Source organism: Eleutherodactylus coqui, chromosome 2, assembly GCF_035609145.1.
Source record: "Eleutherodactylus coqui strain aEleCoq1 chromosome 2, aEleCoq1.hap1, whole genome shotgun sequence".
Taxonomy (NCBI): Eukaryota; Metazoa; Chordata; class Amphibia; order Anura; family Eleutherodactylidae; genus Eleutherodactylus; species Eleutherodactylus coqui.
In genome coordinates, this window is record NC_089838.1 from 300328910 (window position 1) to 300473088 (window position 144179).

Genomic DNA, 144179 nt, shown 5'->3' on the forward strand with positions numbered 1-144179 from the left:
ATACTATCCTCAGGATAGGTCATCAATAGATAATAGGCGGGAATCCACCATTTAAGATCCCCGCCAATCAGCTAATTTCCTGACACCGCTTTCAGTGCAGACAGGGCAGGAAGCAGATGGCACTGTCCGTACTGCAGTGGCCAGGGTTGGTATTGCAGGCACAGTTCCCATTGAATTCAATGCAATGCAAACCCGTTGTAGTATGGACAGCGCAATTTGCTTCCTGTACTGTCCATAATGACAGCGGTGCCTAAAATGAGCTAAGATCCTGAGTGATGGACCCCCTACGATCATCTATTGATGACCCATCAATAGATAAAAGGCCCAAAGTCCCGGATAACCCCTTTAGCGATGTCCAGTATTGACTTCATTTATCACCTGTTTCCTCTCGTTGCGGCGAACCGCCCCGACACCATGCGCCAACAATATTGTTTTGAGAAAACCGCAGCTATCAGATTATCTTTCCGCTGATGCTCAGATTCTCAGTCCAAGATTAGAACAAAAGCAACTTTTCTGTTTCCCGCAGCGGCTGTGTGATGGTGATGATGATGATGGCCTCCACATGTTTTACGTAATTCACAACAGATGCATCGCAGAGATAAACTGATGGTAGAAAAGTGAAAAGTTCATGTTTATAATTTATAGAGCGCTGTGGACGAGGCGTGAGATGTCATCTTCAGGCTGCTCTATTGTAAGACTAAGACCTTATTCACATGACCGTATACACGCAGTTATTGTAGCCGTGTCAAAAAATTGCGACCATCTGAAGTATTGGATTCCAATGTATTCATTCAGATAAATAATTTTTGGGGACGTAAAAAAAAAATTGCGCCGGGGAAAAAAAAGACATCGGCGACCAATTTTATACGGTGCGTGAAAAAATAGGTCTTGCCCTATCTTTTGCCAAATTCGCTGGAGGCTCCCATAGACTTCTATGGGAGCTTAAGAAAAAAGGGAGGGAGTTTAGCTGCGTCCAACGCTGGGAAAAGACAGCTGGCTCTATTTAAGCATTAGCAGTGATTCCGAGGATTTCTGCTGACCGAGGGATTTCCTTGCAGCGGCGTATCTTTTTGCAGATACGCAGCAGCCGCCCGTGTGAATGACCAATAATACGCTAATTAAGTTCAGGACTTGATCGCGGCTATTCTTCATTCATGTGATTTTTCACCACATACGGCCGAGCGTAAAAATGCATATGGTTGTGTGAAAGAGGCCTTACGATGCAATCACATGGGCGGGTATCGCACGCAATATCTGACTGATTGTGATATGGTCAGATATTCCGCGCAGGTTTAAAAAAAGTTGGAAGATATGTCCTTCTCCATCTTTTCTCGCACGTAGTATTAACACCCGAGAATCCCGATAACGGAAACAAAACCATTGAAATCAATGCTTTACGGCTACCTGTTTAGTGTGAATGGAGGCGGAGGGGGGGGGGGGGAGGGGGGGAAACGATCCCAGCCCGCTCCACCTTCATTCACTAGCGATGATCGTTCCTTTGTAAAGGCACAGGAATAACTATCGCTGGGACAATCTGCTGGGCAGATGCGATGATTCTGGGTAAAAGGGCCCAGCCCTCCGGTTTCAGGACAAAATTCTGTGCCGGGACAGGAGGGGAGGGGGGGGGGGGTTATATTGCCTGCAGTTTTACTTCACTGCTGCTACCTGAATCACCTGTTTTTGGCTATTCAAGGTGGCTGCTGCAATTTTCTAACTACCTAATGCACACTGAGTACTACTCTCTGATTGCTGATCACATGAGCAGAGCTGGCCAATTAGAGAGCAGATATAATACCAATGGGTAGGCTAACACTATAAATGCATTATGGGGACCAGGTAGTCTGCAGATTCTGTTGACCATATTAGATGGACAAAAACAGGACCCAGAACTGGTGGATTGAATGGTCTGTAGGGAACAATTGAAGTAATAACTTCTTGCTCCCTCTGGTCCCGGGAAAGAATTTTGTCCCAAAACCTTATTTGTCATGAAAAAAGGAGCAAAAATTATATTGGTAGTCCAATAAATAAAGTTAGGCCCAATGTGCACAAAATTGCTAAAAAATATCTGGTCATGTAGGATACTAGTCGTTAAAGAGGACCTGTCATGTCCTCTGATCAGTGGGGCCGGCTGCATAGCTTTGCAATTGGATTCTATCATACCTCTACTTGTCTTTGGACTTCCCCCATTCTCCCGTATTGAATCTGTTAAGTGGGCGGTCTTCTTCACTCAATGTAAGTGGGTGAGGTCAGGTTTCTTTCGCCCACTGATGTTATCCATTGACAGTGATCGGAAGAGACCGCCCACTTGACTGATTCCCAGCTGGATGGGGTGATAGAGTCGGTAGCACCAAGGATGTAAAGCGACATAGCCAGCCCTCCTAATCAACGGACATGACAGGTCTTTTTTAGGGAGTTAAAATAAGGACTGCAGCTAACATGAGATGGGCCCCTTTTTTCCTGGGGCCCCATAGTAGCCGCATTGATTGCCTCTAGGGTATGTATCCTTTCTGCTGGCATCACCGATTAGCTACATGCTATAGGTGGGCATTCAAGTGATTGCACTGCAACTTAAACTTTGACTGCTTTTTTTTCCAGAAACAGCGCCATACCTGTACATGGGTTGCTTCTGGTATTGCAGCTCAGCTCCACTGAAGTAAGTTTGAGCTGCAGTTCCACATACAACCTGTGGACAGGTGTGGCGCTGTTTTTAAAAAAACAGCCATGTTTTTCTCATCCCTTTTATTATAGGGTTCAATGGAACGTGAAAGAAGCTAAGAGCGAGCAACTCAGACAACTTTAAATCCAAAACCACATGTGTTCACAATTACTCCCATTGTTGTTGTTGCCTTTGTTGCTTCATTGCTACCTTGGCACCAGGATTTCAGATCTGTATCTATGTTCCGATGGCTGCAGCGGTATAATAAGCCCTTAGAGAGGTATTATGGGAGAGCCACTTGCATGGTAATCATCTGCATGTCCTTACCCACAATCCCTTGCCCTTCATCCTGTTTTATCTGTTTCCGTGTAGATGGACTGATCCTGGCGCTGCCTGGGAACATATTAAATGTGTTCTTTGCTCGGGAAGATCCTGTAAACAGAACTGTAATTATTTATAAAACACAGAATTTGGCAAAAAAATGGACTTCGAGTAAAATGTAATGAAGTCTGTCAGTGGGATGATATAAATGGGGGAGATTGTACTTTTAGGAACAAAGCATGGAAAATTCATTGCAAATGAAAAGCAAATATAGACTAACAATATCAGAGAGCCTGGTGGATGAAATGACAGCGGTAAAATGTGCCTGATGATGGCGTGGACGTATTCTAGTGAGTTCACCATCACCTCATCCTCAGGCAGAGAGTTCCATAGTCTCACTGCTGTTACAGTAAAGAACCCCCTTCTGTGTTTGTGAAGAAACCTTCTTTCCTCTAGACGTAGAGGGCTCCCTCTTGTTACAGTCACAGTCCTGGGTATAGATAGATGATTGGAGATCTCTGTATTGTCCCCTGATATATTTATACATAGTTATTAGGTCACCCCTCAGCCGTCTTTTTTTTAAAACCAAATAACCCCAATGATAAACTCTCTGGGTATTGTAGTCCGCCCATTCTACTTATTACTTTAGTTGCCCCCTTTGTACCCGCTCAAGCTCTGATATGTCCTTCTTGAGTACCGGTGCCCCAAACTGTCCACAATATTCCATGTGCGGTCTGACCAGTGACTTGTAAAAGAGGAAGAACAATGTTCTCATCATGTGCCCCTAGATCTCTTTTGATGCACCCATGATCCCATTTGCCTTGGCAGCAGCTGCCTGACACTGGTTGCTCCAGTTAAGTTTACAGTTAACTAAAATCCCCAAGTCCTTCTCCATGTCAGTGTTTCCAGTGGTTTCCCATTTAGCATGTAATGGTAACATGTATTTCCTGTCCATGTGCAGAACATTACATTCATCAGTGTTAAACCTCATTTGCCACTTTTCTGGCCAAACTCCCAACTTATCTGGATCCTCTTACAGCCACATTCTGTCCTTTTTTGTGTTAATTACTTCACATAGTTTTGTGTTATCTGTCAATATCAATATTTTACTGCACAATCCTTTTACTGGGTCATTAACAAATATATTAAAAAGAATAGGGCCCAGTACTGCCCCCTGTGGTACCCCACTAGTAATAGTGACCCAATCAGAGTATGTACCATCAGTTACTTGCCCACTTACACACATTCTCGCCCAGACCAAGCATAATCATTTTATATACCAACCTTTTATATGGCACGGTATCAAACGCTTTGGAAAAGACCAAATACACAAGATCCAATGACTCTCTGGTCCAGTCTAGAACTTACATCCTCGTAGAAGCTGATTAGGTTGGTGTGACAGGAGCGATCTCTCATAAACCCATGCTGATACGGAGTTTTACAGCTATTTTCCTTGAGGTTCTCCAGGATAGCATCTCTTAGAAACCCTTCAAACATTTTACCGGCCTGTAGTTTCACTTTTCAAACCCCTTTTTGAATATTAGAACCACATTGGCTATGCACCAATCCAATGGAGCAGACCCCATCACATATAGAAGGTAGAATAACTGCAGGTTCAGACTACAATGGGTTTGTTTGTAGTCTGTAACCATGGAGATACATTTCACTGCATAAGAACTGTAGACACAAAACAGTTGGAGATTTTTTTTAAAATAAAGACTATTTGCAAAGCTACTTCATTTCATATTTTAGATAGAAATACATAAAGATTAACACAAATAAATAAATTAAAAAAATATTTATAAATAAATCTGACTAATAAAACCATCATACAACTCCATGGATGGAAAGATAAAAAAGTTATGGTGTTCAGAAGATGGCGACAAAAAATATATGCATGTTTATTCACAGATATGTTTTTGTTTTTTGTTTTTTAACTTTTTATTACAATTTTCTCATAAAAAAACAACAAAAAACATTTGTTCATTTATGTATTTGATTTAAGTAGTACAGCAAAGAAAGAAAAAACAAAAATGGCTAAATTGCATTTTTTTCCATTTTACTCCATTCTAAAATTTGTAAAAGTTTTTCAGTGAACTATATGGTTGATTAGTACCAATGAAAAATACAACTTGGCCCGCAAAAAAACAAGCCCTCAGACAGTTGCATTGATGGAAAAATAAAAGAGTTATGATTTTTTTTGAAAGCTGAGTGGGAAAACTGAAAATGGGGGGAAAAAAGGGCAGTGTCCTTAAGGGGTTAAAATAATATCCATAATGAAGACATGTTATATGCTGTCATCTAGAAGGAAGCAAGATTAGATTATGTAATTTCTTTTAAACCCATTAAGGACAAGCATACTGAAAATACGGCAGGGGTTTAAAGCCCTTGCTTCTGCAATCAAGGAGAAGCAGGAGTGTACTAAGAAGTGAAAGTGGAAGTGTAACTATGTGTCCGCCGGTCCCCCTGTTACAGCAGAGCTACAGAGTCCTAGCAGACCCTGATCAGCTCTGCCAGTGACTATTGTCACTACAGGGGATGTAACTGAGGCTCCTCTGGATGTGGCTCCTATGGATGCCCCAGCTACAGTGGGAAAATGTCAAATTACAAAAAACATGTTAATGTCCCCCATAGGTCTTATATGACGTCATGGGGGACATAGATAGTAAAAAATAATTACACAAATAAGTAAAACAAAATTATTACAGAATAAAATAAAAATATATACATAAAAAAGAAAATAACCCAAAGCTGATGCCAACCAAAACCATCGCTATAAGCGCCCTGTAATCCAAAACCATACATATTATATATCAAAACGTCTGAAACAAAATGAGGAACCCGTTCCGATATCTTATTTTAGCGTAAGTATACTAATTAAAAAAAAATCTCTAAATATTAAAAAAATCTTTTTTTTAGATTTTACCCCCAATAAAACCAAAAAAATGGGGAAAAAAAGTCAGTGAAAAAGATTTTTAAAAATAGCCCTATATGCCACGGAAAAAAAAACACAGCAAAAATAATTTTGATAGCTAAAGGAAAAAAATATGGCAGTTAAAGCACCACATAGGTAAAATCTAGAGATGAGCGAGTATACTCGGTAAAGGCAATTGCTCGAACTAGCATTGCCTTTACCGAGTACCTGCCCGCTTGAGATGAAACGTTCAGGTGCCGGCGGCGGGCAGGGAGCTGCGGGGAGAGCGGGACGGAACGGAGGGGAGATCTCTCTCTCCCTCTCTCCCTCCCGCTCCCTCCTGCTGACAGCCGCTACTCACAGCTCCCTCGAGCCGGCACCTGAACGTTTCATCTCGAGCGGGCAGGTACTCGGTAAAGGCGATGCTCGCTCAAGCAATTGAATTGCCTTTACCGAGTATACTCGCTCATCTCTAGTAAAATCCCTAAAAAGTGTCTGGTCCTTAAGGTACAAAACAGCCTGGTCCTAAAGGGGTTAAATCAGATTATTTTTATTGAAATTATATTTTTGAATACAGTTACCTCTCAATACTACATAGTTATATATGCATAAGTATTAGAAGCCAATGATCTGCCAAAAAAACGGCTCAGGATAGCAAACACATGGTTTATGCAACCCAAATGCTGACTGCGCACGTGGACATCTCCCAATGGCCTCCATCGAAATCAGATTGATTACATCCTGTGTAATCATCGTTGGCCAAGTTCAGTCTTGCAATGAAAAGCTTTCCTGAGGAACTGATCATGAACTCATTGCAGCTAAGATCAAGATCAAATTCCGTAGCATTAAGATAGGTGCTCCACTGAGAAAATTCGACACCTCTACAATCCCCCAACCATACACTATTGAGGCAGCAAACCGATTCGAACTGCTTGACAAATCAGAAAAGCATCCGAAGGAACTATGGCATGATATACAGTCCACAGTTATGGAAACAGCCAGTAAGCATCTCACCTATAAAAAGCAGGACAAATGACGTTATTGGTTGTCCGAGCAAACCCTCAGAATAGGTGATAAAAGGAGAGCAGTAGAGATGAGCGAACGTACTCGTCCGAGCTTCATGCTCGGGCGAATATTAGGGTGTTCGGGATGCTCGTTACTCTTAACGAGCACCACGCGATGTTCGGGTTACTTTCACTTTCATCTCTGAGACGTTAGCGCGCTTTTCTGGCCAATTGAAAGACAGGGAAGGCATTACAACTTCCCCCTGTGACGTTCAAGCCCTATACCACCCCCCTGCTGTGAGTGGCTGGGGAGATCAGATGTCACCCGAGTATAAAAATCGGCCCCTCCCGCGGCTCGCCTCAGATGCGTTGTGAGTTAGCTGAGGGAAAGTGCTGTTGTGTTGGAGCTGCTGTAGGGAGAGTGTTAGTAGTGAGTGTAGGCTTCAAGAACCCCAACGGTCCTTCCTATGGCCACATCTATCAGTGTGCAGTAGTTTTCGAGGCTGCTGTTAGGAGTGTTGCACCTTTTTTTTTTTTTTTTCAAAATCGGCTGTGCAGAGCATTGCGCCCTGCAGTAATACTACAGGGACAGAAGTGGTGGTTAGGCAGGGAGAGTGTTAGGAGTGAGTGTAGGCTTCAAGAACCCCAACGGTCCTTCTTAGGGCCACATTTAACCGTGTGCAGTACTGTGCAGGCTGCTGTTAGCAGTGTTGCATATTTTATTTTTTTTCAAAATCGGCTGTGCAGAGCATTGCGCCCTGCAGTAATACTACAGGGACAGAATTGTGTAGGCAGGGCCAGAAGACATATATTATTGATTGAATATAGTCAGTGGGCCTTTTCTTTAAAAAAAAAGGGAAACATTCTATTTGGCCTGCCTCTGACAGTCCTCAGCGTTCTGGGTACGTGTGTGGTGGGTGGAGAACGTAAAGAAATCATACGCAGCCAGCTACGTTTAACAGCAGGCTTGCGCAAATTTATTTCCTGCCTGGGAAAAATCACCGCTCTGCTGCACTTCATATAACACTGCAGTTCTGTGGAACACATTTCTTATCTGATTGAATATAGTCAGTGGGCCTTCCCTTTAAAAAAAAAAAGGGAAACATTCTATTTGGCCTGCCTCTGACAGTCCTCAGCGTTCTGGGTACGTGTGTGGTGGGTGGAGAACGTAAATAAATCATACGCAGCCAGCTACGTTTAACAGCAGGCTTGCGCCAATTTATTTCCTGCCTGGGAAAAATCACCGCTCTGCTGCACTTCATATAACACTGCAGTTCTGTGGAACACATTTCTAATCTTATCTGATTGAATATAGTCAGTGGGCCTTCCCTTTAAAAAAAAAAAAAGGGAAGCATTCTATTTGGCCTGCCTCTGACAGTCCTCAGCGTTCTGGGTACGTGTGTGGTGGGTGGAGAACGTAAAGAAATCATACGCAGCCAGCTACGTTTAACAGCAGGCTTGCGCCAATTTATTTCCTGCCTGGGAAAAATCACCGCTCTGCTGCACTTCATATAACACTGCAGTTCTGTGGAACACATTTCTTATCTGATTGAATATAGTCAGTGGGCCTTTTCTTTAAAAAAAAAGGGAAACATTCTATTTGGCCTGCCTCAGACAGTCCTCAGCGTTCTGGGTACGTGTGTGGTGGGTGGAGAACGTAAAGAAATCATACGCAGCCAGCTACGTTTAACAGCAGGCTTGCGCCAATTTATTTCCTGCCTGGGAAATCAAATCACTGGTAATACAGCATGCTGAGGGGTAGGGGTAGGCCTAGAGGACGTGGACGCGGCCGAGGATGCGGAGGGCCAAGTGAGGGTGTGGGCACAGGCCGAACTCCTGATCCAGGTGTATCGCAGCCGACTGCTGCGCGATTACGAGAGAGGCACGTTTCTGGCGTCCCCACATTCATCGCACAATTAATGGGTCCACGCGGGAGACCTTTATTAGAAAATGAGCAGTGTGAGCAGGTCCTGTCGTGGATGGCAGAAAGTGCTTCGAGCAACCTATCGTCCACCCACAGTTCTGCGCCGTCCACTGCTGCAAATCCGAATCCTCTGTCTGCTGCTCCTCCTTCCTCCCAGCCTCCTCACTCCACGAAAATGACACATGCTCAGGAGCGGGAAGACTCCCAGGAACTGTTCTCGGGCCCCTGCTCAGATTGGGCAGCAGTGGTTCCTCTCCCACCAGAGGAGTTTATCGTCACTGATGCCCAACCATTGGAAAGTTCCCGGGGTCCGGGGGATGAGGCTGGGGACTTCTGGCAACTGTCTCAAGACCTTTCAGTGGGTGAGGAGGACGATGACGATGAGACACAGTTGTCTATCGGTGAGGTAGTAGTAAGGGCAGTAAGTCCGAGGGAGGAGCGCACAGAGGATTCGGAGGAAGAGCAGCAGGAGGACGATGAGGTGACTGACCCCACCTGATTTGCAACGCCTACTCAGGACAGGTCTTCAGAGGGGGAGGCAAGGGCAGCAGCAGGGCAGGTTGCAAGAGGCAGTGCGGTGGCCAGGGGTAGAGGCAGGGCCAGACCGAATAATCCACCAACTGTTTCCCAAAGCGCACCCTCGCGCCATGCCACCCTGCAGAGGCCAAGGTGCTCTAAGGTCTGGCAGTTTTTCACAGAGACGCCTGACGACCGACGAACAGTGGTGTGCAACCTTTGTCGCGCCAAGATCAGCCGGGGAGCCACCACCAACAGCCTCACCACCACCAGCATGCGCAGACATATGATGGCCAAGCACCCCACAAGGTGGGACGAAGGCCGTTCACCGCCTCCGGTTTGCACCGCTGCCTCTCCCCCTGTGCCCCAACCTGCCACTGAGATCCAACCCCGCTCTGAGGACACAGGCACTACCGTCTCCTGGCCTGCACCCACACCCTCACCTCCGCTGTCCTCGGCCCAATCCAGCAATGTCTCGCACCGCACCGTCCAGCCGTCGCTAGCGCAAGTGTTTGAGCGCAAGCGCAAGTACGCCGCCACGCACCCGCACGCTCAAGCGTTAACCGTCCACATAGCCAAATTTATCAGCCTTGAGATGCTGCCGTATAGGGTTGTGGAAACGGAGTCCTTCAAAAGTATGATGGCGGCGGCGGCCCCGCGCTACTCAGTTCCCAGTCGCCACTACTTTTCCCGATGTGCCGTCCCAGCCCTGCACGACCACGTCTCCCGCAACATTGTACGCGCCCTCACCAACGCGGTTACAGCCAAGGTCCACTTAACAACGGACACGTGGACAAGCACAGGCGGGCAGGGCCACTACATCTCCCTGACGGCACATTGGGTGAATTTAGTGGAGGCTGGGACAGAGTCAGAGCCTGGGACCGCTCACGTCCTACCCACCCCCAGAATTGCGGGCCCCAGCTCGGTGGTGGTATCTGCGGCGGTGTATGCTTCCTCCACTAAAGCACCCTCCTCCTCCTCCTCCTCCAACGCAACCTCTGTCTCGCAATCAAGATGTGTCAGCAGCAGCAGTGCGTCGCCAGCAGTCGGTGTCGCGCGTCGTGGCAGCACAGCGGTGGGCAAGCGTCAGCAGGCCGTGCTGAAACTACTCAGCTTAGGAGATAAGAGGCACACGGCCCACGAACTGCTGCAGGGTCTGACAGAGCAGACCGACCGCTGGCTTGCGCCGCTGAGCCTCCAACCGGGCATGGTCGTGTGTGACAACGGCCGTAACCTGGTGGCGGCTCTGCAGCTCGGCAGCCTCACGCACGTGCCATGCCTGGCCCATGTCTTTAATTTGGTGGTTCAGCGCTTTCTGAAAAGCTACCCACGCTTGTCAGACCTGCTCGTAAAGGTGCGCCGGCTCTGCGCACATTTCCGCAAGTCCCACACGGACGCTGCCACCCTGCGGACCCTGCAACATCGGTTTACTCTGCCAGTGCACCGACTGCTGTGCGACGTGCCCACACGGTGGAACTCTACGCTCCACATGTTGGCCAGGCTCTATGAGCAGCGTAGAGCTATTGTGGAATACCAACTCCAACATGGGCGGCGCAGTGGGAGTCAGCCTCCTCAATTATTTTCAGAAGAGTGGGTCTGGTTGGCAGACATCTGCCAGGTCCTTCGAAACTTTGAGCAGTCTACCCAGGTGGTGAGCGGCGATGCTGCAATCATTAGCGTCACCATTCCTCTGCTATGCATCTTGAGAAGTTCCCTGCAAAGCATAAAGGCAGACGCTTTGCGCTCGGAAACAGAGCCGGGGGAAGACAGTATGTCGCTGGATAGTCAGAGCACCCTCCTGTCTATATCTCAGCGCGTTCAGGAGGAGGAGGAGGAGCATGAGGAGGATGAGGAGGAGGGGGAAGAGACAGCTTGGCCCACTGCTGACGGTACCCTAGCTGCTTGCCTGTCATCCTTTCAGCCTGAGGAGGAGGAGGAGGAGGAGAAGGAGGAGGATCCTGAAAGTGATCTTTCTAGTGAAGACAGCCATGTGTTGCGTACAGGTACCCTGGCACACATGGCTGACTTCATGTTAGGATGCCTTTCTCGTGACCCTCGCGTTACACGCATTCTGGCCACTACGGATTACTGGGTGTACACACTGCTCGACCCACGGTATAAGGAGAACCTTTCCACTCTCATTCCCGAAGAGGAAAGGGGTTCGAGAGTGTTGCTATACCACAGGACCCTGGCGGACAAGCTGATGGTAAAATTCCCATCCGACAGCGCTAGTGGCAGAAGGCGCAGTTCCGAGGGCCAGGTAGCAGGGGAGGTGCGGAGATCGAGCAGCATGTACAGCACAGGCAGTGCAACAGTCTTTAAGGCCCTGGACAGCTTTATGGCTCCCCAGCAAGACTGTGTCACCGCTCCCCAGTCAAGGCTGAGTCGGCGGGAGCACTGTAAAAGGATGGTGAGGGAGTACGTAGCCGATCGCACGAACGTCCCCCCTGACGCCTCTGCCACCTACAACTACTGGGTGTCGAAGCTGGACACGTGGCCTGAACTAGCGCTGTATGCCCTGGAGGTGCTTGCTTGTCCTGCGGCTAGCGTCCTGTCAGAGAGGGTGTTTAGTGCGGCTGGGGGAATCATCACAGATAAGCGTACCCGCCTGTCAACCGACAGTGCCGACAGGCTTACACTCATCAAGATGAACAAAGCCTGGATTTCCCCAGACTTCTCTTCTCCACCAGCGGACAGCAGCGATACCTAAGCAATACGTAGGCTGCACCCGCGAATGGAAGCATCGTTCTCTCTCACCATCCAAAACGGGGACATTTCTGCTTCATCAATCTGTGTATAATATTCCTCCTCCTCCTCCTGCTCCTCCTCCTGAAACCTGACGTAATCACGCCGAACGGGCAATTTTTCTTAGGGCCACAAGGCTCACTCATATAATTTTTCTAAACAATTTTTATACGTTTCAATGCTCTTAAAAGCGTTGAAACTTTAACTTGAACCAATTTTTCGTTCAACTGGGCTGCCTCCAGGCCTAGTTACCACTTAAGCCACATTAACCAAAGCGATTAATGGGTTTCACCTGCCATCTTGGTTGGGCATGGCCAATTTTTTCTGAGGTACATTACTACTGTTGGTACACCAATTTTTTTGGGCCCTCACCTACAGTGTAATCATAGTAATTTCTATGTTCTTCGCCTGCACTCATGGTACAGAAAGGTGTGTGGGGTTGGCCTACACTTTAGCTACATAAATGTAACTGGGGCATTGACTATACTGCAGCTACTGAAATGTGAAAGAGACTGTTATCTCCCTAAACTGCTGCAATGGGAATGTTACTGGGGCCTGTCTTGAGTGCTACTATTACTGAAATGGAACTAAGACTGCGCTCCCCCTATACTGCTGCTAGTGATATGTTAGTGGGGCCTGTCCCTAATGCTACCGCTGAAATGTTAATATTTCTGGGCTCTGCCTATACCGCTGCTAATGGTATGTCACTGGGGTGTGGAAACAGAGGCTTCACAAAGACATGATGGCGGCGAGGACATTTCCCACCAACGCTGTTACTGTTAAGGTGCATATAACCACGGACACGTGTAGAGGACACATAGTGCCTCCAAAACATCCCCCTCCTCCTCCAACAATGAAAACATTCTTGGCAAATACCTTTGCATTGGTCAGTCTGGTGGCAGTCCAAGAATTTCACCTTTAACGACACAACAAGAGAGCACCACCACCATCCCCCCGCCACGGCCCACTTAATCCTGGCCACATTCCGAAAACCAACTACATAAAACCGCACTACCAGGTCCGCAGTCACCACCACATTACCACCAACGAGGTTACTGTTAAGGTACATATTACCAGTCAGACTGGGGCATGCAGTGTGGGCCGAAGCCCACCTGTATTAAGCACGACATTACTACCTCAGCTGTGTTGGGCAATGCAATGGGATATTTTTATGTACCGCCGGTGGGTTCCTGGCACCCACCCATGCTGTGGGTCCACAGGGAATTATAAATGCATCTGTTTTCTACTTCTAAAGAACCCCAGCCAGACTGGGGCATGCAGTGTGGGCCGAAGCCCACCTGTATTAAGCACGACATTACTACCTCAGCTGTGTTGGGCAATGCAATGGGATATTTTTATGTACCGCCGGTGGGTTCCAGGGAGCCACCCATGCTGTGGGTCCACAGGGACTTCACAATAGGGAGTTGTACCTGCCTGTGACTATTTATAAAAAAACGCGGTCTGACTGGGGCATGCAGACACCTTGACAGAATGAATAGTGTGTGGCACATAGGTTCCCCATTGCTATGCCCACGTGTGCAGCTCCTGATGGCGGTGGCACAGGATTATATTTCTCATTGCTTCTGTACAGCATTGTGGGCTATCGCCCCGCCCCTTTTAAAGAGGGTCGCTGCCTAGCCGTGCCAACCCTCTGCAGTGTGTGCCTGCGGTTCCTCCTCATGGCAGACGCACTTATAAATAGACATGAGGGTGGTGTGGCATGAGGGCAGCTGAAGGCTGCGCAGGGACACTTTGGTGTGCGCTGTGGACACTGGGTCGTGCGGGGGGGTTGGGCAGCATGTAACCCAGGAGAAGTGGCAGCGGAGTGTCATGCAGGTAGTGATTGTGCTTTGTTGGAGGTAGTGTGGTGCTTAGCTAAGGTATGCATTGCTAATGAGGGCTTTTCAGAAGTAAAAGTTGTTGGGAGGGGGGGGGGGCACTCTTGCCGCTATTGTGGCTTAATAGTGGGACCTGTGAACTTGAGATGCAGCCCAACATATAGCCCCTCGCCTGCCCTATCCGTTGCTGTGTCGTTCCCATCACTTTCTTGAATTGCCCAGATTTTCACACATGAATCGGCGAAATACAAAAATGCTCGGGTCGCCCATTGACTTCAATGGGGTTCGTTATTCGAAACGAACCCCCAAGCATCGCGATAATTTCGTCCCGAGTAACGAGCACCCAAGCATTTTGGTGCTCGCTCATCTCTATAGAGCAGCATAGGTGGCCGGCAACAAAGACGAAGTTCGGCAACTAAATGCCGATTTTCAGCAAGTGGCATGGAAAGACAAAGAAATGGACAGGAATGAGCATTGCAAACAACTCAAAGCAAGAGCCATGAAAGGCCATGTGCGAGGCATATTCTAACAGGTCAGGATGGTCCAAAAACCTTTCTTGGCATGCAATGGCAAAATCAAAGGCAAAATGGCAAGGAACTGAATGACCAACGGAGTATCAAGGATGGGTGGTGGGAATACTCAGAGGAACCACATGCTTGCATCCACATACCTGGACTATTGCATGAGGTGGAGCCTGTGGACTTGGAGCCTCTATTATGGAATCAGAAGTCATTATGGCAATGAAACAACTAGCCGTAGATAGCACACCAGCAGAGCTATTACTGCCAGTACCAGTGAAAACCATCACAGCGCTGTGCCAGGCAGTATGGGCATCCACAGAATGGTCACAGGACTGGAAAAGATCTCTCTTCTACCAAAGAAAGGCGACTCCCAGAATTGCTCCAACTACTGAACAATTGCCCTCATTCCACAAGCCAGCAAGATCCTTCTCAAAATTGTACAGGAAAGCCTGAGATCAGTAGTTGAAGCGGTGCTCCCTGATGCGCAGGCAGGATTCTGGCGAGGCACCTGCCACCATATTGCAAACCTGTAATGGATTATGGAAAAAGCTCAAGAATACCAAAAGAATATCTACATGTGTTTCATCGACTACATCAAGGACTTTGACTGCGTTGACTATGACAAGCTATGGCAGGTCCTACAAGAGCTGGGCGTATCGGCACATCTAGTCAGGCTGATAAAATCACTTTATACCAGTCAAGAAGCCACTATGAGAACACAGTATGGGGACACAGATCGGTTTGGGATCGGCAAAAGGCGCCCGACAGGGCTGCATCCTCTCACCCTTCTTGTTTAACCTATATACGGAAGTGATCATGTGGAAAATGGACCTAGATGAATTGGAAATCGGGGTGAGAATAGGTGGAAGAAACATCAACAATCTCCGTTATGCAAATGACACAACTCTGCTTCCAGAAGCAGAAGCCGGTCTGAAGCTGCTGATATGGAAGATTAAAACTGAAAGTGAAAAAATTTGCTCTATCTGAATTTAAAGAAGACAAAAATTATGCAAACTGCAAAAAATTGTCAAATTCAAATCAAAATTGACAATGAGGTCATAGAACACGTGCGAGACTTCATCTTCCTTGGCTCAAAAACTGACCAGACTGGAGAATCTAGGCAGGAGATAAAACGTAGGATAACATTGGGGCGAAGCGCGATGCTAAATATGGACAAAATCTGGTGAAGAAGGGATATCCGTATAGCAACTAAACGCAGGATAGTGCAAACCACCGTATCCCCAATAGCCGTGTATGAATGTGAGAGCTGGACTGCGAAAACAGCTGATAGGAGGAGGATTGACCCGTTGGAGCTGTGGTGCTGGTGAAAGCTGCTGCGTATACCCTGGATGAAGAGAGTAATAAACAGAGAAGTCCTGAACTGTATAAGACTCGGATTTGGCCATGTAATATGAGCAGAGATGCTAGAAAAATCTATAATGCTTGGACAGATCAGCGGCAAAAGACGACCCGACTGCCAAAGGACACGATGGAGCAGTGGCCAGGGTCAGACCTTTGGCCAGGGGAGACAGCGGGGATGCAGGATGGTGCAATGTCAACCATCCATCATATATAAACATACAGGGGGTGGACAAAAATATGGAAACACCGTGCAAAATGCATGCCTTAAAATTGGTCTCTACATGTTTTATTGAACTATGATTTATAATCCCATGTAACTTAAGTGGAGGTAATATGACACAGATGCTACCACGCAGAAGTGGACATCCGCCCGAGCAACAAGGTTCCATTGATTAGGGGTTTGAGTCACTCAGCTGCTGCTACCAGCTTCCCCACACGGCCGAGCGCAATATTGGGCCGTGAAACTCGGCCTGATATCGTGCTTGCCAGCATGAGAATTAACCGTGGATGCAAGGCGTTTTTCTTTAAAAACGCCTCCCATCACTTCAGGTAAAGTAGCGATCCTCCGGTGCAGCTTTCAGAGGATCGGCAAATGTTTTGCATTGTTTTCAATGGGAAACCTCGCATCGCACTCGTGTGCACATTACATGCCGTGTGATGTGTTTTCATGTCCCATTGAAGAACAATTGGCAATGCGTTCCGAGGAACACGAAAATATAGGTCACATTACAATGCAGTGGGGGAATCGCTTATGTATATGACTCCATTCAAAAGAATGGGGTTTATATTCGTGCGAGATTTGTGTGTCTCGCAATACACAAATCTTGCGCGATTTTCTCGCCGTGTGAAAGCAGCCTTAGTCAAACAGCATCTCTTTTGATATATCCCCGTTTCCAAAGATATAACCTCCCTCATCTTTGCTGCGAAGTCTCCTACTGAGCCGGGAAGAAAAGAAGGATACAAAGAATCCGGCGGTCTGGTCTGCGTTGTAAGAGGCAGGGGGAAAGTAACAGATGAAAACTTGTTTGTCTCTTTGTTACTTTCCCCCTGCCTCTTCCAACACACACCCAGTGCGCCAAATTCTTTTTAACTTTTCTTTCTTCCTGGCTCTGTGGCCAAGATACTCTCATACTTCGGACATATCCCAGACGCTCCCCAGTCATTGCAGACACTGACTGAGGTAAGTGGAAGGAGACTAATGTTTTACAGGCGAACTGGGACCAGCGGTGTAGTAGCCTGTCAGTCGATGAGCTGCTTACACCGGGTGACTACTATTTTTTGCAACATTCTTTGCGCTGACCGTATTTCTAATTGCATTAAAATCACCTACTGTTGGGGGGGCTGCATCCAAGGAGTAGTACTCAGCACCCGTGCCTGATGCAGCTCTCTGAATTCCCAGAAACACCTATCAACAATACCCAATATACAATTTCTGGGCTCTTTCACACAGCCGTAGGTATTTTTACGTGTGCCCGCTCGCGCTGTAAAAACGCATGAATGGGCGCACACATCAGACAGCACAGCCCGGGCGCATATACACCGAGGCTGCAATATCGTTGGGCGTGGGGAGACACCCGTTTCCCCCTTCCCGTCCCCTCGCCGGCTCACCTCCTCTCTCCTACCCTTCGGCTGTTTGCAATGGGAGGGGGCATGACAGGGGTGGAGCTGAGCTTCTGCCCCTTGTCTGCAGCCAGCAATGGGAAGGGATAGGTCGGAGCTTACCTCTGCCCCATCCGGCCCCCTTCCATTGCAAACAGCCGGAGGGGAGGAGAAAGGAGGAGAGAAGAGGGCGGGAGTTTAGCAGTATTTATATAGACAGAAATCATCTGTCTATATAAATAAGATATCACACCCCTCATAGCTCCAGAACACCCAAGAAAACTCACCAAAGGGTGTTGGACTATAAGAGCAGATAATGACCGGCTGGAGCAGCAAATGTATGTCGTAACTGAAGAAACTGGGAAAATAACTATACGAAAGACCCCCAGAATACACCTGTTCCAAAAAGATTACCCCTTTCTTCTCACATGGTCAAAATCCCTACATCCTGAAAACTTCCTGTAGAGGGGGGTGTATAGTAAATCCGTCCAGTTCAGTGATTTAATCAATAAAGTAATTGCTGGATATAGTTCCTTCTTTCCTCCAGTCCTCCCCGTTATAGGGGGGGGGGGCACAACCTGTCATATTGGAAACCAATCTAACTCTACGATTACGTAATCCCCATCTAACCCTCCAAGACTAGAGTCATGTCTACGGCAGACAAGACAGTGGTGATATTTCCATGTTCTGCTAGAAAACAGTCCTACAGTAACTGTAAGTACTAGCGCCGGGGTCTCTGTAGGTAGATACACATGCATTATATATCCGTATAGAGGGAACAGGAGAGCGCAGAGTATGCAGAAAGCCGGATGTTACATGTAGACAATAAAAGATTTATTACTCAGAAACAAACAGTTCAATAGACAGATGAATATTGTACATTATCCTCCCGAGAGGCAGATGGGGGAGAGATGAAGGCAATGCCTGGCAGCGATGTGGCGGGGGTAAGGGATAACAGGTTGCCACACTGGAGAAATTATTCAGCATTAACCTCTCCCATAATCCCTCACCTGTCAGATAGTACTGAGCGGTGACTTCATCTCTGCAGCACATCACTCCAGTAGACCTTCCTGCAGAAGAAACGACATATACTGGAAGTTGGATGACCTATAGAAAATCTAAGGGTCACTTATAGAAGGGGGGGGGGGCAGTACTATACGGGGTGCAGTCACACCTAATAATTTCTTGAAGGGGTTATCCAGCCCCTAAATATCTTTTCAAACCTGCCCAGGTTGGTAGGAAAACAGTCATACTCGCCTTACCCAACTCTCCGTTGTTCCCGCTGCACCGGTGACCAATCTTCCACAGCTCTGCAGAAAATCATGGCTCACTTGGATCAGGGATTAGCTGCAGTGGCCACATGTTCCATTGTCTGAATGTTGTTGCTGCTGCAGCAGAAAGCGGAGAGTAGAGGATCCAGGCATCGGTGGAAAGGGAGCAGCAGGGGATCAGGTGAGGTGAGCAGGACTATGTTTTACACCATGGTTCAAATTGTGAGTGCCTCCGCCAGGAGTCCCTCAAGTAGGACCGTTGATCGATTCACCATACCCAAGGAGTTCGCCGGAGTTCCAGCAGTCACAGTCTGGGAAGATACACATGCTACAGGGAATCGTGGCTTCTCCACTCTTTGTCCTTGCAGTTTGGGAGCAAGCGGAGGTGGCAACATTGTTGCAGCAAATGGTAACTGGTTTTATTGGATTGGTCATGGCAGATCTTCTCCTGGGCTTGGCTTACGGATGGTGCTGAGTGTTCTCAAGAACCGGATGCTTCCCCATCTCTATTTAGCGTTAGGCTGGTTTCACATCTGCATTGGAATCTCTGGTCAGAGGTTTTGTTGCAGATCCGGCACAAAATATCAGAAGAAAATGGGTTCCATGCAGTGCTTTTTCTTTTGACTAAAAGCCAGGCAGCTGAGCATAAAGTGAACTGACCCCATTATAGTCTATGGGTCCGTTTAGTGCTGTTCAGTTCTGTTCTAAGATGGAGCCGCACGACCGCTGGGATTCCCCTTTTGTGCTCCCCGAATGAAGCAGGAAAGTGGAACCCCCCAACACAGGTGTAAAACGACCCTTACCCATAGTTCTGAGTTAGTCCCAGCTCTACACCCAACAAAGACAGTGGACACTTGCTTTCTTCTCCGGCACACACCCTCAGGTCTGCAGTGTCACCTCCTTTCATGTCCGTTTTTCATATCCCTTGCATCGCGAAGCAACACCTGACCCTCCCATTCTCCGAGCTAGCACCATCAGTTCATCAAAGCAGCAACACCTGGGGACACATAAACTTAATATAACAGTACAAAACCATGTTAGGGGCACTTCTTTACATCTGGATAAGGCTGCCTGTCCACGGCCGGGACGGAATATCGCTAGTGATATTCTGCCGTGGGGGAGCACTGTAAGGTCTCTGCGATGAATCTATCTAATTAATAGGCTCATTGCTGAGAATCGCGGCATGCTATGATTCTCCGCTCGTGGACGTCGGGCTGCGCTTTCCATAGTTATCCTATGGAAAGCGTGTCATGCGGGTGATTTATCACAGCGGATCTCGCTATGACATCTCGTCCGTAGACAGCCAGCCTAACTCCTTTACTATATAGTTCTAGTAGTTAGAGTTCAGTTTTTCCATTTGGAACCTATTTAGACACACAAACTATTTCTGAGTGGCTAATCCCTTTAAGAAAGACCTCATCTTGTTTTGTATCTAACTGTTTATTGAGCTTGTGTGTGGAGAGTAGGATAGAATTATTGCTTCCTGACCCAGGGGCATAACTATAGAGGATGCAGGGGATGCGGTTGCACCCGGGCCCAGGAGCCCTAGGCGGCCCATAAGGCCTCTCTTCTCCATATAGGGAGCCCAGTACTATGAATAAAGCATTATAGTTGGGGGCCATGTAACAGGTTTTGCATTGGAGCCCAGAAACTTCAAGTTATGCCTCTCTGCAGCATGGTTTAGGTATGGGTACGGGTACAGATACAGATAGAGGGGGGCCCCAGCTCACGTTTTGCATCAGGGCCCCTGAGCCTTTAGTTACGCCCCTGTCTTGACCTTTTGGTTAAGATCAAGTGTATTTTCTGCTTTTGGCCTACTTGGGGTACTTGGCGCTTTGGACTTGTGAGACCATCCGTCCTATTTGGAGAGACATTGTCCTCACTTTTTTTCTACAGCTGAGCTGACAAAGACCCAGAAGTGATCATCCGGCTTTCAGTGGATGGGGGATTCTTTCCAGTATTCGAAATCTACACACAAGTGTGAATGATTGCAGTCTATAATTTGGTGGGTCATATGAAACCCTATCTTGCACCATGTTGGAGTTCATATAGTTTCATTTGCATATACTGAATAATTCCCTGTAGTCAAAGAGCTTCAATGGAGGAATGTAATGGGGGTGCGATGGCTCCCTTATCAGAACGTATGGCCCTGCAGCTTTGGATGTAGACATGCCCCATTTTATGACACAGCTGACTTCATCAAAGAGTAGAATGGGCCTGAATAAGTTTGGGCATTATTTCCTGCAGTTAGAGTGGCATATGCTACGTGGCAGGCACTCACCCCCCCTTACTGGAGGTGAGCACAAGAGCAGATGCCCAGTGACCACTATAATCGCCAAGAAGCATCAGCAGTTCATTTGTGTGATGTGCCAAAGGTGTAAACATCTCCATAGAATAACATTAGCTTTGTATAATGCTCCTACTCCATATGCACAGGGTAAGGAGGCAAAATGCACAAGAGAGAATGACGCCTTATGGGGTACAATTGGTTCAGACTGCAAAGTTTGAATGGATCCTATTATGCATTTTTTGTCATTTTTTTTTTCTTTTTGATGGGAAACATGTTCTTGGGTTACAGATATTTTAAAGTCTACTTAGTTTTTTTGTACTTGGATTCTTATACACTACCCTATTAAAGGTATTTGGACACCGCTATCAGTAGAATGGATTGTGTCTTATTAGCATGTCTTCTATGCAGTGATGAATTACATTACTCCATCTTCACATCAGATGGAGGTACCGGGGTGTGGAGGATCCTGGGCAACACCTTCTGCCCAAGTGTGTTGTGCCAACAGGTAAGTACGGCAGGGGCTCCACTATGGTTTGGGATGTGTTACGTGGCATGATCTCAGTACATTGGTTGTAGTGACAAGACCCATGAACACGGAGGTGTACCCTGACATTCTAGACAATAATGTGCTGTTAAGAATGTGACAATACTCTGGGAATGGTCGGCCATACTTCCAACAAGACAACGCGCCTTGTCACACATCCAATTCTGTTTTATGTATGTTTGAGGATATAGATGTCCCACGATTGGACCGGCCTGTAGAGTCCCAACCTGAACCCTACTGAACATCTATGGGACAAACTGGAACGTGAGGTCAGGGAATATGAACAGCGTCGATCTCCTTTGAGACAACTTACCAGATATTTGCAGGATGAATGGAGGGAAATACCAGCTGAAGTGTATCAAACATTAGTAAAACGTATGCCAAAGAGATTATCTAATGTCATTAGGGTCAAAGGAGCCCCACTAAGTAGTAACATATGAAAATAGATACAACTTCTGATTCTTGCTCGGGTGTCCAATTGCTTTTGGTAGGATAGTGTAGTCTCTAATGAATGTGAATTACCCCAATGGAAGGTTTATGATGTGACCTTTGTGGAAGAAATGGTCTATTTGTTTTCTGAATTCATTGCTACTGAAGAAAAATTATAGTGACATCACATCACATTTCTTGTATAAGGACGAATTAATTGCCGCCAACATGTATTTGCCGATTGGACCGAAATTTGATGTTGTGATCCTTTCAAATTATTGTGAGGTCGTTGTGCCGACAGATAGAGTAAAGAGTGAATTTGATTTCTGGATGAGACTGTAGGCGACGATGTCTCTGCTGAACAGACACTGCATGCTGTTATTGTATGGGTCACAGGAGTCCATGGCTCTGGCCAGTGGTATACATAGAAGAGAAGGGGCCCCATAGTAAAAATTTAATTGAGTCCCCATTAGGTTTTCTTGTCATCTCCCCCCAACCCTTCCCCCAGGACAGGCGAGTCTGATGTTTGTTTCCCATTTCATGCCTATTAAAATGACCATGGGGCAAATTTTCTACCCTTGCCAACAATGTGGTAACTCTGTGGAAGGGAATGCTGCATACAAGTAGCAAAAGGGATGGTGTAATCAGAGCTGGGACTCCCTCTCTCTAAGGGCCCCATGGCGGACATATTATCTGCTTCTGTAGTTTGTAAGCCCTTGCCTCTAGCAGTGGATTATCTCCTGTGAGAGCAAAGTATTGGGGAGAGTTGGCGCACCCCCTTACACAATACATAGTTGGCCAGTCCCAACTAAATTGGCAGTTTTGGCCAACTTTGCTCTTGCTTGCATGAGCACCTTAACAACTGTTCTGTATGTTCCTTTGTAGACTGTATGTCCGTACACCATATGGGAGGAGGAGAGCCAAAGATAAGTCAGGGTGGGTTTACATGGGACACGTTTTGTCCAAATAGTCACTCGGTAGAGCAACAGCTGCTCCATATGAACAAGGCCACTAACTGGGTGATGAGCAAGAATTCATTTACTAGTCGCTTCATTTCCGTTCACCTAAAGGTAGTCGCTGGTTGATTCATTATCACCTGGTGCAAACAGGTAATGGTTGATATCAATGGTTCATTTTCATTCCCCTTTTTTCTTTTGCGCACAAAATAATAGAACATGTTCTACTTTATGTGTGCCAAAGAGCCCCATAGAAGTCTATGGGGTGAAGGGGGTTTGCAAATGTGCAAACAGTGGGCAACGGGATGCGTGAAATACAGCAAAAAAACGCAGGGAGAAGAACACATCTGGACCTCATAGCCCTTTATATCAGAACAGGGGTATTTTGTATGCATTATGGAAATAAGTTGCACTGAAGTGTGCACAATTGTGCATGGGTCATATGAAGCCGCCCTAACTTGGCCCTGAGCAGAGGAACCGGAGAAGATAAGTGGAAGAACTCCTTAAAGAGGTCCCAAAGAAAGAAAGAGAAGAACTAGAACTGTCGCACATGGAAGAAGAGGACATAAGTGTTTAAGTCAATTCAGTCTAGCGTGCCTGCAGGTAAGAGGGTTTTGGGGGTCCTTCTATTTCTTGAGGGGTCTTATGGTACATTTTATCCCACAATCACTTTTTGTGAAATTCATGCAACATTTTTATGCATAAAATGTAATAGCCGACATGATTTCAGGCTTTCAAACAAGTTGGTGTGATGGTTGAACGTTTCACAGATCAAAGCATAATATTGATGTAGCAGTGGTGACTCTGAACTATCCAGAACAAAGCCAGAGACCTACAAACTTCCAGAAGAATTACACATCCTACCGTTTTATATCTACAGCTCTTCTTAAGACCTATCTATCTCCATGGCAACAGACAAACAAAGACAAACACATTGTGCTCCTGGGACCTGTTATTCTATGGGTGTAGGATGATTGAGCTGGTTGGGTGTGCAGTTTTCCAGCCAGCCAATGACCACCAGTCTGCTGCATATAAATACCAGCTCCTCTCTTTAGAGGACGCTGGTCATTTATTCCTTTTGCTATTTTCCGCATTCCCTCTCAGTTCCCTGTTTTTTGCGATGCAACACAAAGGAAGGCTCCATAGGGAAACGTGGGCTACAAAACATAGAAAATCGCAGCTGTATAGAGCATGCCGCGATTTTGTATTATCACAATGAAGCAGTCAACAAAACATCGCTCATGTGAAAGAACCCATTGGAAAGCATGGGCTTCACATACATGCGATTTATAGCCCTGTTGCATCGCGAGAAAATCGCTCAATTTCCTCGCCCATATGGAAGCGGCCTTAAGTTAACAAGCCTGATGGAAGCGGTGCCCCTTTGCAGGATTTGGATTTTTTAACTCTCTCTTTTCCAGAAAGCAGCATATATCAGTGTGAACAGTCCGTGTTAACCCCTAATACCATCTTTCCAGTCCAGCGATCAGGAGCTCACTACCTGCCCTCGCTGGCACCATATACATCATGCATACATGTTTTCCCGGGGTCCCGGAGGTGAATGTCTGGTTCCTATATTCATCTCATATCCCGACACTGTGCAGTAGGGTGAGATTTAGTGCTCTGCGGTGTTTGTGGTCTTGTGTTTTAAGTTAATATGGGTTCCTGGATGACTGCCAAGAGAAACGCTTGGATAAAAGCAAAAGAACCCTCTTAGAAGTGTCTATAATTTATTTATTTTAAGCCTGTGTTAAGTGATGTATATAGCACTATATGGCTCTGTTCACACCATAAATGCTGGAGAAAAATACTGCATTTTACTCGTAAAATGATGGCACCATGACATAAACCCTGCAGAACCTATTAAAGTCAATAAGGTCTCTTGGGCCCATTGCTGTCCGTCAATGTGTTATTTTCGGTTTCTGTTCCTATGACAGAACAGCATAATAGGGATTTTAAAGAGTGATATTTTTATTCCGTCATCATGTAGTTATCTCCTTAGTATATATAAGTTAGCTAGTGTTACCATGGTTATTTCTTTCTTTCAGTCTTAAACTCCTTGCATCTGTCTTCTCAGTTGCTCATGTGACCTTAGTTCTGAGCAGCTCAGGTCTACTTGGGGTTATGTATTCAGGTGCTAGTCAATTTCTCAGTCTGCGTGATGCTGTTACATGGATCTAGCATAGAAACTGTGTTGAGAGGCAGATAGACACTCCTGTCCCAGTTACTGATGAGGATCATACAGCTCCTGTCACACAGGTATAATAGAGGAGATCACAGCTCATCCTCCTGACTGTATACTTATGGCCTATAGCTTATTTAGGTGAATATAGAAGCTAATTAGAATTAAAGTGCCCCATGGGATTGCAGCATGGGATGGATGTGAAAGTGAAACCAAAAAAATCACAGCCTCAAGATGGTGGCTGACAGGGGGGTGCAGTGCATGGAAGTGACTGGGATACATAGAAGAGACCTTCAGAGTGTGACAGTGGGAGCAGGCTGTCACATCTTCTTTCTATTACACCAGACCAGCAGCAGTTCAGCAGTTGTTGCTGGTGGCAAGACATGGTGCAGACACAGCCCGGAGACATTGTGGTTCACATGCTGAGAAAATGCCAGTCTGTAGACAAGGAGAGAACAGTGTCTGGTGTTCCAGCCAGTAGAAGTGCATCTAAGGGACACAAGTGCCTAAATGTAGCTTAAAGTTGCCACTCAACTGGTAAGCTACCGACTCGGCTGGTAATTTACTTTAGAGCTTGGTACCAGTATTTATTTTTTACCAGCCATATTAATAGTCAGGAAAATATAATTACCTGGTATGTGCACCTCTGGCTGAGCAGCAGCCATATCATCAAGCGCTATAACTGACTTTGAAGATCTGGGCGGAAGGCATCACTCAGAGATCCTCATTCCTTCCTCGCTGTTGGTCCTTATCGGAACTTCAGAGTGAGTTATGATATGATTGCTGACAGTAGTAACAAGGCTGTGTTACTATTGGGCCTCTAAAGGGGGCCCTATTAATACAAGGGCCACTAAAAGGGGGCACTAACACTACTGAGGGTACTAAAGAGGGCCCTATTACTACTTGGGCCACTAAAGGAGATCCTATTACTACTGGGGCCTTTAAAGGGGACACTAATAGTACTGGAGCTACTAAAGGAGGTCCTGTTACTACTTGGACCACTAAAGAGGGGCTTATTATTACTTGGACAACTAAAGGGGGCACTAATACTACTGGGGCCACTAAAAGGGGCCCTGTTAGTATTGGAGCCACTGAGAGAGAGCACTATTACTACTTGGGCCACTGGAATAACAGAGGTAAAAACATATGTTGTGATAAGCCACACCACACCTGCAATTTACAATTTGGTGACTCCGTATTGTTGTGTTGCTTCCTGAGATAACTAGCTTGGTAATGTCATATAATGGGATAGGCCACCATCTTGACATGTGTGTACAATCACAGGTACATGAAACATGTTCAATCTCTTGTGGAAGCCTATGAACTTAGTCTAAGCTTGTCCCACCGGTATTACGGACCTGTGTAGCCCGGTAATGGCCCTACATAACTTAAAGATAAGCTGATATCTCAGTAAAACTAACAATCACAGTTCAAAGAAAATATAAAAGCAAAGCTCCCCGGCTCGTAATATTCTTCATTTGGCAGATTACCAATGCATGCTCATGAATAGAACGTGCTAGAGGTTGTGGTTGATGCTGGGCTAGGGTGAATGCCACAATGAGCTGGCACAGGCTTTACTCCTTCAGTAATTGGATCTTGTTAAGTTTTGGTGACTCGACTGTAAAAAGACCATATGTTATATCCTGAACTTTTGACAGATTAATAACAATCCCCTGAAGGCAAAGTTGAAATTCACCGATAAACCAAGGTGTCGGGGTAAAGGTTAAGACACTGGGTGTAATTTAGGGCATGTGGATATCCTTAAAGGTGAAATCCAGATCTTCTGTGATCCTGGGCTGTTTTTATAGAAAACGAGGCCTTGTGCAACTGTAGTGAGACTGAGGTAGTACGTAAGGGCTCGGAATACAAGGCACGAAGACACAGTTTGCAATATTTCTTCTGCAGTGAAAAATAGATTCAGAACAACAAGATTCTTACAGGGTATAAATAATGCGATTTAACACTGAGTCATCAAACCTGATGGTCATCACCACCAAAATATGTTCTAAACGTGGGCACACTGCCCTCTAGTAATTATAATAACAGTCCACTGCTCGATCAGGACGGTCCATTTATATAATCGATAATAATGTGGACAAATCCGAGACTCCATACTTTTTAGAGTCTAACAATGTAGCCTCTCTTAGTAGCTCAGGTGCCCCACATGGCTTGGGGAGCACTCTCCAATATACGGCAGGACAAATGAAGACAGTAGAGTTCTAAGCTCAAAAATGGCAGTGGTCGACCACATGGAAGTTATAGTTCCATCTTAGTTGTTTTTAAGTGTGCACACTATAGTCCTACCCTGAAGACCGGTCTCTACTTACACTTATTGTTCAAGTTCAGCCTTTGTTTAACTATCATTGTCATTTTCTGTAACGTGTGCAGGTTTATGTTAGTGATATATGGAATCACTGCTTCTTTTCTCTCCAGCAACACTGACCCGTCCTCACCAGACACACTAGTGACGCCATGCTCTAAGCTCTCTTTCTGAGCGTTTCTTCCCCGCTCTCAGCAGCTTCCTCTCAGCTTAGGTAGCTGTGTTTCTCTACCAGCAGGGTAAACTTGGGAGACCCGCACTTACTCCTCCTGAGCTACTCTAAAACTAACTGTGTCACCATATACAACTCGCATCAGACATCCATGTAGTGCCCAAATAATATGTAGTATTCAACTAATACACAAAAGGTCCACATGATACTACCATATACACTGATTGGCTGCCTTATTAGAAACACCAACCCAGATTAGAGTTTCACTGTGTGGAAATTAGAGCCATGACCCTGGAGTGCTGCATAAAATTATGTGACAAGTTTTCCGTGGATCAGTTTCAGTGAATCCACATTAGATGGGAAATTCCAGCGATCCGAGCGATTTCCAAAGAGGCCCAATCATCGGTGTTAACTAGCAGGGCCAGGATTTCACTGCGAACCTTGTTGGGTTTTCTTGTGCAGTGGTGTGGAAAGTATACCGAGAATGGTGTGAACGAGAAAAAGCATCCAGCAGAAGGGCATCTTGTGGATGAAAGGTGTCAGAGGAGGATGTCAAGAATCATTCTGATGAACACGCACTGTACAGTCAAGCATATTGATACTTGATTGGAATACAAGGCTTGAAGGATACAGACCTAAAAAAATGGAGGAGGTGTTGCATTGTATGTTAAGTAAACATTGATCTCCCCGAGATTTAAGCTTCAGAGCTGGGAGTTCTGTAGAAACTGTTTGGGTAAGAATACAAGGAGAGAACAACAGAAAGGACACCATTGTAGGCATTTACTATAGGCCGCCTGGACAAGCAGAAGATATGGATGAACTCTTTCTACATCAGATGGCCAAGCTCTCAAAGAAGCCCAACAAAGAGATCATGGGAGATTTTACCCATCCAGACATTTGTTGGGATTCTCTCGCAGGTAAAATTAATGGATTCAACAAATTCTTATCCGCTCTTGCTGACAACTTTATCTTCCAAAAGGTCAAAGAGAAAACAAGGGGATCTGCTATCTTGGACCTAATTCTTACCAACAGGAAGGAAATGGTTGAGGAAGTAGGGGTGGCTGGGACCTTAGGAGGCAGTAATCATGCTATCCTTGAATTTTGCATAAAAAGGGGAGGAAGACCTGAGAAAACTCAGACCTCAAGGTTGGATTTCAGAAAGGCAGATTTTAATGAACTCATAAAGAGGTTAGGAAGAATCCAATGGCTGGATGTTCTTAAGGACAGAAATGTCCAAAAAGGTTGGGAAATATTGTGAAATGAGATTCTCAAAGCACAATCGTTAACAATCCCTAAAAGAAGGAAGAATGGGAAGCATTTAAAGAGACCAGGATAGATGAACACAGAACTTGCACACAAGGAAAAAAAATATGTTTATCAAATGGAAAGAAGGGGAGAATATCTAAAGAAGAATATAATGCGGTCTGCAGAAACTGTAGGGCAAGTGTCAGAAAGGCTAAAGCTAATAATGAATTGAGGCTTGCAACAGAGGCCAAAAGCAATAAAAAAGGATTTTGGGGGTATGTCAAAAACAAATGAAAAGTCAAAGATGCTATTGGATGCTTACAGGATGAAAATTGTGAATTGGTTAAGAATGATGTTGAGAAGGTCGAACTTTTAAATTCCTATTTTGTATCTGTTTTTTCTCAGAAAGTAGATGGAACATCAACTGATCTTCCCTGTGCTATTGGGGGAATAAAAGAATGCAGGCTATCTGTAAGCAGAGAGATGGTGAGGGAACACTTAGCTAACTTAAATGAATTCAAATGTCAAGGTCCAGATGAATTACATTTTAGGATACTAAAGGAAGCAGCAGAGGTGATTGCTGAACCAGTAACCATAGTCTTTGAAAATTCCTGGAGAACAGGAGACGTCCCAGAAGGGCAAATGTTGTCCCTATCTTCAAAAAAAGGAAGAAGGTAGATCCAGAAAACTACAGGCCTGTTGGCCTGACTTCTATATCGGGGAAGCTTTTTGAGCAAATTATAAAACAGCATGTATGCAAGTACTAGGGGGAGAATAGAGTAATTAACCAGAGCCAGCATGGGTTTGTAATAAACAAGTCATGCCAGACTAATCTAATTTCCTTCTATGACATAATCACCGACTGGGTTGATCAGGAAAATGTGGTGGATGTAGTATATCTTGACTTTAGTATAGCATTTGACAAAGTATCCCATACCATACTTATTGAAAAAATGACCCAATATGGGATTGACAAGGTAAAATTAGGTGGATTCACAACTGGCTGAGTGATCGTACTCAAAGAGTGGTCATAAATGGCTGCACATCCAAGTGGAAGAATGTATCAAGTGGGGTACCACAAGACTCTGTCCTAGGCCCAGTGTTGTTTAACATTTTTATAAATGATCGGGAGAAGGGAATTGCTGGGAAACTGATCAAATTTGCCGATGACACAAAGCTAGGAGGGATAGCTAACACTAGGAAAAAGAGAGTATTCAAAAAGATCCAGAAAAGCTTGAACAGTGGGCAGCAACTAACAGAATGGTATTTAGCAAGGAGAAATGCAAAGTCCTACATCTGGGCAAGAAAAATGAAAAAAGCACATACAGAATGGGAGGATTTGGGCTAAGCAGCAGCACATGTAAAATTGACTTTGGTATACTAATAGATCATAGACTGAACATGAATCAACAATGTGATGCAGTAACCAAAAAGGCAAACACAATTTTGGGATGTATTAAGAGAAGCATAGAGTCTAGATCACGGGAGGCAATTATCCCCCTCTACTCTTCCTTAGTCAGACCTCAGCTGGAATACTGTGTCCAGTTCTGGGCACCCCTCTTTAAAAAGGACATAGACAAACTGGAGCAAGTTCAGAGAAGAGTTACCAAGATGGTGAGCGGTCTGCAAATCATGTCCTATGAGGAACGGTTAAAGGATCTGGGAATGTTTAGCTTGCAAAAAAGAAGGCTGAGAGGAGACTTAATAGCTGTCTACAAATATCTGAAGGGCTGTCACAGTGCAGATGGATCAGCCCTATTCTCATTTGCACAAGGAAAGACTAGAAGCAATGGGATGAAACTAAATGGGAGGAGACACAAATTAGATAATTGAAAAAACTTTCTGACAGTGAGGGTGATCAATGAGTGGAACAGGTTACCACGGGAGGTGATGAGTTCTCCTTCAATGGAAGTGTTTAAACAAAGGCTGGATAAATATCTGTCTGGGATGATTTAGTGATCCTGCCCTAAGCAGGGGGTTGGACCCGATAACCCTGGAGGTCCCTTCCAACTCTACCATTCTAGGATTCTATGAAATTGCAGCTGAATACAACAGTGGTGCTCCAATTAACATTGCCGAATGCATTACCTGTCCTTCCTTAACACGGATGAGCTACAACAGCAGATGACTGGTTTCAGCACAATTGCTGTCTAAGAAAAGTGGAAAAATGAGAGCGCAAAAACTGTAACATTGAGCAGTGCAGAAAACATCGGCTGGTCAAATGAATTTAGATTTATACTGATGAGATGGTCAGAATTTGGTACAAGCAGCATGAATTGATGACCCATTCCTGTCATGTGATCAAAACGTATCACTACTTAAAATTTGCGACAACTGAAAGAAACGTTCCTGTCCATATAGGCCAATATTTCTGTAGTATGATTCTCCATGATGAATTGCTGCAGTTCTAAAGGCCAAAGGAGGCCAACATTCTGCTAGATAGGGGTCTCCAATAAAGTGGCCATTTAGTGTAGTGTCTCACGAAAGTTTAGTGAAGTTTCACAAAAAACTTCTATCAGTTTTCATTAAACATGTAGAGAAAAAAAACCAGGCTGTCCCTTTAAATCTAGGGCAGCAGCCACTTACTGGTACTGATCTAATATAAAGAGTAAACTATGTAATGTTAGTGTATAGGAGGGATCGAACAAGAAAGGAAAGGTGACGGTGCTAAGCGTATTGTAAAAGGGTCATTTATGGAAGTAATTGCTTCCACTCGTTCAGTAGATTTACGGGCAGGCTTGCAGAAATCCGCACAGTAAATAAATCTGCTCGATTTGACAGCTAATATTTGTATTAATTACAGTAAATGACACCATGTGAGTCACAATAAGACACAGAGGTCAATTTCATGTACGGAAGGGAAAATAACCGTGCAATAAACTGTCAGTGGGAGAAAATATTCAGAATATGAGATTAAGGGGGTTTTCCAGGGTTTTTACGATTGATGGAGCTTTGTGTGGTGCAAAGTGTTAAAAGTGCAGAAATGCAGTCCTAAGCTCTCGCTCATGACCTGAAGGTTGCGAATTCAATCCCTGCGTGGTTCAGATAGCCGGTTCAAAGTTGACTCAGCCTTCCATCCTTCCGAGGTCCCAGCTTGCTGGGGGGAGAGAGACTGGGCAAACCACCCCACAAAAATAGTCTGCCAAGAAAATATCACGATTAGAGATGAGCGAGCATACTCGCTAAGGGCAATTGCTCGATCGAGCATTGTCCTTAGCGAGTACCTGCCTGCTCGGCAGAGAAGGTTCGGCTGCCGGTGGCGGGCGGGAAGCGGCAGGGGGAGAGCAGGGAGGAACGGAGGAGAGATCTCTCTCTCCCTCTCTCCCCCGGCGCCCCCCGCTCACTGCCGCAACTCACCTGTCACCCGCGCCGGCAGCCGAACCTTCTCTGCCGAGCGGGGAGATACTCGCTAAGGACAATGCTCGATCGAGTAATTGTCCTTAGCAAGTATGCTCGCTCATCTCTAATCACGATGTGATGTCACCCTAGGAGTCAGCCATGAGTCTCTGCTTGCACCAGAGGACTTTACCTATTATTGATGACCTCACCTTAGAATAGGCCATCAATAGTTGATTGGAGGAGAACTTCCGCTCAGGATCTCTGCCAATCAACTGTTCTCTGAGCCAGCTGTCAGTGTGGACAATGAGGGTCCCTGTCTTATTGTCAATGCGAGTATGCTTCTCCCATCCGCAGTGACTTCTTATTGAATGGCGCACTGGCTGAGCCTGTCGGACTATTAAGTGCTGGACCAATGATGGGGCTTGCTGGCTTAGACTTTGCCATCACAGCTCCCTATTGGCTCTTCTCTCCATAGTCACTTCATTCTGCTACAACTTGGAGAAGAAACAGCAGCGGCTGAACTGTAAGTGCCCACCCCCGAGGATTCTCTGCCATGGTGCCAGTGTCTCCGTACTTAGTAACTTCACAGTCACACACAGTTGGGCAGGCAGGGCACTGCGGTTCTTATAAACAGGGTCGGTCGCATGCAGTCAAGTTGCCACTAACAACAAGCCTGAGTATAATGAAGCGCAGCAGCCGACTCACAGAATGGTCAGCCCACTGGGAATCTTCCTGGTGCAATAAAAAGCCAATCGGCCCTGTTGGCCATATTCATAGCTATTGTGGGCTGCATGTGGCCCTTGGGCCATAGGTTGGACACCCCTGCTTTACATGAACGGCAGAGTGATTTCAATAGAAGGTGGGTAATACTTAATTATCCCTGTGGTGGCGCTGTAGGGGAAATAACCACTTCAGACTGTCAAATATTTCATATCATTACAGCGGATTGCTAAGATTCCTAGCAATATATACTTCAAGATCACCTTATCCTCATGGTAGGACTCGATGGAGAAAAAAAGTTTCGCAACAATTGCAGAAAGTTTGGATATTAAACGATAGATAAAATGCTACAGAAGTGGCGGTCTGCATCTGCCACTGGGGGGAGCACTCTGCATACAGATTTATACAGCTCCCACTGACTCCTATATAAGGAAAAAGAGACTCTGACCCAACATAAAGTTATAGGATGAAATTTTCAGGTGAAAGACTATGGACCCCTGATCTCTGGGCCAGGACAATGTTGTTTAGTGCCCCAGGCAGGTTAGGCAAATTGTGCCTCACACCTACAACCCCCTCACCCCCACAGAAGCAATTAAAAACCACTTTACTGTCTAATTAAAGAGTTTTAATCACATTTTAAAAGAAACAGATCCAGGCAAAATAAATATTTAATATGGTGACTCAATTTACATTTCTTCTCCATTCGGCCCAGATCGTCCATGCAATTTCTCCCAAAGACTATAGAGCTTGCTGTAGCAGTAGCTGGATGGGGCTGAAAGGTTTCTCTGTCACAATAGATACACCAGTAATATAAATGACAAATGGCAGCTAGGGAACCCTGTTGCAGATTTTGCACTAGCCCCCAGATCTGATCCCATAATTAATACAGACCGCCAGGTCAGACCACATTATTAATATATACCTAGATCAGTTTTCTACCCTAGCTTACCCCTCATACCTGTCCTCTATAGTCTGACGTACTTAATGGTTCTTTACATTATCGGTCATTCTTCCTAAAAATACAATTATATGGCAGGCCAGAGCAAAAGAGAACTGGTCCTGCGAAAACCCAGCACAACCCTTATCACACATCAGAGGAGCAGGTGACAATTTTCGCAGTCAGCTGACATATTACACACCAGACTCATTTGGTAGAATAGGTCATTGTCTGACACTTGTAGGGTGACAAAAGGTCGGGCTCAGACACAGAGTGGTGACACAGGTCGCATGCAGACAGAGGAACCTGTGTTTGCGTCCAGATCACTCCTCCTCCTCCTCCATCTTCCAGCTCACAGGAAGATGCAGATCAGTCAAACCACAAAGTACCATGGAGCTCGCTGTGATTCACGATGGGACGTCAATGAGCCTTTTGTGTCACTTGTCCCCAGAGAGGCGGCCATCCTGCTAACTTGGACACAAGTTCCCTTCCTCTGGCATGTGGGAGTCTTTCAAGCACAATGCAGACCCATAACCCGAATGTCTTGAATGATGTGTTGGATCCTGACTTTAATGTAGTTAAACTTGAGATCAACCATCCATCTATCTATCTCATATCTATCTATCTATCTATCTATCTATCTATCTATCTATCTATCTATCTATCTATCTATCTCTCTATCTATCTATCTATCTATCTATCTCATATCTATCTATCTATCTATCTATCTATCTATCTCATATCTATCTATCTATCTATCTCATATCTATCTATCTATCTATCTATCTATCTCATATCTATCTATCTATCTATCTATCTCATATCTATCTATCTATCTATCTCATATCTACCTATCTATCTATCTCATATCTATCTATCCATCTCACATCTATCATCTTCTTCTATCTATCCATCCACCTCTCATATCCATTTATGTATCTAATATCTATCTCCTATCTATCTATCTATCTATCTCATATCTGTCTATCTCATATCTATCTATCTATCTATCTCATATCTGTCTATCTCATATCTATCTATCTATCTATCTATCTCATATCTGTCTATCTCATATCTATCTATCTATCTATCTATCTATCTCATATCTATCTATCTATCTATCTATCTATCTATCTATCTATCTATCTATCTATCTATCTCATATCTATCTATCTATCTATCTGTCTATCTATCTATCTCATATCTGTCTATCTCATATCTATCTATCTATCTATCTATCTATCTATCTCATATCTATCTATCTCCTATCTATCTATCTATCTATCTATCTATCTATCTATCTATCTATCGTATATCTATCTCTCATATCCATTTATGTATCTTATATGTATCTCATATCTAACAGAGAAGGTTCTGGTGCAGTCAGTCTGTACGGCTGTGAAAACAGCGCAGTAACCCAGACAAATCTAGATTGCAGAGATAGCCATCTTCCCCTGTGCGGATGGTGACTACAAAGCACCTGCTACAGAGAGACACCCTGTGCCGTATACCTGCACCTACCACTGTCTGCTATGTTGACAAGTTCTCCAGTTTCCTGTATTAAGCAAATTTGAGCTGCCAACATTGTCCTGGTTACGTGCAGTGAACCCCGTATCGTGGAATGTGTGATCAGGCACATCACAGCTGCCAAGTGCCCCCTGACTACACTGTCTATGGAAAGCCGGTACTGGCAGAGCCCCCGAGTTGACCCACGGCCTGATACCAGTAAGCGGAGCCCTGAACAAGCGTCAAATCCTCCTGTGATTATTCCCGAACCAGTAGAGCCATGGAAGACAGCCAGCATGGGCATTTTACCTCCGCAGTGACCCAAAACCAATATTAACACTATATAAGGGCCAAATAATACTGCCACACCATAATCACATATAACCACCACATATTGGTGGAATAATACTTCCATACTGCTACTGAAAAAAAACAGTATACTAAGACCAATATTACCCCCTACTGTGACCATATAGTGGTAGATACCATCCCTACACAGACGTTCTGCAGATAGTGTAAGGGATTACAGTAACATTACATCTAGTGATCACAGATGACATCCTTTCTCACTGTTCACTTTCCCTTCTCTTCTCCATCTGTCCAAGACCGCCATGATGACTTCTCCTGGCCCTAACTTGTCTCTACAGAATTTGACATAGGAAAATCTTTGGCTCCTTGATCTTCCAGCAGCTTCCCTACATTTTTCATACCTTTACACAATCTCCAATCCATGGCGCTCCAGATAGTAACTAGGACCCACACAGTAAGTGACACTTTTATTGCTTTCCACTCAATAAAAGTGCCTTCACACAGTAATAATGTCCACTTTTATGCCCCAATGAGTAAAAATGACCCCTTTTCCACCCTCACAATAATACTGCTCCCCTTTTCTCCATCAGTAATCATGCCCCCTTATGCCCATCAGTATTAATGTCCCCTTATGATGAGGCCAGTAAGCGGCTGCAACGGTTACATGTGTATACAGAATGACACAACTGCAGCCAATGTATACAGAGACAGGCAGCGAAGACGGAAGCGGCGGAGTTGGACCGGAGTAGGGAAGATGACCTACTTTCTTATTTTTAACCATTGCCCGCACCACATCATTTTTTCCAACAATACAGAAAAAAACCCTTTAACTAAAGCCTCACCTGAAATTTTTAGTTTTCAGTAGAGTTGATCTTTTACCCCTCTTCACTTTCCTCTTTATCCCCCTTCATCTTCTTGTCCTTTTGCAGCTTTTTCTCTATACAACATATCATCTCCTTTTACTGTAGCTTCTCCAATGGAACATTTGGCAGTTACCTTTTCATTATCAGTGATTACACAGCAGCTCTGTAGTGCACAGCGTATGAAAATGCTGCTGATCCTTAGAGATCAGCGGTGTCAGTGTACTCTTTATCATTCCAGGACTGTATCAGTCTCATCTGTACTTCTTCCCTCTACCCTCATTTATGCTCTGCTCACTTCTGCATCGGAGCCTCAGTTGGGATCCTCCATCACAGATTCACACCTCAGCAGACCTCAATGAATCCCATTATGTCAATGGGGTCTGCCAGGCACTAGTTATGTCCGTTGTGCAAAGCTAGTTGAGTATTCTAGCTTTTGCTAGAAATGGCGGCAGATGATAAGGCGATGAGAAGAGAGCCTTACACTGTGAGCCCCCTTCATAGTGACATTATAATTGCCTTTTTGGAGGAATGGCCCTGCTTATCTCAGCACTGCTTGCCCTTTTGGACATGCAGCATAACATGATAGCCTCCCACAAAGATTAATGGTGGCTGCCACTAGAGGGCATTTGCTGCAAATGTCTTCTATTTCTATTTACTTCAGTAGGAGCTGTATAAAAATCTGTATTCAGTGAGCTCCCCCTAGTGGTGGCTACAGGTAACCAAAATTTTAACTTTTAATTCTATATTTTATCACATAGTATAATATAGACACCATAATATGTTATTGTAGCCATGGCGGCTGTGTGGTAGTTTTTGGTGATGTAGCTTATTTTAGAGAAATTATAACTTTAACATAATATTGGAAATTTGCTATTCAAGCACTGCGCCACTAGGGCAACCCCTCTTCAAAATGTAGACATGGTGGCAGTCAGCATTGGCTGCTTTAGGGGAAATGTAATATTACATGACATACATTCAAATGTATAGGTGACTATGCAATACATAGGTGGTCCTTGCAGCAGCTCTCTGTCCTGGTTAAGAGGAGGGTCCACCCCAATAAGAAATCCTTATCCCAAGTATGGCATACTGTATAAAAAAGGTATTTTCCTGATGAAGCATTCCCATTAAGCTGACCCTTTTAAGATTGCCAAAATATTGTATTGCCCATTTAACAACCAGTATCCTGTTAAAGGGGTTGTCCCGCGGCAGCAAGTGGGTCTATACACTTCTGTATGGCCATATTAATGCACTTTGTAATGTACATTGTGCATTAATTATGAGCCATAGAGAAGTTATAAAAAGTTTTATACTTACCTGCTCCGTTGCTGGCGTCCTCGTCTCCATGGTGCCGACTAATTTTCGGCCTCCGATGGCCAAATTAGCCGCGCTTGCGCAGTCCGGGTCTTCTGCTGTCTTCTATGGGGCCGCTCGTGCAGAATGCCGGCTCCGTGTAGCTCCGCCCCGTCACGTGCCGATTCCAGCCAATCAGGAGGCTGGAATCGGCAATGGACCGCACAGAAGAGCTGCGGTCCACGGAGGGAGCGGACCCCGGCGGCCATCTTCAGCAGGTGAGTATGAAGACGCCGGACCGCCGGGATTCAGGTAAGCGCTGTGCGGTTTGTTTTTTTAACCCCTGCATCGGGGTTGTCTCGCGCCGAACGGGGGGGGGGGGGGGGGTTAAAAAAAAAAAAAACCGTTTCGGCGCGGGACAACCCCTTTAAATCACACATTGTTTGTGTGTTATGTAAAGTTTTGCCTGCAACTGCCACTAGGTGGAGCTCACTGCATATGGATTCATTGAAGTCATTGGAAGGCCGCATAAATAAATACACAATGAGCTCCCCCTAGTGGTTGCTGCAGGCAAACAGAATGTTATCATTTTACTTACTGTGATTCTCAAAATTGATACAAAACAGATGGAAATCGCATGTGAAAAATCCCAAAACCATGAAAACTGCAGAAAACCACACAAACAATTGCCCAATTTTTTACAGATCGCGATATTTGCACCTTAGTACCACAGATTCCCACCCATTGGCCGCCACATCCACGCTCTAAGGCTTATTTCACACAAGTGTCATTTTGGCGCAAAGTAGGCTTTTCAAAAAATCGTGTGTATTAGAACCAATGATTTCCTATGGGTTCCTTCAGATGAACGATTTTTTGACGCGCCTAAAAACTTGAACCGCAAACGCCAAAATCTTTTACCATCAAAAGATAGGTCTTGTCCTATCTTTTGATGGCGCAAGGCAGGAGACTCGATAGATTTCTATGGGAGTCTATGGGAGCTGTCCGAAAAAGGGAGGGGGGGGAGGAGTTTAGCAGCAGCTAGCGCTGTTAAACAGTGAACATTGGCTCTAGTGCGGCTTTTTAAGTCATGTAAGCAGTTCTGCTGTTATTTCACTGCAGCCAGCCGTTGAATTGACGACAAAATTGCGAGGAATAGCTGCCACTTATTCGCGACTATTTTTCCCCATGTGATTTTTCGCCCGAGTTAATCGCGATTTTTTAGCGCGGCTAACTCAGCATAAAAATAGCGCTGGTGCTAAAGAGGCAAGGTTTTGCAGAAGTACTTGAGCGCCCTGTGTAATGCTGTTTCCAGAACTCCCATAGAAGTGAATGGGAGTTGTGTAAGGCACAGTAAGCTCATCTGTTTCCGTAATCCCAGCCACTACTGGTCGCCGCAAACAGATGGGAATTTCAATCTCAGCCATAATTTTCAGAGATGGAAATAACCTTTTAATGACTGTTAGGGGAAGCAACTAAGCAGCTACATTTACATGATGTTAAGAACCCTGGATGACCAAAAATGGAGTCCAGACGGAACCGCAGTCTGCTATTAATAAAGAGGAAACCAAAGCTACACACTTTGGCGTGGTTTTAGTAAGTTTCCATTTGATTTTTAAATTTTGGTGGGACAGAATAACATAGTTGACTGAAAAATGCTGGAATTGAGCAGAAACCTGCTAAGACTGCGCCAAAGCTTGCAGTTTGGGTTTCTGCTTTACCATTAGCAGACTATGGTTCCATCTGAATGCCATCTTCGGCCATCCGCACAGAAAACGAAATGTGATTCTGAACGGTGTGTATGTGTAGCCTAAAGCAGCTCAGTGCTGCAACGCCTCTGACCGTACGCCTCATAGTATCAGTAGGGTTTGTCTCTATGTTACAGATGCAGCAAACGTTAACTTGATACTTTGTTGCAGCAAATCACCTTCGTAGTACTTTCCCCTGAGCACATTTCTACTTGCATGGTCTGATCTCATCCAAATCCCTCTAGCTCAGCAGGATCTCCTATTACACTAACATCTTTCATCATCACTCCATTTGCACCCTACTAATGTAGCAGAGCTGAGTTTGTTGGTGAATTATTTGGGGCTGCACTACCTTTCTATCAATATCATAATACAATCCTATGTAGAACCAATCAGGAACAAATAGTAAGTAACCTCAGCTCTGCTACATTTGACATTGGCTCTCTGAGTTTGTCCTTTAAGGTTAAACATTAATTGTTGAGAATATGATTGCTGAAGACGATTATTAATGATTGGGCTGCGCATGGAAATTTGTAGCAGCCTGAGCGCCCGCTTTACATTTTTCACTGTTATTATAGATTTGACCCTTCAAAAGTGGCATATAATCAGTTATCGTATAGGAAAATGCAAAGCAAGAATGATTTCCCCCTAAATATGCGCATATCTTGTATTACACATCACGGTCCGATAATGACAGCATTCCAGCAGTTATATAGGAACATTAGTAATATTTGATGGCAAATTGACAGACTCTATGGCCAGTTTAACCGTCTGGAGCTGAATCACCTCTGCTTTATCATCCATTTACGTTCAGGCCTATATAAAATCATAGGAAAGACACTGTGATTGGACAAACTCAGCTCTACTACATTGCCTACTCAGCTGCATACCTAGACCTTATTTTCTGTTTGTGGGCTTCTCAGCACTTTTTTTTCCATCTCATGACTCTTCTATTCTTTTCCCCCTCCTCTCACTTCTTGCACGCTCCTCTCCAGTGATCAGCACCTCTTGAACTTGTATCACACACTCAGCTCTGCTGTACTGATTAGTTCAAATCAGCTACATCTACAGACCCAGCACTGTTCTCCCATCTTATTTCCCCTTCTCTCCAGTGATCAGCGCATCTTGGACTTCTTCCCCATCACACACTCAGCACTGCTGTACTGACTAGCTCAGCTCAGCTACATCTGCAGACCCTGCTGTACTGTATGTGGTCTCCCCTCTCATGACTCCCATCCTCTTTGCCCTCCAGTGATCAGGACCTCTTGCACTTCCTCCCCATTGCACTCATCTGCACTGAATAGCTCAGCTCTACTGCACTGACTCACTCAGCTCTACTGCACTGACTCACTCAGCTCTACTGCACTGACTAGCTCAGCTTTACTGCACTGACCCACTCAGCTCTACTGCACTGACTAGCTCAGCTCTACTGCACTGACTAGCTCAGCTCTACTGCACTGACTAGCTCAGCTCTGCTGCACTGATTAGCTCAGCTCTACTGCACTGACTAGCTCAGCTCTACTGCACTGACTAGCTCAGCTCTACTGCACTGACTCACTCAGCTTTACTGTACTGACTAGCTCAGCTGTACTGCATTGACTAGCTCAGCTCTGCTGCACTGACTAGCTCAGCTCTGCTGCACTGACTAGCTCAGCTCTGCTGCACTGACTAGCTCAGCTGTACTGCACTGACTCACTCAGCTCTGCTGCACTGACTAGCTCAGCTCTGCTGCACTGACTCACTCAGCTCTACTGCACTGACTCACTCAGCTCTGCTACACTGACTCACTCAGCTCTGCTGCGCTGACTAGCTCAGCTCAGCTGCCTCTGCAGCCCCTGTTGTGTGTCTGTGGTCTCCTCAGCACTTTTCTCCCATCCTCTTTCCCCTCCTCTCAGCACCTCTCGGACTTCCTCCCATCACACAGAAGTCTTCCCTGCTCCTCTCCTTCCTGCACTCATCATCTCCTCTCCGGGGTCTCCTGCCATCAGCTCTTCCCTGTAGAGGATGTGTGACATCGGCTCCAGCACATAGAGGACCCCCGGAGCCGCAGGAGGATTTGGGGTATTAAGGGTCCGGTGACTAGGAGCTGCTGGGCCAGGGGGGATATGAAGATGCTGCTGACCAACCACTTCCCCTACAGCCTCCTCTTTTTGGGTGAGTGACTGCAGGATGAAGAAAGTTTTTTTAATGGGGAACATAGAAAACTAATACCGTATCCAGTCATCCAATCACAGTGCCAGCTAATTATCTGCCATCTATCTCATATCATCTATCTATCTATCAATCTATCCATCCATCTATCTATCTCTCTATTATCTATCCATCCACCTAATATCTTCTATCTATCTCACATCTATGTATCTTAGATAGATATTAGATCGTTATAAGATACATAGATATGAGATAGATAGAAGATAGATAGAAAGAATATATTAGATAGACGGATAGATAGATATGAGATAGATACAATATATGAGATAGATAGATATGAGATAGATAGAAGATATTAGATAGATGGATGGATAGATAGATAGATAGATAGATATTAGATCGTTATAAGATACATAGATATGAGATAGATAGAAGATAGATAGAATATATTAGATAGACGGATAGATAGATGGATAGATAGATATGAGATAGATACAATATATGAGATAGATAGATATGAGATAGATAGATATTAGATCGTTATATCTATCTATCTCATATCTATGTATCTTATAACGATCTAATATCTATCTATCTATCCATCCATCTATCTAATATCCTCTATCTATCTCATATCTATCTATCTATCTTCTATCTATCTATCTAATATCTATGTATCTTATAACGATCTAATATCTATCTATCTATCTATCTAATATCTTCTATCTATCTCATATCTATCTATCTATTTATCTATCTAATATCTAACTATCTCATATCTATCTATCTCATATCTATCTATCTATCTATCTATCTCATATCTATCTATCTATTTATCCATCCATCCATCTATCTAATATCTTCTATCTATCTCATATCTATCTATCTATCTCTCTATCTCATATCTATCTATCTATCTATCTATCTATCTATCTATCTATCTATCTATCTATCTATCTATCTATCTATCTCATATCTATCTATCTATCTATCTAATATCTAACTATCTCATATCTATCTATCTATCTCCTATCTATGTATCTATCTATCTCCTATCTATGTATCTATCATTTTCCTTATGATTTTCCCTCTTCTTCCATCCATTTATCTGATATATATTTGACTATCTATGTAGAACTCATGTATGAAGTGTATATATGAGGTGTACGGAACTTGCTACATGTTGTATACAGTGTAATATAATACGGTATGATATAATATTGTATGCTATAGTGTGACCTTTGTATAATTGTGCAACCAACAATTTCAAGCTTTTAGCCCAAGAGTGGGTGGATAAAACTAGTGCGAGTAAGGGACTGTGGAAATGTACCTTATCTTATGTTCGCTGTGTATATATATATATGGGGCAAAATACTCGTGATTGTAAGCAGTCCAACTTCAGGTCCATCTAGACTTACAGACAGTAGTACTGCGCTGTACTGGAGAATGATTGAATTAAACCAGTTGTATATGAGGTGCAGTAGGAAGGTGTTATATTCATATACAGTGTAGTATGTTGTGTGTATCTGTGTGCCGCTCCTCTACTAGATCTGTTCCATTATGCCTGAGGAAGGACCCTGAGAGGTCCAAAAGCTTGCTGTAACATCATGTATTTTTGTTAGTCATTAAAAGGTGTCATATCTATAAGATTACATGGTTTCTCTTACTGAGAACAATCACACTGCTGCTCTACTATACATACAGAAGTCCATGTGTAAGTGTGCACTATAGGTGCTGGATAACATCAAACCCGTCCTGACTCCACAATGTCTAATGAATCAATGATGGTATAGCTGAAGTTCATTTACTTAACTATTTTAAAGTTTCTGCCCTTAAAATTAATAATGCCCTAGAAAATCTATCTATATACTGTAACCACCCAATCCTTATATATCACATCTATCTATCATCTATCTATCTATTTATCATCTATCTATCTATCTCATATCTATGTATCTTATAGCTATCTCATATCTATTTATTTTTCTATCTGTATGTATCTATCTATCTATCTATCTATCTATCTATCTATCACATATCTATCTAGCTATCTATCTAACTCATATTTATCTATCTATCTATCTCATATCTGTCTCGAATCTATCTATCTCGAATCTATCTATCTATCTATCTATCTCATATCTATCTATCTATCTCATATCTATCTCGAATCTATCTATCTCATATCTATCTATCTTATAACTATCTCATATCTATCTATCCAATAATTTAATCTATCTAATTCTTTTGTCCTTTCTCTCTTTAAATCATCTATCTATCTATCTATCTCATATCTATCTATCTATCACATATCTATCTATCTATCTATCTCCTATCTATCTATCTATCTATCTCCTATCTATCTATCTATCTATCTATCTATCTATCTATCTATCACATATCTATCTATCTATCTATCTATCTCATATCTATCTTGAATCTATCTATCTCATATCTATCCATCCCATATCTATCTATGTATCTGTCTATCTCATATCTATGTATCTTATAACTATCTCTTATCTATCTATCCAATAATTTAATCTATCTAATCTCTTTTGTCCTTTCTCTCTTTAAATCATCTATCTGTCTATCTATCTATCTATCTATCTATCTCATATCTATCTATCTATCTATCACATATCTATCTATCTATCTATCTATCTATCTATCTATCTATCTATCTATCACATATCTATCTATCTATCTCATATCTATCTTGACTCTATCTATCTCATATCTATCCATCCTATATCTATCTATGTATCTATCTATCTCATATCTATGTATCTTATAACTATCTCATATCTATCTATCCAATAATTTAATCTATCTAATCTCTTTTGTCCTTTCTCTCTTTAAATCATATATCTATGATTTAAAGAGAGAAAGGACAAGATAGATTAGACAGAATATATTATTAGATAGATAGATAGATATGAGACGGAGAGATATGGGATAGATATAACAGGCATATATATATACATACACATATATATGCTCCTATATGTCTCATGAGCACACACTTCCTCTCATTTACACATATATAAAGCACCTGATACAGTAATGTATATGACTTAAATATACTGTGCTATGCAAATGTTTTAGGCAGATATCGAAAAAATGCTATAAAGTAAGAATGCTTTCAGAAATAGTAGTGCTAACAGTTTATTTTTGTTCAATTGACAAAATACAAAGTGACTGAACAACATGTAAATCACATCATTATTTGCTGTGACCTCCACTTCTACACAGTTTTTGAAATAACTCGGCAGGGAGTTTGTTCCAGACATCTTGGAGAAGTAACTGCACATCTTCTGTGGATGCCGGCTTGTCCAATCCTCCGATCTCCTCATGTTATCCCAGACACTCTTGATGATCTGTCAGGGCCATATCACACTTCCAGGACTCCTTGTTCTTCCTTACACTGATTGTTGATGACATTGGTCGGGTGTTTGGGGTCCTACTGAAATTCTATTCTTCAAAAAAGAAAATCTTTCCTGCATTTTTTCCACACCTGAAGAATTTCAGGAACACTCAAGGCTCCCAGTACAACCCCAAGTCACTTCCATTTCAGGAATGTCAATCTGTCCAGTGAAGAGGCAGAAGTGATAGTGAATTAATTTCCCCTGCTTTGGTACAAATGAAAGTGATAACAGGAGTCCCAAAAAGGAAACCGCAAGACACCTCCAAAAAGGGTCTGGAGACAATTCCTCTCTCCTCTCTGACCAATTTTCTATAGTTTTGCTGGTGTCTTTGTCACTACTGGTACATGAGGAGATACCTGCAGCTCAATCAGGTTGTACAGGTAGTCCTGCTCCTCCAGGATGGCACATTCATTCGTGCTGTCACAAGTAGGTTTGCCGTGTCTCCCAGCACAGTCTCAAGAGCAGATCCCAGGACATGGTCCGTTACATGAGGACAACAGAGCAGGGCCATAGAAGGGCACCAACCGGAGGAACAGAAGGAGCGCTGCCAGAACCTTACAGAATGACCTCCAGCGGCTGCTGATCTACATGTTACTGACCAAACTGTCATACACAGACTCCATGATGGCGGTATGACAGCTGGACGTCCTGCAGAGGGACCTATGCTTACAGCCAAGCACCGTGCATTCACCAGAGAACACCAGAATTGGCAGGTCTGCCATTGACACCCCATTCTCTTGACAGATGAGAGCAGGTTCACACTGAACACATGTGATAGACGTGGAAGAGTCTGGAGATGATGAAGATCATCGAGATCTGACGTGTGATTTAAGGGATCCCTTCATTTTTTGAGCGGTGTACAGTATGTTGGCTGCAGCAACCAACAATATAGCGGAGGTATGGCTGCAGCAACCAACAATATAGCGGAGGTATGGCTGCAGCAACCAACAATATAGTGGAGGTATAGCTGCAGCAACCAACAATATAGTGGAGGTATGGCCACAACAACCAACAATATAGTGGAGGTATGGCCGCAACAACCAACAATATAGTGGAGGTATGGCTGCAGCAACCAACAATATAGTGGAGGTATGGCTGCAGCAACCAACAATATAGTGGAGGTATGGCCGCAACAACCAACAATAAAGTGGAGGTATGGCCGCAACAACCAACAATATAGTGGAGGTATGGCTGCAGCAACCAACAATATAGTGGAGGTATGGCTGCAGCAACCAACAATATGGTGGAGGTATGGCCGCAACAACCAACAATAAAGTGAAGGTATGGCCGCAACAACCAACAATATAGTGGAGGTATGGCTGCAGCAACCAACAATATAGTGGAGGTATGGCTGCAGCAACCAACAATATAGTGGAGGTATGGCTGCAGCAACCAACAATATAGTGGAGGTATGGCTGCAGCAACCAACAATATGGTGGAGGTATGGCCGCAACAACCAACAATAAAGTGAAGGTATGGCCGCAACAACCAACAATATAGTGGAGGTATGGCTGCAGCAACCAACAATATAGTGGAGGTATGGCTGCAGCAACCAACAATATTGTGGAGGTATGGCTGCAGCAACCAACAATATAGTGGAGGTATGGCCGCAACAACCAACAATATAGTGGAGGTATGGCCGCAACAACCAACAATACAGTGGAGGTATGGCTGCAGCAACCAACAATATAGTGGAGGTATGGCCGCAACAACCAACAATAAAGTGGAGGTATGGCTGCAGCAACCAACAATATAGTGGAGGTATGGCCGCAACAACCAACAATAAAGTGGAGGTATGGCTGCAGCAACCAACAATATAGTGGAGGTATGGCCGCAACAACCAACAATATAGTGGAGGTATGGCCGCAACAACCAACAATACAGTGGAGGTATAGCCACAGCAACCAACAATATAGCGGAGGTATGGCCGCAGCAACCAACAATATAGCGGAGGTATGGCCGGAACACCTAACAATATAGCTGAGGTATAGCTGCAGCAACCCACAATATAGTGGAGGTATGGCTGCAGCAACCAACAATATAGCGGAGGTATGGCTGCAGCAACCAACAATATAGCGGAGGTATGGCCGCAACAACCAACAATATAGTGGAGGTATAGCCACAGCAACCAACAATATAGCTGAGGTATGGCCGCAACAACCAACAATATAGTGGAGGTATGGCCGCAACAACCAACAATATAGTGGAGGTATAGCTGCAACAACCAACAATATAGTGGAGGTATGGCTGCAGCAACCAACAATATAGTGGAGGTATAGCCACAGCAACCAACAATAGAGTGGATGTATGGCCGCAGCAACCAACAATATCATAGCATTAGAGGCCCAAAATCCTGGATGATCCAGCGAGAATCTAAATCATCTTCGTTCTTTGTAAAAGTGCCCCAAGTTTGCAGCATTGTTGCACCTATTGTTGGGGCACCAGCTCAATGAACAGGTGACCGGTGGAGGTCTAACATTGCTGATGTACTATTGATGGCCAATCCATTCCAGATATTGAGGAATTTGTTAATCAGCGCCATAAGGGGAACCCATGTTAATCATTCCTATGGCGGCCCTACACCTCTATGTATGCACCTCGCTCCCTTTTAAATGTTTTCTGAAAAAGCTCTCATACACAAAGTGCCGTATCCCCTGCCGAACTGAGAATTTATGCTTTGTGATATAATGTTACATTTCCCGCGGTGCTGTCCATTGCCGTATGGTATAATGTAATCATCCCCACTAGAGTCCAGAAATAAATTATTCATCCCTTCGCTGTGATCTGCTTGTTTTATGTCTTTTTATGAGCAGTCTACTGTATATATGATTGTAATATCCTTTCTTTAGGTCTGCGGTGGATGTAATATCTGCGCCTTGTATAATATGGGATCTCTTGCTTCTTTTATTAGCCTATTCTTTTCTATGAGGCTCATCGGATGATAATGCTAATCTACCACAGTTTATGACTACATATAGGAATTTCTTAAAGTGTACCCGCACTTTTAGATGACTTTTCAGAATAAGTTACAATGTGTGTGCATGAGGTATTACACTTTTTCTGGCCATTATGACTCCTGTCCTGCATTTATCACCAGTTTTCTTCTTTGCCTGCAGTCTGCATATACAATTTTCAGTCTTCTCTTAGCTAGTGGGTGGAGACTAGCTGCTGTTATGGCTCCCATACACTTCACATGGTGGAAACAGCAGGCTCTGCTCTCCTTGGATTATACAACAATACTGAGCAGTGTAGATGTGATTTCAGTAAGGGCTTATTCAGATGAGTGTATTTAGCATGCTTATTACCCACATAGTTATTGACGCATTATGCAGCAAATACGCATATATGAGTTATTATTGCATATTTTATGTACCACACTATGATAATGGAGCGTAATATGCACCAAAATAGGACATGTGGTGTCTTTTAACACAGCATGCAAAAAATATGCCCCTCTTGACCTACGTCCCAGGCCACTCACCAGCCAAGCCAGAACCCTACTGCACACTGATGAGGGGCAAACACCCTGAAACAGCTGTCTGTGTATGATTTTTTGGCTTGGTTTCCTATTCCCAATCATTGTTTTACAGACTTGTTAAAAAGCCGTACATTACTTTAAAGGAATGCTGCCATCCAATAGGTGGCGCTGCAGAGGTATTGTTCCATCTTCCTTATTTGCAAAAATATGCATGTAATACGCAGGCTAAATACACCCCTGTGTGTGAGTCCTAACTGTAACACCGTAAATCACTTACTGTTTGCTCTAGCAACCACGTCTCTGTGAGTCTCTCCCAATCTTCAGCAACTTTCTCTTCCCTCACCCCTTTGCTGTTCATAGACTTCTATGGACAGCATGAGTCATCACTCTTTTCCATTTGCTGTTCTCCATGTTGTTATTACTGTTGCTAAAGAAGAACTTCACATCAACAGCACAAAAATGTCATTCTAGGTTTTAGGTGATTTGCACTTTTGTTGGTTATCACATTGGCTGTCACATTAACACAGTACGGTGACTATTTAATTCTTTGTCTTGTATCATTATAAGATATTTAGGCCATAATTCTGTGCTAATTAATTTCTTAATAGTGTATATCAGGGGGGTGCAATCCAAGGCCCATGGAGGCATGCAGCCCAAGGTGGCCATGAATGCGGTCCAAATGGGAGGGAGTCCACGCAGGCCGAATCTGGAGGAGGCGAGGCCACGGGTAGCACCTGGCTGCAGCAGGCAGTACCTTCCGCTGACAGACAGGCTCATAAGATGACGAGGCAGCGGGCGGCACTTGCAGCTTTGTGACCGAGTGCTGCAATACCTTCGAGAGCGTGACCCATCGGGGTCCAAAGAGGTGGAATCCCTAGGGATAGGCCACCCATAATGGAGTCCCCAAAAACCCCTTTAAACATAGATAACTGATTGGTGGAGGTCTGAGCACCCCCGCTGATCATCACTTTGAAGAGGTCCCAGCTCTCCGTGTGAGTGTTTGCATCAGCTTGCAGTCTGGTTTGTTCCCCGATTGCTGTACTTCTTGCTGTGACTTTTCTAAGCATTGCAGCATTATTCACCTGAACAGCACAACACTGCAATACTCAGAAGAGCTGCCCGAATAGCACGGCACTTTGAGCACGAACCAGACCGCAAGCCAATGTAAGCATTCAAGAGGTTGCAGCACTCGTACAAGCGACGCTGCCCCTTCATACGGCTGATTGGAGTTGGACCACATCCTAAGGACGGGCCATCAATTTTTAACACATGGATAACCCCTTTAAAATTTGATTGTTGAAGTCCGTCCTCAGGGACCTCTGCCCAGTATTCCTTCTAAGCTGTGCACTTTGGAAAGGGATTAATAGGCCAAGACAGTTGTATTTGTCTGCAGGTTTGGATTTTTTTTAACTCCATCATTACCAGTGCACACCACTTGGAACAATGCCCCTGCCCATTAGAACAATGAGGAGACCATGGGATACATTGCAGTGCAAGCCACAGCCTCATGTATGGACTGAAGGAACACCTGAAGGCTCGGAGGTCAGACGCCAATGGATCAAATATTAATTTACATATCATAAGTTCCCCTAAGGGTGCGAGAAATAATGTGAGTTCTGTGCATTGCCAGATGCACAAAACTTGCACCAGAATCCAACCATTACTTTGCATCGAGTATACTTACGTGGGTGATTTTTCTCTCCCAGCTTTGGAAAAATAGCAGCATGTTCTATTTCTGTGCAAGTCTCGCACGAGAATAGAACAAGCAGATGCTTGGTCTCCCGCAGATTGCATAGCACACGGATGGGGTGTCTGTGTGCTGTGTGATGCGAGTCACGCCCGAAAATGTTGGGTGAAACTCTCCGTCGCCCATGTGAACACACCACAGGTTGGCTTCGTTCACACTAAAAAAATTGTGCCAAAATTTTGCTGCAATTTGCCACAATTTTGTGTACTTTTTGGCACAATTTAGGCCACTTCCCCTTTTTGTGAAGGAACGCCCTTTTTTGGACATGGCAAAAAAAAAAAGTGTCTAAGTCATTTGGTAAATATGTTGCAAACATGTTTGACAGTTTACTGGCTCACCACATTGAGTTTTCAATAGTAAGTAAGGCCCAGTGTCTACTAAAGGGGTTGTTTTAGGATTTCAAATTCTCCCCTTTCCACGGGTGCAGTAGCCCTGCAGTATGGAGGAGGGGGGACACGGGATCCATTGAAATGAATGACCGCACATGCTTGGCCAGTGCTCCATTCACAGCGACATCACTGCTGGGGAAGAAGCAATCCCCATATTGACAGGCAGAGGGAGACACAGGAGCCCTATTCTTGATATTGGTGGGAGTCTCAGGGGTCAGACCCTTACCGAGTACCAAGTTATCCTCTATGCTGTGCACTAACGAGGGGCAAACAGTATGAAACAGCCTGTCTGTAGATGGTTGTCTTTTCATTCTGGAGAAGTCTCTGGTTTGGCCTATATCCATAATTATGTAGCATGACCTGTTGAAAGGTCAAATATGACTTAGGCCTCATGCCCACGGCCGTGACGGACTCCACCAGCGTAATATCACAGCGGAGTCTGCCACGGCGCCCCCCAAACCCCTATACCACTCCGGATCTGCTGTACGCGCCCCGACTAGCGGGCCAGCGCTCATGCACAGCACGTGATGCGCCGGCAGTGCGGGGTTGCACAGCCGGCGGTGGGAGGGCACGCGTATTCACGTGATACTTCCGCTGTGCTACAGCGGAAGTATAACGTGACGGCCGGCTTCCATTGACTACAGTGGAAGCAGGCCGCGTGTATTCTGGCGGCAAACAGAGCATGTTGTGAACATTTAACTATTAGGTTCAATAGCACCTAATAGCTGCGGGACAACGCTGCAGATTTCCGCTGCGTAAAACGCGACAGAAATCTATCTGTGGGCATTAGCCCCTACACAGTCATATATAGGTGGCACTGTGGAGGTACTCTTGCATGATCTATTTGCATATTTTTTTACCCAGTGAGCATTGCGTGGCTTATGTAAGACTCCCTAAGCCAACTTGGCACTCTCTTTAAGGAGAAACAGGCATCATAGAAGCTGTGGGGACTTTAAAGGGTTTTCCAGTTGTAAACCTAATCAAGGTAGGCCAACAGTTGTAGGGATCTGTCATTTGGCACCCGTGACAATCACTTGTTCACCAGGCTGGTGCATGTGTGTACTGAGCTGATTTCTGCAGGACGAAGGCAGCTCTGTTCCTACTGTAGTGCTCAGGCTCGATATTGCAGGCAAAGTTCTAATTGAAGTGAATGAGAATTTGGCCTGTAATACTGAGCCTGGCCACTACAGTAAGAACAGGGCTGTCTGCTTCCTGCAGAAATAAGCTCAGTACACAAGAACACGGGCCATGTGATCTACTGATCGTCAGGAGTCCTGGGCAACATCTACTATAGGCCATCAATCGTTTACAACTGGACAACCCCTTTAATGTCCTTGCAGTTTCTATGCTGTATTATCAGAAACCTCCCATTTATAAAGTAAGCGGTTCCCATAATAGAAGTTATTAGACATTTGTTGTACGTGCAATTCTCTAATCTCCATGCCCAAGTTCAAACCTGCGTTGTATATCTAGTTGAATGAAGAATAGTAATTGGTGTAGTAAAGCGCTTGATAAGTGATGCATTCAGTAAAGCCTCTATGGCTGTGACCTTACTAATGGCTCTGACCCGCTGACCCATTATTTGTCTATGTAAAGCTGATAATGCGCCTAATGTAGACACTAACCGAAGATCGCGGACAAAGAGAAGAGCTGTCCATGAAATGCGGTACAGACATGATAATTCAAGCCCTGTTAGTAATGGACTCCTCTGTCCACAGTGGATACTGTATACTCACATACTGCATAATATATTACCAGCCATCCAACATACTGTATGTTCTGTAGAGCGCGATTACATGACGTCTATAGATATGGAATGCTGTTTCTTTTGGTCCTTCTTAATCAGAGTATTATCTGAAACCTTTCTGTTACATAATATAGTTTCACGGCGTCACTTTAAACATTGTATCATTTTGCATGAATCTTTAGGCTGGGTTCACACGGCTCATAAATCCTGCAGAAACCTCGCGGAATGACCGCATGGAAATACTGCGAGATTTCCGCGGCAGAAATGCAACTTCAAAACTCAAGCCGCGTTTTTGCAAATCTCGTCCACTTTGTGAACCCAGCCTTATAGCACACTCATGTGGTCCTGGCAGCTGATATATGAAGAGCTGTTTGCCAGATTCTCACATTGTTGAGGAGTCCCTGTGATCACTAGTATGTTCTCTTTTCTACTACCGTATTTCCCCGAAAGTAAGACAGTGTTCAAAGGTTTAACTTTTTTTACATGTATAGCTGCCTGGACACTATTTAAATTGACTTTTTTAATTAACTGTTAGCAGGGCTTAATTTTGGAGGAGGGCTTATATTTCAAGCATCCTCAAAAAGCCTGAAAAATCATTTTGTATCCTCAAAAATTCTGGTAAATCATGCTATGTCTTATTTTCAGAGTGTGTCTTATTTTCAGGAAAACTGGGTATATATCCGTTACTTAAATTCAGATTTCCTGCAGGTTTCCAGTAGTCACTATTATCAGAATAAAGTACAGAAAGCATACAACCTATGAATATACTAGAGCCCACACAAATATATCAACAGGAGTGCATAAAAAAATCAATACTGCACACCTACAAATAAATACACACCAACACACACACACACAAAAAAAATATATATACTTTATTAGGAAAACTCGTAAAATGCATTCAAAATGTCAAATAAAATCATATGTAGCCACATCACAGGTGAAACGCGCTTTAGGGCGTAGCCGTCATCCGGGTCTTTGTTCTTATTTATATCCTTTTACAAGTCATCATAAGGTAGTTTTCCTGTATCAGATCACTAGATCTTTATTTGCCCTTGCACTTCGTTATTTAGTCCCCTTTGATCATGTTCTGTGAATACCTGTGATGTGGCTTCATATGAGTTAGTATGTCATCTTTTATGTATTTTATGAGTTTTCAAAATATAGTATGTATATTTTCACTCTTGTGTTGAAGTATACTTGTTTGTAGCTCTACTGTACAGAAAGCAGTAAGAACAGCTCAGTGAATAAGTACTGAACCAGAATCAAGAACATAACATAAGTACAGCACAAGAACCAAGCTCATAATATAAATACAGCACGAGAACCAAGTTCAAAGCATAAATACAACAGGAACCATCCTCAGGACATAGTTACAAAACTAGAATCAACCTCATAAAATACATACAGCACAAGAACCAAGCTCATACCATAAATGCAGTACTGGAACCAAGCTCATACCATAAATACAGCACCAGAACTACGTTCAGTACATAAATACAGCACAAGCCATCCTCAGGACATAGTTACAATACTAGAATCAACCTCATAAATTGAATACAGCACCATAACCAAGCTCATACTATAAATACAGCATCAGAATCAAGCTCATACCATAAATATAGCACTAGAACTAATTTCATTGCATAAATACAGCACAAACCATCCTCAGTACATATTTACAATGCTAGAACCAAGCTCATAACATAAATACATCACCAGAACCAAACTCAGTACATAAATACAACATGAACCATCCTCAGTACATAGTTACAATACTAGAACAAAGCTCATGAAATAAATACAGCATCAGAACCGAGCTCAATACATAAATACAGCACAAATCATCCACAGTACATAGTTACAATACTAGAACCAATCTCATAATAAATACAGTACCAGAACCAAGCTCAGTACCTAAATACAGCACAAACCATCCTTAGTACATAATTGCAATACTAGAACCAGGCTTAGAACATACATATAACACCAGAACCAAGCTCTTAATATAAATACAGCAGCAGAACTAAGCAATCATGATGTGGAGTGCCAATGAGTTGACAACGACTCCTCGGAACATAAGGGGGAGGAGACAGAGCCAGGAGGATGACTCATGTAGCATCACAAGACACTTCTGCACAGAGGAAGAAAATCATCTAGCTGGGCAAACCTAAAGGGTTGATCGCCCCCTGCCTAGATCTACACTGTCTCTGTTCAATCCTGAGACTCACACTGTGTCTGTCATAGGAATACATAGAGAAAAAGACTTCCAGTCCGCACAGCAGATGTTGTAAGAGTCGTCCAGCCAGAGTGGAGGTCACGCGGGCAACAGGGATCGGACAGAATATCCCATATCTGAGACCTATACCTGGTCCCTTAAGACTAAAAGCCTACATTCCCATTTTCATTCTACCTCTATAGAAATCATGTAGCACAGACAGGAATTTATCTTGGAACACATCTTAAAAAAAAGGTCCGTAAAAAAAAACCAAGGCTAACAATTTTTACGTCCTGCCACTACACCCAATGCTTTTCTTAGTACCGGTACTCCTATAAAGTACTATTTTCCTCTCTGCGGGCCCACAAAGTACTAGTGCCTCCACTGTGACCCCTGAAACTTTATGCAATCTCTCCTTTGTGGGCCCCAAAAATTATTTAATGTCCCCTCTGTGGCACCTAAAACTTACTCAGTGCCTCCTCTATGGCCCAGAAACGTATACAGTGCTACCTCTGAAACTTATAGGCTTATAATGCCCTGGTGCCCTTTAATAGCCTCTGAAGGTCATATAGTACACCCTCTGTGGTCCTTGAAGCTTATAAGTGTATAGCACCCCAGTGCCCTTTCTGTAGCCCCTGGAACCTATATAGTGCCCCTCCATAGCTCCTGAAACTTATATAGTGCCCTCTCTGTGTCTCCACTCAGACAGCACAAGTCTCTCTATAATGAGTCTTGCTGGTCCAGATGCTGTTTCTCTCATTGGATAGGCAACCTCATAAACCTCTCTCTTACTCTCAGTTTAGTACTGCTGGAGAGAGGGGAAGAAGTCAGCTTCTGTACTGAGGGAAGCAGCTTCCGGACCAGTAAAAATGTTACAAAGAGACTGCTAGGCAGACTTTTCAGGAAGGCCCAGCAAGACAGCGATGGGGCAGGAAGAGGGGCTATTAGGGCTTTGTAGCAGCCACGTGGTCTGTCTAAGTTCCTATATTGGGGACACACCACTGCTCACAATGCCAACTCATCTCTAGCAAGTATTTTACTGAAAAGCAAGGGATTTGTGTGTAATCCAAATGTTTGCCACGTTGTGCAGGACTCTGACCTATAAAAACTTGATTTCATGTACAGTACATTCTTAGCCTTTATTTTCATAAACAACAGCGCCACATTTGGCCACAGGTTGTGTGTGGCATTGCAGTTCAGCCCCATTAAGATCATATGGAACAGAACTTCACTGGAGTAAAAGAGAAGGGTTTGATTAGAACCTCCTTTAATGTCTAATTGTATTGGCTACTTTAACCTGTGACTCGTGTGTAGAAGGTACAGAACATTACTCATAATGTCCAAAGTATATAGAAAAGCATGTATAATCCTCCAATACCCCATTCATTAGGAATGAGCATTCAATATTAGAATAATATACTAATTATCAATAACCTAAATCTTCGAACAATTTAGACTACGTGCTTTCCTTCTTCATCAATGGTTGTACTGCTTGGAGAGCTGACATACAAAGAAGGCCAAGATATTGAGAATGATATACCACTACAGTAGGGTGCTAAAATATCAGTCTATTACATGACAAACAAGAGATTTATTAAATATTGTGTCATGCCCCAAGCATTGTCCATAGAGTGGGATTGTAAATAAGGATATTATGGTGACAAGACTGTGATCTTGTGTGGTGAACAGTGGTGGCGAAAATTAATGTAAAGACGGACTCTTTTAGATTAGAACTATCAAGTCAATAAATAATGGTCCAAACATGGTAGATCTAAGTTAAGTGGCAGAGGCCATGACTGGACATTACGGAGATACAAGGGCTAGTTGTGGGTTTTAGAGTGCCACTAGAACTTCTGGTACCATTTGTCAAAGAGAAGAAGATGGAGACCAGAGACCAAGATGGTCTCATCTGTCAGGGAAAGGAAAATGATGACCAGAAACCAAAATTGTTCCATCTCACATAGAGAGAAAGACAGTAACGAGGAACTAAGACTGTCTCATCTGCCAGGGAGAGGAAGATGGTGACTAAGAATCATGATGATCTTCTACTTCCTGGCAGATGAGATGTTGACTAAGGACCAAAACTGTCTGATCTGCCAGGGAGCAGAAATGGTGATGAGGAACCAAGGATGATCTCATCTGCCAGGAAGAGAACCAAGGTGGTATCATCTGTCTGGGAGGGAAAGATGTTGACCAGAGACAAAAATTATCCCACTAGCCAGGGTGCAGAAGATTTTGACCAGGAACAAAGATGGTCTTATCTATCAGGAAGAGGAAGATATTGACCAGGAACCAAGATGGCCTCATCTGTCAGGGAGAGGAAGCTGTTGACTAGGAAAAAAAATTGCTACATATGCCAGGGAGAGGAAGATGTTTGCTAGGGCCAAAATTGTCCCATCTGTCAGGGCACAGAAGATGTTGACCAGGAACTAAGATGGTTCCATCTGCCAGGAAGAGGATCATGTTGATCATGAACCAAGAATGTCCCAGCTGCCACAGAGAGGAAAATGTTGACCAGGAACCAAGACGGTCCCATCTGCCAGGGTAAGGAAAATGTTGACCCAAGACTAGTATTATCCCATTTGCCTGGAAGAGGAAGATGTTGACCAGGGATCAAGAGGGTACAATCTGAAAGGGAGGGGAGCTGTACTTTAGAATATTAACATACCAAAAAACTTTGGAAGTTCTTGCCTCTCTGTCCTATTACTGGCCTAAAAAGATCACTTCACATATCCTTCTTGGTACTATTTTCTATATAGACTTTCTTGTCTTGTTCATTGCTTCATTTGTCCTACAAAAATCAGCCCAGGATTTATTAGTGTAAAGATGTGTTTGTATTTGCTTTTGTCTCATAAATTTAGATAGTTTGCACAAGACCAAGTGCCTGTTATGATACCCTGAAGCACCTAAACCAACAACATGTCTGAAATGACGCACTGACACGAAGAGTTCTGTGGTTTACGTATTTCCTGTTTATATTGCTGAACACTGAAGCCAAACAAATTTATGGCAGAATTAAGAGATTAGATGTTGTGCCTTAAGTAAAGGTCCCTTCCAGGGGCGTAACTATAGAGGGTGCAGGGGATGCGGTTGCACCCGGGCCCAGGAGTCTTAGGGGGCCCATAAGGCCTCTCTTCTCCATATAGGGAGCCCAGTACTATGAATAAAGCCTTATAGTTGGGGGCCCTGTTACAGGGTTTGCATTGGGGCCCAGGAGCTTCAATTTATGTCTCTGTGCAGCATGGTTTAGGTATGGGTACGGGTACAGATACAGATAGAGGGGGGGCCCAGCTCACGTTTTGCATCAGGGCCCCTTAGCCTTTCGTTACGCCCCTGGTCCCTTCACATGGGACGCCCCAACAGCTGTCTCAGCCGCTATCCCTCCTTTGATTTTACAAGTGATAGTCGTCTTGTAAATGGAGGTGGAGCGGGCCAGGGATTGTTCCGGCCACCCTCCTGCATTCAGAGAAAACAGGCAGACACTGGAAGATTGAGCGACTCCTGTTTACACGGCCCGACAGTCGGATGGTTCTCAGGTGAGCTACAAAGCCAGCGACTCTGACAAATGAGCGATGTGTTGCTCAGTGCCCTGTCGGAGCACACTTGTACACAGGACGACTATAGCCTGGATTCACTGTAATAATTTGCATGATAATTGCCCCGTGTGAAGGTACTTTAACTGAGGGATTATATAACCATGATAAACACAAGGGAATAGCTATAAGAGGTGCAGAGGTGGCACTCATGCCCAGACCCTGGTGCCTACAGGTGGAAAGTCCCTTTGCCAACTAAGACACCACTTTTCTAAACACATATACACTCTTTGTAAAAAAAAAAATAATAGCCCCGCCCCTAGATGAAGTTTCATTTTGCTGCAAAACTTGGCATGCGGTTTCATCTCGGGCAGATATACAAATGATTAGAGTTGTGGTGATTAGATGAACAGTCTTGTCAACGGAGGCCTTAAAAGTGGTTCCCCCCTTGTCCTATAAGAGGCTCCTTGTGTGTAGTGACCTCTTCTTCCTCTTGTGTAGAGCTTGTTGACCACTAGGGATTGTTTTTACAATCAATGTAGCATTGTGATCCTGAAGCTTTTATGTTACATTGCTGGATATGCAATTAATTGCTTGCAGTGTGTTACTGATCTCAAGGTCTAACTGGGGGACCTTAGAGAAAATGATTCTGGGGTCCAATAATCTATACAGTACTGGTGCATGGCCAATTTTATCAGTATCCTTAATAAAGCCATTGTCTTTGGATACACAGGTTATAGCATTATATTATAAATTATAATACGTTATTTGCAAATCCCCTCTGCAGGAATTGTCTTTGGCGCCATATCAGCTTGAAGTAGGGTTGTCTTCTCCTAGACCTTAAGGGCCCAGTACAGGGTCGGGACCTGAGCACACCAGATGAACCACTGGGCAGTGGACTGTATATTTCACCTGTTTCCTGGCCTTATCCCTCCTTAACTTCTATGTTCTTCTTACATCCTTGAGCTTTGCCATTGCCATCAACGCACAATGGACCATTGGTAAAAAGCCATCCCTTCCATTTTTCTGGGATTGACCCGTGAAATGGACAGCAAACTGAGCGGAACATATACAAGTTTGCTTAAAGTGGGTATTCTTGGCATGTTTCGTGGGTGCTCCCAGGTGGATTGGGGTGGGGCTTAAAAGTGTACCTCAACTTTTCTCCCTTAAATGGGAAAAATTGGCTTCTACCTCATTGGGGTTTTTTTTTGCCTTTCGCTGGATCAACATTGGAGGGTAATATCTATGCTGAACTGGATGGACATATGTCTTTTTTTGGCCTAACATGCTATGTTTCTATGTAAATGTTGGGAAATAGGATAAAAGCAGCCCCATCAGATTATTCTGTTTAGATAATCTAATCTGGACTGAGGGATGTGATTACACATCTTTAAGTGGGGGGGACTTGTCATTTTGATCATGATAGTAAACTCACATTTGAAATGGGGACCAATTTAAAACATTGGTAGATAAAATGGTAATTAAAATAACGACTAATTAAGTTATTGTAGTATATAGCACAATTAATAGTGACTTATTGGTCACTAACTTTTCAAACAAGTTGTGCTTATGTGATAGCAGTGTGATAACTAGCAAAATGGCAATTAATGTTTTTTATCTAAATGCTGAAAAAGGCGCTGACTACCAGGGTCTCCATTCCTCCTATCTTGCTGTTCACTGCCTGTGTAAGGGGCTCAGATGATGTGTCCATGGATAGCATGAGGGTGACCTCTACTGGCAGTCATACATTACTGCATTTTGTGTATCTCTCTATTATTCAGAGATGAGGTGGGATGTCTGGAGGATGGAGAATGGTAGAGAGGTGCATGGACTCAATGTGCTCGGTTAGGTTCTGTAAGAGCTGGACACAAGGCTGAGAGAGCAATAAGCTGTAAAGCAATCCCAATGGTACTCAGCCACGAGAGACTGCATTGCAGGGAGAGAGTTGCAAGAGGAGTGAGGAATTGACTGACGGAGCCATAGGAGTCACTTCCTGGAGATTCTGTGCCTGCAACAGAGAGCCAGTGGCACGAGAAAGGAGGGAGCTTGTAGCTGAAAAGTGCAGCCCCATAACCCCCCAGAACTGACATCGCTGAGAGAGCAAAGCTGCATGGACTACAGATAGAGCAACTACTACAGAGAGTCCACCTCATCCTGCAGCTCTGTGCATCGAGGTACCCTCAACAGACGTCCAAAGACACTTCACATACACTACAGTACCAAACACGCTAGAGATACGTAAGTGAGGTAGGTCCTCAGGAAAAGGCCCAACCTGTGCACATGGATAGTGACTTAAGCACGGGCCTGCCAGTTAAAAATATGCAAGCTCAAACTAATGCTAGGAAAAAACATATTTATCCATGGACAAGATATTGGACAACATTTGGGTCACTTTTGGACTGTTTGCAGGCAACTGCCGCTGCTGGGTTGAACCGTCCGGTGGGCTGTTTTATAATTGAAGTGTATTGCTGATTTTTGTGATTTATAAAAGATTTTTTATAATATTCTGCCCATGTTAGATTTGCACATATCCTTAGTTAGATTATAGAATCCTTCTGTAATAACTTTATATCGCTTATCTATTAATCATGTCCCCACCTCGACACCCGCTGTCAAGTGATTTTATTTCTGTGATGGTAGATGGCAAGAATAGGAATGAAGGAGGGAGATGAGTCATCCTGCTTACTGAAGTCTATGAGAGCAGAGAGGATGGGGAAGAGAAAAAGTAGGAGAAGGAGAGAGTCACACAGACGTGCTGTTAGTGCTAATTATGAGTTATTTGCTGCTATTTATTCATCTCTCCACTGTTCCATCCTGCAATACACTGTCCTACATGCTAGTGTTTAGCTTTTTATGTGTGTGTGTGTTATAGCCAGCTAGACAGTAGAATCTGCAGTTCTTTTTTCCCTATTGTATAGAACACAGCACAGCAGCTAGGCTCCCCCTACCAGTTCTGTGTATATAGAAAATGGGAAAAAATACAAGATACAAGTCATATAATGGCCAGAAATAGAGTTATTCCTCATGTACACACATGGCAGCCTATTCTGAAGATTCCATCTGAAAGGTCAGGCACACTTTAAAGGTTTATTTATGAGACTTGACAACGCAATGTAATGCATCCTAGTCCCTGTGGAGGTACTGCAGGGAAAATGACCTCTTGCTGTAGATTAATAGGACTGCATCTTTCTTGGGATCAGTGAGGGACCTAATTAACAGCGCACTTTGTGAAGCTGAGCTGCTGCTATTTAGTTTCAGTTTTCCGTCAAGGTTTTCCTCACTTTTGACAGTATGAATAATACAGCACGTGGCGCTATTCTTGCTGCGAAAATGACAAGTCAATGAATTTCTGACACAATGATATGACACTGCGTTGTGCTGTGCTAGCGATATGCCATGTCAATTGCAAGTGATTGGGCCCTTACCCAGGCATCCAGTTTGCATATTTCTATGGCATCTCTCTTGCCATTGGGGCACAATGATATTAGCATGTCACATGGAGGTGTCCTAGAGCCACAGGTAACTCCTATGTAGTGTTCTAGTCATACCATGAGATTTTATGTAATTACCATCGTAACAGGAAATGACTACTACTAATAATCTTGGCCTATATATTCCAAGTCGTTCTGTACATAGTGACAGCTCCAGAGTCACAGTGTTGCCCCTGGAAAGACATGTCCCTGACTATATCATTATAGTACTGTGGCGTAGCTGCAAGGGGTGCAGAGGTTGCATTTGCCACTGGGCCCTGGTGCCTAAGGGAGCCCGAAGGCTTCTCTGCAACATAAAAGAAGAGCAATGCTATGAATAGTAATCAACGGTTTGGGGACCTTAGTTATGCAATGGAGCCCGCGAGCTTTACTTTACACCCTTAAAATAAGTTCATATTAAAAAGGAATATCGAATTTTACAGATGAAAAGTAACTTTTTGCACCTTTACTAATATGAAGAAACAGCCAGTAATGGGATTCCATACAAATGCAGAAGACAGCTAAGTCAATACAGAGCTTTAGGAGAGTTTCCAGGCAGAGGTGTAACATGAAGCTCCTGAGTCCCAATGTAAAGTTTTAATAGAACCCTTTCTGCCATGTGCCATTCCTAATACTTTAGTCTGCTTTCTTCCGGGAAATGCCACATCAGTCTATATGTTCTATTTGGTATTGAACTCAAAAGTATGACAAAAGCACTGTTGAATTCCCAAAATGCCAGATCCGGGGATTATTCTAATTGCCAGATTATAGTCGGGAAGGAATTTTTCCCTTTAAATAGGGAAAATCGGCTTCTTTCTCATTTTTTTTTTACCTTCTTCTGGATCCACATTGGGAGGGGGGGGGGGGCTGAATGGACATATGCCTTTTTTCGGCCTTACATACTATGTTACTGTGTATTAAAAAGTCCTTGATTATTACCAACCAGTTGTGATAAAAATACATGTAGAATCTGGGGATGCTGCATTTTGCCCCATCCCTTGAAGAAGCTGGGTCACCAGTGAAACATGTTGGGGGTGAATCTTTTTGATTTTTAGTCGCTGGTAGCGATCTCCCTGGGTCTTCCACTGCGGATAGCAAGGCATGAGTTCTATGTTCTTCTACTCAACTGGATCGCTACCTTTATATAATTATTGGGGATTCTATTTCTCCTGTCTATGATATTTTTTACCTTATTGCCACTATGTGTTATTATCACAACTGGTTGGTAATAAACTTTGAAATAAACTTTTTTTAATGCATCTGTAAGGAGATGGTTAGAAGGCTGGGTTGGTGAAGCAAGTACTTCCCATGTTGATATTTATAGTGTCATTTATGCTATCAGTAATGACGGGTGTTGTGGCAAGATTCTTTGTACATTGCTGACCACTAGTGTCATTGTTTTCTTTTCAAGTTTTTTATATGTAGTGTAAATGATCTGCTCTGCCATTGGCTGTGGTGGGTGACAAGGGTCAAGTCATCATAACGTGTTTAAGTCACTGGCATAACTATAGAGGATGCAGGGGATGCGGTCAAACCCGGGCCCAGGAGCCTTAGGGGGCCCATAAGGCCTCTCTTCTCCATATAGGGAGCCCAGTACTAGGAATAAAGCATTATAGTTGGGGGCCCTGTTACAGGTTTTGCATTGGGGTCCAAGAGCTTCAAGTTACACCTCTGGTTTAAGTTAATTGGCTTTTAGCTGGTACTCTAGGGAGAGTCGACTCATGGCTCTGCCATATGGGTGCTGTCTCATGCCCTCTGGCACAGACTTCAGTTGGTCAGTCTTGTGCCTGAAGAAAGAAGCCAAGAAACATGCGAGTTTCCAAGTTCTGGGGAAATCTCTGTACCGTTGAGACTGATGGGTTTTGGTGCCTTCGATGACTGTAGTAACCCGCGAGACTCACCACTGTGATTTGTGACTGAAGTATTGCTACAAGGACTTTGCAGTGAGTTGTTCATAGACTGGTAATGTTATTAGCATCGGTTCGCTGAGAGGCCGCGGCCTTAGGCCAGAGAGACCGTCCTTCCTCGATATTGAGGGTAACACACATAACTGTTATTAATGGACTGCATGAAAAGCTGTTCATGCTGTTTATGGACTTGCACCTCCGATAACGCCTTTGGTTAAATAAACCGTTAAAGCATTCTGGCCAAGCCTGCCACTGCTCTATGCCACAAGTCTCTGCCCATCCTGCAGGCATGTCACATTGGTATGGGCCAGTGTGAGAGAACTGGGAGGTGATTCCAAATCCTGCCGTTCTCCAACGTGGGCGGATACTCAGGAAAAGGCACAAGTTAGAGAAAAGCCCCTATCCTCGAACCTCAATGAAGGCCAGCGGGCAGGAACGATTATCGCTGGGATGACCTGTTGGAGATCTGTTGCCCCGTGTAAAAGCCCCTTAAGGTCGGCATCACACGGGCGTATTTGCGCGCATATTTGCACATGCAATATGCAGAGAATAGAACCCATTGATTTCAATTGGCTCATTCACATGCACATATTTTTCCTGCGCGTTTTGGTCATGCAAAAAAAAAACCCAACACCCTCTAATTTCCTGCGCATTTGTGCAGCTAAACTCTCCATAGGAGTCAATGGTAACGCTAGAAGATTCGTGAAACACTGCATAATTATGCAGGAAAAAGAACACATCTGGAACTCATTAGACTAATTAGTCATTTCAATCGGTGCATATTTTTTCGCCGCGCACAAATGAACACGCCTTTACGTTTGCAAGGAGTATAGTAAAATACACCAATGCGCGCATAAAAAAGCATCATTCATTCTGCAAAAACGCTACCTTCATGTGCGTGCAAAGTCGCAAATATCAATATTTGCAGATGACACTAAATTATACAATATAATTAATGCAACGGAGGACAACGTGCGGCTACAAACGGACCTGGATAAGCTGGGGGGTTGGGCAGGAAAATGGCAAATGAAGTTCAATGTTGAAAAATGTAAGACTATGCACATGGGCAGGAGAAACGGATGTCACCAATATTTACTTAATGGGGTACCGCTAGGGAAAAGTGATATGGAAAAGGATCTGGGGGTATTAGTGGATAATAGACTAAACTGGAGTAACCAATGCCAGTCAGCTGCTGCAAAGGCAAATAAAGTCTTGGGGTGCATTAAAAGAGGTATAGGGGCGAAGGACAAGAACATTATCCTCCCCCTATATAAGGCACTTGTCAGGCCCCACATGGAATACTGCGTACAATTCTGGTCACCGGTGCTCAGGAAAGATGTCACAGTGCTTGAGGGGGTTCAAAGAAGGGCAACTAAACTAATACATGGAATGACGGGACTGGAATACCCACAGAGGCACCAAAATTGGGATTATTTACTATAGAAAAAAGAAGGTTAAGAGGCGATCAAATAACCATGTATAAGTACATGAGGGGACAATACAAGGATCTCTCCCATGATCTGTTTACACCCAGGACCGCGAAGGTAACAAGAGGACATCCGCTACGATTGGAGGAAAGCAGGTTTCATCACCAACATAGAAAGGGATTCTTTACTGTAGGAGCAGTGAGACTGTGGAACTCTCTGCCTGAGGAAGTGGTGATGGCAAAATCCATAGAGGAGTTTAAGAGGGGACTTGATGTCTTTCTGGAGAAGGACATTATAGGATATAAATCTTAGGTTAATTGTCAATCCGGGTATACAGGCAGGTAGGAACTATTAGGGGTTGATCCAAGGAACAGTCTGATTGCCATTAGGGAGTCCGGAAGGAATTTTTCCCCAAAAGGGCTAATTGGCTTCTGGCCTTGGGGTTTTTTGCCTTCCTCTGGATCAACTCAGTAGGATAGACAAGCTGGACTAGATGGACATTGTCTTCATTCAGCCTTACATACTATGTTACTATGTTACTATGTATACACTGGTGTGAAGCCAGTCTAAGTGTACAGAAGCCTCTTGAACATTTGCAACCACTGGAATCCGCCCTTCCTTATTTTTCTTCATCGGCCTGCAGGAGGCGCCCTTGCCAAGGTGGGGAATTGGAAGGTTAATTGCTTGCCTACCGCTTGGCATCGGGAGTATTGTTCACTGAAGTTTCAATGTCCTAGTCAGCAAAGAAAGACCTTTGTTACTATTCTACAAAGGTTGTCACTGACCCCGGCGTCCAAGTAGCCTGCCGTCCGCGGGGTCATTCCTCTGGGAGGCTCATTGTCCGCCTCTCCAGGGTCCTGACTTCTGCAGTCTCAGGCTGCGGGTAATTATATTGCCTCTACAACCTGACATGGAGAAGTAATAGAGTAAGAAGAGACTTATTTGCTGCCGTGATGTTGGAGTAAGTAGCTGTAATTGCCACTAAATCATCTGACTAATAAATAAACAGCCGGATTATACAAGTTTTGGAAGATCTGCAGAAAACCGAGCCAGAACTCCACAGAGTGCCGTACGTCAGTGAAAAGGAAATCAGCGCTGCCAGCCTGGAGAGAGTCCAGAAAGTCCGGAAAAAAGTTCATTACTTTTCGCACGCTAGGCTGTATTTATACAGGCAACTGCAATGGCGGTCAGAAAAAAATCAGACCCATACCGCACGCGTAAATCTGCGTTTTTTCAGTAATTGCAATACATTTTGACAACATATCGTATCGCTGTCCATGCGATTTTCATGTGCGTTTTTCTCACGCATGAAAAAAGCGCATTATAAAAAATCTAATGTTGTTCTAATAGTTAAAACAAAAAAAAAACACATCATACGCGTACCCGTTGCGATGCAGTTTTTTCATGCTTTTTTTCATTCTTGTACAAGAATCGCCGATTTGAAAAAAAATGCTGTAATTTTTCGATCTCGGACTCAAGAGAAAAGTTGTCCGTGTTTATAAACTCATTAAAAATAATGGGTTTTATTTCCATGCGAGTTCCGTCCATGTAACTTGCGCAAGGAAATCACCTGTCTAAATACACCCTTAGAGGGGTTATGTTCTTCAAATATGGACTTGATACTGTAAATGCATTGTGTGTGATTGCAGCTCAGTCCCATTCAGTTCAATGGAAGTGAACTGTAATACCGGACATAACCTGTAAACAGATGTGGCGCTGTTTGTGGAAGAAAGACACCATGTTTTTCTACTGCTGTACAGCTCCTTTAAGGGCTTGTGCACACAGGGACAAATGCAAGGTTTTAATACGGGTTTTCCAAGTATGGCGGTGCTCAAAATGGAGACGGCAGAATGCCTCCAATACTCACTTTGCCAAATATTTAGCATGTATTTTTTACAGAGGGCAGTTTGGGGATTAGTCAGAATATAATACCTAATATCTCTATGGATCGTGGGTGATGAAGGGGTTAAAGCAAGCATGTAATTCCTGGACAAAATTCTTTCCTGGGACAGGAGGGTAGTTAGGTATATTATCTGCAGTATTCTTCTCTGTCACCACTCTAAGCCACAAGTTCCAGGCCCCATTTTTGGTGACTGAAAAAGACCTGCCGCAAGATTTAGTGGTAGTAGGCACTGAGGTTTCTGTTTGTATGGTAAGGCGCATACTCTACTGACCCAAACGCACAAGAAAAGTTGGCTACAATATGCTCAAAACCATATTAATAAAACTATAGAAATTTGGGGATTTTGTTCTGTGGAGCGATAAAGCAAAACTTTTTTAGGGCTGTGGATCTGCGATACATCTGGAGGAGGAAGAAGGAAGCAAAGTTGCAAAAGAACACCTGCCTACAGTGAAGCATGGCGGTGGCTCGGTGATGCCCGGGGGCTGCTTTGCATCCTCTGGCACTGGAAACCTGCAGCGTGTGGGGAACAACATGGATTCAATCAAGCATCAGGAAATCCTAGGAGAAGACATCATGCCTTCTGAGAAAGCTGAAGTTTGGGCATCATTGGGCATCAAGAGACTTGTGTGGTGCAGAGTGCTAAGCTCTTGCTCAATCCCCGCATGGTTCAGGTAGCTGGCTCAAGGTCGATTCAGCCTTCAATCCATTCTGAGGTCTGTAAAATTGGTACCCATTTTGGTGGGGGGTAATAAATAAATTACCTGAAAGCACTGTGGAATAAGTTGGCGCTACACTAATAACAAGATGTATTTATTTAAGATTTATTGGACCTTCCAACAAGACAATCATCCCAATCAAAACTCAAAGTCCACCAAGGCTTGGCTTCAGAAAAAGTCCTGGAAGATCCTGGAATAGCCGTCACAGTCACCTGGCTGAAACTCCTTATGAAATCTCTAGTAGGATGTGAAGACGACAGTTGCAGCAGACAAACCCAAGATTAGTGACCTGGAAGCCATTGTCCATGAGGAATGGGTAAGATTCCTCAGGAACGTCATCAGAAGCTGCGGTCTGGAGGTGCCTCACGTTTGCAGCAGGTCCTAACAGCAAAAGATGCTCCACTGAGTACTAAAGATACTTGTCATGGGGGGTGGGGGGGATAATTCTGAGACTGCAGGAGTCAGTAAATGTGGCATTTTGTTGGTAAGTTTCTAGAAGCCACTTGTTACATTAGTTGCGTTGAGCTCTTTAACACTTTCCAGTCCACTGTCTGACGTCTGAAGACATTTTATTTGAAGGCTGTACAGCTCTGATGTCAGAAGACGTCAGGCAAGGTATTCTTACTGTATATTACTGGCCGCTCTGTTGTCGGGGGCCTCTTCAGCATGTCCGATACCACATTATTGGCTCTAGCCAGCAGATGGCGCCATTGTATAATGGCAGAAAGAGAAAGTCCCTTAGGAAACCTTGAATCCAAAATTGGATTGCGAAGGGTTAAATTGTTCTTGCTTGATTGTTCTTTTTGAAAACAGCTGAAAGTTTGTAAATTTGGCAAACAAATGTGATTTGCAATGGGAGGGTGCGTGTGAATAACTTTGATTGTAACCGTACAATTACATCGCTATATTAGGGAACTGCCGAGTCAGCAGTTTCTAAAGGAAGTTATTATTATTGCTCATTTTGGGGTAAATGTGAACAATGGATAATTCCCTGCAGCCCTGTTTATGTTACTGGAATCCCCATATTGTTAATGAGAATGATTCTTATATTCAGCAACTGCTATTTAGTCAACTTTATAACTTATTAGAGAAGGTTCGCCAAATATGACCCCACGATTTAATTTTTGAGTTACGTGATATTTTCATTAAATCTTATTTATGTGACTTACAGTTGTACATTATGAATGATTATGCAGCAAATCATTTTAATTTTTAATATTTTAATCTTCCCTCGAACAAGTATTTTCTGCAGCTCTCAACATAAAGACGGCCAATATATCCCGAGCTGTCTTCTGCAGGCGGTTAGACGAGATTTCGCTCACAACCATAGTTAGTCAATGTCACCTCTAGAGTCCCAATCATCTCTTCCCCATCTAATTCCATGGACTATCCCACATCTGTCCGGACGCTGCCCCTATTCTCTCTATCAGAGCTCGGAGTCCCCACAGGACTTCATTAGAAGCCAGAGCGGAGCACAGGGGCCACGCTCTGCATAGCATTAATGAGAGGTTGGCGTGCTCGGCGGGGAGGCGTAATGTTCTGCCAGAATGAGAAGAAGGGGATGCTATAAACAATGCCTACAGAATAATGCAGCTGAGTGCAATAGCCATCCAACCCGTGAAAGGTAGATGTAATTGGTACTAGTGTTTAGAATTTAACCCCCTCTCTCCCAGGCGTCTTGCTGGCCATAGACGAAATATTACATCAAAGCCGGACGCCAAAAAAACCCCTAGTCTGGATCAGGCGTAATAGTTGTCCAAAAGGACGGATATACACATTAGTTATAAACTTGGAAAACAAAAGGATCAATAACGAAACTAAACAACGGAGAACAGGGAAATCTCACTTTGTCATACTAATACGGGAAAACCTTGCCTAAAAGTGGGGCGATTGCCCTTAAGGGACAGCCCCACATCTGGAACCTAAAGGGCTACCTACACTATCCCTAGATGGTAGAGGAGGTTACAACTGACAGCTGTAAATATCAATAGCACTAAGTAGCAAAAGTACAATATTGGATAATAAGTGTTAATACCAGGGGGTGGACAAAAATATGGAAACACTGTACAAAATGCATGCCTTAAAATTGGTCTCTACATTGAAATATGATTAATACTCCCATGTAACGTAAGTGGAAGTCATATGACACAGATGTGAACATCTGTCTGAGTAACAAGGTTCCATTGGTCAGGGGTTTGAGCCACTTAGCTGCTGCTACCAACTGGCTCCCAAAAACACCCAGAGCAGGGCAAGAGGTAAAGTAAACACAAATTTGGTGAGAAAGCTCTCAGCCAAGCAGGGTTCAAAGGGGCAGCTCAGTGCTAATGGTTAAAATTCCATGCATTTTGAATGGTGTTTCCATATTTTTGTTCACCTGCTGTATCTGAGTCAGAGAGGACTCAGAGGACATGGACCACACTAGAACTCCACTATGAAGAGAAATAAGTGGCGCCTCTGGGAGGAGGGGCTGGAATATATATACTATTAAAATGGTTGATTGGCCGGCTCGGGAAACCCTCTTCCCGCAGACCAATCAAATCCCACACTGACAGATGCATGCTTACACGCTGGTGCCCAGCTCTGAATGACAGGCCACACACGCTGATGCTGTGGTCACATGCCCTCGGCTAACATCGTAACCTCAACCAAGAACCTCATCTGTGTTGCGGTCGGCGCGCTGCAACACTGTTACTGCCGGCGTGTCCCGACATCAAAGACATGACCAGAATTCAAAGGGCCCCATAACCAGGTCAGGGTTTGGCCTCTAAAACTTTCTTGCCAGCCACATGACTATTGTTTATTGATAGATAGTGTTATGGCAGAAATCCACAAAAGTCATCACACTGTGAATGGATGTGAGTGACCCCATTTGTCTTTGAGACCCATTATAGCGGTTGAGCGCCACAACCTCTACTCAGGCATGTGACATCACGTTCATCGGTCATGCGGCCTGAGAGAAGCTCAGTCCCATTCAAGTCAATGGGATTGCTCTGCTATACAATGTACAGCTGCTGCGCTTGGTAAGCAATGAAGTGGCCACAGTGCTCGCTCAAGCGCTGCTGTCATTTCAACAGCTGATCGTGGGGGTCCTGAGCAATGTATCCCTACTGATATAATATTGATGACCTACCCTGAGGATAGGTCAACATCTTACCCTTGGGAAGCCCCTTTAAGAGGTTAAAGGGCTTGCCTGGGACTTTTATGAACTTTTACTATTGATGACCTATCCTCATGATAGTGGGAATGAAAGCAGGTGGCTGAAAGAGATCTCTGGTGTACTCTGCCTTCATTCACTAAATGAATATGGAAGCACAGGAGTGATAGTCGTTCCATGTAAAAGTACCCTAACTAGAAATGGATGAATAGGGAACACTCACTAATAGACTAAAATGGCCACCTTTTGCCGGGCTGGGGCAATCCTAGATTCTTGCCTGGACTCTCCTCCAGTCTATTCATGGGTAGAGCTAAATACAATCCACTCAATTTCTTCCATTTTTTGGGAACTGGTTCCAGTAAGCTCTCTTTCCCCAGCGGGAGGCGAGCTGCCTAGAGCTTCTTATGAATATTTACAGCTTTCGCACTTTTTTCCTTGCTTAAAAAAAGTAATCTCAGCAGGCATCTAAGTAGAGCTTTCTGAGTTTGAAAAGTTGTGTGTCCCATCCTCCCCTCCTGCTCACTCCATATCACATCACAGCTGTATACATTGTAAACCCACTTCTCTACTCGGGCCCTTCCTTGTTTTGTACTGCCTGGGAGAGGGAGTTGGGGAGGTCATGTGAGGACCTTCAGTGGTTCAGTTGTTTTCAATTTGCTCACAAGATCCTTATCGCCAATAAATGTCAAGAAACCTCCTTTAAAATAATCTCCCGTTTGTATAGGGAGTCCTCCCTCCTCCCTGCTCCATCGCTGGTTCCCAACGGTTTTGGAGATGTGCTGGAGGTGTGGAGCACTGGGAGGGTCTATGACCCACATTTGGTGGAGATGTCCACCGGTCTATAGGCTCTGCAGCTAATCGCAGAGATAACAAGGATTGCTATTTCTAATACTCCCGAGACTATTCTTCTGTTTTTGATCCCCATAAGTCACCCCCGATAGAAAAGATCCTTAGCGAGTTACCTAATCCAATTAGCCAAGAATGTCCTTCCACATTCCTGGAAAAGTAGTAATCCTCCGACGTTGGAGAAATGGTTCGCATTGGTATCTGTTTTCAACAGAATGAAAGTTTTAATATCTTCCACCCCTACAGGATGGAATTCCAACAAAATGACTTACCGCCATAATCAGAATTAAGGATTACACGTTGTCCTATCGGGGTGTTCGTTCACCCTGATTTATCCCCCAATGGGGTTGGTCTGCGCTGCTGCACCAAGGTCGAAAGTAATGAATTTGCTTAAGCCATTTACTCATTCTACTGCCTCTGAATTGTTCTTTCAGTCCTCCACCCCGCTGGGTCACATGCAAAATTGTATATGCCCACATGAAGGCGCTCTAAAGCCACAGAATCAATGTATATGCTGCGGGTTTATAATCTACACCGCAGGGTAATTATACTGCGGATGTTTTCTGCTACGTGTGGATAAGATTTCTGTTAATCTCATCCAAATTGCTTGTACTGTCAAAAACTGCATATTTTAGTGGTTGAATATTCCACAGGAGGACATATTCCATAAAGCTGTTCCGGAATATTCGTCCTGTGAAAAGGTCCCTGTAGTGGGATTTACCGCCTCCCTCCGAATCCCTTCGAACTACAGTATTAAAGGTTCCTTTAAACAGGTGTATTTGCGTGCCAAACGTGGAGAATAGAACCCATTGCTTTAAATGAGTGTGTTCACATTTTTTGCACTATACCCACCGCATGCTCTACTTTTCTGTGCATTTGCACACCAAAGATCCCCATACAAGTCATTGAGGGTGCGCAAATGCACAAAGGGATACATAATACGCTGCGTAATTCTAAAGAACACATCTGGAACTCATTAGACTAACAAGCCATTGCAAGCGGGGTGATTCTAAAGTTTGCCTCGCGCTACTAAACATGCGGTGCATGCGGGAAAAGTACAGTGAAATGCGCCGATGCGCGCTCAAAAAAGCAAAGTTCATTCCGCAAAATCTCAGCGCTCAGGCACATGCAAATGCGCGTTCGCTCGTGTGAAGGAGCCCTAAAGGAAATCTTACATATATTCTCTATGTCCCTGGAATGCTGTCCTAGGTTAGGAAAACCCGGATCGCCTACATTGCTATGTGAAGGAAGAGAAGTGACAACCGCTGCGAGCACTTTTCTTGCTCGGAGCTATAGTGTCATATTTTTTAACCCCCCATCCCTTTCCAGGTCACTTCCCCTGGGGTTCTGCTCAGCAGTTCACATTCCAGTATCATTCAGACCTTAACCAGCTTGTCTGTGATAGTAAGAATCAAAATCCCATCTCTACGCGTTTCGCTGCCCTTACAGCCTCAGCACTATGGTAATTCCCAACATGAACTGTTCTTCCTCCTCCCACCTCCCACCTTCTTTCTGATGCCGCACAACTCTCCCCTGATGCTGCGCTTCTCTTCTTCCCTAGGTAACTGATAAAGCAGTTTCTTAAATGCTGGATTAGCAAAGTTATCAAATTGAATTTCGTCCCCTCGCTGACTAAATAGCAAAAAACAGATTCCATCGAGGGAAAGCGGTAAAAGGCGGAAAGCCACAGGCATTTACAGGAGAGGAAAAATGCAACGGAGAAGAAAGGGAAACCATGAAATGGCAAAGAAAAAAATAGGCCAGGGACACAAGAGAGGATGGGGGAGTTATGAAGCCATCCGAAAGTGCAGCAATTACCTTGTATCGGACTGGTGTAGAGCCGGCTACGCTCCTAGATGTAACCATAATCATTAACAAGCCAACCGGAAACAATAATCGTTAATGATAATCATTATGTCCATGGTACTAAAACCATTGGTCCACACTGATGGAAATTTTTTACTTCAATGCGGACAAGTATCCAACCTAGTACAAAATGCTTTTTGGTTCACTACTAATTAACCTCTTAACAACCACCGATACATGTTATTTTAAAGGGCTGTATTCTGCAGTGCCGTAAAAACAGCGACAGTCAATAGAGAAGGCAGAAGAAGCCATTATTATTACTGCTTTTTCCCTCTCGATTTTCATGTATACAGCAATTAATGTTATGTCGGAACAGTTGATGTGTGACATCATGTGGTCAGTAACTGGGTATCACATGATGGCTGCATCGCGACCTGTTCTCAGATAATGTGCTTATCTCTCCTCCATGCAGCAGAAGGCAATATTTGGCAGTCATAGATAAGTGTGGTGACTTGAGTCACTTTGGCCATGGGCAAATTGTTGGTGCTTAGAGGTGTGGTATTTCTGAAACAGTTGGCTGTTCCCGAACCATGGTATCTAGAGTGAACCAAGACTGGTTGAACCATGGATAGATATCAAGTGGAAGATTGCAGACTGTGGTTGATCCTAAAGGGGAGCATTGTATGACATGTCTGGTATCTCAGCAACGACGTACCGCAGTGGACCAACTGACCCAGCAGAACAACAGCGGGGAAGTTTGACAAATTTCCACAATGACCATGTGGTGTACCTTGCATCAACTCAGGTTCAACAGCCACAGACTGACAAGGATTCCCTTGATGACCCCACGTCATTGTCAACAATGTCTTACGTAGGCTCAGAAAAGATATCAGTGAACCTTGGACACATGGCAGAAGGTCATCTGGAGTAATGAGTCCTGTTTCCTGCTACATCGTATGGATGCTGGGTCTGCGTCTGGCAGAAATAGCATGAAGTCTTATTCCATGGGTGGACCATTGAGGTTCAACAGGTCGGAGCTGGTGGTGTTGTAGTGGCCCAGAGTTAGTAGGGCCCCTCCATAATGTTTTATTTCAGTCTTATGTCGCTGTCTTGTCAGTGTCTGATGTGTAGTATGCATTTGAGTTATGTGTATTGCACCTTTGTAGCCCTGAATGGGTTAATGTCTGAGAAATGTATCATGTTGTGTGTCATGTGACTGTGTCCTATATATGTGTTTGCAAGGATACAAGGTTAGGGAGCGGGGCTTTTTAGTCTGTGGATGCAGGTCAGTCTGGAGTTGTGGCAGGAGTTTGCAAGACAGAGAGAAGTTTTCCTGAGTGAGCCACACAGCCACTAATCGGTTCATGTGTGAAGAGAATGGAGGAAGCTAAGCGATTCCGTTCAGCTTGGCCTGGGATCTGACTGCCCAGGATATGCCGTTGCTACCACTATGGACCGAGTGAGAGAGAAGGACCGTTGCTTAGAGAAAGAAAGGTACTGGAAGAGTGAGTGTTGACCTGTAGAGAGTAGGAGAGAGAGAGAGAGAGTCGGCGGGATCGGAATCACACAGATAACTAGGACTGTGGATTGTCTGGAGCACCCCAAGAATCCTCCCTGTCACACCACTTCCTCTTGATGTACCTGTGCCAAAACTGTTGTTGTAAAGTGGACTGTTGCTAAAATCAAAGTAAACGGACACTACTGACCGTTACCGGTTTTGTCCAGAACGCTATCCCCATGTGTGGACTACTCTGTTCTATCGTCAAGATTCACCGCAGAGGACGGAATGGTGGCGTCACGCGTGACAAACAAGTCTACAGGTAACCCCCGGTTACTTTTCCCCTGTGATCTCCCCCATCAGTAACTTGGCCAGGTCCTGAGCTACCCCCAGGGGAGGAGATGGTAGAGCCCCATGACAAAGCCTTTCTCTACCCCTCTGTCTCCTCGGCTGTGGGCCCACTCCTCGGATGCTGCAGTGTCATGGTTTGGGAAAAGTTTTCCTGGCATGGCCTAGGACCATTGGTCATCTTACCACAATTCTTGAATGTGAACGCTAGTGAACCTGTTAGCTGATCATCTACACCCATATCTTCAGGAAGTCTTCTCTAACCACAATGCCATCTTTCAACAGGACAACTCTCTGTGTCATACAGCTCGGATCACTAGGCAGTGGTTGGAGGAACACGACAATGAATTCTCCATATTGCCTTGGCCTTCAAACTCACATGACTGTAACCCCATTGAACATGTTAGGGATATGCATGAAAGGGCTATGAGATTTGCTCCCACTTTTCCACAAAATCTGCACCAGCTGACGAGCTGCAGGGGGCATGGGATGAGTTGAGTATGTAGGATAATCGCCACCTTGTGTAATCTGGTCCCCAACATCTGAAAACCGTGATTGCCCAAAAATTTAGACCAATCCATTACTCAGTAGGTGTTTCTAGTACAGTGATTGTTCAGTGTAATAATGGTAGCATGAGAAGACAATGCCGCAATCTCCCAGAGCCGGTGTAAGGTTGACGAGGACACGCTTGCGGCCCTTGTGAGAATAATCAGGAAGAGACAGACACACCAGAGACAGAGATAAGGCTTTCTTGTTAATGTTACTGGAAATGTATTAACAATGTAAATTAGCCACACTGGGAAAAGTCCCCAGTCCCAATTCTGCCTTAATATGGTTGAGTTTCTCTTTAGCTCTGCAAAACTCTTCCTTAAGAGTAAAGTCACCTTATGCAAACAAATTCAATGCAATATAATTGCTTTTTATCTGGATGGAGAAGTACTGTACTTGTTACAGACGGCACAGTCCAGGGGTCCTCGGGGTGAAAGCTTTATAGAAATCAAGGTTCACTTTCAGTCGGAAATTTACTTCGTCCCTACCATCTCAGACCCTCTGAGGTTATAGCCTCAAGGTCTTTCAGATCTTTTGCAACGGAGAAGCACTTCCCAGCACTCCTCCCTTCCAATATGAAGTGTTCCGGCTGCCACAGCTAACCCCCACACCCAGTGACTGCGTACCTTCTAAGCCCTGTCCTATGATGTCACCACTGAGCTCTGTTCCAAAAATGGCCGAGATTCAGCCCAAACCTTCTAGGTACCCAAGACATCAGATAAATGGCACAGTACTGTACCACAGTGTGTTGGAGTAGCTGCAAGGTAAGAGAAAGAGTGTAGAGACTGAATGCTTGAGCAGAGGAGCTACCTCCAAGTTGTATTGGGAGCGATAGCCTGTAGAAGAACAGAGAAAGTTCTGCAGGATGAACAAGAACTCCCAAAATGCAATAAGAGAGAGTGGCGGCACCACTGGTGACTGCTGCATTACTGAAGAGATCACTGGAGAAGCTAGGCAGCAGATTGTTTAGAAGACCGCGGAAGCATGTGACTGTGAAACAGGATTACTGGATCGTAATCAGAGTAGGATTTTGGGGAGTGCGTCTACATTGCGTTGTAAGTGAGGCCAGCCTCATTATAAGCCAGATGTTGTACACACGATTAGGATTTGTCTGTTAGTCAACAGGCCTGCTGCACGATAGAGAGTATTCGGACACTAGGTGTACGGAAATAACCCAGAGCTCAACCAGCTTACAGTGAACTTTACTTGGAACTGTGATTGGGGTAGAGCCTGGCTGCAGATATACAAATACAGTTTGCGTGACTTGTTTCTGGATACTGCAAGACATGGAGGGACTAATTTGTTATGAATGAATGGGATAGATTTAAGTGGGATTTATCATTTCTAGTAGCCTTATGGGAAGTTTGTTGTTGTATTAATACCATCTGTTGTGATATTGTAATTATACCATATGGAATGGGGAATATTGTTATTTTCTAGTACACATAATAACAGTAATCATGCTCAGTTAGCCATAGCTAGCATTCCATCACAGTACCGTGAAAGTTATTTGATTCCTAAATTGTTATTTAAGCCATTTAACATTGTTCTTCTAGACTCATTTTTTTAAAATAAGTTTTCTATTTTTTTGTAACTCCGTCGTGTGCACCGTATTCTGTAACCGATGTTGTATTCCACCACCCATAACAGTCTCAGGGTAGTTTCACATCTACATCGGGGGTCCAGGTTTCCTGCTCTGTTTTGAAATCAGGAAAGAGCAATCCCCTGGCGGAATGGCTCCATATTATGATGGAACAAACAACACTGAATGGACCCCATTGACTATAACGGGGGTCGTTTGGTTTCCGCTCAGCTGCCCACAATTTACCAGGAAGAGAAAGTGCTGCATGCAGCGCTCTTTCTTCCATTTTTCTGTGCTGTATCTGCGACAGAACCTCCAAACGGAGGTTCTAACGCAGATTTGAAGCCACCCTTACTGTGTTAGGACTTCTTCAGATGGGCGGGATGTAGTCCAATGGTTTCTTTTTCATTAGCGGTAATCTCAGCCATTAATAGTACGGGCAAGAAAAGATAGGACCTATCTTCCTGCTGTGTTTTGAAACACGCATGCTATGGCGGGGAGTTTGAGTGGTCCAAATCCACCCCCCAACCCCCGGTTAATGCGCAACTACGCTCCGTGGCGGCAAGTGTAGTTGAACATACGCCCATGTGTTTTTGCCCTTAGACCTGTATTGAGTCACAGCACAGTCCTTATTATGACAACTGTCACATTATCAAGGCTGTTTACCCCTCTGACTGGGACTGCTATAATAACTCCAGTTATAAGAGAAATTTGAAGCAAGCTACATGAAAAAAACTGAGGCAAAAAAATTGCAAAGCAAGAAATCCATAAAAATAATAAAATATAAGAAACCCCTATTGACTATGACAATGGTGCTGCAGAAAGCTGAGCATTTCCTGTTTCACCATCCAGCACCTTTTCTGTGAAATGGGTTGCAGGTGCAAAATATACGTAAATTATGGAGAGGCTTTACACCAGTTCAGTTGAACAAACAATGTGTTTGGTTGTGCGTCTGGGTAGCTGGAATTGTCAATCGGAACCAATGAGGTTGCTGGAATTGCTCCATAGTACTGAGCTGGAGAGTAAAATTGGCCTTTTACTTCCCAGCTCGGTCCTAACAACCAATCAGGTTGAATCAGCAAACCCAAACAACCAATCACTTTAAATCAAACAACCCAAACAACCAATCAGGTTGCTGGAATTGTCAATCAGAACCAATGAGGTTGCTGGAATTGCTCCATAGTAGTGAGCTGGAGAGTAAAAGGTTAATATGCGTCTGGGACCTGTGGTTCTATAGGTTTGTGAGCACAGCTTCACAGGTGAGGGTTAAATGAGCTGGCTGGGTGTGGTGTTTCTCCAGCCAATTGCCTCTGGTCTGCTGCAGATAAATACCAGCATCTCTTGGTAGTTGATGCTGGTCATTTTAGTGCTTTACTCTGTTGTAATCCCACTCAGAGCTGGTGTTCGCATGCTTGTCTGAGGTGCCTCTCTCTCCTTCCCTGAGGATTGTCTGGACACCTGCTGTCCCTCCCCTCCTTGCATTCTGGGGTGTGTGCATTGAGTAGTATGTGGTACGGTGACTGCGCAGGTGCATGTGCCCGCAGGTTTCTCCTTATGCCTTGGCAGGTGCGGTCTCCAGATGTCTGATGTCTTCAGTATAGTGCTCACTGTGGTCTCAGTCATTGCTTGGTCCTGGATCTATCACCTGCTGAATCTCAAAGCTAAGTTTGTGTTTGCTTTCTATTGTGTTTCTTACGTTATTCCTCTGTCCCACATAGGGTTAAGGCCCTAGGCATGGAGTCGGGTACGTCCCTGTTAGGGTGAATTGTCTGCATTTAGGCACGTCCCCATCCTTGAGGTTTTTTAAATAGGAAAAGAGTTCCAAGGTTTTGGTGTACAATTGTTTTGACACAGTTTGTGTGTTTTTGTGTGAGATCTGTGGGTTACCGATCCAGCGCATCCTGGGTGGACGTGACACAATGCTTTACAGAATGTACGATATAGAATTATATATAATTATTTATATAACTGTCAGGTGGATTCACAACTGGCTGAGTGATCGCACTCAAAGAGTGGTCATAAATGGCTGCACATCCAAGTGAAAGAATGTGTCAAGTGGGGTACCACAAGGCTCTGTCCTAGGCCCAGTGTTGTTCAACATTTTTATAAATGATTTGGAGGAAGGAATTGAGGGGAAACTGATCAAATATTCTGATGACGCAAAGCTAGAAGAGATAGCTAACACTAGGGAAGAGAGAGTATTCAAAAAGATCTAAAAAAGTTTGAACACTGGGTGGCGACTAACAGAATGGTATTTAACAAGGAGAAATGCAAAGTCCTACATCTGGTCAAGAAAAATGAAAAAGCACATAAGAATAATAGATCATAGACTGAACATGAGTCAACAATGTGATGCAGCAGCCTAAAAGGCAAACACAATTTCACTTCTACTCTTCCTTGGTCAGATCTCATCTGGAATATTGTATCCAGTTCTGGGCACCCCATTTTAAAAAATACATAGACAAACTGGAGCAAGTTAAGAAAAGAGCTACCAGGATGGTGAGGAGTTTGCAAATCATGTCCTATGAGGAACAGTTAAAGGATGTGGGAATGTTTAACTTGCAAAATAAATAGGGCTGAGAGGAGACTTAATAGCTGTCTACAAATATCTGAAGGGCTGTCACAGTGCAGAGGGATCAGCCCTATTCTCATTTAACTAGGAAAGACTAGAAGCAATGAGATGAAACTGAAAGCCAGGAGACACAAATTAGATATTAGAAAAAACTTTCTGACAGGGTGATCAATAAGTGGAACAGGTTGTCACGAGAGGTGGTAAGTTCTCCTTCATTGGAACTGTTCAAACAGAGGCTGGACAGACATCTGTCTGGGATGATTTAGTGATCCTGGATTGAGCAGAGATTTGGACCTGATAACCCTGGAAGTCCCTTCCAACTCTACCACTCTATGATTCTTTAACTACGAATAGGGTGTCCTTAAAAGGGGTTTTCCCGCTCACTTCTATAGGATTCTGCCTGCAGTACCAACATTGACACTGTGCAATGTATAGAGGTGATGAAAACAGTTAGAGTGGGAGAACCCCTTTAAAGAGGTTGTGTGGTTTCAATATAAAAACTTTTTTGGGCTGTGCATGAGTTAAAAAAAAAAAATTGGTACTACTATTCATATAGTAGCTGATGGTTTATCTGCTCTCGCTGATGGTCATTCTCCTGGTGTTGGTTCGGCATTTGCGGTTGGTTAATATGACTGATATTTCCTTAGACGATCGTCAGATCTCTCTCTGGCACTCACAGTGCAACAGCTAGGGGGCGCCACTTTCTCTCTGCTACAAGAAAATCCATCTCTCCAGTAGTGCTGGGGCAGCTCATTCCTCACAAGACTCTCTACAAAAAATTGTTCCACATGTAAGCAGAATCTCACTACTTTCACTAGCAGTCTCTTTTCTCTGCACTCTCTGAAACCGCTTAGTCACACCAGAGCCTGCCCTTTATAACTAGTCCATAAACTAATCAGCAGGCAGAACAGTCTCTGTTAGCCCACAGAAGCAAAATTAGAGTCATGTGACCTCTCTCTTTAGGTCCTGGCAAGAACATAAATAAAGTACAGCAATAATATTCCTAGATATACACATGGGCATTTTACCCCTTACATTTGTAAGGCAGGTAGTGTGATTATGTCTTGAAACCATTTTACACCATCCTGGCCAGAAGAGGCACAGAAGGGGTACAGTGAGGCCTATAAATGACTAAGGAAGCACAACAGGAATTATAAATGACTAAGGGGTTCTAATTTGACTATGTCTCCCAATGTACTATGGGTCTATGTGAACTTGGGTCGACTCTGACCACCATGTCCAAAGAATAATCCTTGTGCAGTTCCCCTAATTAGCCATACTGTATCTCAAACTCTTTAGACAGTACTACATACAGATATAAATCTTATTTTAGAGAAGTTAGACGTACCGGCCTATAGTTTCCAAGTTAACCTTTTCACCCCTTTCTGAATATGGGCACCACATTAGCTATGAGCCAATCCAATGGAATGGTATAGAGTCCTCACATTACTTAATTCCCTTAGAACCCAGAGGTGTATGCCATCGGGACCTGGCGATTTGTCAATTTTAATATTTTTAAGGTCGCTCTGCACTTCTTCCTGGGTTAAACTGCTGAGATTTAATGGAGAGTTTACTTTATCACTTTGCATTTCACCCGATATTTTATATTCCTCTAAATGCACTGGCGAAAAACTATTTAACAGATTTGCTTTCTCCTCATCACCCTGTACTATTTTTCCCTCATTACTTGTTATAGGGCCAAAACCTTGCGTTTTAATCTTTTTACTATTTATATAGATGAAGAAAAGTTTAGAGTTAGTTTTACTGTCTTTGGCAATAAGTCTCTCTGTCACCAGATTTGCTGCTTTTATTTGCTTTTTGCATAATTTATTGTTTCGTTTATAGGTTTTCAGTGCTTCCTCGCTGCCTTCTTGTTTTATTAATCTAAATGTTTTCTTTTTGTTGTTTATCGCCCCCTTTACATCTTTATTGAGCCACATTGGTTTCCTTCTTTTCCTAACCCTTTTATTCCTGTAGGATATGAACCTCTCACAGTAAGTATTTAAGTTATTTTTAAAAAATTCCTATTTATTGTCTGTACTCTTATTTCTGAGGACATTGTCCCAGTCAAAAATAAAAGCACAGACAATAGATGGGGAATTTTTGGGATTGCTGGGGGGGGGGGGGGGGGGTGTCCGAGTGGGTGAAATCACAGCAATCAGACACTTATTCCCTATCCTATGGATAGGGTATACTGTAAATGTCTTTGGTGGTAAAACCCCCTTAAGATGGCTAATGACAGCTTATGGTTCAGTTGGGGTTACAGACAGAATCTGAGGAGGTAGAGAGAACTGTGGTGTGAATGTCTCCTGAGTGATTGAAGGTATTTTCAAATATTATATAAAGTTTAATCTCTGTATAAGCGAAAACGTTCTACAACTGAAGTCACCCCTATAGTTCCCCCATATTGATGTATTCTTATCTCTTTCCAGCTCAGACCAGCCTCACTCTCTCCGGGTCGGCATCAGCTTCCTGGCCTCATACAGACTGCATCCAGGCTAATGAGCAATGCATTAGTGACCAGATCTGCAGCTCTAGACTCCGGACATTAAGGCAATGTCTAGCAGGAAGGGACCGTGATGTCCTCCTATCCAGCCAGGAATGCAAAACTGCTCTGGAGGTACTTCAGGAGAGCGCCCTCTATATGTGCCGTTGTCGGAGGGGAATGAAGAAGGAGCTTCAATGTCTACAAGTATATTGGGGGATCCATGCGGGTCTGACAGATGGTGAGAAGAAAGTCATCACCCATGAAAATGAAGAATACACAATGTTTGATTTAAAGGGGTTTTCTGGGCTATTTGTATTGATGATGTATCCTCAGAATAGGTCATGGATAGTTGATTGGAGTGGAAGCAGATAGGTCAAACCACTATGTAATGGCCAGCACTGGTAATTGCCATTAAAATCAACGACAGCTGCACCTGCAATTACCAGTGCCGACCACTGCATAGTGGTCAAAGCTATTTGCATCCACTCCGTACCCAACAGTGGGCACCTGAACAGCTGATCGGCCGGGGTCCCTAGCGTCAAGCAACTATCGATGACCTGAGGATAAGTCATCAATAAAGATAACCTGGAAACCCCATTTAACCCTGTTGCTTATGTCAGTATGCGGTCCTGAGTTTTAGTCCTACCAAGTGTACCATCTGTATGGTGTTTGCATGTTCTTCTTGTGTTTGTATGGCTTTCCTCCAAGTATAGCACTCCTTAAAGGGATATTGTAGCTAAAAATATTTATTACCTGGGTAGCTGAAAAATGTTATATTGATAAAGGTCTGACCACTGGACCCCCAAGGATCGCTACAATCGAGACACCATCCCCTGTCCTGCTCTCCCTTCTCCAAACTGTACAGTCTTGTAAATCCCCTGTGTTTCAATCATTACCATAGAGTTTGAATGGAACCTTATTGTACATGCTCCTCCTTACTGTAGTTGTGCTGATGGGGGTGGGTGAAGAATGAAGTTCCCCACTTTTACCGTCAGTTGGAGCCCCACCAATTTAATATTTAAAACCTATCTAGTGGATCATAAGATAGGTGATAAAAGTCTAATCGGTGAGGGTCTCACCACTGAAACCCCCACCATTCCCAAAAACGGGTTTCCTCTGTTCCCCCTTCTTGATACTGCGTTTCACTGCACCCACCCATAGTGACGTGTAGATTGAATGTAGCAGCAGTCGCCACTCTATTCTTTATTTAATGGGGCTGATGGAAATAGCTGAGTATAGGCGCTTGACTATCTCCGACAGCCCCATCGAAGATGAATGGAGCAGCACCGTCCACGGGCGACCATTCAATCTCCTCCTCACTGAGGAGGTGTAGTGAGCCAGTAGTGAGTGAGGAGGAGAAGGGGACAAGGGACCCCTGTTGTTGAGATCCATTGGGATCTCAGTGGTGATACCCCCACCCATTAGACTTTTATCACCCATCCTGTGGATAGGTGATAAGTCTATTTTAATATAACCCCTGGAAACATCGGAATGGTGGCGGTCTCACCGCAGAATGAGGATTCGCATTGTGCTGCCTTTGAGCGCCACAAAGGAGAAATAGCTATGGAAACCAGGAAGATCAAATCAAGGATGAAAAAAAAAGACTAAAATTGTGATTTCTAGAGGGACGGGAGGTTGTTCGGAAATGTACAGCGGTTTTCAGAGAAGAGGTCATCACATATTGTACATTGGGCATTGTAAACAGCCGCAATAATTCTAATTTGTCTTCCCAGGGGATGAGTTTTATGAATCGTCGCCATATGAACCGGTGACCTCACGGTTATCAGACGTCTTTCGCCTGGCATCAATTAACTCTGGTGAGTGAGAGTAAAGGGGCCCCTTATAATTACTACATTACATTACTCAGAAGCTTTCCAGTGTCATGTCAGGAATGATGCAAGAATCACAGTAGTAAAATACAGTGACCTTAAAGGGAATTAAAGCAGTTGTCTGGTTACAAAACAAGAATGTGAGTGCTGATGCCGGGAGAACGGGCGGTGATACCACGGCCTCTGGCTGCAGCGGTCATGTGGAGTCCACAACAAGAATCGGGAAGACCACGGGGTTTCAGCGCTGGATCGCTGGGTTATGATGGGTAAGTACCTCTTCTTTTTTTATTTTAACACTGTTGGACTTATTTTTAAAAACTTTTTTTATAACCGGACAACCCCTTTAAGTCGCCATCAGGCCCTGGAGCCTGATAGCGCCCCTCTGCCACAAGAGAAGACACCAGTATTATAAATGATCCATGGTATCTGGGGGGCCTTGTTGCAGATTTTTCACTGGCCCCCATAATTAATGCAGAACCCCTATCAGACCACATAATTAAAACAGTTGTGGGCGGTATTGGAATCCAGTGCAGTGCTGGTGCCCAGGGCAGAGAAGAGCAGACGGGAGCAAGGAGTGGTAAGCAATACAAAAGATGCTCAATGCTCCCACGGACGGATGGAAGCACGCATTGAATTAAAGCTAAAGTGTAGGAAAAAATGTCTTTACCAATAAAATTGTGCCCTCTCTGACACGTGGCAATGTGGTGCCCTAGATGATCGCCTACCTCTTGTCCGCGCTCTGGATCAAACCCTTATAATGCGTGAGCCACAATATTTCGTATGGCGAAATGGGGCTGCTATAGCGTGAGAGCAAGGTTGGGTTGCCAGAGCATCCTCTAGTGGAGACAGTCTCCGACCCAACAAAGAGCGCCTCATATAATAGGACCAGAAGAAGACAACTCCATTTGGAGGTGACTTTGGAGCCAATCACTAGGGTCTATTTCTTATGGGATAATTCACAAGTAACCTACTAGACCTTAGTGATGATGAAATCAAGTGGAGGTGCACATTTTTTGTGTAGATGGAGGAACTATTCTCTCCAGTAGGTTCAAGGAACCTCAATCCATTGATTGGATGTAACCAGTTGAGATTTTGAGAGCCGAGTGGTATATGAACAATGAATCCCCTATCTCATACTCTCACAATGGTGGCACAAGGAGAGAAAAAGGAAACCAACCTAAGGCATGGTGGTTTGTATGTGCTTGTTTGGAGGCCAGCCCAACCAATCACTGTATTCCCATAGGGTTGAGTTATTTCTCAGTTGAGGAAATGGCACCCACCTTGATGACCATAGTATCTTTGTATGCCAAATAATAAGATGCTTTATCTTTCTGTATTTCCTGTAATGAATATATGAAGACTCTCACCCACATTATATTCCACAGGCACAGAGGCGGCCAACAGTAAGCAAAACGCCTGCTTGGACGCAGCCAAGTTCTGCAATGTGAATGATGTATGCAAGAAATCACGCTCCACCTTCATCTCAGTGTGCAACACGGGAGATGATGCACTGTGTGCCCGACGCAAGTGCCACAGGAGCTTGCGTACCTTCATTGAGCGTATGCCCTCAAATCTGACCTTCCCACTTCTCTTCTGTCCCTGTGCGGACAAGCCGTGTGCGGAGAGACGCCGCCAAACTATAGTGCCGAGCTGCTCCTTTAACCGCCCTGAAGTCCCGAACTGCTTGGAAGTGTGGGCTACCTGCAGACAGGACCCAATGTGCAGGTAATATGACTTGTTGTACACTTGCGGCCATTGCAATATTATTATTTGAACCTCTTTCCATCTTTTTAAGAAACTGATAAGTTGGAAGGCACATAAAACTTCATCCAAGCTACTGATATCACTCATATAGTATGTAATGCATATGGAGCTTGTGATTGGGTATGGAGTAGTGACCATAGGGATGGGGATTTTTGTTGACTTCTTGTCAGTTGTTTCATTAAAGAAGTATTTCTGCCCAATAATTAACTTCTTGGTGTTATCCAGAGTAGAGATGGGAGGGGCTGGAAAAAAACAGAAAAATTGGGAGAAAAAACTTTTTTCCCCCGTTTTTTTTTCCAAAGCCATTTTTTATATAGTTGTATAGTTTGAATACCATGCCAAAGATATAATATTTATCATTGGAAACGTACATATTCTACAACCTTTTTTTTTTTCATTTTCGGAAAAAAATGGCTTTGGAAAAAAAAAATTTCTCCCAATTTTTCCATTTTTTTTCCAGGCCTTCCCATCTTTAATCTAGAATCATAATTTGAGGTTGATGGGTTCCAAATGCAAAATCTGTAACCAGGGCCTCCAACTATAATATTTAATTTATAGCACTAGTCTTCTTACATGGAGAAGAGGAACCTCATGGGCCACATAAGGTTGCAGGGCCCAGGTATAATAACACACCAGATGGTATCATGGCCGATCTGGGCCTTTGACCTGTACACAGGGTGCATCACTTGTCTCTAATGAAAGGGGCAGCACTGTGCCTGATGACTTAGGGAAATGAAACCTGCACCCTCCAATGCCAGACTTGGTGCCAAAGCCAATGGAAAGGCAGTTGTGCTGGATTCAGCTATATTCCCTTGTTTATTGATTAGAGAGTGCTATTTAGGAAACTGTCTGGCACTTATTTTTGGCACTACATGGTACACTATAAGGGGTGGGCCTAAATAGAAGATACTGCACATGGCACCATTCAACCTTAGTCCACCCCTGGGTGGTACCAGTACAGTACTATAGTAGACCATGGAGAAACATGCAGAGGTGTGAACATTTTCTATATCTATGAAGTAGGGCTCTCCATGATCAGAAATACACTACCCTACCAAAAGTAAATGGACACCTTAGCAAGAATCAAAAGTAGCATTTATTTCTATATGCTAATATTAGTGGGGCTCCTTTGGCCCTAATGTCATCAGATACACTCTGTGGCATACTTTCTACACCTCAGCTGGTATTTCCCTCCATTAATCCTGCAAACGTCTGCGAGTTCTCACAAAGAAGAGGCATGCAAGGAGCGTCATCATTAGACAGTTCACTAATAGAAGAACATTCTATGGTGTGACGAATCGCACGACTCCATCTTCACATCAGATGGATGTACCTCAGTGTGGAGGATCCTGGGGAACACCTACTGCCTCAGTGTGTTGTGCAAACAGTTAAGTACGGCGAAGGTTCTGTTACGGTCTGGGGATGTCTTACATAGCAGGGTGTCAGTCCATTGGTTGTAGTGGCAAGAACACGGAGGTCTAACCTGACATTCTAGACAATAATGTGCTGCTGACAATGTGGTAACACTCTGGGAATGGTCGGCCATACATTCGAAAAGACAACGCGCCTTGTCACACATCCAACGCTGTTTTATGTTGGTCTGAGGATATGGATGTTCCACGATTGGACTGGCTGGACAGAGCCCGACCTGAACCTACTGATCATCTATGGGATGAGCTGGAACATCGGGTCAGGAAATATGAACAGCGTACATCTTCTTTGTGAGAAGTTGCCATATATTTGCAGGATGAATGGCGGGAAATACCAGCTAAAGTGTATCAGACGTTAGTAGAAAGTATGCCACGGAGAGTATCCAATGTCATTAGGGCCAAAGGAGCCCTAACTAAGTAGTAACATATGGAAATAAATACTACTTTTGATTCTTGCTTCGGGTATCCAAGTACTCTTGGCAAGATAGTGTACTGTAGGTAGTATTACCATAGGTCTTCCACCCTTAGAAGCACTAACATATCACAAGGATATACCAACCCTTCCTTATTGGTGGGGGTATGACTCCCAGGACTTCCACTATCCGCTTACAATTGTTTTCCTGCATAGCAGCCGAACTCAGTCCTTGTTGAACCATTTTAAAGAATGTTGTTCTGTTCCATTAATTCCCGTTAGAAAGTCCTCTGGAAGGCTGCTACTGCTTGTTCTATAAACCCAGACAACGTGGTGCGACAGTGAAGTCAAGCAGTGAGTTATACAATATTTCCATAAACAATATGCCGTTTGGCATCCTATGACTCTATGTCAAATTCTTATTATTAGAAACCGTCCTCAAAACAGGTCATATCTACAACTGGCGAGGTGAGATTAGGCAATATGTCCCTATGCTTCATAGCGTGCTATTAACTCTTAGGTAGTTATTAGGGGTGTAGAGGTAGCAGTTGTGCATGAGCTCCAGTGCTTGGTGTTATAGAATCCCCTACTCTGCACAGGGTATATTACATAACAGTAATGCAGTCCGTATTTTTTGTAGGTCCAGGTTGGCGGATTTTATAACTAACTGTCAGAGTTCCTCCCAGTCTGCGAGTGGCTGTGTACGGGATAACTATGTAGCCTGTCTGGGGGCCTATGCCGGGATGATTGGTAAGTATTAGAGATGAGCGAGTATACTCGCTAAGGCACATTACTCGAGCGAGTAGTGCCTTAGCCGAGTATCTCCCCGCTCATCTCTAAAGATTCGGGGGCCGGCGGGGGGCGGGGAGCGGCGGGGGAGAGCGGGGTGTAACGGAGGGGAGATCTCTCTCTCCCTCTCTCCCCCCGCTCCCCGCCACAACTCACCTGTCACCCGCGCCGGCCCCCGAATCTTTAGAGACGAGCGGGGAGATACTCGGCTAAGGCACTACTCGCTCGAGTAATGTGCCTTAGCGAGTATATTCGCTCATCTCTAGTAAGTATCTGGCTTCTTGTTTTTGCTCCACTGGGCATTACTAATTTTTGTGATCCATCATTGACTATCAATGTCCTTTTTTTCCTTAGGATACGATGTCGCCCTGAACTTCCTGGACTCAGATCCTCAATCACTTGCCATAGGACCTTGGTGCTCTTGTAGTGGCAGTGGTGATCAGGAATCTAAGTGCGAACTGTACCTGAAGGAGTTCACGCAGAACCGCTGCCTACGTGAGTGTGAGGGATATGGGTAAACCACGGGAAAGATAGAGATTGAGATATGGCATTATTACTTGGGTTATGTTCACACTGGCATCATGACTTTTGCTTAGAACAGATGCTGTGCGTTTAATGCAGGCCTTCCTGGCCATGTCCAGCCCCATTACTGTAAAAGGGTGTTTTTAAATGGGTGGGTGCGATATCACTCCAAGAAACGTGAACCGATACCATCCTTGCAAACATGCAATTTTTCCTGTGATGCGTTTTGCAAGAAAAACACATCGCATTGTGGTACATTCATCTTTCACCCATGTATTTCATGCGCATGTCACCTGTGTAAATACGGCCACAGGGAAACAGAATGGAGAAAAACATCTCCTGGACAGATGGATCCAGATTTCTGTTGCTCCGTGCTGATGGGAGGTCAGAATTTGGCACAAGCAGCATGAACCGATGACCCCTTCCTATCAGCTGGTTAGAATATGTCAGTACCTCCATCTAATTTGTGACAACTACCAGAAGCTTCCTGTCCGCAGGGGCCAATATTCTTGTGGGATGATAACACTTAATGGAATCTATACCATGAAGAACTGCTGCTGTACTGAAGGCCAAAGAAGGTCCAACACACTTCTAGATGGGGGTCTCTAATGAAATGGCTTTCTAATATATACATGGGCTAGTGCATCTATATGGCATTTAAGTTTTCTCTTGAAGAGTAGATACAGAATCTTCTGATATGTCAGAGATACACAGGAGATCTCAGCCCAACAGTTACTGATTTCCCCTTAAAATGCAGACTATCCATTTATCTCAGATACAAGACCACTGACTATAACCTGCACACCAGCTCACTCTACTTGTAGGCTTCGTTACACAAAACGTTTTATACCCATGTCTCAGATGCATTGCTATTGATCTAAATGACATTGACCCTCATGATAATTCAATTGTGTGTACACAGCAGCATTAGAAATGCATGAAAGAGCATGGCCCGATAAAGTGTGTTTGGGAATACATTGTCTCTAGACCTGCTTTAAGTAGATGATTAATATACTATGGGGAAAAGATGGATGGATGCTATAAAGGAGAAAGATGAGACTGATTGTTGGGGGTTGATAACTCAGCTTGGACATTCCTTTGCAATACAAAGTATACACATTTTTTACAATGATAGATAGATAGCTAGATTGATTGATTTGAGATAAGTAGATAGATCGATAGATAGATATGAGATATGAGATAGATAGATTTGAGATAAGTAGATAAAAGGTATTAAATAGATAGAAGACAGATAGAAAGAAAGATAGTAGATAGATAGAAAGATATATAGATAGATATGAGATAGATAGATATGAGATAGATAGATAGATAGATAGATATGAGATAGATAGATATGAGATAGATAGATATGAGATAGATAGATAGATAGATAGATAGATAGATATGAGATAGATAGATAGATATGAGATAGATAGAAAATAGATAGGAGATAGATAGATAGATAAGAGAGAGATGGATAGATGTGAGATATTCTATAGATATGAGAGAGAGATAGATATGAGAGAGATGGATAGATATGAGATAAGTAGATAGATAGAAAATATTAGATAGATAAATACATATGAGATAGATAGATTTGAGATAAGTAGATAAAAGGTATTAAATAGATAGAAGACAGATCGAAAGAAAGAAGATAGTAGATAGATAGAAAGATATATAGATAGATGATATTGATAGATAGATAGATAGATAGATAGATAGAAGATAGATATGAGATAGATAGATAGATAGATAGATAGGAGAGAGATTAATAGATGTGAGATATTCTATAGATATGAGAGAAAGATAGATATGAGAGAGATGGATAGATATGAGATAAGTAGATAGATAGAAGATATTAGATAGATAAATACATATGAGATAGATAGATTTGAGATAAGTAGAAAGATATGAGATAGATAATAGATAGATATGAGATAGATAGATTTGAGATAAGTAGATACCGGTAGATAGAAAATATTAGATAGATAGAAGATATTAGATAGATAGAAGATATTAGATAGATATATTTGAGATAAGCAGATAGATAAATAGTTGGATAGATAGATAGATAGATTCATAGATACATTGTAGATATAATATAGAGAGATAGATATGAGATAGATAGATAGATAGATAGATAGATAGATATGAGATAGATAGAAGATAGATAGGAGATAGATAGATAGATAGATAGATAGATAGATAGATAGATAGATAGATAGATAGGAGAGAGATGGATAGATGTGAGATATTCTATAGATATGAGAGAGAGATAGATATGAGAGAGATGGATAGATATGAGATAAGTAGATAGATAGAAAATATTAGATAGATAAATACATATGAGATAGATAGATTTGAGATAAGTAGATAAAAGGTATTAAATAGATAGAAGACAGATCGAAAGAAAGAAGATAGTAGATAGATAGAAAGATATATAGATAGATGATATTGATAGATAGATAGATAGATAGATAGAAGATAGATATGAGATAGATAGATAGATAGGAGAGAGATGAATAGATGTGAGATATTCTATAGATATGAGAGAAAGATAGATATGAGAGAGGTGGATAGATATGAGATAAGTAGATAGATAGAAGATATTAGATAGATAAATACATATGAGATAGATAGATTTGAGATAAGTAGAAAGATATGAGATAGATAATAGATAGATATGAGATAGATAGATTTGAGATAAGTAGATACCGGTAGATAGAAAATATTAGATAGATAGAAGATATTAGATAGATAGGAGATATTAGATAGATAGAAGATATTAGATAGATATATTTGAGATAAGCAGATAGATAAATAGTTGGATAGATAGATAGATAGATTCATAGATACATTGTAGATATAATATAGAGAGATAGATATGAGATAGATAGATAGATAGATAGATATGAGATAGATAGAAGATAGATAGGAGATAGATAGATAGATAGGAGAGAGATGGATAGATGTGAGATATTCTATAGATATGAGAGAGAGATAGATATGAGAGAGATGGATAGATATGAGATAAGTAGATAGATAGAAAATATTAGATAGATAAATACATATGAGATAGATAGATTTGAGATAAGTACTAGAGATGAGCGAACGCGTTCGTCCGAGCTTGATATTCGTGCGAATATTAGGGTGTTCGGGATGTTCGTTATTCGTAACGAACACCATGCGGTGTTCTGGTTACTTTCACTTCCTTCCCTGAGACGTTAGCGCGCTTTTCTGGCCAATTGAAAGACAGGGAAGGCATTACAACTTCCCCCTGCAACGTTTAAGCCCTATACCACCCCCCTGCTGTGAGTGGCTGGCGAGATCAGGTGTTCGCCTAATATAAAAGTCGGCCCCTCCCGCGGCTCGCCTCAGATGCGGTGTGAGTTAGATGAGGGACAGTGCTGTTTATACCGGAGCTGCTGTAGGGAAAGAATTGGTAGTTAGTGTAGGCTTCAAGACCCCCCAAAGGTCCTTATTAGGGCCACTGATAGCTGTGTGTTGGCTGCTGTTAGCAGTGGCATTTTTTTTTCTCAAAATCGGCTCTGCAGAGCGTTGCACCTGGCATTAGGGACAGAAGTGCTGCATAGGCAGGGAGAGTGTTAGGAGTGAGTGTAGCCTTCAAGAACCTCAACGGTCCTTTCTAGGGCCATATTTATCCGTGTGCAGTACTGTTCAGGCTGCTGTTAGCTGTGCTGCATTTTTTTTGGGCTTCTCAAAATCGCCTCTGCAGAGCATTCCACCCTCCATTGATACTGCAGGGAAAGAATTGTATAGGCAGGGCCACAACACAGTTATTATTCATAGAATATACGCAGTGCTGCCTTTTGGTGGAAAAACAAGTGGAAACAAATCTATTTGTCCAGCCTCTGTCCGTCCTTACGGGCGGTGGACACGTGTGAGCTGCGTGAAAAACATTGCTAAATCATACGCACCCAGCTACGCTTTACTGCTGGCTTCGCCATTTGCTTTCCTTAATTGGGAAAAAAAATACCTGCTCTGCCAGAGTTATAATAACTCTGCTACCCTCACGTTCTGTGACACATAAGCAGGGACACAGCACAGTTATTAAACTTCTCATGTTCATTGAATATACGCAGTGCTGCCTTTTGGTGGGAAAAAACTGAAAACAAATCTATTTGTCCAGCCTCTGTCCGTCCTAACGCCTGTGGACACGTGTGAGCTGCGTGAAAAACATTGCTAAATCATACGCACCCAGCTACGCTTTACTGCTGGCTTCGCCATTTGCTTTCCTTAATTGGGAAAAAAATACCTGCTCTGCCAGAGTTATAATAACTCTGCTACCCTCACGTTCTGTGACACATAAGCAGGGACACAGCACAGTTATTAAACTTCTCATGTTCATTGAATATACGCAGTGCTGCCTTTTGGTGGAAAAAAACTGAAAACAAATCTATTTGTCCAGCCTCTGTTCGTCCTAACGCCTGTGGACACGTGTGAGCTGCGTGAAAAACATTGCTAAATCATACGCACCCAGCTACGCTTTACTGCTGGCTTCGCCATTTGCTTTCCTTAATTGGGAAAAAAATACCTGCTCTGCCAGAGTTATAATAACTCTGCTACCCTCACGTTCTGTGACACATAAGCAGGGACACAGCACAGTTATTAAACTTCTCATGTTCATTGAATATACGCAGTGCTGCCTTTTGGTGGAAAAAAACTGAAAACAAATCTATTTGTCCAGCCTCTGTCCGTCCTAACGCCTGTGGACACGTGTGAGCTGCGTGAACAACATTGCTAAATCAGACGCACCCAGCTACGCTTTACTGCTGGCTTCGCCATTTGCTTTCCTTAATTGGGAAAAAAATACCTGCTCTGCCAGAGTTATAATAACTCTGCTACCCTCACGTTCTGTGACACATAAGCAGGGACACAGCACAGTTATTAAACTTCTCATGTTCATAGAATATACGCAGTGCTGCCTTTTGGTGGAAAAAAACTGAAAACAAATCTATTTGTCCAGCCTCTGTCCGTCCTAACGCCTGTGGACACGTGTGAGCTGCGTGAACAACATTGCTAAATCAGACGCACCCAGCTACGCTTTACTGCTGGCTTCGCCATTTGCTTTCCTTAATTGGGAAAAAAATACCTGCTCTGCCACAGTTAATAACTCTGCTACCCTCACGTTCAGTGACACATTAGCAGGGACACAGCACAGTTATTAAACTTAGATTATTCATTCACTAGAGGCAGTGGGGCCTTTCGTTTTCCAAAAAGGGAAAAAATTATATTTGGCCTGCAGTCTTGCGCCAATTTATTTCCTGCCTGTGAAATCAAATCACTGGTAATACAGCATGCTGAGGGGTAGGGGTAAGCCTAGAGGACGTGGACGCGGCCGAGGACGCGGAGGGCCAAGTCAGGGTGTGGGCACAGGCCGAGCTCCTGATCCCGGTGTGTCGCAGCCGACTGCTGCGCGATTAGGAGAGAGGCACGTTTCTGGCGTCCCCACATTCATCGCCCAATTAATGGGTCCACGCGGGAGACGGTTATTAGAAAATGAGCAGTGTGAGCAGGTCCTGTCCTGGATGGCAGAAAGTGCTTCGAGCAACCTATCGTCAACACGCAGTTCTGCGCCGTCCACTGCTGCAAATCCGAATCCTCTGTCTGCTGCTCCTCCTTCCTCCCAGCCTCCTCACTCCACTACAATGACACCTGCTCAGGAGCGGGAACACTCCCAGGAACTGTTCTCGGGCCCCTGCTCAGATTGGGCAGCAGCGGTTCCTCTCCCACCAGAGGAGTTTATAGTCACTGATGCCCAACCATTCGAAAGTTCCCGGGGTCCGGGGGATGAGGCTGGGGACTTCCGCCAACTGTCTCAACAACTTTCTGTGGGTGAGGAGGACGATGACGATCAGACACAGTTGTCTTGCAGTGAGGTAGTAGTAAGGGCAGTAAGTCCGAGGGAGCAGCGCACAGAGGATTCGGAGGAAGAGCAGCAGGACGATGAGGTGACTGACCCCACCTGGTGTGCAACGCTTACTCAGGAGGACAGGTCTTCAGAGGGGGAGTCAAGGGCATCAGCAGGGCAGGTTGCAAGAGGCAGTGCGGTGGCCAGGGCCAGGGGTAGAGGCAGGGCCAGACCGAATAATCCACCAAGTGTTTCCCAAAGCGCCCCCTCGCGCCATGCCACCCTGCAGAGGCCAAGGTGCTCTAAGGTCTGGCAGTTTTTCACAGAGACGCCTGACGACCGACGAACAGTGGTGTGCAACCTTTGTTGCGCAAAGCTCAGCCGGGGAGCCAACACCAACAGCCTCACCACCACCACCATGCGCAGGCATATGATGGCCAAGCACCCCACAAGGTGGGACGAAGGCCGTTCAGCGCCTCCGGTTTGCACCCCTGCCTCTCCCCCTGTGCCCCAACCTGCCACTGAGATGCAACCCCCCTCTCAGGACACAGGCACTACCGCCTCATGGCCTGCACCCACACCCTCATCTCCGCTGTCCTCGGCCCCATCCAGCAGTGTAGTTCAGCGCACCGTCCAGCCGTCGCTTGCGCAAGTGTTCGAGCGCAAGCGCAAGTACGCCGCCACGCACCCGCACGCTCAAACGTTAACCATCCGCATCGCAAAATTCATCAGCCTTGAGATGCTGCCGTATAGGGTTGTGGAAACGGAGTCCTTCAAAAGTATCATGGAGGCGGCGGCCCCGCGCTACTCAGTTCCCAGTCGCCACTACTTTTCCCGATGTGCCGTCCCAGCCCTGCACGACCACGTCTCCCGCAACATTGTACGCGCCCTCACCAACGCGGTTACTGCCACGGTCCACTTAACTACGGACACGTGGACAAGCACAGGCGGGCAGGGCCACTACATCTCCCTGACGGCACATTGGGTGAATTTAGTGGAGGCTGGGACAGAGTCAGAGCCTGGGACCGCTCACGTCCTACCCACCCCCAGAATTGCGGGCCACAGCTCGGTGCTGGTATCTGCGGAGGTGTATGCTTCCTCCACTAAAGCACCCTCCTCCTCCTCCTCCTCCTCTGTCTCGCAATCAAGATGTGTTAGCAGCAGCATGTCGCCAGCAGTCGGTGTCGCGCGGTGTGGCAGCACAGCGGTGGGCAAGCGTCAGCAGGCCGTGCTGAAACTACTCAGCTTAGGCGATAAGAGGCACACGGCCCACGAACTGCTGCAGGGTCTGACACAGCAGACCGACCGCTGGCTTGCGCCGCTGAGCCTCCAACCGGGCATGGTCGTGTGTGACAACGGGCGTAACCTGGTGGCGGCTCTGCAGCTCGGCAGCCTCACGCACGTGCCATGCCTGGCCCACGTCTTTAATTTGGTGGTTCAGCGCTTTCTGAAAAGCTACCCACGCTTGTCAGACCTGCTCGTAAAGGCGCGCCGGCTCTGCGCACATTTCCGCAAGTCCCACACGGACACTGCCACCCTGCGCACCCTGCAACATCACTTTAAGCTGCCAGTGCACCGACTGCTGTGCGACGTGCCCACACGGTGGAACTCTACGCTCCACATGTTGGCCAGGCTCTATGAACAACGGAGAGCTATAGTCGAATACCAACTCCAACATGGGCGGCGCAGTGGGAGTCAGCCTCCTCAATTCCTTTCAGAAGAGTGGGCCTGGTTGGCAGACATCTGCCATGTCCTTGGTAATTTTGAGGAGTCTACCCAGGTGGTGAGCGGCGATGCTACAATCATTAGCGTCACCATTCCTCTGCTATGCATCTTGAGAAATTCCCTGCAAACCATAAAGGCAGCTGCTTTGCGCTCGGAAACGGGGGCGGGGGAAGACAGTATGCCGCTGGATAGTCAGGGCACCCTCCTGTCTATTTCTCAGCGCGTACAGGAGGAGGAGGAGGAGCATGAGGAGGATGAGGAGGAGGGGGAAGAGACAGCTTGGGCCGCTGCTGACGGTACACCGGCTGATTGCCTGTCATCCTTTCAGCGTGTATGGCCTGAGGAGGAGGAGGAGGAGGATCCTGAAAGTGATCTTCCTAGTGAAGACAGCCATGTGTTGCGTACAGGTACCCTGGCACACATGGCTGACTTCATGTTAGGATGCCTTTCTCGTGACCCTCGCGTTGCACGCATTCTGGCCACGACGGATTACTGGGTGTACACACTGCTCGATCCACGGTATAAGGAGAACCTGCCCACTCTGATTCCCGAAGAGGAAAGGGGTTCGAGAGTGTTGCTATACCACAGGACCCTTGCGGACAAGCTGATGGTAAAATTCCCAGCCGACAGCGCTAGTGGCAGAAGGCGCAGTACCGAGGGCAAGGTAGCAGGGGATGTGCGTAGATCGAGCAGCATGTACATCCCAGGCAGTGCAACAGTCTTTAAGGGCCTGGCCAGCTTTATGGCTCCCCACCAAGACTGTGTCACCGCTCCCCAGTCACGGCTGAGTCGGCGGGAGCACTGTAAAAGGATGGTGAGGGAGTACGTAGCGGATCGCACGACCATCCTTGGTGACGCCTCTGCCCCCTACAACTACTGGGTGTCGAAGCTGGACACGTGGCCTGAACTAGCCCTGTATGCCCTTGAGGTGCTTGCTTGTCCTGCGGCTAGCGTCTTGTCGGAAAGGGTGTTTAGTGCGGCTGGGGGAATCATCACAGATAAGCGTAGCCGCTTGTCAACCGACAGTGCCGACAGGCTAACACTCATCAAGATGAACAAAGGCTGGATTTCCCCAGACTTCTGTTCTCCACCAGCGGACAGCAGCGATACGTAAGCAATACGTAGGCTGCACCCACGGATGGAAGCTACGTTCTCTCTCACCATCCAAAACGGGGACATTTCTGCTTCATCAATCTGTGTATAATATTCCTCCTCCTCCTCCTCCTGCTCCTCCTCCTGAAACCTCACGTAATCACGCTGAACGGGCAATTTTTCTTAGGGCCACAAGGCTCACTCAAATAATTTTTCAGAACAATTTTTATAAGTTTCAATGCGCTTAAAAGCGTTGGAACTTTAACTTGAACCAATTTTTCGTTACACTGGGCTGCCTCCAGGCCTAGTTACCACTTAAGCCACATTAACCATTGCTTACATGGAACGAAGACTGCGCTCCCGCTATACTGCTGCTTCAGAATTGTTACTGGGGCCTGTCTTGAGTGCTACTATTGCTTACATGGAACGAAGACTGCGCTCCCGCTATACTGCTGCTTCAGAATTGTTACTGGGGCCTGTCTTGAGTGCTACTATTGCTTACATGGAACGAAGACTGCGCTCCCGCTATACTGCTGCTTCAGAATTGTTACTGGGGCCTGTCTTGAGTGCTACTATTGCTTACATGGAACGAAGACTGCGCTCCCGCTATACTGCTGCTTCAGAATTGTTACTGGGGCCTGTCTTGAGTGCTACTATTGCTGACATGGAACGGACACGTGGAGAGGACACGTAGTGCCTCAAAAACATCCCCCTCCTCCTCCAACAGGGAAAACATTGTTGGCAAATGCCTTTGCATTGGTTCGTCTGGTGGCAGTCCAAGAATTTCACCTTTACCGACACTACAAGAGAGCCCCCCCACCATCCCCCCGCCACGGCCTACTTAATCCTGGCCACATTCCGAAAACCAACAAAATACAACCGTGCTACTAGGTCCGCAGTCACCACCACATTACCACCAACGCGGTTACTGTTAAGGTGCATATAACCACGGACACGTGGAGAGGACACGTAGTGCCTCAAAAACATCCCCCTCCTCCTCCAACAGGGAAAACATTGTTGGCAAATGCCTTTGCATTGGTTCGTCTGGTGGCAGTCCAAGAATTTCACCTTTACCGACACTACAAGAGAGCCCCCCCACCATCCCCCCGCCACGGCCTACTTAATCCTGGCCACATTCCGAAAACCAACAAAATACAACCGTGCTACTAGGTCCGCAGTCACCACCACATTACCACCAACGCGGTTACTGTTAAGGTGCATATTACCAGTCTGACTGGGGCATGCAGACACCTTGACAGAATGAATAGTGTGTGGCACATAGGTTCCCCATTGCTATGCCCACGTGTGCAGCTCCTGATGGCGGTGGCACAGGATTCTATTTCTCATTGCTTCTGTACAGCATTGTGGGCTATCGCTCCGCCACTTTTAAAGAGGGTCGCTGCCTAGCCGTGCCAACCTCTGCAGTGTGTGCCTGCGGTCCCTCGTCATGGCAGACGCAATTCTAAATAGACATGAGCGTGGTGTGGCATGAGGGCAGCTGAAGGCTGCCCAGGGACACTTTGGTGTGCGCTGTGGGGGGGAGGGGGGGGGGCGGTTGGGCAGCATGTAACCCAGGAGAAGTGTCAGTGGAGTGTCATGCAGGCAGTGATTGTGCTTTGTTGGAGGTAGTGTGGTGCTTAGCAAAGGTATGCCATGCTAATGAGGGCTTTTCAGAAGTAAAAGTTGTTGGGAGGGGGGGGGGCCGACTCTTGCCGGTATTGTGGCTTAATAGTGGGACCTGTGAACTTGAGATGCAGCCCAACATGTAGCCCCTCGCCTGCCCTATCCGTCACTGTGTCATTCCCATCACTTTCCTGAATTGCCCAGATTTTCACACATGAAAACCTTAGCGAGCATCGGCGAAATACAAAAATGTTCTGGTCGCCCATTGACTTCAATGGGGTTCGTTGTTCGAAACGAACCCTCGAGCATCACGGGAAGTTCGTTCCGAATAACGAACACCCGAACATTTTGGTGTTCGCTCATCTCTAATAAGTACATAAAAGGTATTAAATAGATAGAAGACAGATCGAAAGAAAGAAGATAGTAGATAGATAGAAAGATATATAGATAGATGATATTGATAGATAGATAGATAGATAGATAGATAGATAGATAGATAGATAGATAGATAGATAGATAGATAGAAGATAGATATGAGATAGATAGATAGGAGAGAGATGAATAGATGTGAGATATTCTATAGATATGAGAGAAAGATAGATATGAGAGAGATGGATAGATATGAGATAAGTAGATAGATAGAAGATATTAGATAGATAAATACATATGAGATAGATAGATTTGAGATAAGTAGAAAGATATGAGATAGATAATAGATAGATATGAGATAGATAGATTTGAGATAAGTAGATACCGGTAGATAGAAAATATTAGATAGATAGAAGATATTAGATAGATAGAAGATATTAGATAGATATATTTGAGATAAGCAGATAGATAAATAGTTGGATAGATAGATAGATAGATTCATAGATACATTGTAGATATAATATAGAGAGATAGATATGAGATAGATAGATAGATAGATAGATAGATTTGAGATAAATAGATATATAGATAGAATATATTAGACAGATATGTAGATAGATAGAAGATATTAGAATGATAGATATAGATAGATATATAGATAGAATATATTAGAAAAATAGGTATGAGATAGTTTAGAGATAAGTAGGTAGATAGACGATATTAGATAGATATATAGATAGAAGATATTAGGTAGATAGATAGATATGAGATAAGTTGATAGATAGATAGATAGATAGATAGATAGATAGATAGATAGATAGATAGATAGATAGATAGATATGAGAGATAGCTAGATAGATAAATAGATAGACCCATATGAGATGGATACATACAGAATGGGATGGATAGATTCAATTTTGTACTTATATCTTTAGGAAACGCTATTTATGCCTATGGAAATGGTACAGATATTGTACACAAGCAGAGCGTCCCTCGGCCTCTGTTCACCACCATCTCTCCACGGACTGAGAAGAGGCACGTTCTCCCAGACAATCAGAGTGACAGTAACACACTGTACGAGGTGAATCCAGACATCTGTGATACAATCCAGGTTAGAGCTATAAACTGTGATTACAGTATTCGATCCACCACTCTGTTTTGGTGGTGACATTAGTCGCCCGGCCTGTGAGTCTGCCGGCTCTTTAATACATGATGGGAGCATCATGACCTGCTGGTGATATGTGCAATTTCTCATTGCAGGGCAAGAAGAATGACAGTTCACCCCACATTAGGATCTGTGTTTCCGAGGTATTATGTCTTCTTCTTTACTATCTTTTGATCTACAGTCTCTTTACTTGTTGTCGTCTATTTTACTATATTCCATGACATATGAACATTTTGTCCACTCTCTCCATTGCTCTATGCAAAGATCTAGGAGGTTGTCAGATTTCTTTGCTCTGTTCTATTGGCCCATATTCTATAAACCATGCAGTTACGCTTCAATGAAGTGAATGCAGCTGGGCTGTAATACCGCATACAACCTGCGGACGGGTGTGGTGCCATTTTTAAAAGATAGCAGCCATGTTTTTCTAATCGTAGGCAACTCTTAAGTGTTCTCAGCACTCATTCTACTGTATATTCCCTATAGAGGTAGTGATAGAGCGCAAAAGGCCCCTGTGCAAGAAACAGCACCTGGGCCTCGCCAAGCATGCACCTGTATAGGGGGTCAGAGTAATAAATATGTGTTCATCCAACAGCTATCTAAGGTGTACGGCTGCCGTAAAATGCCTAACTATAGTATTCTCGTCCCCTATATCTGTAGCCACCAGATTTCTATAAATACCTCCTGACTTCTTGGCCATGTCCTGACCATCCAACATTTTGCCAAACTATTCTATTTAATGCCATCTCAAAAACACTCTTGAAGTAATTAAATCAGGCCACTCCAATCTATTTTCCTTTACTCTTTGGTTGGGGGTCAGCCACAGCTTCTATTGATAAAGCTTCAGAGAAAATCGCCACAGTCAAGCTACATCCAGCGCTGGTTAGCCGATGGCCAATTGATGCCACTTGACCACAAATCAACAAACTTTTTGCAGATGATAGATAGATCATGGTGGATTCCATTAAAAACGCACCTACCAACTGGTAATATAATCAATAAAGGGCAAGTAAGTTGGCCACAATACAATATCTGGGATAAGCTGGCCATATACGTGTATGTTGCCCAATTCAGCTGATTTACGCATTACCAGATGACTATCTAATAGGTATTTGTATCCCGTGGGTTCGGGCCATTGAGATGAGGCAGAAGACACGACCCCCACCAATGGTATAAATGGTGGGTAGGGCACATTTTTAGATCTAGTGCAACAACTTGGCAGTTGGGTCGAAGATTCGGGTGTTCCATCATCCCATGTCTGACCTCCTCCCGAGGTGACGTGAATAAGCTGCTTCTTGCCAAATTGCCATGATGCAGAATGTGAACTTTAATTCGAGCAAGAGGAATTTGGCAATACAAGGTTCACAATACTTGCAATTTAGCAGTTCTTTGTATTTCCCATCTTTGTATTTCTTGTGACTCTTAAGCAGTAAAACACTCTTGAGTATCTGCAATCTTTCAGGCTTTGATGCACAACTGGAGCTTAGTTGCACTCTTAAAATGACCCTCCGGTCCTGGGACAAAACTCTGTCCTGAAACAGGAAGGAGGGAGTATAATATCTGCTGTTGATCTTCTCAGCTGATGTCTCTCCTATCTGCTGGTTTGGGATCCCAAGATAACTATCATAATTTTTTAGCTACCTAATGAACCCTGTGCCCTGTACTCTTCTTGGCCAGAACTAATCACGTGAGCAGCCTTGACCAATCAGAGAGAAAATACAATGCATTGTACACTGTACACTGTACAATGCAAGTACACTGCTAGGTAGTCTAAAGATTGCGTCGGCCATCTTGAAAACAGGACCAGAAAATGGCAAATCCAAGGGGCATCAGCACAGAAGACCAACAGTAGATAATATAACTGCCCCCTCTGGTCCCAGGATGAAATTTTGTCTCAAAACCGGAGGGTTGCTTTAACTCAGAAGCAGAACCGGCTTCTACTGATGCCCATAGGGCTATTTCTTATTGCTCCACATAGGGAGAGCTGGAGACCAGAACACAGAGACCTTCTGTCCTACTGGGCAACCAGTTCCACTTTCGTGAGACGTTCCCACACAACCTCTAATGTTTAAAAAACTATTTTCCATACTATCAGGAAGGAAGGAGAAGGAGAGAAAAATGACAATAAAATAATTGCGAACGATCCCCCCTTATATATGGAGGCCTTCTGGTTTTATCCAATGGCATATGTCAAGGGACATAAGGATCAGGCAGTTGGTTTTCAATATGCCCGATCCTTTTCTTTTTGGTGGGAGGTGTCTGGCAGCATGTATGCTCTTTTACATTAAAGGTGTTGTACCAAGATTGACTTGTATCACCTTTACTCCACTGATCCTGAGAATGGTGGTCCCATGTGCCCCTCGTCTCTTTGCTGCAGGCTCACTACACCCCCTGTAGTGAGGAGGGGACTGAATGGAGTAGTGGTCATGCATACATGGCGCCACTTCATTCATCTTTACAGCACTGCTGGAGATAATGAACGCTTGTATTCGGCTAGTTCTGTCCATTGAAATGAATGGAGTGGCATTGCTTATGCACAACCGCTGCTTAATTCACTCTCAACATCACTGCAATGGGTGCCGAGAGCCTGTAATGAAAAGAAGAGGGGAATCGGGTCTCCTGTTCTCAGCTTAATGGGTGAGACCCTAACTGATCAGACTTTTATTCCTATCCCGTGAACAGATGATTAGTAATAGTGTCCTCCACAGTGGCCTTAAAAGTAATAGCGTCCCCCACAGTTGCCCCAGTAGTTATAGTGACCCCCACAGCAGCCTCAGCAGTAATAGTGACCCCCCATAGTGGCCCCAGTAGTAATAGTGTTCCCCACTGTGGTCTCCATAGTAATAGTGACCCCACTGTGGTCTCCATAGTAATAGTGATCCCCTGAGTAGTAATAGTGACCTCCACAGTAGCCTTAGTAGTAATAGTGACCCCCACAGTAGTTTCAGTAGTAATAGTGACCCCCACAGTGGCCCCAGTAGTAATAGTGACCCCCACAGTACCCCCAGTAGTAATAGTGACCCCCACAGTAGCCCCAGTAGTAATGGTGATCTACCACAGTAGCCCTAGTAGTAATAATGATCCCCCACAGTAGCCCTAGTAGTAATAGTGACCCACCACAGTAGCCCCAGCAGTAATAGTGACCCCCACAGTGGCTCCAGTAGTAATAGTGGCTCCCACAGAGGCCCCATTAGCAATAGTGACCCCCCACAGCAGCCCCAGTAGTAATGCTATTACTACTTGGGCCGATATAGGGAACTCTATTACAATAGTATCCCCTTTATTCTCCTATATTAGCCCCAGTAGTAATAGCACCCCCCTGAGACCTGTATCCTCTCCCTCCCAACAAAGCATCACTGCTCCTCTGCTCAGTGCTGCTAGTGGCTCTGATCCCAGGTGCACACTGTGACGTCAGTGTGTGCGTCTGGATGCCTCCTCCCCTCTGCTCTCGCGGAACCAAGGAGGAAGCATCAGAATAGGAGGATCCTGGGTGCACACTGACGTCACAGTATGCTCCTGGGATCAGCGCCGCTGATTAAATACCGGCAGGGGACAGTATTCACTACTGTAGTGAGCAGCCGTCGGTGCGCGTGTCAACAGGGAGGGTTCTACGTGCCATTGGTTCTCCACCACTACCCTATAGTCATGCAGCAACCTACATGTAGTGCATTACCCATCAGGATCACTTGCACAGCAATCCATATAACTCATTTATGAAACTGCGACTCCTGGATCTTGAACGTGACACCATGTGCCGGTGTCCTTGTCATTTCTTGATTACACTGACACTTCCATGCCTGAACTTTAGTCACGTTACTTATAACCGGGGAGACAAACTAAATGTGATGAGTTGTTGTGTCATCTTACAGCTCTAGACGTTGAAGTGGTCAATTCTGGTCTGATTTGCAAAGTATAACTTCTGCACCTTCCATTTGCTCTGTTTTGCAGTCACAGCTCAATGCAGACCTTACACCAGACTTAAGGATAGATGAAAAGCGCTCCGGAATACCTCGGCACCGCGCCAGCATGTTGTCCACCCTCGTTGCACTGTGCCTCACCACCCTGTTCTGAAAGGCCCAAGGATAACAAGGACTTGTATATAATGACCCAACCAAACTTTCCGTAAAGAGGTGCAAGCCAGCAAACTTGTGACAACCAATTAAAGAAGTGTGGTGCTGGACTTCACTGTGTACAGTCACCGGCCGGACAACACAGCCGCCTCTAGATACATAAATTATTGATGGGTTAGACACAAATATGTGAGTTAAAGGGAACTTGTCATCAACTATAATAAGTTATGATGCTTATAGTTTAGGTGATGTGAAGCCTGGGGAGCCTCTTTTCATATTCTTTTCATGGTTTTTCATGCGCTGACTTTGCCGTTGGACATTGCAGAAACGGGGAACCTGGTGAGTATAAAAATTCCACATTACCTAAATTATAAGCACCAAAAAAATTAGTATATACTGCTTATAGTTGATGACAAATTCCAGTTAAATATACAGGAGGTGGACAAAATTATGGAAACACTGCACGAAATGCACGGGATTTTAATTATTAGCACTGATCTGCCCTTTTGACCCCTGCTTGGCTGAGAATTTTCCTGCCAAATTTGTGTTTACTTCACCTCTTGCCCTGCTCAGGGTGGTTTTGGGAGCCAGCTGGTAACAGCAGCTGAGTAGCTCAAGCCCCTGACCAATGGAATCTTGTTGCTCAGGCAGATTTTCATTTCTGTCCAGCAGCATCTATATCATATCACCTCCACTTAGAATCGGTCTCTACATGTCTTATTGAAATATGATTAAAATCCCATGTAGCTTAAGGCATGCATTTCATACCATGTTTCCATATTTTTGTCCACCCCTTGTATGTACAAAGAAAATACAAAACTTATAGGGTGAGATAACATTGGAGAGACGATCTGCAGGTTCCTATCGGATGATGCTCTGCAACTTCCTATTGGGATAAATCCATCCGAAAGACTCTTACTGAGCAGCTTTTCTGTCACCCGAAGAAATATTATCCTGGTATTGACTTGTGCTGACCAAAGCCAGACAAAAGCGAAGAAATAAAATATAATGGAGGAAACCTGCAAAGTAGAAAATAAAAACCGCCTCTCCGGTGAAGATGACAGGTGATGAGTTAGCAGCGGGAAGATCTGTAGCTCTAGCTCCCTGTATATAAGTATCTTTATACTCTTTCTGCAATTCTGCATTTTTCTTCATTTAACGAATTAAAATGTATTGACCCCAAAGTCTCATTCGTTTTATTATCGAACTAGTAAAAAAGCGGTTAGACATTGCCAAGGGAAGGAGGGGGAAGAGTTACGGAAAGAGACTGCAGAGAGGCGCATATCTTCGGTTGTAATTCACGACACTGAGCATTGCAGCCTATAGTAGAACCTTGATTGACCTGCGGTGATGTACGTACCGTAGAGATAGACCAGGCAGCCGTAAGACGCTGCGCCTTTAAGAGGAGGCATAAACTGGGGTGCGGCAACGGAGAAGAGTTTTAGGCGCTCGTAGAGTAGAAGTTGTGGTTGGCAAAGGAGAGTACCTCACCATCACCGCCTGGTGTAGGGTATGTGCCAAATCCTCTAGGTTTGCAAGCAGGAAACGAGTAAGGGATGGTGGAACAGACAGGAATAGACACTATGCTATTGACCCGAGTTTTTCCGGGGGTTTCGCCCATAGGCGTCCGTGAACCGGACGACATGTTATGGTTGGAAAACAAATTGTTCATGTTTGCCATTAAACAGTTAAAGTTGCTGCATCATGGTGTCCTGTTTTGAATACAAACTATGACCCACACACTATAGTGTTCCATACAGCATGGCCAACTTCCTAACAGGGCCACCGGCTTACCCCATCAGGCCAGATTCGGAACCTGAGCTCTACAAGTCTATAGTTCCCACCGGAGAGCAAGAGAACCCGGCAGCGCCTCACAGGTGACTCAACTGGACCATGTGCTTCAGCCCTATTATACAGCTGCTATGGGCCCTTAGACTGAGGGGCTTAGCCATAGTTGGTCCAATCTGCTTTGCTACTGTACAGGACTCCCCTGCTAATGCAGTTCTTTGGAGAGGGAATGGACACAAGAGTCATTGAAAGGAGGGGAAGACAAACATCAGGTACTTCTGTCCTGGATGGCAAAACTGGCATCATAATGGATGGCCCATTATAAGTTTTGCTATGGGGCCTTCTTTCCTCTATGTATGCCACTGTTGATCAGCATATTCAGGGCCTTAGCCAAACGGGATGCATTATTAAAAAGCGCATAATAGGTAGTGGCTATATTACCAGAGACTAGGATTTGCACGTGAAACTTTTCGTTATATACCATCTGCATGAACACATTAAGAAAAGTGTTATGTGTGTCTCCTGGGATCTGTGGTACTACAGATGATCTGCAGCTTTCCTGCTCTGGTGTGGGGGATTGTGCTGGCTGGGAGTCTGTGTATCTCCAGTCAGCCAATCACTCCAGGTCAGGACACATAAAGCTGTCTTCCCAGGTGGAAGTGTGTTTAGCTGTCTTCCCAGGTGTGGGTGTGGTCAGCTGCCTTCTCAGGTGTGGGTGTGGTCAGCTGCCTTCCCAGGTGTGGATGTGGTCAGCTGCCTTCCCAGGTGTGGGTGTGGTCAGCTGCCTTCCCAGGTGTGGGTGTAGCCAGCTGTCTTCCCAGGTGAGGGTGTGGTCAGCTGTCTTCCCAGGTGAGGGTGTGGTCAGCTGTCTCTGTTCTCATTCTCTCTCTCTGTGTGGTGTGAGCAGGTTCTATGTGTGGTGGCTGCAAGAAAGGTTTGTGCCTTGTGGTTTTGTTTGGTTATATTGCTGGACTCCTAGTTAGTGTAGGGACTAGCAGTATTGCGAGGAGCTGTGACATGGCCCACTAGCTTTCATATTTTGGCCAAAATGTCAACAGATACCTGGCATTTATAGCATTAACATCTGCCTTTAGTGTTTGTATAATGGCTGCTGTATGGTGTGATTATGGCTCTGTGTATCTTCTTATCCTGTCCAGTTGTCCCTGTCAGTGATGGCATGTGTATGTGTCCTAGTCTGGGTGCGTGAGTTTCTAGGAGCAGCAAGGGCCCAGATCCGAAAACCGCTAGGCCGCCCTTTATAGGGGCGATGTCCCTGCTCAGGTAGATCTGTGTCACTAACCCTAGTACAAGATAGGGAGAGATGCTAGTCTGTTGTGGTTTCACCTGGTGTTCCTTATCCTTCTGGGTCACATTCGTGTGGGCCCGGTGCTTATTTTCTCACGCAAACATAATAAAAAGTATATATTGTCAGTTATGGCTCAATGAACTATCTTTCAGAGTAGGTTTACCTGCAGTCCCATGTAAACCTCCCTAAAGCATAGGTGCAACTGACCGAAATATAAAGTTACACTATGCACATACTAACAGCTAACATAAGGTGCATCCCCAACTATATCTGAGGAAGGGGTGTTGCCCCAAAATGCGTGTTTTTATGCTGGTATAAAATAAAATGGAGAAGCTGAGCTTACTTCTTGGTTGCACCCGAACAACTAGGTCTTTTCCACAACCCACTATCTTAATGAGAGAGAAGAAGAATCACATCTTCTGCACGTTCCTCTTCCTATATTTCTCCAAATCACTCACTCATTCAGGTAGCTCCACCCCAATTTTTTCCCCTACCTAACTATTATGTTATGGCAGGTCACTAGGATATGCCATAATATTATGATCAACGGGGTTCCAACCTCTGGGATTCCCCGCCAATCACCAAAATGAAGAGACTTTAGTTAGTTATTCCTTGCAAGATGGCACTCCCAATCACCCTCTCTACAGCCAACTGAAACATATCTCCATTCAAATGAATAGGACTATGTTGTAGTCCATGGAAGGCCTATGGCGTAGAAGGAATGATTAAAGGCCCTTTTACACGGAATGATTATTGTTCTGTAAATCGTTGTGAATTTGAAGGATAATCATGCAGTGAAAACAAAGCCAGTGATTGAGCGTGGATTCTCATTCATCGCTGATTTTATGGAGGTCGGAAAATAATGGTTGGCTTGTCATTGCGTGTTAAAAACTCTTAGTTGTTCACATCCACTGGTACAACCGAACGATTGAACAATGTATCTGCCTGTGTAAACACGCTGCACGAGCAAATGAGTTAACTCTGTCAGTGTTCCCTCATGCGAACGATAAATGTCTCCGTGTAGAAGGAGGATCAAGGGGATCCAAACAGTGATGACATATCTCAACTATACGCCAATATAGTGGGAAAAGCCCTTTAACATTTTGATCGTGGCCCGCCTCAGCTACCTGCGAACTGTGCAGTTGCATATGGCGCAAGCCACCAGCTTGTTGGAGGACACCAGGCGGATGCAGGCTCGGGGCGATCTTCCTCCCAGGGTGATGATCTTCCTCCATGAAGCAGCATCTTGTTGAGCTACATGAGTCATTCTCCTCTCAGCTCAGTCTCCTCTTCTCTGATGTTTCAAGTTGCTGTTGCCAGCCCATCGACGCCCCTGCAACACAGTCGCTTATTTCTTGTACTGTATGTATGTATTGCGGTTGGTTCTGGTGCTATATTTATGTTATGAGCTTTGTTCTGGTGCTGTATTTATGTACTATGTTTGGTTGTTCTGATGTATCGATGATATGAGTTTGGTTCTGGTGCTGTATTCATGATATGAATTTGGTTCTGGTGCTGTATTTATGGTATGAGCTTTGTTCTGGTGCTGTATTTATGGTATGAGCTTTGTTCTGGCACTGTAATTATGTACAGAGGTATTTTACTGTGTCTATGTACTGAGGTTGCTTCATGTTCTATTTATGTACTGAGCTTGGTTCTAGTGCTGTATTTATGTACTATGTTTTGTTGTGCTGATGCATTCATGATATCAGTTGGGTTCTGCTGCTGTATTTATTATATGAGTTTGGTTCTGTTGCTGTATTCATGATATGAATTTGGTTCTGGTGCTGTATTTATGGTATGGGCTTTGTTCTGGTGCTGTATTTATTATATAAGTTTGGTTCTGGTGCTGTATTTATGGTATGGGCTTTGTTCTGGTGCTGTATTTATTATATGAGTTTGGTTCTGGTGCTGTATTTATTGTGTGAGCTTTGTTCTGGTGCTGTATTTATGATATGAGTTTGGTTCTGGTGCTGTATTTATGGTATGAGCTTTGTTCTGGCACTGTAATTATATACATTGGTATTTTACTGTGTCTATGTACTGAGGTTGCTTCATGTTATATTTATGTACTGAGCTTGGTTCTAGTGCTGTATTTATGTACTATGTTTGGTTGTGCTGATGCATTCATGATATCAGTTTGGCTCTGGTGCTGTATTTATGGTATGAGTTTGGTTCTGGTGCTGTATTTATGGTATGAGCTTTGTTCTGGCACTGTAATTATGTACAGAGGTATTTTACTGTGTCTATGTACTGAGGTTGCTTCATGTTATATTTATGTACTGAGCTTGGTTCTAGTGCTGTATTTATGTTCTAAGTTTGGTTGTGCTGATGCATTCATGATATCAGTTTGGCTCTGGTGCTGTATTTATGGTATGAGCTTGGTTCTGGTGCTGTATTTATGTTATGATCTTCGTTTTGGTACTGTATTTATTCACTAAACTGTGCTTTCTGCACAAGCAGATTTAAGGCAGACTGTCCATCAGTACAATAGATATTGTATTTTTCCTATGATGGGGAGGGGCACCAAAAAATCTAACCCCAGGCTGGCACTGAATGTGATATTGTAAAGTCTGCTGCGAACACAAATTGGGCCGGTGGATTATCAGGCTGCGGACCGGGTTGGGAAATAAGATTGGCCAAGAGACACAATAAACATGTGGAGGCGGGTTCTGCTTGAACCGCTTGACTTTACAGTGGATGGTTTCAGCAAACAGATAACAATTGATGGTTCAGCTCTACAGCGCCAGGCAAGTAGCGTTCCCTGATGGCGGAGGAGACGTGCGGCTTCCAAGTGCCGTGTCTCTACAGACCTCCTTCACGTTGAACTGAGTTCTCTGCTAACATTGTTTCTGCCGCAGTTTCCCCTCAGCGCTACTTGGTCAGCTGTATCTTCAAACGGACATAATGTGTGCACACAATATGCAGGGAATAGAACCCATTGCTTTTAATGGGCTCGTCCCCATTTTGCTTTTTGTGCACTCATTCCGCGTGTACGTAAAAACATGCAGCATGCTTTATTTTTATGCGTATTTGCGCATCAAGAAGTCTATGGGAGCTATGCAAACGCGCATCCAATACGCGGGCAAATAAGAGCATTAGCCTGATTAACCTTTTAATTCACGGCGCATACCGTCGTCTGAATAAGCCCTAAGATGTTACATTACCACAAGTAGTGCCAATTGACTAACTGAGCTCTGCTACCTCGGAGACACTCAGCTCTACTGCATCTACATTTTTGGAGAAAAGAAGCAATTAACTCAGAATTAACTTGCTCCGAATCCATCTCTTTCTATTTTAATCTTATCGTAATTAACCGTGGATTCTTATCAGGCTTTCAGTCATTAGTCATGATAATTGAGTTTCCAGTGCATTATTAGGTCAGATGCACAAGACATGGAAAAAAAATGGAAAATATTTGTGGCGATATATAATCTGTCTTCCAAGTACAGAGCTAACGTGGGCAGCCTGGGCGTGGAAGGGTTAACAGTTGGGCCCTGCCCGCACCAGTCCCTAGGCTGGTATCTGCAGTGCACTGGCACTAGGACAGCTGGGAGCCAATGAGTGCTGTGGGGGTATTTAACAGCCGAAGGGGGGTCTGCAAATGTTTCTGTGCCTGAAGGCGAATTCTATGTGTGTTTGTAGTTATTGTGAAAACACTCTGAAGTACATAAAAATGTAAATAGATACCAATAAAACACGGTAAAGTGTAATTTCATGCAGAAAACCACAGATAACCCTTTCTACTTATTACCATACAATGCTAATTAGAAGGACCATATAGAGAACATATAGTAGTGCCAGAATACACTCATTATCAAAACAATCCCTCCCCTAGAAGTTGTTGGATGGAAGGAAACTTTCTCTGTGTGATTTGTAATGTTGATGCAAGTGATTACAATAGGCAAGCTTTAGTATTCTGTTGTACTGCCTCTAGCTTGGATACAAGATGGGATACAGGTGGGTATGGAGGCTACATGGCCCTGTTGGGCCGCCTCTAGCTTGGATGGCTCTAGTATCCTGTTGGGCTGCCTCCAGTTGTGGAGGAATTAATGTGAGTCCCTTGTGTGTGCAGCCGAGCATTTTACTGCTACCTCTTGGAAGCCCACCAGACCATCACACCAGCAGGGGGCCGTGTGCAGCTCCATAGGAAAGGCAGGATTGAGGCGCTCACCTTGAGGTCTCCAGACACGAACATGGCCATCATCAGCGCTCAAACTTAACTGGATTTGTCACCAAAGACAACCCAGTTCTTCTTCATAGCAGTCCAGTTTCATCATTCATGACACCACTGCAAATGGAGGAGATGGTTGTCAAAGGCTGTACATGTAATGGGTGCTGTGAAATTAAATGTTCTTCAGTCAAGTGCCTAGAAATGGTTCTGACAGACACAGAGGTGTAACAATGTTGCCCCCTGTCTCTAGATGATGGACAACGAAACAGTTGGAGCTGCTGGTGCTTGTCGGACGATTAGAAGCTCCTCTCTATGGGTGGTCTGTCGGGTGGTCCTGAGCGTGGTCACCTTGTGTGCCCTCACACATCCACTGGTCCAACACCTCCTATCAGTGTGGTCAGATGCTCCTCTCTACTGGTGGTCTGTAGGGGGTCCTGAGCCCGGTCACCTTGTGTGCCCTCACACATCCACTGGTCCCAACACCTCCTAACAGTCTGGTCAGATGTTCCTCTCTACTGGTGGTCTGTAGGGGGCGTCCTGAGCCCGGTCACCTTGTGTGCCCTCACACATCCATTGGTACCATCACCTCCTAACAGTGTGATCAGATGCTCCTCCCTACTGGTGGTCTGTTGGGGGTCCTCAGCTGGTCACCTTGTGTGCCCTCACAAATCCACTGGTACCAACACCTCCTAACAGTGTGATCAGATGCTCCTCCCTACAGGTCACAGTCTTTATAACCTGTACACCCTTATCTAATACACAACAAATACACATAAGGTAGCCAAATGCTCTCTTACTTGACACCGTATTACACATGCATGCCCAGCTCGGTGGAGTGTGCAAGTGTCCTGAATGCAGAGAAGGGAGAACGCTGCTGCCGACACTTCTGGCAACGGCTTATCTCCCCAAGAACAAAAGGATTGGACTGCTGAAATCCAACTGCTCCATCCTTGTCTCCTCCAACATCTGCTATCAAATCAAGGAAGCTTTGGGAGAGGCAATTGTATCTAAGAAACAGAAGGGGCCAGATACGTAGACTTATCTACTCCCGTGCCTTTCGGCGCATCGGGTGTCAAAAGAATGCTATTCTTGATGGTCAAAGACAACAGTTTCAGCATTCATCAAATGAAAGGTTGACAGTGCACAAGTCGTCGATAAATGTATGTTGCTAGGGGCTTCCCATTTTTGGGGTCCATGATACGGTGATTCTTGCCAGTCTTTTTCAGGGAGTTGTAGAATTCGCCCAGCAAAACAGAGTCATCATTCAATTACTTGGGAGCGGAGAAGCCATGTAGCAGAGCGGCGATAAATTTCTTAAATCGTAACCCAATCATGATAAGTGACCTTGAGCAGCTGACGAAGGCAACATTGTTGGATCACAATAGTCTTCGGACCTTGTATATTTATTTGTATTGGAAGTGAGGCAGTAGCCCATATAGGGCGTAGACGTTGGACAGTTGCCCATACCTCCCCGATACGATGGTGGACATCATGTTCGGCATTCCTTTCATTGCTAACTGTAGTGCCTAAGTAGACAAACCGGTCATTGAAGGGGCCTGATAGCAAAGATCAAAATGCCCCCCCAACACAATGTTACGGTATGCCGCCCAAGACAGAAGGGTTTGGTGTTTATGTCCTCCTTCATTCCCTTTCCGCGACTCCTGGGCCAATTACCTCTTGCTTGTAACAATGCAACTTCTCTAGAAAGAGGAGACTTGCACAGCTTCTCGCCATTTAGTAAAAAAGAGCTTGAGACCAAACAAGGCTGGACCTTCTCCTTCCGACGCCCCATCACCAACACAGGTTCTTCCTTAAAGGGGTTGTCCCGCGCCGAAACGGGGTTTTTTTTTTTCAACCCCCCCCCCCCCCCCCCCCCGTTCGGCGCGAGACAACCCCGATGCAGGGACTTAAAAAAAAAACAGCACAGCGCTTACCTGAATCCCTGCGCTCCGGTGACTTCTATACTTACCGGTGAAGATGGCCGCCGGGATCTTCTTCCTCCGTGGACCGCAGCTCTTCTGTGCGGTCCATTGCCGATTCCAGCCTCCTGATTGGCTGGAATCGGCACGTGACGGGGCGGAGCTACACGGAGCCGGCATCCTGCACGAGAGGCTCCATTGAAGAAAGCAGAAGACCCGGACTGCGCAAGCGCGGCTAATTTGGCCATCGGGGGCCGAAAATTAGTCGGCACCATGGAGACGAGGACGCCAGCAACGGAGCAGGTAAGTATAAAACTTTTTATAACTTCTGTATGGCTCATAATTAATGCACAATGTACATTACAAAGTGCATTAATATGGCCATACAGAAGTGTATAGACCCACTTGCTGCCGCGGGACAACCCCTTTAATAGTATGTATACTATTGACTTGGAGGATACTTAGGTAGAGACACAAATAGGGAAGGTGGAACAATACTTCTGCAGCGCCACCTATTGGAAGGTGGCATTCCTGCAGGTCAATGTTAGACTCTTTAAACAAGCCTTGTAACAATGACTGGGAATTGAAAGCCAAAACTCATACACAGACGCAGAAGTGTTTGCCCTTCATTAGTGTGCAGTAGGTTTCTAGCTTGGCTAGCAAGAGGCCTGTGATGTGGGTCAGGAACGCTATCTTTTCTACTTAGGGAAAGCACCTAGAAGGCGAGTGAGTGAGGAGACTTAAAAGCCATTCATGATCCTTTGGATAATATGCAAATAAGGGAGATGGAACAATACCTCTGCAGCACCACCTATTGGAAGGCAGCATTCCTGCAAGTCAATGTTAAACTCTTTATACAAGCCTTGTAACAATGACTGGGAATCAAAATCCGTACACAGATAGCTGTTTCGGGGCATTTGCCCCTCATCAGTGTACAGTAGGTTTCTGGCTTGGCTAGCGAGAGACAAAAAGAACATGCAAAATTTGGTCTTTGGCTGTCAAAGCATGCTGGGAGTTGCAGTTTTGAAACAGCTGGAGAACCATAGATCGAAGACCACTGCTGTAGAATAGCAGGGGGCTAGCAGTGGGAGCACATTACACATTAAAGGTCTGCTAGATGTACGAAGTCTCCCAATGCCATGCATGCGGTGCTGTTTTGGCAGAGAAGGTGGGGACTTATCTATATACCTGCCAAGAAGGCATTTGCACTTCTTACACATCTACAGGAGAGAGAAAGCAAACGGCGAATAGAATTATGCACATAACTTTGTCCTGTCATTCAGAGTCTGCAGGAGAATCTCCAGACTTCTGTGCGCATTTGTTACTACTACCTTTGGAAGTACAGTGTTAGATAATGTACACACGCCAGTTTTATGGCGCACTCCATAATTTGTGACTCTTTGACTTTCTTAACCCGGCCCTTATCACTTTTCTTAAAGTGGGCAAGGCTGGAAAAAAGGGGGAAGGACCGTTTGAAGTTGGTATAAACTATACCGTAGCGGAAACTCCCTCCATGTCGAAGATGCTGTAGGTTATCATGTGGTGCTTCTGGTTGTTCTAAGGGTCCTTCAAGGGGAGTATTTGTGTCCGTTTTTACGTGCAAAATGCAGAGAATAGAACCCATTGATTTCAATGGGTTCATTCTCATTGCCTTCTTTTGCCCACACATTTTGCGTGCATGAAGCAAAACGCAGCATGCTCTACTTTTGTGCACATTTATGCACCAAAGATCCCAATGGAAGTCTATGGGGGGTAAGCAGATACGTGCGCAACTCCACAGGAAAAACAACACAGCTGGAACTCATTAGGCTAAATAGCCATTTAAATTGGCGCATATGCTTGTGTGTAGGAGCTCTTAGGGGGCATTCACAGAAGCGTAATGCGGGTTTTGGTGGCGTATATGTACTGCGTGAAAATGCAGCGTTATACGCAAGTGCGTGAGTTTTTACGCAGCACATTTATGCGCTCCATAGACTAAAGGCTTCTTCCCATGACCGTATTTGCGTGTGTTTTTGCATGTTTAAAACATTAGTGCACAAAACACACAGAATAGAACCCATTGATTCTGCTTTATTTTCCTGCATATTGCGCACCAAGGGCCACATAGAAGTCTATGGGAGGTGTGCAAATGTGCAGTCAATACACACACAAATGCGCAATACGCTAAGCAAAACCACGGGGACAAGAATACATCTGGACCTCATTAGGCTAAAATGCCTTTTAAATCAGGGAGGGGTTGTTTTGCGCACATGTGAACATTCCATGTGGTAAATAAGCTCGTCCGTATTCGCCCTTAGCCTGGCGCATCCTTTACTTGGACCGGATGAAAATAATTCAAAACTTGCTATGTGCAATAACTGTCAGGAGGACAATGCGAAGACATATACAGCTAGCGACATTTCGGAGGATACCATCCCCTTTTAGAAGCCAAAACCCGTGACCCCGGAGGGCAGCATAAAATCATGTGACAAGTTTTCTCATATAATACCGCCACTCCCCACTAAATGATGCCGGGTGGTTTTAGTTTGCCTCTGAGGTTTGCATTCATGGCGGCCCTGGATGATGTCCATTTTGCCACAAAAAAAGCGGTCTTTGCGTTGGTCGCAGGCAGAAAAGAGGGTTGTAAGCATGAGGAAGACCCCCAAGTATGGAGTGAGGTGGTAGCAGTGGTGGTGTTGGTGAACCTCACGCTCACCCATTTTACAGTATATTATGCAATATGGGTATTTTTGTGTACAGGGGTATTCCCAATATCGACTTTTATCACCTATAAGGGTGGGTGATAAAAGTCTGATCACAGGGAGGCCTGAGTCTAAGACTCCAACTGAATCTGAAAACAAGGGTCCTGTGCTACCCTCTCCTCTCTACTGCACCCCTGCAGTGCGGAGGGGCTGGAATGGAACAGCAGCTGAGCATGTGCAGTGCCGCTCCATTCATTTTCAACAGGAGCCAAGGACAAGCGCTCAGCGGCAGCCCCACAGAGATTAATTAGGTGGTACGGTGCATGCTCAGCCGAGGCTCCATTACTCCTGACGCTGCAGTAAAGAAAAGAAAAGGACATGGGACCTCCTTTTCGGGATTGATGGGGGTCTCAGGATTGAGAACCCCACTGATCAGACTTTTATCATCTATCTTGCAGATAGATGATGAATTGATCTTGGGAATACCTCTTTAAAGGGTTTTTCCAAGCAAAAGCTATTTATCTTCAAAATAGGTCATCGATAGTTAATTGCCAGGGACCTGCAGCTCAAGATCCCCAGCGACCAGCTGATCGTCTGGGCTGGAAGTATTCATCAGGGATAGGAGTGGAAGTGCATTCCTAGCTTCACTCTTAGGCTAGGGTCCCACGAGACGTATTCCCGGCAGAAATCTCGCGATTTTGCTGATTTCTGCTGGGAAAGTGCTGCTACAAAACCCGCAGCACTTAGCCATGGGTTTTGGAGTGGCTTGGCCGCATGCTTTTCCATTGGCGCTCCCATTGAGGAGAGCGTGGCCGCACTGGAAAAAAAAAACAATAGACATGCTGTGGCCGGGGAATCCGCGCCGGCTTTTTGACAAATCTCGTCCACGTGGCTGGCCAATCCCAGGATTAGCGGCTGCAGGCGGATTTGCCGCAGAGAAATTCCGGGTGGAATTTCCACGGCAAATCCGCCCTGTGTGAACCCAACCTTACGCTTCAAGCACTTCTACCTCCGACACACGGGTCGGACATGGAAGTGTAATAGGAGGCAGCACTCCCATTGAGTGAAGCCTGCTTTGGCACTTCCACTCCCTTCCCCGATGACGACGTCTGGTCCTGCGGCACTGGCAGCAGGCCAGACAACCAGCTGATTGCTGGGGATCACATGTGGCTATTCTAAGGATAGGTCATCAATAGATTTTGCCTAGAAAAATCCTTTAAGTGTGGACCTACGGAGAGTGACTGTTATGGAGTGGCCAGACCTCTACATACAGCTAGTTATGTAAAAGTTTAATAGATGGGGACTTTCTAAACTTTTAGTCTAGAAGGGAAAGAATGTGAAGTGGGGGTAACATCAACAAAATATTGGCACAGCTTCCTCTTCCCATATAAAAAACATTGCAGGGTTTACTTACGTTTTTGCTTATTCAATTCCATCAGTGGTTCTAATGAAATTGTTTAATAAACTTGTAATTTATTACATCTACTATGACCAAGAAAGTCCACACTGACCTCACACGTGGATCATGCACCCTACTGTGAGTGATGAGGTAATTTGGAGAAGACCATTCCTTGTCCCTAGGGTGACCATGCCCTATTTGTTGTGTACAATTCGCGACGTTCTGTACCGAGCAGAGGAAGATAATTTCCGTTACGAGAACACCAGGCTAAAGAAGAGCAGACCGTCTCCACATAGGCCATGTGTTTTATCTTGGAGGAACCTTGGCAGAAACCCAGAGCCACTTATCCCTCAAGCTTATTTTTACACCCTTGGGGGCTAGCCAATCTTCGTCCCCTTTAGCCACCCTTATGGAATCTCTCCTGGACCTGGTCCACTTACATCTGGGAGAGATGCCAGGAGATGGTCTCCACAGATAATAGATCACGTTATGCACAGTGTATTCCTAAGCAGATGTTTCATTTAAAATGCAGCATTATTCAATTAATTTTCGACGATACAGTCACTTACTGCTCTCAGTGGTAGCTAACCAAGCCCTTGACGATAATTACAAAAACAGACAAGTAATGAAGAGTTACAGATTGCTCAGGTGTGAGCCGAGCCAACTTAATGCCATACATATTCAGCCGGCAGAAGGCCCACAGGGAGCAAGTATAACTAGCTGAATGCTTTATGCAACTAGTACAGATGATCAAAAACTGCCTAGCAAGGAAGATTAAGGATAATATTTTTCTACTGTGCATACCCACCGTGGGTAATTTGAAAATACCATGATACTCTTAGGGGATCAAGCTTAGTGATTGTTAAAGGCACCTAATTCCTAGTGCAGTGACCCAGTACTTCATCCTGGTCCCCTATATAAATGTCATACACGTTTGTCTTATGTGGATGCACTGTGCAAACCTGTCTTATTTCCAGTATGTGTGTTGCACAGCTGCAGCGATAGAAGGGTTAAGTGTTTAATAAAATCATGTCATGTGGTATAAGAAAGTTTTAAAAAATGAGTGATGGAGAGCCGTAAAAGGAGTTGGGAGCTGGTCCATGTATTCAGGAGTTTGATGTACGGGAGGTCCGGGGACATGGGGGCACCTTTGGCCCTCATGTATGGAGGAGAAGGAGAGGTTACTCATGCTGCTATGAATGAATGCTGGATGGAGTGAGCCCCAAAGAGGAAAAGGAGAGCGTCAGTAAGTCTGTTGTGTTGTGCAAGGCCCAGTGCAGAGATACTATTTGCTTATCTGCTTTTCCTACGCGTCCGTCTGAAGTCTGGATCACTGTGTAGAGGTACACCCTTTAATTCTGTCACACCCATGCATCTCCAGGGCTGGGTGGAAGTCAATAATCTACTAGTTAATAATCTCAGAAGTTTACTTAATTGCCTGCAGTCTTTTATTGAACTGCCTTGTATTGTTACACTCAGTTATCTATTCCGGGCTCTGACCATTCCCAGAGACCCATGGTACTGAAGAACTGTCTGTGGCTGCATTCTTTTACTCGCCGAGGGTCATGCCGGCATATGCAGGAACGGTGGTGTCACGAGTGACAAGTGTATCCCCATCATACAGGTTGCTGGGCATCCCTATCCAAGGGTTGTCCGGGGTAGGCCACGGCGCTACCCTGGCCTTGGTTGCGTGTGTCCCTTTGGGATGGAGCATGGTTAGCGCCACCGTGACAAGCCAGCACTATACCCTCCCAGCTCCCCATGTATGTCAGGTGCCCTATGGGATGCCGTGGGCCACTGCACTAGCTTCCCAAGGAGAGGAGCCCCAAAGCCAACCTATAACTAGACAGTATTATTAAACAGTGTATCAATTAGCGTATTTGTAAATTAAACTCCAGTATTATGTGCTTGCTGTTGTAAGAGGGTGATACTGATTTACATGTACATCCACAGGGTTTGTATGGGTTAGAAGCCAATCCTGCTCCATACACAGCGGGTGTCAGCTGCCCCTGACAGCTGACAACTGCTCACATCAGCTTTGATCAGCCCATATCGGCGTTCACGGTTCCCGAATGACCCCTTCGTGTTGAGATCCTGAGGTGCCATTCAGTTGTCATGGCGGTCCAAGGTCTTCTGAAGACCGAAGGGATGCCATGAATGAATGCCTATCAAGGCATGCCTGTGGCACATCTTGATAGACTGCCAGTCAGAATACAGTATAATGCAATACTATAGTATTGCATTATACTGTATAAGCAATCAAATGATCACTGCAATCAAATTCCCTTAGGGCTCATTCACAAGAACATAATTTCACTGTGTATTACCTTTGCGATGAACGCGCACGTAATACATGGCGAATGGAGTCAATAAAAGTGACCCGGCGTTCTGCAAGTACCTGCATTGCGGATGGCTGCAGAGGCTAGCAGGCGGTCATGCGCAGTACATGCTTTTTTCCCCTTTGTTTGGATTTCCCACGCCATCGCTTAGTGATGACGCGGGTACCCGCAGCCCATAGGCAATGTTAATTGCCTAATGGCTACGGGTCGGGCGCCTCCATTGACTTCAATTGAGGCCGTCCAAGTGGATTCCACGGCAAAATAGGGCATGCTGCGATTTTTCTTCTGCTCGCGGAATATACAATTCATGTCCGCGAGTGTGAAGTAAAAATGGAAAGTACATGCCATTCAATGCCCGCGTTTTACCGCAGATCGTCCACATGGATGGCGAGTGCAGAATCCGCAATTCAAAAATCAGTCATGAGGGAAAAAAAGTTTTATTATTGTAAAAAATAACGGACATTCAAAGTTTAAAACAAACATTTTCTCATATTTAAAATGAAAAAAAATCAAAACATAAAAACCCAAAAGCATATGTTGTATGGTAGCATTCGTAAGTCTGAACGCATTAGTTATCCTGCACACTGAACATCGTCAGAAAAAATAAAAACAAAATGCCAGAAATACGCTTTTTTGGTCACTCTGTCTCTACAAAAAAGAATAATAAAAAGCCATCAAAAAAATCTTACGCACTCCAAATGGAAACCAGAGTTCATCGTGTAACAAAACGAGACCTCAGACGGCACCATCCACGAAAAGATTAAAAAAAGTTATGGTGGTCAGAAGAGAAAACCTGTATTATTGTATCTTGACGCCACCGGAAGCTAGTGGTTTGACAGGAGGAACGCCCCTCTCACACCCCTGGCTCCCGATTTGCTCAAGCCTGTAAGGTCCTTTCTTTTCAGTCTCACAGCTGGCCTTCATCCTCCTGTCAGCCCCACAGGTCCCCCACTCCCTGTGTGTCCGCAGCCGCTGCGCAGTGCAGGGAGGGCGACGGGGAAGCGGCTCTGGCCCCCCCCCCCCACCGCTCCCTCACTGTCCGCCGCTGTCCTCCAGCCTCCGCGTCCCCCTGCCTCCCTCCCTCCCTCAGTGACAGTCAGGGCCGCAGGTCTCGCACTCCCTCTGTGTCGGCGGCCGCTGCAGAGTGAAGGGAGGCTGAAGCAGAAGCGGCTCTGCCATCCCTGCCATTCCTTCACTGTCCGCTGCTGGCCTCCAGCCTCTGCGTCCCCTTCTCCCTCCTTTTCTCACTGTGAGGCATCGCAGTACGCATCTGTCGTTGGTCCCCCAAAATCCAGCGCCGCTGCTGAGTGCAGGGAGCCCGACACGGAAGCGGCTCTGCCGCCGCTCACTCTGTCTCCCCCACCGCTGCACAATGGAGGCAGGCAGCCGAGAAAGCCACTGTGCCACGGCTCCCTCACTGTCCGGGTACGCAGCCCACTCCAATTCCGGCTAAGGTGCTGTTAGTGAGTGCCAGGACCTGACAGGGGGGAGTGGCCGGCCTGTCAAGAAGACTGTATCTTGTCACTACCCACACTTCCGGTGGCGTCAAGATACACTAATACCGATAAAACCTATATAAATTTGGCACTGTCGTGATTGTACTGAGCCACAGAATAAGATTATCATGTCATTTTTGTTGCAGTGTGTCGGTCGTAAAAACAACACCCCCTCAAAAATAGCGAAATTGCATTTTTTTCTATTTCCACTTTTTAAAGGTTTTTCAGTGCATTAAATACTACCACTGAAAAATGCAATTGTTGCTGCAAAATTCTCGCCCAAAAATAAAAGTTTTTGGAAATTAAGAGGAGAAACCAAAAATCTAAAAAAAAATGTCCGTGTCCCTAATGGATAGGTTTTGTACCCTCAGATGCTAGGGATTCACAGCAGAGGTTTTGTGAAAGGTGGGGTTAATATACAGAGGAGCAAAATTTGTGTTGGTAGTTGTTGCCAGTGGACATCGCCTTGGAGCAGACTGGTGGCTACTGAGTGCTGCCAGTAGGCTATGATGACCAAAAGTCTGAAGGAGCGGTGCCACCAGAGCATACCTTAATAGCTGCACTTCAGGGCAGTATACAGGGAGGAAGTTAGATCGCCTCTGAAGGTTGAGTTACAAGTCATTATTATACTGAACGCTACTGCTCGCATCCCCGATTCCTGCGAACCACGCCTGAGCTTGAAGACTTAATAAATACATTTTCGGCAAAGAAACTGGCTGACTGTGAGATATTTTGTTGCAGAGCGCCTACGCTGGGTCATGTCACTGGGCCCATTTTGCAAGCCAGAGAGGTTGCCCAGTGTGATTGTCAGAAGATGTCAAGAAAGAGGTGGGCAGCGATTACTATGCGGTCAACCGATCTGCGCCGAATCCTGAACCCTGGTTCTCTCTTCTTGATACCCAGGGGTCCCACACTGTTACGTAGTGAGCATGGGTCTATTGTGTCACTGATTGATTTGACTGAAGGCTACTCCCAAGGGAAGCTTCAAGTGGTCCCTGGTCTGCACCCTTTAATCTGCTTATTAGAGGGATCAGGTTATTGCTGCAGGGAACCTCTTGGGTGTTACCTTAGGAGTATTGTCAGCAGGTTAAAAAAGGTAGCAGAGTGTGAGGGATCAGGCTTGGTTGGAGTGAGAGAACAAGATAAGATCAGGACAGGTAGAGTTCATGCAATATGGTAAACAGATAGGAAACCAAGGGTAGGCAGTGTTCAGGTAGGACAAAGCCAATATACAGGTCAAGGTCAGGATAGGCAGAGTTCAAGAAAGCTGGATATTCATGCATAGAGCAAGGCCTTATGGGTCTGGCCATTGGCAGGAGGAACAATTCGTCTCTGGCCACATAGCTGATGAGAAGGTTGAGGATGCTGTCTATGGCAACCAGCAGAGAAGAGGTCTAGGAGGAGGCACCTCTGGTCTTGGCTCACTGCCATCACATGGACTATTATGCGAGCTCTTTTAGAGTGTATTGCTTGGATACTGCACATTATTTGGACACTATGGTATGTCAGATTACACCATGAATAACAATTATCACAGTGAGAACTGGTTTTATTCTTACTTCTCTGGTAGATCCTTGCAGTTTTTACATCCATTTCTATGCTGCACAATTCTCCATCCAGGATAAACCGCATAAGAGTTTTTGCACTGGTCACGCCATCTTGATTCTCTGCTTTCAACCCTGCTTTTGCCAGCACCTTTGAGTATGCCCTGTCGGGTGTGCTCCAGTAATAATGAAGAGCTGGAGAATGTGCTCAAGAGATGCTCCAGGCATCGATGAACAGCCAGAGCATGTGTTCTGCATTCTGAGCATGCTCAAAATGTAACAATGTGTATGCCTTAAACTTTATGGTCACTGAGACAGGAAGTGACATAATTTAACAGACAGATGCAGACAAGAGGACATCATCACCACAAAATGTGGCTCTGTCACTGAGACAGGAAGTGACATCATTTAACAGACAGATGCAGACAAGAGGACAACATCCCCACCACAAAATGTGGCTCTGTCACTGAGACAGGAAGTGACATCATTTAACAGACAGATGCAGACAAGAGGACATCATCACCACAAAATGTGGCTCTGTCACTGAGACAGGAAGTGACATCATTTAACAGACAGATGCAGACAAGAGGACATCATCACCACCACAAAATGTGGCTCTGTCACTGAAACAGGAAGTTACATCATTTAACAGACAGATGCAGACAGGAGGACATCATCACCACAAAATGTGGCTCTGAAATTACAATTTCCAATGGGATCTCTTTGTTTAGCAGTATTAAGATCTTGGCTGTAGTTAGTAATTGACAATTTGATTTTGATTGTGTGAGTTCAGCTAAATATTGTGATTTTGTTCCTCTAATTACGGCGGCTCAATCTCTCCGGGTGCGATAATTAATTGAATCATCGGCTAATATTTAAGTAATATAACATCATTCCTGCAGCATCTGTTCCTTCATAATCTGTGCAATAACATTGTATGATCTAATTTTCTTTTCTCTTCATCTAATTGGGAAGCAGTTGTGATAAAAATTACCAGAAAGAAAGAAATACTTTCTATAAAACTCTGCAAAAAACAAAAACGCTTCGACAAAGAACGTAGATTTTAGCAAATTATAAGGTTTGACAATTCCAGACACCCCTTTTATATATCCTGTAAGAACGATTATGTCTACAGATATACTATAGAGACAAATCATGGGTTGCTTATGGGGCTTTTAGAAAGAGGAGGCACGGGCCAAGTTGGCTGTATAATGATAATATTCTTTTGTGACTGAACAAAAGAGAAATGTAAATCACATCAATATTTGGCTTGACCAACATTTGCCTTCAAAACAACATCAGTTTTACTAGGTACACTTGCACGCAGTTTTTGAAGGAACTCAGCAGGAAGGTTGTTCCAGACATCTTGAAGAACTTACAACAGATCCTCTGTGGATGTAGAATCAGGGGCGTAACTATAGAGGGTGCAGGGGATGCGGTTGCACAAGGGCCCAGGAGCCTTAAAGGGCCCATAAGGCCTCTCTTCTCCATATATGGAGCCCAATATGATGCATAAAGCATTATAGTTGGGGGCTCTGTTACAGGTTTTTTTGTATTAGGGCCCAGAAGCTTCAAGTTATGCTTCTGAGTAGAATCATAGGGTTTAAAGGGTCATTGGGTCCAACCCCCTGCTCAGTGCAGGATCACTAAATCACTCCAGACAGATATTTGTCCAGCCTTTGAACACTTCCATTGAAGGAGAACTAACCCCCTCCCGTTGTAACCTGTTCCACTTATTGATCACCCTCACAAAAGTTTTTTTCTAATATCTAATCTGTGTCTCCTCCCTTTCAGTTTCATTCCATTGCTTCTAGTATTTCCTTGTGCAGATGAGAATAGGGCTGATCCCTCTGCACTGACAGCCCTTCAGATATTTGTAGACAGCTATTAAGTCTCCTCTCAGCATTCTCTTCTGCAAGCTAAACATTCCCAGATTCTTTAACTGTTCCTCATAGGACATGATTTGCATTTTTGCTACTGCATCGCACTGTTGACTCATGTTCAGTCTGTGATCTATTAGTATACCCAGGTCTTTTTTCACATGTACCGTTTGGCCCAATTCCTCCCATTCTGTATGTGCTTTTTCTATTCTTCTTGCCCAGATGTAGGACTTTGCATTTCTCCTTGTTAAATAACATTCCGTTAGTTGCCCCCCACTGTTCAAGCTTGTCCAGACCTTTTTGAATCCCTCTCTCTCTCTTCTCTAGTGTTAGCTATCCCTCCTAGATTTGTGTTGTGGGCAAACTTGATCAGTTTTCCCTCAACTCCCTTATCTAGATCATTTATACATATGTTGAACAATACTGGGTCCAATTCTTCTATCTCTTCAGGTAATTCCAGAGAGACTGTATGGTAAGATCAGGGCTCTATGGGGCCATGCCATCACTTCCAGTACTCCCTGTTCTTCCTTTCTCTGAAGTTAGTTCTTAATGACATTGGCTCTAAGTTCGGGATCTGTTGTCCTGCTGCAGAATGAATTTGGAGACAATCAGACGCCTTCTGTTTTTGAAAAAAAAATTCTTACTTTGAAGCATTTTTTCCACACTTGACTAAAACTTTTGCGCAGTACATTAAAGCACTATATCGAACAACTGCAATAAAAATAATCTAAAACTAAAGCTGGAATGAACTGGTCTCCTCTGCACACACTGGGAGAGACACCTCTGCAATCACCTTCCTGTCCCTATATAATTAAACCCTTTCACTTCTGTTATTCCGCGCCTCCCCCCCTCCCCGATAACTGTGTTAGCACTGATCGTCTGTCAGCTCCTCTCCACTGCTGGGAACTGCTGACATCTGATCTGCGGAGCGTCACTCATGCTGTCCCCCATTGTGCCGCACAGCCGCCATGTCACCGCTAACACCCAGGAATACGGCTATTTCTGGCAATGTTTAGACTCCACATAACACAGTTAGTGACACGGCTCGTATCTGGTGACGCTTAGAGTGTTTATACTCCCGGGATGTGTTGGGTCTCATCAGAATTATGTTTAATGGACGGAGAGTTCAATACGAAGAGCAAAGTCAAATAGTGCCGGAACGAGAGCCAAGATGACCACCAGTGATGGCCGCAGCGATGGGGAGTGGGGGGACTGTAAGTAGGGGGTTAGTACAGATGATCCTCCCGATCTGAACCCCTCATCACTCCCACTTAATGACACTCAGAGACAGAAACTTCATATGAATAGAAGCAAAAATTGAAACATTCTCATTTTTACTACAGACAGCATACGGACAGAAAATACGCCCGTGTGAATGGGCTCTTAGGGCGACTGCAAAATCTGCACGCCTAGTGCGCACCAAAGTCATGTTAGGGCTTATTACATGAGCGGCTTTGCTGCCCGCATTGCACAGAGAATAGAACCCATACATACTTTCACTTGCAGCATTGGAGTCTATGGGGGGCACAAATTCACACCTAATCCCTATGAAATTGCGCAATGGCCTGCGCAAATTTCGCAGGGATATCTAATACACCAGGAACTCATTAGGCTACACAGCCTTGTCAATATGAAGGGTCCCCGGCAGTGCAGAAGGCACAGTTATAAGCCACGATACGCACACAATAGCGCGGCCTTCATGGCTTAAGCTTGGGTTGTTTTAGTTATGCAGCTGTGAAAGGGCGGCCTCACACGAGCGTAAGCACATATACGCTCGATATCGCATGATGTATATGCACTATACATGGCGCACGATTGCGGGCTATTTCTGTACTTTTTGCACTGCTCACATTGGGTGGTCCTAGCAGCGCCGTGTTTGAGTAGGCGGGACTGCCTACTTAGTAAGCTAACTCACTAGGCGGGTCAGCTGACCTTCTAGACGGAGGTGTTTTCATTCAAGCCCGCAAAATTGCGCAGTTCACTACGCGATTTCGGACAGAGGCGGGCCTTCCATGCGCAACTACTCAGGAAAACTTAACATGTTGCATGTTTTTCCCCGTGCTCGAAATGCGTACGGAAAAATGTGACATGCGAAGGAACTCATTAAAGTCAATAGATTTAATTTGCTGCAGATGGAAGGCTCGAAATCACGGACACCTAACGGGACGCAGCAAAACCATTGATTTTAATGGTTTCGTTTTTTACGATTCTCACCTGGTAATAGTACTACAGAAAAGATAAGGCAGGACCTATCTTCCTGCTATGGCGCGGAATTTGAACGGCTGACGAAAAAAACCCCAACTTGTTCAAGCGCAACTATGCTCCGTACCGGCAAGCGTAGTTGTGCATACGGCCGTATGATACCGCCCTAAAGAAGAAAAACTTTCTTCACTAAGTCGTCTTTGCACGTGTGCGCTATTTAAAAACAGACTATTGCACCCCTAGCAGTGCAGACTCGTGGCTATGTGGAGACGGGATACAGGAGGCTCCAGACATGTTAGTTGGCCCCTGTCAGCACATCGCAGGCTGATCACATTAGGATTCTAATGAGCCGCATCATAAAGGCATCTGGAGCAAGATAATCAGGTTAGGGCGCAGCAGAGAGGAGCAGCGAGACACCCAGACCCTAATCATTGTGTGTATTTATATAAGTGTGCGGCGAGCAGCATCAGCCCATCAGCCCTTATTATCTATCTTCGTCTTTCCGAGAGGACAATGCGTGGAGACCATTACGTCGGAGACCCCACAGTGATGGTCCTGACGTATACCATAATGGTATTTTTGGACACAGGTCCCATCAGACTACCTAATTCGTAACTGGAGACTTGAGTGATACAGTCCATAGACAGGAGGAGATCTGGGGGATTGGGCACCCATCATGGGGTATGGGTTGACCAGGGTCATGTAAGGTGGGCAGAGAGAGGTAGAGGAGATGAGGGGAGAAGGGAACCATCTCTCTTCTGCTTTCCTGTCCAACTCATTTCTTATGTCTGCATGAGTGTTTCTATTTAATAAGCTGCCTGGGGCCACATCTGAACACCTCGGAGACTGCAGAATATGGGAGATGTGCTTTTTGCCACATTTGCATCTGGATCATCTTTTGAATCTAACTTGAAATGTTCTATATTTTTACTCTAATTATGCTCGGGCGAAGACAGATCCTGGAGACCGGGCGGCAAGAACATGACAATCCGAATTCTAGATAATGACTTTCCTTCTCCGGACTGTTCACATTAATGACCCGGGGAGGTTCTGTCTCTTATGTAATTGTACTGTAATTACATGTTACATGCTACTAGTGCTGGTGTAGGCTACCGTACCTTACTGTTACATCTACTGTGCCTTCATTCTTCTCCAGGTCTCCAGTTTTTACAGGATGCTTTTTTTTGGGTTTTTTGGATTTAATATATTTCAGAATAGGTTCATAGTAACTTAATATTATGTGGCATAACATCCCAATTCTGGGAAGTATTAAGAGAAGCATAGAGTCCAGATCACGTGAGGTAATTATCCCACTCTGCTCTTCCTTGGTCAGACCTTACCTGGAATACCGTGTCCAATTCTGGGCACACCAATTTAACCCCTTAAGGACCAAGCACGGTAAATATATGGCGCTTGGTTCTGGGCTTTAACCCCAGCTGATAGCAGAAGTACGACGCAGGATTAAAGCCTCTGCTCCTGCAATCAAGCAGGAGGAAGTTGGGTTCTCGGCTGGCAGGTACAGCCAAGGATCCGAAGGAAAAGGGAGAAGTGGTTTTGAATTGCTTCTCCTTTTCAGGCTATATAGCAATATGCACTGAAGAGTGTAAGTGGAATAGTTCCGCTATGGTATAAGGCAATCCCATGATTGCTGGGTGCCCCTTTGGTACAGCAGAGCTGCAGGGTCCTAGCAGACCCCGATCAGCTCTGTTAGTGACTACTGTCACATTGGGGCAAAGTTTCCTCTGTAACTGGGGCTGCTATGGATGCGGCTCCTATGGAAGCCCCAGCTACATTGGAAAAGTGTCAAATAAAAAAAGGCAATGTGAATGACTCCCAGAGATCTTATATGATGTCATGGGGGACATAGCTGTTAAAAAAAAGAAAAAGTTACAAAAATAAGTAAAGACGAATTACAGAAAGAAATAAATTTATGAAAAAAAAATGTTGGACTGCCGATGCACCCTGTAATTTGAGACTATACAAATTACATATCAAAATGTCCTAAACAAAATGAGGAACTCATTCCCATACTTTATTTTAGTGAAATATACTAATTTTAAAAATAAAAAACTAAATTAAAAAAACTTTTTTTATTTTAGCTTTCTATCCCTAATAATACTAAGGGATAAAAAAGTCAGTGAAAAAAATATGGAAATAGCGCCATATCTCACAGAAAAAAAAATGCAGCAAAAATAATTTTGTTAGCTGAAGGAAAAACATTATGGCAGTAAAACCACCACATGGGTAACATCCCTAAAAAGTGTCTGGTTCTTAAGGACCAAAATACCCTGGTCCTCAAGGGGTTAAAAAAGATAACGTCAAACTGGAGCAAGTTCAGAGAAGAGTTATCAAGATGGTGAGCGGTCTGCAAATCATGTCCTATGAGGAATGGTTAAAGGATCTGGGAATGTTTAGCTTGTTAAAAAGAAGGCTGAGAGGAGACTTAATAGCGGTCTACAAATATCTGAAGGGCTGTCACAGTGCAGAGGGATCAGCCCTATTGTCATCTGTACAAGGAAAGACTAGAAGCAATAGGATGAAACTGAAAGGGAGGGGACACAAATTAGATATTAGACAGTGAGGGTGATCAATGAGTGGAACATGTTGCCACGGGAGGTGGTGAGTTCTCCTTCAATGGAAGTGTTCAAACAAAGGCTGGACAAATATCTGCCTGGGATGACTTAGTGAATCCTGCACTGAGCAGGGGGTTGGACCCGATGACCCTGGAGGTCCCCTCCAACTCTACCATTCTAGGATTCTATTATGTCACTTTTTCATGCTTTTGTTTATCAAATAGATCATAATAACTCACTTGATCACTAAGTAGCTGCTTGCTGTGTCCTATTGTTCCCTATATCCATTCTATATAGAGAGTCGGGAGGAATTTTTCCCCCCAAAAGGGGTAATTGGCTCCTGCCTCTTGGGGGTTTTTGCCTTCCTCTGGATCAACAACATAGGAGGATGGACAGGCTGGACTAGATGGACACTGTCTTCATTCGGCCTTACAAACTATGTTACTATGTTGTGCTACTCCATATAACACTCTACAGTTGCAATCAAAATTATTCACCACCAATTGTAAATTAGGATTTGTCAAATTTACCATCTTTCAGCTGTTTAAAAACAAACAATCAGACAAGAACAATTTAAATATTTCAAAACAACTAATGCCACTTCCAATAACTAATGCAGTCTCAGAATTAGGCCTCATGCCCATGGCCGTGGTGGACTCCGCTAACCGAACATTGCAGCGGAGTCTGCCACGGTGCCCACCAAAACCATCATACTCACCTCCCGGATCTGCCGTGTTATTCCCGTCTCTCGAGCACAGCACATGACGCGCCAGCAGTGCATGATGAAGCGGCCCGCAGTGACGCGTATTCATGCGATACTTCCGCTGTGCTACAGTACAAGTATAGCTTGACATCTGGCTTCCATTGACTACAATGGAAGCCAGCTGCGTGTATTCCCACTGCAATTAGAGCATGCCGCTGTTTCTTTCATGCTGTGAAATTCCGCAGCATGAACATTGAGCTATTAGGTTCAATAGAACCTAATAGCTGCGGCATAATGCCGTGGCATTAGCCCTTATTCAACTCTCTGAATAGAATCCCTCGGTATTATTGTACCTTGACACCACCGGAACTGATGTGTGTGCGAAAGGGGAAGTTTGACAGCCGGGTGACGTCCTCTGTTTTTTATTGGCTGCACGGCACGCTCCCTTGCATCGGGCTCACAGGTCTTGGCAGTCACCAATCACAGCCTTATTACTTCTGCCTGCCATCCTGGGCCTCTCAGCTGCGGCCACAGAGCGATGGGCTCTTGGCTGACCACCAGCCTTTACACTGCAGAATGTGGCTGCGCCAGGGACTGTGACACAGGTGTCAGTAGGGGGAACATGCCGTGCAGTGATACACAGGCTGCGGTACAGTCACAGTGTGAGAAGCAGCAGTAAGCAGCTGGGCCACCAGCAGGAGCTGTGAGGGCGAGAAAGGGCCGACAGGGAGAGTCACAGCGGGGCTACTAGGACATCGAAAGGTTGGGACATCAAAAACCGATATATCGCTAATGCTTTGGCGACACTTTTCATTGATATTGTTATGTGCGATATATCGGTAACACTGATAGTTTAAGGCGATATAATATCGATTTCTGTAAAGAAGTAACGTGTCTTGTGGTCCGGTGACCATGTTTTCTTTCTTTACATCCTTTGTGATGGTACAAGATGTAGTTTTCCTCGAGGCACTAATGAACCTATAAACAAGTTCTAGAAACTTTTGGAAAGTGTGAGGTCACCAATAAGGTTTGCTCCAGGCAAAACGACTCTCAGAAGAAGGACCTTGCTTCAATGTGTTTAGCTCCAATCAGCTTCTTGGCTCATTCGATAGCAATTATTGGGGTCAATGATAAAAAAACTTCTTTTCATATACCTAATCTTATGTTTCATCTGTAATGTTTTATTTTCATTTGTAACTTTAAAGGAGATGTCCCGAGGCAGCAAGTGGGGTTATACACTTCTGTATGGCCATAATAATGCACTTTGTAATATACATTGTGCATTAATTATGAGCCATACAGAAGTTATAAAAAGTTTTTTACTTACCTGCTCCGTTGCTAGCGTCCTGGTCTCCATGGTGCCGACTAATTTTTGGCCTCCGATGGCCAAATTAGCCGCGCTTGCGCAGTCCGGGTCTTCTGCTGTTCTCTATGGGGCTCCGTGTAGCTCCGTGTAGCTCCGCCCCGTCACGTGCCGATTCCAGCCAATCAGGAGGCTGGAATCGGCAGTGGACCGCACAGAAGAGCTGCGGTCCACGAAGATAGAGGATCCCGGCGGCCATCTTCAGCGGTAAGTATTGAAGTCACCGGACCGCCGGGATTCAGGTAAGCGCTGTGCGGGTGGTTTTTTTAACCCCTGCATCGGGGTTGTCTCGCGCCGAACGGGGGGGGGGTTTAAAAAAAAAAAAACCCGTTTCGGCGCGGGACATCTCCTTTAATATATTTTCATGGTATTAATAGTTATAAGTTGATAATAAACTCAACAGTTTAAAGTTTTAACATTTTTTTTGTTGATTGTTGCTTTATTAAAGGGGTTGTCCCGCGCCGAAACGGGTTTTTTTTTTCCAACCCCCCCCGTTCGGCGCGAGACAACCCCGATGCAGGGACTTAAAAAAAAACCCGCACAGCGCTTACCTGAATCCCCGCGCTCCGGTGACTTCTTACTTACCGGTTGAAGATGGCCGCCGGGATCTTCTCCCTCGGTGGACCGCAGGGCTTCTGTGCGGTCCATTGCCGATTCCAGCCTCCTGATTGGCTGGAATCGGCACGGGGCGGAGCTACACGGAGCTGATCTCCAGCACGAGCGGCCCCATTGAGAAAAGAAGAAGACCCGGACTGCGCAAGCGCGTCTAATTTGGAGCTTAGACGCTGAAAATTAGGCGGGCTCCATGGAAACGAGGACGCTAGCAACGGAGCAGGTAAGTGAAAAATTTCTTATAACTTCTGTATGGCTCATAATTAATGCACAATGTACATTACAAAGTGCATTAATATGGCCATACAGAAGTGTATAGACCCACTTGCTGCCGCGGGACAACCCCTTTAACCCTAGGCCTGTTTTATTTTTATACAGCATTTAAAAAAGTCGATATATTGAAATATCGATAGTTTTCCACCGATATTTTACAATAATCGATAGTTTGTTCAGCGATAGTCGACTATCGATATTTTTGTATCGATGTCCCAGCCTTAACACCGCCAACACTCACTGCAAGGTACCCAAGGACCAGAGGAGCACTCATACACATGGTCTATAGTGATGGAGGGCTTCTGTCAGCAGCGCAGGGCAGCGCTTCTAGGACCGGAGGAGCGCTGCAACTGGTCACCAACAGCAGGGGGTGGGAGTGTGGACAGGTAGGTAGAGATCAGGGAGGGAGGGGCGAGTGTGAAAGATCACTGAGCACACTGCTGGGACCGGCGAACACAGGAGCACTGAGAGCATTATACTGACCTGGTAAGACCTTGAGGGGAGGCATGTCAGCAGCCAATCTGAAACAGGGGGTGTCACCCCCCCTGTCACTCTTGAATCACCAGTAGTTCCTGGTGGCGTCAAGATACAATAATACCGAATCCCTCATTGGAGCACACATTTGCAAATCAGGTCATACCTCAAGCACACCTAATGTAACTAATTAATAGCTTCATTAGTTGCATCAAGTGTGCTTGAGATAAAACACATCAGACACCTGGACTGGCTAGGGCTTTGCTGACTGTGATGTTTAATTGCATGTTAGAAAAATGGCTAAGTCAAGAGAGTGGTCCAAAAAGTTAACAGAAGAGATCATTGCCTTGTACAAAGAAAGAAAATGATACAGATGTTAGAAGCATAGTTTGCAGGTTTAAAATTAAAGAAACACTGGCTACGCTATCTAGATGTGGCAGAAAGAGGAAGCTATCACCGACTGCCACCAGATTCCTGAGGAGGCCGGTGGTTACAGCCCTCAAGTGACTGCAAAGAACCTGCAGCAAGATTTGGAGGCAGCAAGCACTGAGGTTTCCATTTGCACAGTTAGGCTCATACTACACGCTGAAGGTCTTCATAACTAAACCCCAAGACTCGCACCTCTACTGACCCTGAAGCACAAGAAAAGTCGGCTCCAAAATACCTTAAAACCATATAAATAAGCCAGAGATGTTTTGGGATTCCGTTCTGTGGAATGATGAAAAAAAAGAACTATGCTGAAAAGAACCCCCTGCCTACAGTGAAGCATGGTGGTGGCTCGGTAATGCTCCGGGGCTGTTTTGCTTTCCCTGGCACTGGAAACCTGCAGCTTGTGGAGGACAAGATGGATTCAATCAAGTATCTGGAAATCCTGGGAAAAAATGCCATAACTTGAAGCTTGCGTGTCATTGGTCCATCCAACAGAACAATGATGCCAAGCAAACCTCAAAGTCCACCAAGGTTTGGTTTCAGTAGAATTCAGGGAAGATTCTGGAGTGGCCATCACAATCACCTAGATTGAACCCAATTGATATGAAGAAGGTGGCTGTAGCATGCAAACCCACGAATATTAGTGGCCTGGAGGCCATTGCCCATGAAGAATGGTTAAGATTCTACTCTACTAAGTACTAAAAACACTTGTCATGAAGGGGTTGAATTATTCTGAGACTGCAGTGGTCATTAAAAGTGGATTTTGTGGTGAATGTGGAGAAATCGCTTGTTATATTAGTTGTGTTCAGCTATCTAAAGTGTTCTTGTTGGGTTGTTTTTTTTGAACTTTGATGAAGTGAGTTCTGAGTCTCTGGAGATGAAGTATGAGAAGTCACCCACCAGCACCAGAGTTGGGTACAGTGAAGGTCAATAGTGATTTATTCAAAGCTGTTACCCTGAAGACCCCGGCACGGTGTCATCTGTAAGAAGTTAGATGTCTCTCCGGCTAGAGGAGTCTCACAGTATTGCATTGAAGGTTGTTTGCATTGGGTGACTTGAGGCCAAGTGCTGTAGATATTGAGAGATGATTCTTATTAGGGCCAAATCAGACCAAGGACGTCTTTCTGTTGTAGCCAATTTACGTTGCAGTTGAGTTCATCCGTAAAGTTAAAGGAAGGCTGTCAGCTAATTTTTGCCTATTAAACTCAATATACCGACACATGAGTGACTTAATGATGATTAAAACGGTATCATTACCTTTCTGCACTGTGACTCCCATCTCTAGATAAAGCTGCAGTAAGGCTTCCTGCGCCGTATGTTAATTAGACTTGGACCATCGGATGGGCGGATCACCCAGCGGTCCAGGTTTTCTTCCACCTTCTTCTGCTAAAAATGCCTTCTTCTATGTTGATGGACGTCTCCAGCTCCGACTGCTTTTTCTGCCCCACACTGCGACTTCAGCACATGCGCTGTAACTCCTCCTCAATGATAATGGCGTTGCATGCATGCGACATCTTCAGTGCAGTGCAAGTGTGCCATACATGGAACGCATGACATCTGGAGACGTCCATCAACATAGAAGGGGGAGTTTTTAGCAGAAGAGGAAGAGAGAGAGACCAAACCGCTGGTAGATGTGAACCGCCCATCGAACGGTCCTAGATTAATCCCCTTAACAACCACAAATGCGCCTTTTGACAGCCTGTATTAGTGGTCCATGTAAGAAGAGAGATCACGCGGCGGCCTCTCTTCATACATCCCGGGTGTCGGCTGTTACCTACAGCCGACACCCAGCGGCAACAGCTGCGATGAGCCGCATGTCTCATCAGAGCTGTCAACCTTTTAAATGCCGCTGACAACGGTATTTAAATCCCAAGAATGCTGTTCGGAGTCCCTGAGCGGCCACCTGCGATGAGATCACAGGGAGCCGTGCGGGTGTCATGGCAGTCGGGGGCCTTCTGAAAGGCCCTAGGGCAGTCCTGGCACAATGCCTATCAAGCCATCCCTGTGGGGTGGCTTGATAGACTGCCTTCCCAATAGCAGTGTGATGTAATGCTATGACATTACATCATACTGTAGGAGTGATCAAAGCATCGCAAGTTGTTGTCATCTGTGGGGACTTAAAAAAAAAAGTGAAAATAAGAACAATAAAGTTTTACCAATTATTTTTTAAAAAAAAGTAATACAAATTTAAAAAAAAAAAACAACAACATTTTGCTATATTTGTAGTAAAAGAATCTAAATAATAAAACAAAAATACATATGTGGTATCGCTGCGTCCGTAAAAGTCCAATCTATCAAAGTAACGCATTATTTACCGCTCACGATGAACATTGTCAAAAAAAAAAAATAATGAATGCCAGAAATGAACTTTTTTGCTGACCCTGTCTCCAAGAAATAAAAAGTCACATGTATTCCAACATGGTACCAAACTGCAAGACGTCCCACAAAAAATGAGCCCTCGCACAACCATGTCGATGGAAAAATAAATAAGTTATTGCGCGCAGAAGATGGTGGCAGAAAATAATTTTTTTAAATTAAATAGCTTTGAAAAAAAATCGCAGTATTGTGGTATTGTAGTAATCATACCGACCCATAGAATAAAATGATCAGGTCCTTTTTTTTTTCGGTTTGTGCGCCGTTGAAACAAGACACAACAAAAGATGACGGAATTTCATTTTTTTTTTCATTTTACTCCACTTAGAATATTTTTTTTTTACGTTTTTCAGTACATTAAATAGCACCATTGAAAAATACAACTCATCCTGCAAAAAACAAGCCCTCATGCAGCGACGTCGATGGATAAATAAAGGATTTCCAATTTTTTTAAAAGGGGGGAGGAAAACGAAAATTGAAAAACAGAAAAAAGCTCCATTACTAAGGGGTTAATGAACATATGGCATGGGAAGCCTTTGTGCAGCTTCATCTAGAGATGGGTGCCACGGTGTACAGAAGTAATGGTTCTGTTGGAACATCCTTGAGTGGCTCATAAGTTGGCATATTGAATTTAATAGGCAACAATTAGGGCCAGTCTTCCTTTAACCAGAAAGTCATTCTGCTGTCTTCGGGGTGTCTGTCTCTCCTCACTGTAGATGGTGCAGAAGTCATTAGGTCCCCTCATGCTCCGGGGCCCGGGCTCATCTTCTGCCTCCGCACCCCTACTATAACTCATCTTAATAAGCATTTCATGTAACCCTGATGTAAAACTGCTTCCCTTCCATCGGCTGTCTGCGCCTCTCATAGTGATATATGACAATGCGGGCTGTATGCAGCGCTGCAGCGCAGCTTGTCTGATTATGTTGAGTTTATGACTACGCTGCTCTCATCTAATATCCCGATCGATGCCCCAATCACAGATCAATGTCTGGGCTCGGATGCTGGGAACCACCTCACCAAACTCATCTCAATAATTACCTACATTAAAAAGACATTGCTCAGCCTCCCTTCTCTGCAGCACATCGCAGTATTCACTCTGCTTGGTGGATGCAGAGCATTGCTGTTCTACCTGGATCCGTCAGTACTTCTATGATGCTTACTCCACCTTTTATACAAATTTCCATGCGACGATGTTCTAATGTCCTTCATACTGGAAGCTTGCAGAGCATTGCTCCATAGCCACTTAACCCTTATGTCATCTCTCCGTCCACTCCCATTCGGTAGCAGCATTAACTGTAGGGCATCGCACCATTAACCCCCTCAGTACCACAAACCCAGTAAGACATCACTCGAAGGTCACATTTGTCACCTCATCAACATGTCATTTAGCGTAGATGACATTTAAAGGTCAGCAGTCAACTCCAAGCATGAAAAGGAAGTGCAGTGTATGACAAGGTGGGAATGAGATGTGCTGCGTATGGACAATACAATGTAGTGACGGGATAGTGTCACTAACGTATGTGCTCCATGTGATAAGTCATATAGACCTCACATTCTGTTATAGATGTAGCAAAACGTAACCCAACGCTGATACAAGCTGCAACTAGTTATCCTATATTAACACAACAAAAGCCACTGAAAACTAGTGAAAAAGCAAGAAGGTTCTGTGTTGCAGTTTATTTAAAGGGGCCACGCTGGTATTTTTAATATTATCGAATGAAACTTTCTCTCCGTGATTGTAACATTGATATAATTAAGCATCATTTATTGGGGAAAAATGACCCCTTATAGGGAGGCTCTAGTACCCTGTTGTATCGCCTCTAGATTGGATGCAAGATAAGATACGAGTGGGCATAGAGGCTCTAGTACCTTGTTGTACCACCTCTAGCTTGGATACAAGATGTGATACAAGGGGCATGGAGGCTCTAGTACCCTGTTGGGCCGCCACTAGCTTGGATACAAGATGTGATACGGGCAGGCATGCAGGCTCTAGTTCCCTGTTGTCCCAAATCTAGGTTGGATACAAGATGTGATACGGGCGAGCATGGAGGCTCTAGTAACCTGTTGCACCACCTCTAGGTTGCATACAAGATGGCCCCAATTGTCTTCTGCATACTCTGCTCGGAGCACAAAGTGATCGCACAACATTTGAGCGATCACCTTGCCCTATAAATGCACAACACGATTATCGCTCAAAAGTCACTCAAAATATATCTTTTGAGCGATAATCGTTGTGTCTAAGCCAGGCTTTAGGAATGCCGCATGGCGAGACTGCAGTAAAATGTGACACTTCATAATTTTGAGTGCTGCTGGAGTTTATAAAGACTTTTATGAAGTAGGAATATCAAGAATGAGGATCATTCAGAGACGTTCTGCTTCCTGTGGAGGTGGTTTGGCATGACTGATTCTGTGTTACTCAGTATTAGTATAGGGTTGTCCGGTTGGGACCTGGACAAGCTGAATGTGTCCACAGAACAATATCGGGGGATGTTCATACGGTCCGTATTAGCTGTGGATTTCCTGCAGTCACAAAATCCACATTAATAGTGCTGACAATGCAACTAAATTTGGGGTGGATTTGCTTTGACATTGCCCAGGTTGAGGATCCTCCAGTGCCTTGCCGGCACCACAATCCTCTCCAAGACGCATTGTGCCATACACACCCTCCAGCGAGGTCCTCAAGTGTCTGGGATGGTTTCTTTGCCAGAGCTGCTCTAAGCTCAAACATCTTTAGCTTACAGATCCTATAAATTGGTTAAGAAATATTGATAACTACCTCCTGACTTACGGCTACCAAGGTGCAACTTTCCTGAACTCAGGCAGTGCGGTGTTCCTCTATATGCTCTGCCAGGACCTCCTCCCTCCAGAGGTAGACAGCATGGAAGAACTGCAAGCGTCCGTCTTCACCTGCTTCTACATTTCCTGCTGCATCGGCTCTTCAGAAGGTCAGTACTGAAATACAGGACTGCAGGGTGCATTGTATGCTGTATCCACAGCGTTTTCTTACATGCCCTTCTCCGATCTTAGCTCCAAAGTTTTTTTCTGACTGTTGAACTATAGTGCAAAGATATAACTGTTCATACTGAACTCTACAGATGAATGCACCATTTTAACTTTGCTTCAAACATTTCTTTGTAGATGAAAGCTGGAGTTCATCATAAACCACCATGTGTAGTCTTCTCCTCTATCTGCCATCTACTACATGGGCAAATTGAGAAGTAAGAAAAGGAACCAACAGCATCTCCTTCCAGAGGAACCATAAAGGTGCTGGACAAGCTGTCTACTGCTGTCAAAGAGGATGACTTAGCCATGGATAGAAATATGGATCGCCCTGTTTTCCTTTGTGCTCTCAACATCCTTAATATATGATGAAGTAACTGAAAGTCAATCAAATCAGATATTGGACAAAGACATGGAAGGCTGGTGACGATGAATACGTGAGTATTCTTGTATCTTGTCACCACCAGGCTGATGGGTGGAGAGGGGCTGGGGTAAAGGGAATGCCCAGAGCTTCCTATTGGCAGCCACATCCACACCCTCACTGCTGTGCCCAGAGCTCTGTGCTCACTGCTGATTGGCGGCTTTTATACACACCTTCAGCCACCTTCAGGTAGCTGCAGACACCAGCAGCTCGGTGAAGAGGCTTCACAGAGGGAGGATTGGAAAGGCTTCACAGAGGGAGGGAGCTCCCTCTGTGTCACTGGATTGTCATGGCAACAGGACGCCAGATACAGAGGAACGCAGTGAATGCTTTCCATAGACTACTATGGAAAGCGCAGCCCCGCTGTCCATGCGTGGAATTCTGCAGCGTGAACATTAAACTATTAGGCCGGATGCCCACAGCCGTAGCGGGATTCTGCAGTGGTATTATGCCACAATCGCAAGTGGGGATAAACAAAAAAATCCCCGCTGGCGATCACGGACTAACGCGCATTATTCTGCAGCCGCTGGGAGGTTTCCATTAATACTGTATTAATGGAGACTTCACGCCGTGGAATAACGCAGTAAAATAGAACATGCCACAATTTCTTTCCCACGGTTTAAGGCTACCTGTCCACGGGTGATTTTTCTCTGCGTTTCCATGGCGAACGCAGTGAATGCTTTGCATGGACTACTATGAAAAGCGCAGCCCTGCTGTCCACAAGTGGAGGATCAGATAGGCTCAGTGCGGAGAGCCGTCAGCCCTCCCCTCCTCCCCGGTGGCTGCTCTCAGGGCGGAGATCTGCGTAGGGTTATCGCTACGCCCGTGGACAGGAGTCCTAAATCCGCAGCAGAATCACGCTTGTGATCACTGAGCTATTAAGTTCAATAGGACCTAATAGCAGCGTTTTTTTCGCCGCGGCAAAAATCCGGCCGTGGGCATTAGCCCTTAGGTTCAATAGAACCTAATAGCTGCAGGATAACCCGGCATGAAACACGGCAGAAATCCATCTGTGGGCATTATAAGGCACAGGACAAGGGGGGAGAACTGAGAGGTCTCCGCTGTGAGATAGGTTCACCTCGGAAAATCGCGGCAAATCGTAGAATGCCGCGATGTGAATCCCACGAGTGGAGAATTACTATGATTCTCCACTTGTGGACAGTGGGCTGTGCTTTCCATAGTTAAGTCAATGGAAAGCGGTCACTGCGTTACCCGCAGTCGGGGAGCAGGGGAGGGGTTGACAGCTCTCCACGCTGAGCCTATCTGACAGATAGTCTCACCACGGGGAATCGCGGCAAATCGCAGCATGCTGCGATTTAAATCCCACGAGCAGTGAATCGCTATGATTCTCCGCCTGTACACAGCGGGGCAGCAATTTCCATAGTAGTCTATGTAAAGCGTTCACTGCGTTCCCCTGTATCTGGCATCCTGTTGCCATAACAACCCAGCAACACAAAGGGAGCATAAATCCGCTGCAGAAAAATGCTGCTATTGGGTTCTATTGAACCTAATAGCTCAGTGCCCACAAGCGTGATTCTGCCGTGGATTTAGGTCTCCTGTCCCTAGGCGTAGCGATATTCTGCGGCAGATCGCTGCCATGGGAGCTGCCGCCGGGGAGCAGGGGAGGGGCTGACGGCTCTCCGCGCTGAGCTTATCTGACAGATAGGCTCACCATGGAGAATCGCGCCAAATCGCAGCATGCTGCGATTTAAATCCCGCGGGCGGAGAATCGCTATGATTCTCCACTCGTGGACAGCAGGGCTGCGCTTTCCATAGTAGTCTATGGAAAGCATTCACTGCGTTCCTCTGTATCTGGTGTACTGTTGCCATGACAACCCAGTGACACAGAGGGAGCTCCGTCCCTCTGTGATGCCTTTCCAATCCTCCCTCTGTGAAGCCTCTTCACGGAGCTCCTGGTCTCTGCAGCTCCCTGAAGGTGGCTGAAGGTGTGTATAAAAGCCGCCAATCAGCAGCTAGCACAGAGCTCTGGACACAGCAGTGAGGGTGTGTATGCGGCTGCCAATAGGAAGCTCTGGGCGTTCTCTTCACCTCAGCCCCTCTCCACCCATCAACCTGGTGGTGACAAGATACAAGAATACCGAATATGTGTTCTACTAGACAGAAGAACAGAGCAGCTCGCAGCGTCCCTTAGGCTTGAACGGTGCCCTACATCCAGCCACTGGACTTGTGTTTCTGTAGATAACTTTGCCTGTACAACCCGCTAAATATTCTGTAATTAAAGGGGTTGTCCCGCGCCGAAACGGGGTTTTTTTTTTTTCAACCCCCCTCCCCCCGTTCGGCGCGAGACAACCCCGATGCAGGGACGTAAAAAAAAAAACGCTCAGCGCTTACCTTAATCCCCGCGCTCCGGTGACTTCTATACTTACCGGCTGAAGATGGCCGCCGGGATCCTCTTCCTCCGTGGACCGCAGCTCTTCTGTGCGGTCCATTGCCGATTCCAGCCTCCTGATTGGCTGGAATCGGCACGTGACGGGGCGGAGCTACACGGAGCCGGCATTCTGCACGAGCGGCCCCATTGAAGACAGGAGAAGACCCGGACTGCGCAAGCGCGGCTAATTTGGCCATCGGAGGGCGAAAATTAGTCGGCTCCATGGGAACGAGGACGCTAGCAACGGAGCAGGTAAGTAAAAAACTTTTTATAACTTCTGTATGGCTCATAATTAATGCACAATGTACATTACAAAGTGCATTATTATGGCCATACAGAAGTGTATAGACCCACTTGCTGCCGCGGGACAACCCCTTTAAACAATACATGTTAAATAAAAGTTCTCCCATTTTAGTTTTATCTGTTTTCAATAATTTTATTGTTTCCAATTTAATAAGATAAAAAAATCAGACCCAAAATAACAGGTAAATCCTGGATATGACGATATGTACTGATGTAGCGCTCCACCGGCAGCTCCAAACACCAGTTCCCAGCAGTATGTAGAAGGGTTCTAGAGCACGACTAGACTCCACTGCAGATGTCTACCACTGTGTGTGAATGAGGTCTGTTCATTACTGTAAGTTCATTGTGGAATTTCAGCCGCTCAGCCTATCACAGCCATCGCTGTGGTGGGGAGGGATTTTTTAACTGGTTGGGCTGTGGCCATCGCTCACCGCCGCTCAGCCAATTCAAAATAAGACATCCCATGAAAATAAGCCCTAGCGCATATTTTGGGGCTTAAATAAATATAAAACACTGTCTTATTTTTGGGGAAACATGGTAAGACCTCCGGCACACTAACGTTTGTTTTGTCTTGTGTAAAAGTACCGTAAATCTGCCCTACAGTCTTAAATTATGCCAGTTTATTAGAGTGACTGCTGGATGATACATCTGGTGCGTCTTCAGACTAAGCATATGCCACCTATTAGTTGGCTTAGTTTAAATCAGTTTTAGCACCAAAATTTAGGCTCATTTTTTGGCATCCGAGGTTACATTTAGGCCATTATCCTTGCCTGCAATTTTAGCGAATGAGGAGAAAAAAAATGACTGAAAGCATCTAGAGGTACTTTTACTTTGGTTCCATACAGGAGTGATAGTCGTTCAGCGAATGGAGACAAAGCGGGTTGGAGATCTCTTCCAGCCGCCCGCCTCCATTCACTGTGAACAGACAGTCGTTCAGAGATGAACAACTTCCTGTATACACTGAGCTGAAACTAAATGACTAGCGACTAATTAGCGATTTGTTGCTCAGTAGCCTTCCAATGACAATCGGATAGATTGCTGCTGATCACAGAACTGTGCATAAATGTGCAAGAAAACGTATCTAGAACTCATTACTCGCCATTTCAATTGCTGCGTCTGTTTGCCACGTGCAAATCAACATGCCTTGTGGGTGCAAAAAGTATAGTAAAACTCCTCTGTGCGCCTTCACTGAAATGTACAGCTAGTGCCGGACAGGCAGACGTTTCTGGGATAATTGAGGATGCCTCTAGCTTGGAAATAAGATGTGATACAGACAGGCATGGAGGCTCTAGTACTCTATTGTACCGCCTCTAGCTTGGATACAAGATGTGATACAGACAGGCATGGAGGCTCTTGTACCCTGTTGTACCGCCTCTAGTATGGATACAAGATGTGATACGAGTGGGC

At 44.7% G+C, this 144179-nt stretch overlaps 1 protein-coding gene across 2 annotated transcripts; it reads left to right on the top strand.

Annotated features, from left to right (window-relative positions):
* The first annotated feature begins 41432 nt into the window (after nucleotides 1-41432).
* Nucleotides 41433-106315, top strand: GFRA2 (GDNF family receptor alpha 2). 2 transcript variants are annotated; one of them, XM_066593487.1, is made up of 9 exons: nucleotides 41433-41669; nucleotides 82417-82710; nucleotides 84206-84289; nucleotides 85687-86026; nucleotides 88548-88657; nucleotides 89051-89191; nucleotides 100835-101010; nucleotides 101160-101207; nucleotides 105010-106315. In XM_066593487.1, the coding sequence occupies exons 1-9, from the start codon at nucleotides 41621-41623 to the stop codon at nucleotides 105130-105132; spliced, it is 1365 nt and encodes a 454-aa protein (XP_066449584.1). In that variant the 5' UTR covers nucleotides 41433-41620; the 3' UTR covers nucleotides 105133-106315. The 2 variants fall into 2 exon arrangements, with proteins under 2 accessions (XP_066449584.1, XP_066449585.1); XM_066593488.1 differs by lacking the exon at nucleotides 41433-41669 and adding an exon at nucleotides 80063-80184.
* The last annotated feature ends 37864 nt before the right edge of the window (nucleotides 106316-144179 follow it).

Bases quoted from the DNA above. Each gene is read 5' to 3' on its own strand.
- GFRA2 (XM_066593487.1), top strand. From the start codon at position 41,621: ATGAAGATGCTGCTGACCAACCACTTCCCCTACAGCCTCCTCTTTTTG. The intron at 82,711-84,205 runs GTGAGAAGAAAG...TTGTCTTCCCAG, and splicing joins CCATGCGGGTCTGACAGATG to GGGATGAGTTTTATGAATCG. The intron at 101,011-101,159 runs GTTAGAGCTATA...TTCTCATTGCAG, and splicing joins ACATCTGTGATACAATCCAG to GGCAAGAAGAATGACAGTTC.